Here is a 144,179-nt window from a genome sequence, read left to right as displayed (position 1 = left end):
TCAGGGATAGTTTGATTGACCCTGAAGAAATTCTCCAGGGTAATCACACAGGCCTATAATCTAGCACTCAGGAGACAGAAAACAGGAGGGTCACAAACTTGAGGTCAGCTAGGATATGTGGCAAGATCTTGTGAAGAAAGGAAGAAAGGAAGGCTGACTTGGGCTGACAGGTCAGTCAGTAGATGAGTTTTGTGCAATCCTGAGGACCAGAGTTCACTCCTCTGGACCTCTATGAAAAAGCAGGGTATGGTAGCTTATGCTTGTAAGACTAGTGCCTGGGAGATCCCTGACACTAGTACAGACCCCTGGGGCTTCCTGGCCAATCAGCCAGCCTAGACCAATCAGCAAGTCCCAGCCCACCGAGAGTCCGTGCCTCAAAAGAACAAGGTAGGTGGTACCTGAGGTTTGCCTCTGGTCCGCACACCTACAAACATATACACACAAGACCAAAGAAAGACAAATGTCCATCTTTAGGAGGTTTTTTGAAGTGATTATGACACCAGAGGATGGGCAGGTGACAACTGGACTCCAGATGCAGAGTTCCCAGGAGCCTTTGTGTCACGTGGCCCTGCACTCTCTATCTCAGGCTATCACCAGAGAGGAAGAGATGCTTCAACCGTGACTGAAGGTAGATAGGCATTTCATTGCTACATTGGATGAACATACTATTTAGTAACCTGAGTTCAGGGGAACCACGGGCCTCAGAGACGTATCTGAGTGAGTCAGAGGCTCCCCCCACATGCCTCATCCAATCTCTCCACCCAGCAAAACCCTTCACATCCGTCTTCGAGGTCTAGACTGATGCATGTTGTCCCCACTCATCATCAAGGACACTTCTCTTTACAGCAGAGATTATTACAGAAAACCTCAGCCAACCGAAATGCAGGATTGCAGGACTCAGTCCCAGTGAATATATCTACAACACAGCTCCAGCTCCCAAGGCTCCGGGAACGCTATGTCCGAAAGACTGTAAAAGAGAGGTTCAGGGAATTTGCTTTGAGACTGTGTCTCCTACGACTGTCAAAAGTGACACCCAGACAGTCTCACCAGTAAGACTAACATGCCTAAACGTGAGCTGAACAAGGACAACATGCTAACCTGGGCAGGGGAAAGGTCTCAACTTCACACAACTTCAGGCCGCTAAGGAATGCTGGGAGTACGAGAAACAGGTCCTCTCTAGGGAAGAGCACACCAATTGACTAGTCATTACCAAATGGTCAGCCCTGAAAACATATAAACAGGTGACATTATATGGACCGAGCAAGGTGTACTTAGGAACGTGTGTGTGTGTGTGTGTCTGCGTGTGTGTGTGTGTGTGTGTGTGTGTGTGTGTGTACATTTACAGATATGTATGTAGTAACAGCTAGTGGAAAAGGAGGCCGTGAATTTGAAAGAGAACAGGGGTTTGGAGGGAGGAAAAGAAAGGGAGGGAGGCTTAATTATAATCTTAAAAAAAGGAACACTTTTTTTAAAGAGAGAGTAGGAGACTTCATGAGGACTCCCTAGGATTCCTTCCTGGGGTAGCATGGGCCTCAGGAACAGGGTTGAACAAGTGACAGACAGAGGGACATGTGTATGCTGGGGCAAAGTGGAATGTTCCTGATTACACCTGCAAGCCCTGATCGATTGCTCCAAGTCCTGGGCCCTCCCCTCAGGCCTGTGATTCTCTCTGAGCTGCGTTGCTATCACTCTAGCAGAGCAGATGAGGGAGGGATGTGGGTGATAAGGGCTTGTGGCCAGGATCCAGTGTGGATGGGATTCTCTGGAGTGAGGAAAGATAAAGACTTGAACAGAAGCCACTCCCATCAGGAGTTTATTGTTTCTCTGATGGACTTGACTTCACGTGGCGCGTCTCAGGAGGAAGGAGATACGCAGAGGTGGGGGTGGAGGTGGTTACCGCACCTTCACCAGATGGTTTGGAGACTCCCACTGGAGATGACTAGTGGTCCAGAAACCATTTTCTTGCTGTTTTACACATGGGTTGTGCTCAGTGCTGTGTATGGGCTGGGCAAGCGTTCTACCCTCAGTCTTCCTTTGAGACGTGGTCTTACTAAGTTACGCAGGCTGGCCTCAGATCCACGGTCCCCCTGCCTCCACCCTCTGAGTAGCTAGGACTTAGAGTCTTTTGATAGGTAAGTACTGGCATCAGAGATTGGGTCAGGTTTAGAGTCCAGATATTTGCAATAGAACTGAAGGGGGAACTTTAGAAAGGCAAAGGGTGGGCTCTCCACCTTTCTGGGTCAGAAGAAGAAAGATGGCAGAAAAAGATTTGCCCTGCTGCTTCCAAAGCTGCAAGTCTCATGGAGGCAGGAGGAAAAGCCATGTAGGCATGGGCAATGCAGGCTCCAAGCTGCAAGAGAAACAAGGGAGCCAGAAATAAAAGTCCCTGGGGAATGCGTTCAGGGAGCCTTGGTTGTTTGCCCAGTCTTGGAAAGTAACTCCTGCGGAGAAGAAGGCAGGAGCCTGAGAGATAACACAGGGCAGGAAAACCCTAGCAGGTTTGTCAGATGCCTTTTTCCTAGTTCTAGGGGCAGGCCTGCATTGTCATTACCCAAGCTGCACCCCAGCTCCTTTACTGTGTGTGGCATCTCCGGGAACACCTAGCTTTGGTACGTCCTTGGAAAAGTGGGAGGGGAAGCCAAAGATGAGTCCTTGGGGGTTGCCATGGGCTTCACTACATTGGAAGAAAGCACCTTACCCCATTCCTGCATGGCCTTGACTCCTCGAGATGACCTGCAGAGTCTAAAGCCAGATCTTGTTTCCTACTTTAGTGGCCTCATTGGACTCCAGTGGGTATTTACAAGTGTGAATTAAACAGCAATAATAATGATAAGCCGTATAATTATTACATGAAACCCCCAGCTAGGCCTTCAGCATCTATAGCGAAGTTGTGCAGCCCCCTAGAGCTGAAGAGAATTTGGGCGCAGCTTCAGATCTAGGTATGCTGATTGCTGTAGCGCATAGAGTAAGTTGATGCCTTTTCAACTGGACAGAATTTGCACCCTTGTTGGGGCAGCTGGCCCAATCCCTGCGTTCAGGGGCGTGGCTGCCCCAGGGGAGTAGGATACCCTTAAAAAGGACCGGGGCCCCGGAAGGAGGCCTTGTTCTTGTCCCCCGCGTTACCTTCTGCTTTGCTGGACCCTTGGTTCTGTAAGTTCCCTTATTTTCTCCTTTTATTAAAACTGATTTACTATAAAAGGACTATTTTGGTTATTTCCAAACCCCTCCGACCGCCGGTACACACCCTGAAGCCCAAGTGAGATGAGAGATGCCCTTAGGTGTATACAGAAGCAAAACATGGGTATGATTTAACCTATAGGTAGCACCTTCTCTTCTGCATGGCTTGCCGTGCTCTGAAGTGATATAAAACTCATCTTGCCTGTGGGTAATGAGCCAGGGTTTGAGCAGGGAGGTACCATCGAAGTTGGTCAGCTATCCTGTCAGGGAAGCGCCTTGATACCCAAGGGTAGAGCAGTTCCTGCCACACTTTCTTACCATGGTATTTCATTTCTACAATCCAGGTGAGGGGTCTGCGCTCCCTTCTGCCGTCTTTGATACCCAAGGATGGATGTTACATGGATCCATGCCTTATCCAGCCTTGCCAAACTGACGTGTAGCAGAGCTGAGATTTAAGGAATGCCTACCATTAACACCTGGCTCACCCTCCCGCTCCCCTGGTTTTCCAGCATCAGTAGAATTGCCTCTCCTCTTTGAGCAAGGACACCAAAAAACAAACAAAAAAAGGACAAAAACAAACAAACAAGCAAAAAACAAGGTGAGCATCCACAGATCTCTTGTTCAAACTCTATCAAGAATCATGGTCAAAGAGTTGAGGGGATGGCTCAGTGGGCTCAGTGTCTATTGTGCAGGGATGAGTTTTTGTGTTTGAATGTCCCAAAACCCGTGTAAAAAGGAAGACATGACTCATTGGTTCATGCTTGCCATCCCAGTGATGACAAGATGGGAGGACACAGGTGCATCCCTAGAGCTTGATGGCCAGCTAGCCTAACCTACTGGTCAAAGTTCCGTGTCAATGAGAGATCCTGTCTCAAACAGAAAGGTAGAAGTGACCTGAGGAACAACACCCAAGGTCTGTCTGTCTGTCTGTCTGTCTGTCTATCTGTCTATCTCTCCCCCTCTATCTACCTCCCTCCCTCTCTCTCCCTCCTCCCCACTCCCCACAGAAACACACAAAATTTAAAAGGAGAATATCAGGCAACTGACACTAATTTGACAACTTTTCCCTAAATTATATCTTATCTGGTTCTGTCTCCTCCAAAGAATACAGACAATTCCCAAGTTTATATGATAAAGTAGCACCAATAAATCGTATTTTTTCTCTAGAAACAGAGTTCTGCTATGTGCTGAATCCTTCACCAGGGCTCCAGAGCCCAGTTTCTTAGTATGAATGAACCTAAATTCTGCTGAATTGACTCTATTAGTGGGAAGTATCATTGCATCTCTCTTACCTAATAGAGTGCCTGGAACCCAGGTGATGCTCAGTACACCTTTGTGAAAATGACAAAGGAATAAAGATGCACTGGACAGTCAAGCTATAAAATAAACACAGCAATCAATAGCACTTATTGTGGATCCAGGAGAAAGGCCAGGAGTCTGATTTCAGATTTTCTATTTCTCCTTGAGTCAACACTGACAGGTAGCTGACAGCTAATCAGCTTGCTATCACACTTCATCTAAGCTGTCAGAGGTCCCCCAAGAAGCTGTCCCCCAATGTCTGCAGCAGCTAGCAGATGTTCCCTCCTGTTTACTTGAGAGGTTTTCTGGAGACTGAACACAGCAGCCCCTGTAACTTTTGTATGTAGTTCTTCTGTTCCATTTAAGATACTTCCTAACTCCTTCAGCAAATTTCTTCATTGACTTTGAAGTACCAAGCACATAGTGAAAATTTCAAGGTGAGTCTGTAATGAAGGTGTGCTCGCAGAAACCATTGTGGAGGCAACAGGAGAAGCCAGGGATACCAACCTTTGCTTAAGTTTGTTAGTTCATCATGGTTGTATGCATTGTTTTATTATTTTGTTGTATGTGCATGGGTATTTTTGCCTGCATGTATATCTTGCAGCAGGTGTGTGCCTGGTGCCTGTGGAAGTCAGAAGAGGGCATCAGATCCCCCGATACTGGAGTTACCAACTAGTAATGAGTCACCATGTGGGTGCTAGGAATTAACCTTCTGGAAGAGCAACCAGTGCTCTGGCTACTGAGCCATCTCTCTGACACTTTACATTTTATTTTTTAAAGTATTATTTGTCTTGGACCGACATAAAAGCTCCGTCAGTAAAGTGCTTGCCTTGCACAAACATGAGGCCCTTGAGTTCATCTCCAGAACCTGTGTAAAAAGCCACGCAATAGCATATACTTGTAATCTCAATGCAGGGACTCGCTGGCCAGTCCAGCTGAAACAGAGTTTCCTGTAAGGTAAGAGACCTTATCACAAAACACTAAGGTGGAAGACACCCCATGTGACTCTCTAGGTGAGCACAGCTGCACATATACATATGCACAGATTCATGGCTCTCACACACCTGTACCGTCAGGTGACATGCCATGTTGTTTTCGCCAATGACAATGAATGGCCCCAACGATGATGCCGTCTAGTGGCACTGTGGCTATCTTGGGTTATATGGGTACACTGGATGATGTTCGCGTGACAAAGCCTCCCAACAGTATGTATCTCAGAACGTTGTTATTAAAGCAACATGGGACTGGATTTCATTGCCTCACCTCCTGTTTCAATTAAACAGACTGGTTCACTATGGGTTCCTTTCCTCTTTTTTATTCTAGATACTTTTTAAAAATTGTGTTTTCTTCCTCTCCCTCCCTCCCTCCCTCCCTCCCTCCCTTCCTCCCTCCCTCCTTTCCTCCCTCCCTTTTTTCTCCCTCCCTCCCTTCCTCCCTCTCTCTCCCCTTTCCTCCCTCCCTTTCTTCATCCTTCTTTCCCTCCTCCTTTCTTTTTCTTTGTTCTTTCTCTTTCCTTTACCCTCCTCCTCTCTCTTCATTCTTCCTTCTTTTTTGCTATGCTGAGGATCCAGCCACTGATCCACTCCCCCAATCCCCTTGGGCTCATTGGCTAATTCTAATGCTCTTTTTTAGCTTTGCTTTTTGAAAATTTGATTGTTGTGTTCATTCTTCTATATTCTAACTTCTAGGGTTGACCTTTGCTAAAAATTTGGGAAAACTGTCCATTATTCCTCTGTATATATATTTTCGTCCCCTGGTCTCCCTTCATAGGAACTTCTGGGTGCACATATGTTAGCTTGTTAGACATTGTCCTGCTGCAAGCTGAGCATTTCTCCATTGGTTTCCCAATATCATTTTCTCAGTTTGGACCATGTTGTGTTATCAAGTTCGCTGACCACTTATGCCATTCCTAATCTGCTTTCAACCTGCTCAATAAATGTTTATGTTTTTATTGCTGTCTAGTTGACATGTAATAAATCACACATATTTAAAGTATAAGCTTTGAGTTTGGGCCCAGGTATTGCCATGGAAACATCACTATGGTGAAGATCATTATCTACTACCCCCCCCAAAGTGTCCTGTGCTATGTTACAATCCATCCCCTCTCTCAACCTTGATTCCCAGTGACCACTGGGTTGGCTGATTACTGAATTTGCATTTTCTGGGACTTCAAGTGACTGACTGACGGTGCACAGTAGCACAATCTGCTCTCTCTGGCTTCCTCAAAACAGCATGATAATTATATACCAGTTCCGTTCAGGTGTCAGCACTGAGTGCCCGCCTTACCGTGTTCTGTTATATGGATATGTCAGTCCCTGAGGACATTAACTGGCTGATGGACATCTGAGCTGCTCCATGTTTCTTTCTACCAGCGATGAAATGGCAGCGAGCATCCATGTTTCTGTCTTTGCGGAAACAAGCTCCAGTTTCCTTTGTGCAAACACGTTAGTGTGGAGTGACGGGGTCAGAGACATTGGCTTCAGGAACTGCCCTGTCCTTTTCCAAAGTGGCTGTACCATTTCACATTCCCATCAGCACACACCCACAGCAGAGCGAAAGACAAATAGATGGCAATCTATTGTGAAGTTTGTAATGTGTACACTAGGATATATGCTAAATTAGCACAAAGGCGAGGGAAGGGACAGTGGAAATGTACAATCATAAAGCTCTCCCACAGTGTGAGACATTACTGTAAGGAAGTGTGTGCCATGATGCAGCTACTGCCAACAGATAAAGAAGCGGCATGGCTTAAAAGATGGTGTGGAATCATAGAAAGTTCTCCATACAAAACATAAAGACAGATAAAGAAAAAGGGGGACCAAAGAAGGATGGGGTACCCTCAACCAGCATGATTTAGTGAAAAATCCCTCACCCAAGAAATCAGAACACACGTGAGTTTCCAAAACTCAAGGACCACAAGGTGAGCATCGACTGTGCTGAAGAACGATTCTCAGTGAGAGCAAAAGAATTCCAGTTGTGCAGAGGATTGAACATGCTGAAGATACTCAGAAACAAGCATCGCGAGAGGAATGAAATAACACACATGTCTCAGTTAAGGTTATCATTGATGTGGACAGACACCATAACCATGGCAACTCTTATAAAGGAAAGCCGTTAGTTAGAGCTTGTTTACAGTTTTGGAGGTTTAGTCCATGTCGTCATGGCAGGAAACATGGCAGCACACAGGCAGGCATGGTGCTGGAGAAAGAGCTGGAACTTCTTCATCCAGATCTGTAGGCGATAGGACAAGAGAGAGACACTAGGCCTTGTTTGGGCTTTTGAAACCCCAAAGTCCACCCTCAGTAACACTTCCTCCAACAAGGCCATACTTCCTAATCCCTCCCAAGTAGTTCCACTCCCTGATGCTTAAACATTCAAATGTATGAGCCTATGGGGTCATTCTTATTCAAACCTCCACAACATGACTCATTAACAAGGGTCAAACAAGAGAGTCCTTTGAAGGGAATGCAGATGCACAGAAAAACATGGAGGGGGGAATCATTAAACTAGAAAGTTTAGATGACCTAGGTTTTCACCTGAAGAAACAAAAGAAGGAGAATCAAAGTGAAGAAAAATGCCTTTAAGATGCAACTAGACAACAATGAAATTGAAAATCAGAGAAAAAAACATAATAAGACTAAAAACTTTTCCTTTTAGAGTAATAGAATTCCATCTTCTTTCAATGGTTTAAATGTTTTATCTCTGTGTATGTGGGGTTGGGTGGGTATGTGCATGAGTGTGATGCAGTGCCCACAGAGGCCAGAAGAGGGCGTTAGACCCCCCTGGAGCTGGAGTTACAGGGTTATGAGCCACCCACTGTGGGTGCCGAGAACCAAACTCAAGTTCTCTGCAAGAGCAGTTTTGCTGTCACCCACTGTCATCTCTCCAACACATCCCCCCTCCTTTTTATTGGGTCCCCACCAGAGTTGACTTGATTTTGTTAGGCACAACACATACACACACACACACACACACACACACACACACACATACTACACTGATTGGAGCCATATGAGAGCCCTGTCTCCCTTGTTTGCTGTTCTCAAATTGTCCAACAATGAGGTAATCCCATGCTCACTTTAGGGAACTCCTGAGAATTGGTTCTAGTAGACTCTGATGAATAAGACCAGTGAATTTCTGTCCAAAAACCTCCTTTGTTTACTGCCGACAGTGTGGTGTAATGAAATGGAGATGGCCCTCCGAGTCTAACTGAACTGTTCTTCAGATCCTGCCTTGGTCACTTAGGGTCATGACCTTGGAAATGTACTTTGTTGCTCTGTGAAATGGGCTGGCGAGAATCTCCATATCACCGTGGGATTAAAGGATTCATAGAAAACAACTGCTGCCCTAGCTGCTGCCCTAGCTGCTGCCCCAACTGCTGCCCTAGCTGCTGCCCCAACTGCTGCCCTAGCTGCTGCCCCAACTGCTGCCCTAGCTGCTGCCCTAGCTGGTGCCCTAGCTGGTGCCATAGCTGGTGCCCTAGCTGCTGCCCTAGCTGGTGCCCTAGCTGCTGCCATAGCTGGTGCCCTAGCTGGTGCCCTAGCTGGTGCCCTAGCTGGTGCCCTAGCTGCTGCCATAGCTGGTGCCCTAGCTGGTGCCCCAACTGCTGCCCTAGCTGGTGCCCCAACTGCTGCCCTAGCTGCTGCCCTAGCTGCTGCCCCAACTGCTGCCCTAGCTGGTGCCCTAGCTGGTGCCGTAGCTGCTGCCCTAGCTGGTGCCCCAACTGCTGCCCTAGCTGCTGCCCCAACTGCTGCCCTAACTGGTGCCCTAGCTGCTGCCATAGCTGGTGCCCTAGCTGGTGCCCCAACTGCTGCCCTAGCTGCTGCCCTAGCTGCTGCCCCAACTGCTGCCCTAGCTGGTGCCCTAGCTGGTGCCCCAACTGCTGCCATAGCTGCTGCCCAGCAAAACGACCTTCTCCCTCCCTCTCTCCTTTCCTTCCTGTGTTGGAAGCAGTCATCAACTTACTAGGTAAATTAAGAATGTTTCCAGATGCTAATATACAAATGAGCCCAGGTTGTCCTTGAACTCAGGCTCCTCCTGCCTCAGTCTCCCAAGGGTTGGAATCACCATCATGGGCTACCACGCTCAGTTTGGATTTTTCTTCAGTTGTGTGTATTCTAACGAATCGTGAAGCATCAAAGATCCTGTTCAGCATAGCAAGCCTCTTTCCAGGATTTGTGGTACACCCTAGGTGCCACTCCTGAGAACACAGTGAGTTCTGTCCAGGGGGCACCAGAGTCCTGAATCCAGCTGTCTCCCAGTGAGTCAGTTCATGGCTGGGATGCATGGTATCCGTTCTTGGCAGGTTCAGGGCAGCACAGGTGCAGTTCTCTCTGCCACTCATCCAGCTCTGCCTGATGCCTGCGACAGCTAGTGACTAAGCAAAAGGGCACCAGGGGCACTGCTCTCACCGCATCCCCAACTCGCATCAGTAGCCCAGCTCATGCCGCCACCTATGTCACTCCGTCTGGAGTACTCCACTGGCAGCCAAGCCTCGCAAGGGGCAGAGGATCCCTGCCCTGAACTGCTTAAAGAAATACTGTTTTTCTGTTTCTCCCTGACAGAAACAGGGGATTACCATGATGATGGGGAAGTTCAGCCAATCACATTCTGTTTAGGGTGTGCCCCCCTGGGGCCAAGTAAAACAGATAAATCGATGACGGGATAATTGTTATTTATGAGTTATTGTTTTTAAAAAATTATATTGGTATTGATTCTTATATATTGATACAAAGTTAAAATATATTAAATATTGTATAAGAGTGTAGTGAGGAGCTGCAGGCAGGCCTGCTTTTCATCCTGCCCAGCTCCCGGCCACCGGCTAGCTTATTCCCTGAAATAACATCACACAAATTGTATTCTTTTAAACACTGCCTGGCCTATTATTTTCTGCCTCTTACTCACATCTTGATTAACCCATATCTAATAATCTGTGTAGCACCACAAAGTGGTGCCTTACCAGGTAGATTCTAACGTACGTCCATCTTGGGCTGGAGCTTCATCGCGTCTGGCTTCTTTCTCTGAGGAGAGGCACAGCGGTCTGCCTAACTTAAGAGAGGTGTGGCATCTGACTGAGCCATCTACCTCACTTCCTTCTTCCTGTTCTGTCTACTCCACCCACCTAAGGGCCGGTCTATCAGATGGGCCAGGCAGTTTCTTTATTAATTATCCAGTGAAATCATCAGATAGATAGAAGACACACCTACATCATAAGAGTATGCTTCTACCTCTGTTTAAAACATTTATTATGTATTGATATATATATTGTATTGATATATATACATATATTTACCATATTACAATGTACATTTCTACCTCTGATATTATTTATGTAATGATATACATTGTTTACATTTGGAGGTCATTGTCCTCATTTATTACACAGTTGTTTATTCTCTTAGTCTTCAAATTAGATAGGTATCAAAAATTATAAATCAATAGTCATACATTATATGTTTGTCATATTTATGTTTAGGCTAATCAGGTTCTTTAGATACATAGAGATTATATTTAATATAGATAATATAATCTTCAACCTCTTTAAAGAGCTGTAAAAAATGGCCTTTAATCTAACCTAGAGTTCCATGCTAACGAGACACAATCACCGCTCTACTCCCGAGAAAGCGTCGAGCACCAAAGACACTCCACTTGGAGCTTGCCTTCTTCTTGACAGAACTGGCCTTTGGACAAAAAAAAAAGCCCATACCTCGACCACTGACAAAGATATTCATAAATGGATAAAAACAGGACTGTCATATCCTGCCAAGACAGGGTAAGATAGTTCTAAAAAGTTTCTTGCCTTTAAAAATGACATGTCAATTATGTTAGGCCTTAGCCAAAGTTGGTTGCCTCAACACTACAAATGAGACTTTGGATGATTGCCCAGGTAGTCAGTTGTCTCTGTCATTTGTTACACATTTTGAAAGTTTCTCGTTTGTACTTCCTGGTTGCTCAAGTAATATTACTTCCCTTTTCAGATCTTTGATGGAGTTAAAGATTAGATAATTGTAATTATTCTCATTATTTCGCTAAACTTAATTTCAATACATTATTTAGACTCCTTAAAATAATATACTTAGTAAAACTTTTGTTATATGTTTCTTACTTAATATTGTTTGTTGTTTGTAATTTTATATTTGGTATCTGTTCCTACTGTATTTAGTTGTATTGGGTTTGGTTCAATCTTGTTTAGACAAAAGGGAGAGATGATAGAGAAGTTCAGCCAATCACATTCTGTTTAGGGTGTGTCCCCTTGGGGCCAAGTAAACAGAATGTGATTGGCTGAACTTCCCCATCACCATCCTAGACATCCTAGAATATAAACTGGAAACTTTTCTGGGATGTTTCCTGCTGTTTACAGTTAGAATCTAGCTGAGCATAGAGTTACTTGAAGGCCTGACTGTGCACGACGTCTAAGATATCTCGCCCAGCCATAGGGCATCAACCAGGAGCTCAGCAAGACATGAGCTCATTGACTGGGCTTCCACAGCACAGTGGCTGAGACCTGAGGGATATCATTCCAAGGTTAGCATGAGATTGACCCGAGCGTCCCTCCACATACTTCCACACCTCTTCCTACGTTGCCCATGGACCCGTTACATCTCTCGCTGATGCGACAAAACACCCAAGAGAAGCAGCTTACTGGGTTTTATTCGGATGACAGCTGGAGAGATACAGTCCATCCCAGGGAGAGAGTCGCGGCCCCAGGGGTAAGTCAGCTCAGCCCACTGCATCCACAATCAGGAAGCAGGGAGATGAATGCCAGTTCTCAGCTTGCTTGCTTCTTTTTATGCAGCCAGGAACGCAGCCATAGAATGGTGCTGTCCGCACTCAGGGTGCATCTTTCCTCTTCAGTTAAACGTTCCTGGTAGCACCCTTATAGATGTACTCTGAGGTATGTTTCCATGGTGATTCCAAATCCGGTCAAGCTGACAATGAAGATGAGCCATCAAACCCTAGAAATCTTAAAGCATCACTAAGGCTGCTTCTATTGGTGGGGTAAGTCATTAAAGTCGGCCCTGATTTGGAGTGGGGCTGATACCATAGTCTACATCCTGATTGGCAGATGGAAATCCACACAGAAGGATCTTGTGGGATTGGACAGGCTGTCAGGGCTACTTTTGAAAAATACAATGCTCATCAAGCATTCGCCATAGAATGTTCTGGGGCCACTAGCATGCTCCTCATAGGGGACACATGCTTGGTGTTTATCCCTGAGATTCTCAGGATGGTGCATGTGACTAACTATTTTACAGATACCGACCCTGGGGTATCTCAGCATCAGTTCACACCATCTGGTCATGCCTTGAAGCTTTAGTTCAAGCTCTGGGTTTCCTTCTTGCTTCCAACTCAGAGGTGCTACTGGGCCTCAGTTTCCCTTCCTATTTTGTTATTTTTACCTTCTTTGGAACTCCCATATAACATGAAGACCTGCTCGTTGGGGTTTCTTTCCCGCCCAGTACCCTGCAGCCGACAAGTCCCAAAGAAAATCACACAGAGATCTCCATAGGTTATAAAACTGATTGGCCCATTAGCTCAGGCTTCTTATTAGCTCTTGTAGCTTATATTAACCCATTATTCTTATCTATGTTAGCCACATGGCTCGGTTCCTTTTAGTCAGACAGGTTACATCTTGCTTCTTGGTGGTCTGGGCTGGAATGGGAGGAATGGACTTCCTCCTTCCTCTCATTCTCCTGTTCTCATCGCCCAGCCTCTACTTCCTGTCTGGTTTACCCCACCTATACTTCCTGCCTGATCAATCAGTGTTTTATTAAAATACATGATTGACAGAATACAGATAATTCTCCTGCACCACGCCCAGAATTGTTATGAAGGTCTAAGGACACACCGGAAGTGAATGTGTTTTGTTATTTGTTAACTATAAAGACCAAGACTGTTGATGGACTGGTAGCTCCATGTTTGGAGGCTCTCCTTCTCTATATCCAGCTAAAGCAGGAGAAACCGGCTCAAGATAATCAGATGTCACCTGTAAGCCACTTGCTAGGGTCCAGTGCTTAAGGGTGTCCCTGGGGATGCTTTTCGGTTGCTCTGAGAGTGCACAGGGAGTGGATGAGACACCAGGATGCTGGCTTAGGTAGGTGTTCCATGAAGGCCTAAATAAACGAGAGGACTGAAGAAGGTTCAGCCGGGCATTTTGTTCAGAATACCTTACAGTCCTTTGAAAGCTCAACTGTACCTCTTAATATTCTTCACTTACTTCATTTCCTTTAGATAAAAACAGACAGTACAGGTAAAATAACAGGCAGGTAAAATATGGGTTTATCTCTTCTTTAGACTCCTGGGATCGTAAGAGATCCTACCTTGTTTCTGGGTTACCTAATGACACTTCTGTTAGGGCCTCTGCCCATCTCCCAGGCTGGCTGACCCTCTCCACTTTCTTTGAGCACACTGACTCACGTACCAGACACTGGATGGCACCGAGGACACGGCCTGGTCATTTCTTCAGTGCACTACTTCTCGGTGGCCCCCTGTGACTGCCCTCACTTCTTCCTCCCCAGCATCTACCCGCCTTGAATCGTGCCAGCTCAGAGGACGCCGGCCGGCTGGTGAGGAAAGATTAGATGAATAAACAAATGTCCTCATGTTCCGAGTGAACGACTTTGGAAAACACTCCGGGCTTGTTCTGGTTCAGTGGAAAGTGAGCGTTTGGCTTCCGCCAGGGTGCATTCCACTCTAGGTTCCAGGGTTGTCTCTGTCCAGGACTCTGCAGAGAAGCGTGGGTTTCTCCGTGAGTCGGGACTGCTCACAGGCTCTGAGAGCTGCAATGAGTGCTTCATTAGGGTCAGAGAGGCAACTGAAGCCTTCACCTTCCCTGTGTCCCCAGAACCCTGACACTGAGACAAGTGTCCCTGAGGCTGCAGTAGAGGCAAGCCCCTCACTTATCTCCTCCTTTAAGGCTGGCCCTGATCTGTGCCCCTTAGCCACAGGGGGGCTGGCCTCAGACAATGCATAGTGTGCAGGACCCAGGCAGCCCTGGGCCGGTCACAAGTGTAGCATTGAGCTGCTGTGGCATCAAGGAAGGGACTCTGAGGCCTCTTTGTTCCAGGGTTCACATGGGGTGGTTGCTTGGCTTGCCACACAAGTATGCAAAGACTCCATGACCCTGGAGGTGGAAAATACCTGCCTGGCCCAATCAGAGGAAGGATTAAGTGCAAGGCCAAGGAAGGTGACCAAGGGAACAGAGCTGTGCCTGTCCTCTGATGTGCACCTGCAGGCAGTCACCGGGTGTCGTTCCCAGCCAGCAACCCCACCACAATGCAAACTTTGAAGGGTTCTATTATTAGGCAGGGGATGGGGAAAAGTTGAGGCTTAGGGACTTCCAAGTGCTTAGGTAGGGTTGGTGAACTGGAAAACACTGGTCCCATGGGATCCAGACGACATGCCCATGAAGGAGCAGAGGTTACAGAAAGCTCCTGCTTGTGTGTTACGTGGGAACTCTGCAGGGGGTGGCCAGGTATGAAAAGAATGCAGGCCTTGGATCCCGTCATTTCCAGGCTTAAATCTGGGCTCTGTGTGCTGCGGCTGTGTAATCTTGGGCAAGCTGTCTGACTGCTCCGTGCCTCCGCAGGAGACATTATACTCTTTATAAGTGTGCGAGAGAAGCCAGCACAGCCAGCGCCAGAGTCAGGCCTCTGCGTATCTCTCGACTGGAGTTGCCACTACTATTTCAGGGCCTTCTCACAGGGTCCCTCTGATCTTCCATGCTACCAGACCAGACGTCACCCAGGCTGGGCTCCAAGCTGCCTCTGTGAAAGATCAGAAGGAAAAAGAGACAGGACTAGAAACAGGTGTCTCGAAAGCACACCATGTGTTTGCGGGACCAAGCCGTCTTGTCTCACCGCACTGTCTGGGCATCGTGAGAGACACGGCAGTTTCCCTGGCCCCTGCCCACCAGATCTCAGAAGCTCCACCCTTCCTAGATGTGCAGATGGCAGATGGCAGCTGTCCCCTGGCGTGGGTAAGCAGAAAGCAGGGCCTGCTGTTCGACTTGTGCGTGCTGAACTCTGCAGGCAGCAACCCAGTTCCCTGAGTCTTCCCCTTTACATAGGAAGCATCATGTTCTGAAAGCACTCATTCAACCCCTCCTCCATGCCCGACCTTAGCCGGTTCTGAGGTCCAAGTTGGAGTACTACTCCCTCCAGAAAACCGACTGACTTCCCCAGACTCGGAAACGGGCTGGATTCTGCTTGGTCTCCCAACAGCCTCTCCTGATTTGGGGCTCAGTTAGAGGTGGTGGGGCCGGCCATTTGAGGTGTTTTGGATGTCTCATGAAGGACAGCTAACCAAGGATTTCTTTGATGCCAGGGGCAGGCAGCTCTGAGCAAGGTTAGCCGCTGAGGCAGGAGCAAGGACTGTAGGAAAGACAATGACAACAGAAGGAAGCCCCGTGAGCAGCTGCTGATTGGCTAGGAGCCTAAGCCTTGCCATTCACACCTATAAAATGGGACTAACAACCCTATCTCCAGAGGACTCCCATGGGTTTGGGTTCAGTAAATGGTGTTTGTGACCATGATGACTGGTGTCAGCACTGAGGAAGCAAGAGGAGACCAGGCTGTGTCAGGTGGGGTTGATGTGAGCAGTCTGCAAGCAGCTGGGCACCCTGGACTGCTATAGGGCTCAGAACAGCCTTCCCTCCTTGGGAGGCTAGGAGAGCAGCCACATTGTTGAGCTAGCCCATGTGGGGTCAACAGTGCCCCCTACTGGATAGCTTTCAGAGTGCAGGGGCAGGGGTCTGGTCCCTTGGACTTCGCAGCGTTGTCTGAGCGTGTCTGGTACCTCAGCTGGTTTGACACAACCTTCCAGTCAAAGAACAGATCATGAAGACTCTCTCACTGCTAACTCCTTGCCCACTTTCCCACACCCTGCCAATGCCTGCCTTTCTTGGTCCAGCCAGGTTCATCCTTGCATTTCTCAGATTTAAATCAAGCATCTTCCTCTGGGGCAACAGAAGCAGTGGGCTAGGGGTGACTGGACAACACCCACCTGGCATTTTGCCTCTGAGGAGGAGGGGCCTGTGCCTGTGAGCATGCTCAGTCAGCTGAGCAGTCTGTCCTTCCTCAGCAAGAGGGGAGAAGGCTCTCTCCTCCATGTAGGACGTGGACGTGAGATGACCAGATAGAAAGTCATCTTGACTCCTCCTTTTGTGGGACAGGAAAATGTCCTTGTACGGGGAGCTAAACTTTGTTACCCAGGCAGGTCCCAAAGTGCTTAAATGGGGTTTTCTGGCAAGAGGGATGACCTCAGTGTCTTTATTTTTCCAAGTGTCAGAAGTTGACCTCCAACACCCATGAAGCACAGGTTTGCCTAGTTGAGAGAAAGGGGGGGGGGGTAAGAACAGGGGTTCAGGTGGCTTCAATCATCTCCTAATACATCTGTAGCTTCTCCCCTGGGGCCCTAGGATTGCTCTCTGGGGTCTGCCTTGCTAAACTCATCCTCTGACTGCCTTGTCCATGCATAAATGCAAGGCTACTCACGAAGCTATAGACGAGTCATGGGCACTGCAGAGGGCCAAGGCACAGACTGTCCAGGTGGCAAATGCTTTGCCCTCTTGGCTAGCATTCACCAAGAGAGTCTCCTGGCTCTCTTCCAAGGTGACAGACTGGATTCTCTCTCAGCCTGCTGATGGCCTCCAGGAATTCCTGTCACAGCCTTGAGCTAGGCTAGCTGGGGATTTCCCTCGAATCTCTATAAGAAAAACTGTGTGTAGTGGGGGGAGGAGTGTTCATTTTTTTCAGACTAACTATAAAAAACAAAATTGAGAGGTTCAAATTGATTTTTGCCTATAAGTTGACAAAGATACATTTTAGTGTTTGTATCATGAAATGTTGGAGGATAATTCTATTAAAACCTATTTTGGGAATATTTGGGGGGTGTCCAAATCCAAATTTAACTACACATCTTATATTTGATTTGTTAAACTTGCAAACCTACAGACACATAAACACACACATGTGTGCATGTGTTCTCTCCATACCATGTCCTCTGTACATAGCTCCCTTGCTGTCTGTGGAACATTGGTCTTAAAATCTCCCTCAAACGCCCAAATCTGCTGATATTCAAGTCCCTTACGTAAGATGATGAGGCTTTTGAATGTTACCAGGATACACCCTCCCATGCACTTTAATGCTACATAAAGAAATATGCTGTTTTGCTCAGGAAACCATGAGAATGTACAGATGCAAATATTATAGGTCTAGCTATGTTTTTCAAATATCTATGACAGCAGTTGACTGAATCCACAGACAATTCCATCTTTCCACAGATAAGGAGAGCCTGCTGTACACATGAAAACTGACATGCACACACATTACTGGTATGTCTAGTGACTGGGTTCTGATTCACACATATGCAAGCAAACACATATACATGTACACACACACACACACACACACACACACAGACACCCTTCCCTTCTCTGTGGACCAGCTCACTGCTTCTCCAAGGCACCTTCAAAGTTGAGTTTATAGCCCTTAGGCGTGCAGTTGTTTCCTAGGGCTGTTTCCCTAGATTCCTCTAGGAACCTGTGTTTGCTGGCAGTCATTGCTCCTTCCTGAAGCTCCAATGGAGTTAACGGTTTGGGCCTGGTTTTGGACCAGAGGCCTGGAAAGGTGGCAGACTCCCCCCTCTCATTCAGTCACCTTGCCCTCCCTCTCCCTAATGGCTTCTCTGTTACTTTCTGGCCTGTGAGCTGCTGGCTGGTGGGCCTTGTTGGGAGCAGGCCTTTCCCCTCCCACTCCCCAGCTGCTCATAGCTGGTTTACGTCCGGGCAGTGCCTACAGGGGCAGCAGCCTGGATGTTCTGAGAATTTTATTGGCACCTCCATCAAGATGAGGGCCATGGGGGTCCTTGGGGCCATTCGGAGCTGCTTTATTGGAACGGGCCTTCCAGACACAGCAGGGAGCAGCCGTTTCAGGGGAATCTGGTTTCTCTGCAGGCTTGGGCTTGTTTCCTCTCTGTTTGGCTTGGCAGAGCTGCAGCCTGGCCTGTTTTGAGCTGCACCTCATGTTTGGGCTTTTTGTGGCCTGTTGGTGGATGCGGCGGTGCAGGGTTAGCCATTTCCCCCTCAGCCACAGGGACACAAACGGAGCTCTGTGTCAGCTGGCGGCAGGTGGAATGGAAAGAGTTCAGGCCCCTCCAGGGCTCATGGGGACAGCTCTGGAGTTTGAAGCCGTTAAAATGCAAATAAAAACACTCCACAGCACCTACACCTTGGGAACCCAAGGCTGCCTGTGAGAGGACCATGTGGCTGGGTCTCAATTACCACCAACTCCTTTGGGGTCTGGGATAGGAAAGAGGCAAACAGAATTAGTATTCTGCAAGGGGATTTAAATTTTAAAGCCTCTCAGGGGGTAAAGTTCACAGGCAGGTGAGCAACAGACGGGACAGCAGACAGCGTGTCCCTGGCATTTGAAACCGGGAGGATACGCTCAGGAAGAGAGTGTTTGGCTGAGAGAGCCCTGTGCCATCCATGAGGTGGCTAAGGTAACCCTTTCTGCATTTGCTCGATCCCTGGATCAAATGAATAGCAGTCTACTTGAAATAAAAGATCCATAGTATCTGACTGGGGCGCATACCTCAATTCATACTTCAAAATCTGTCCCTCAGATTGTGACTAATCGAAGACAGGGTTTCCAGTGAGATAATTGGTTAAGTGAGGGCGTTAGGATAAACCTCATTCACTACAACTGTGTCTTTTTCTGGTGTGTGTGTGTGTGCGCGCGCGCGCATGGATGCGTTTGCATGAGGATGTCTGTGGAAGCCAGAGATGACATCGGATGTCTTTCACAATCACTTCCCCACCTGATTTTTTGAGACAGGGTCTCTCCCTAATCCTGGATCTCATCCTTTTCGCTAGACTAGCTGTCCAGTGAGCCCTCCCACCCCACATCCCCTCGTCTCTGCCCTCCAGCCCTGTTGGTTATATGGGCGCTGGGGATTCAAACTCCGGTCCTCATACTAACATAGCAGGTACTGTTCTGCGAGGGTTAAATTTAGAGATAGTACAGCAAGGGCCATCTCCTCAGCTTCAGCTGTGTCTTCATAAGAAAACACTCGAACACGGACACACACAGAGGATCATGTGAGACACAGGGAGAAGACAGCATGGAGAAGCCAAGTGAGAAGCTTCATCAGAAACCAGTTCTATCCACCCCTGATCTCCAGAGCTGGGAGGAAAAAGAGTGCCATTGTCTTTGGCATTTAGCCGGACAGTGGTAGGGAGCTCAGAGGGTCGGCAGCAAGAAGGGAGTCAGCCTAGTTCGCCTCTCTGTTGCTGTGGTAAGCACTAACTGGGAACAGCTTGAGGATAAAAGCGTTTATTGCAGCTGTACCTCCTAGGCCACCGTCCATCACTGGGGGAATTCGGGGCTGGAACTGAAGCAGAAGCCATGGACTAACTTTGTTTTGCTGCCTCACTCCCCTCTGGTTTGTGCTCAGCCAGCTTCCTGATATAATCCTGCACCCCTGGCCTGGATGGTGCTGTCCAAAGTGATCTGGACTCTCCCATATCAATCAATAATCAAGACAATTCTCCACAGACATAGATAGTTACAGGTCAGTCTGATTTGGGCACTCCTTCAAATGAGACTCCCTCATCCTGGATGGTTCCTTAAAATTTTTTATTATAGGTGAATGCACTCCTCACGGTCCTGACTTTCTTTCTCATGTTCTCCCTCCTTCTGCTCCTCATCAGGACCTTGGGAGCTCAGTCCGGTGCTCCAATGTGGGGCTCAGTCATTTTCTTCATCTATCGCCAGGTGGGGGTTCTATGGTGATATGCAAGAAATTCATCAGTATGGCTATAGGAACTGGCCTTTTCAGGCTCCCTCTTCTCAGCTGCCCAAGGAACTAGCTGGGGGCGTCTCCCTGGAAACCCGGGAACCCCTCTAGAGTCAAGTCTCTTGACAACCCTCAGATGGCTCCCTTAATTAAGATATATGCTTCCCTGCTCCCATATCCACCCTTCCTGTATCCCAAGCATCCCATTCCTCCGAACTCCCCCCATTCTCCCCTTCACGCTTTTCTCTCCCCATCTTCCCTTGGCCCCGTCTTGCCCCACCCTCAAGTTCCCAATTTTTGCCCGGCAATCGTGGAGACTGTGGGACAGAACTAATGGGAGATCACCAACTCCAGTTGGAATGGGACTGATGGAACATGAGACCAAACCGGACTCTCTGAATGTGGCCGACGATGGAGGCTGACTGAGAAGCCAAGGACAATGGCGCTGGGCTTTGATTCTTCTGCATGGATGGACTCTGTGGGAGCCTTCTCAGCTTGGTTGATCACCTTCCTGGACCTGGGGGGAGTTGGGAGGACCTTGGTCTTAACACAGAGTAGGGAACACTACTTTATGGCTCCTTGGCCTGGGGGGGGGGGGGGATGGGTAGAGGGGAGGGGAGGGAAGGGGGAAGAGGAGGGGAGGAGATGGAAATTTTTAAATATAAAAAAAACCATATTATTTAAAAAAATTTATATATTGTATATGTAATTTTAGTATATATACGTTGTATTGTGCGTGGTATAATTATATGTGTATATATATGTATATATAGATATATGGGTATTTGCATGTATGTCTGTGTACCACATGTGTGCAGTGCCCACAGAGACCAGAAGAGCATTGAATACCCTAGAGTGGAGTTACAGATGGTTGTGAGGCACTATGTGGATGCTGGGAATCAAACCCAGGTCCCCTGAAAGAGCAGTCAGTGCTTTTAACTGCTGAGCCATTTCTCCAGCTCCGTCTAAATGACTGTTGCTTGTGTCCAGCCAACATTAAAAACTAATGATGGCAGAAGTTTCCAGGTAGAACTCTAGCTCCGTTTTTTACTCTGTACATTTGGAGATGTGGGCTCATACTGCGTGGGAGTGAAGCCTCGGGAGCACAGAACGGAGACTGTTTCCTCTACCCTGAGCTCAGCAGCACAGTTACCCCAGCTGCCCTTATCAGCCGGATCTCATCAGCCATCCAGTGGTGGCCGGGTCCTCCCAGAACTGATGTTTCTCATTTTTGAGATAGTAGACCAAGAGAGAGTGAAGAGTGGTCAGGTGGGCCCAGTTCCCTGAGACCCTCTTAGGCAGTGGTTCTCAACCTTCTCAATGCTGCGATCCATTAATACAGCTCCTCATGCTGTGGTGATCCCCAGCCATGAAATTATTCTGTTGCTACTTCATAACTGTAATTTTTATCTGTTATGAATCATAATGAAAATATCTGATATGTGGATTATCATATGGATAATTATCTGATGTGGATTAGCTGATATGAGACCCCAAGGGGTCTCCACCCACAGGTTGAGAGCCGCTGCTCTATGGGATTCTTTGGAGTACCTTTCATAATTGTTCCACAATACGGCAGGACAATGGAGCACCACCCTCTTAGCCACCTTGCCCCTCCTTCATGGATTATATTGGTCCCAGGGTTACTCTAACTGCTGGAGAAGGTGACCAGGTGGTCAGAAGGATAGGGACACGGGAGGTGACCTAAATAAGCAGGAATACCCTGAAATAGGAATGTCAGGTGTTAATGGCCCCTCCTCCTCACTGCAACTATGCATCTCCTAGGATCTGGCTAGCCAAAGGGCTGCACACTCACGCTGGCCAGAGCTCAGGATGGGCCTGGTTCCTGGAGTCTGTCTCCCCTGAACACCTACCTGTCTTCTCTTGAAAGAATCTTTGTGCTTAGCTTGCCCGCACTACCAGGGGCAGAACAAACGGCGGCTCTTTCATCACCAATACCTCTGGCATCAGCTGTGTGTTTGTGTGTGGTTTCCCCACACGGGGAGTCTTCAGCAGACACCAGCTGGGCATCCTGTAACCCAGCTCTGACACAGGCTACTCAGGTAGTGTCAGATTACCGCTGGCTGGCGGAGTGTTTGTTCCCCTGAGGTCACCCCCTTCTTTGACACCAATCACAGGCCCCTGGTGGTTTTACCTGGACTCTGACTGACTGGCTATAAAGAGATTTGATTTGATCTGACTTGATTACTTTGCTGAAGGAGCCCACAGACCTCAGGAAAACAGTTTAGCCTAGGTGGTAGAGGGTGTAACCCTGGATACAAAAGTAAATGGGCAGGTGAAAGAGACACACAAGGCCAGCCACAGGGAAGGGACCAAGTTCCCTGCCTTTTCTGGATGGGCCACTCTCCAGGAACCTCTAGGTATTCAACCAAACAAATCCTTTTAAACCTGGACAGCCCTATCCCCCGTCATCTCATTAGCATACAAGAGGCTGTCATCACGTCAGAGCTCTCTGGGACACTTGGAGTGGTGTGTAGACATCAGATATATATTCCTGTGTCATTATACCACACATATTTAATCCTAGATCTGTCATCAAATCCTTCCTCCAATACTCCACCAGTGGTCTCCGACTGGAATCTTCCAAATTGTGAACCACCCTCATCCCATTCCCCTGGAACCCTAGTGTCTCCCTTGTGGCTGCGGAGTGGTCCCAAGACCCACCTTGTCAACACAGTAAAGCTTTTCCTTGCCTTGGTTCCCTCTCTCCTTTCTTGCCTTCCGTGTGACACAACCGGGGGGGGGGATGCAGAATTTAAGAGATGGGCGTAGTGGGAAATTTTGGTCTTTGGAGGCATGTCCATAAAGAGGATTATGGGATTCTGGTTCTCTCTTCTCTCTTTCTTACTTCCTGGCCTCCATGAAGTGAGAAGTTTTATGCCATCACAAGGTCCCCACCTTGTGTGCTTGCCATAGGTTCCAAAGCAGTGGAACCAATCAACAATGAGTTATAATCTTTAAATCTAAATAATCCTTTTATTTTTACTAGTTGATTTATCCCAGGCATTTGTTATGGTAATGACAAACAGACAAACACAGTCACATACCATTGCGTGTCTCCTAAGGTTTTATGTTTCCATTTCTCTTTGGGAGGAGCCTGAGAGTAGAATTGTGGAGAGCCACATCATGGGTAAGTTTCTAAGAACTTTCCAAAGTGACTTTGCATTTCTGCACTCCACCAACAATGCATGCGCAGACCTGCCTCCCCAAACACTGTCTGCACTCAGTGCTTTCAGGACAGCAGCTGTTTCTGTGGGGTTTGCAGTGGTATCTACTCTCTACTGGCCGGTCACACATCTTCATTCTTTTAAATCTTTCCCACCAGTCTTTCAAAAATCTTTGTTTCTTTATTATTGCATGGAGGAATGCACAGTTTGAGAGCGTTTTTCCCACACTGTGTTTAGAATTCACAAATCCTCATCTACTTCCCACTTTGTTTAAACAATAAGAAAGCTAATTTTTACTATTCTTAATTTAAAATTTATAACAGCTTTATTGAGGTATAATTTATAATCCATAAAATCTTCTTATTTTAAGTGAGCATTCGTGATCATTTTAATTTTTAATGCTGCAAGTGGTTTTAGCTGAATGAAGTTCCGTTCTTCTTCACTGGTTAATAGTCTTTTCATTTTCATTCTAAACATTTTCTTTTCTATCTCAAGCTTGTGAAGACATTTCTCTTCTTTCATTTTCTTCTGCAAGTTTCCAATGTGAGCCCTTGTGTTCACACAGCCCTTTAAGTTGATACCTGTTTGCTGTCATGTGTTTGTTCTAGGTAAGTTTTTCAGCAGACGCAGTCAGAACATATATAATATACAAAGCAAAAGTTCCAACTGATGGTCTTAATTTAGAATACTACTACAGTTCTTTTTATTCTTAACCCATTTCAATTTTATTTAAACCATTTCTATCTTATTTACTTCCTCCAGGTCAGGCGTCCTGATGGTCAAGGGCTTAAAAAGGAGCTTAAGAAGAAGGCTTAAGAAGGAGATTTAATCCCCAACAGTTTAAATCTCCTATTAATACCCATTTTATTATTTGACACATTACAGTCTTGTGACATTATTAATATCTTCACCAAGCAGGGCATAGTGGTGCACGCCTTTAATCCCAACACTCAGGAGGCAGACAGAGGCAGGCAGATCTCTGAGTTTGAAGCCAGCCTGATCTATAGAGCAAGTTCCAGGATAGCCAAGGCTACAAAAAAAAAACCCTATTTTGAAAAATTAATAATAATAATATCTTCACTAGTTGTCAATGTGCCTTCAACTCAGTGGTTGAATTTAGGACCTTATAATGCACCCAAATGCTCTACCACTGAGTTGCATCCCCCAGCTGTAGCTCAGTCATTAGAGATTGTTTTGCTTGCTAGTATGCATGAATCCCTGGGTTTGACCCTCTAGCAATCACATATAACTGAGTATGGTGACTCACACCCATAATCCCAGCACTTGGGATCTGAAGGTGGGAGAATCAGAAGTTCAAGGTTATCTTTAGCTACATATTTGTTTCAAGTGTTGGGATAATTTTTTTGTACACTGTATGAAGATGTGTCTGTTTAACCTCACCAGCCTTAGGTATCTTCTGATTGGTTTAATAAAGATCTGAATAGCCAATAGCTAGGCAGGAGAGGATTGGCAGGACTTCAGGGAGAGATAGGAACTCTGGGAAGATTTGCCAGCCAGAGCAGAAGAAGATGGACATATACGGTAACAAGGTAAGGTAACAAGCTGCGTGGCAGAGCGTAGATTAATATAAACAGGTTAATTTGGTTAATTTAAGTTATAAGAGCTAGTTGGGAGCAAGTCCAAGTAAAGGCCAAGCTATTATAATAAGAATTATTAATAAGAAGTCTCCATGTCATTATTTGGGAGCTGGCAGTCCAAAGAAAGACCTGTTACATTCAAGGTTCTCATGGACTACATCAGACCATATCTCTCAAAAAGTAATGATGGTGGTGGTGGTGGTCAATGTGACACCAATTTTGACCACTGAAAACTGCTATTTTTTTTCTTCATGGAACAAGGTATTGTTGTGTAACCCAACCTGGCATTGAACTCAAGATCCCCGTGCATCAGCCTTCTGAGTGCTGGTCTTACAGGCATGGAAGCCACTCCTAGTTCACAGATGCTTTTCCTATCTGTCTCTCTCTTCATCAGCTTTCTCTGTCTTCCCTGTTGCCACGCCGTGTCTCCTTGCTGGAGCATGTGGCTAGCACTTCTTTTGGTAGGCTGTTAGGTGACCACACAGTCCCTGTGTTGAGTCCCTGGTCACCCTGGTGCTCTGCACTCTCCTCTCTGTCAGACTCCTGCGATGGGGGGGGGAGGGGACACGGACACGATTCTGCAGCAATGGCTTCTGACTCCCACAGCTTGGTGACTTTGTTGTGTCTTTCCACACTTCTCCTTCTGTAAACTCATCTTCTTGGACATAAGTCCCTCTGCTTGCATCCTCTTGTGCCTGTGAACCAAGGCATTGCTTTTCTGGAGCAAAATGATACTAGTGAGAAAAAAAAAATCTGACAGAACACCACACCACCACTTTCTTTCCCTCATCAGTCACGTGCTCTTTGTTCCTAAGTGCCCACAGGAACTTCTTCCTTCTTCCCTTTTCCTTTCTGGTTTTTGGTTTTGTTTTGTTTTTTCAAAACAGGGTTTCTTTGTGTAGCCCTAACTGTCCTGGAACTTGTTCTGTAGACCAAACTCACCTTGAACTCATAGAGATCCTCCTGTCCCTGCCTCCCAAGTGCTGGGGTTCAAGCCATGTGCCACTATTTTTCTTAAAGGTGATGATTTGGAAAGACTGCTTGGGTGTTAGTTGTTTTTAGTCGGTAACTGCAGGTGTGCAGGATGCTCTTTCAGCGATGTTTGCTCTTTTTATTTTTAAAAGTGTCCTTGTCTAGCCGGGCGGTGGTGGCGCACGCCTTTAATCCCAGCACTTGGGAGGCAGAGGCAGGCCTGGTCTACAAGAGCTAGTTCCAGGACAGGCTCTAAAAAAGCTGCAGAGAAACCCTGTCTCGAAAAACCAAAAAAAAAAAAAAAAAAAAAAAAAAAAAAAAGAAAAGAAAAGAAAAAGTGTCCTTGTCTGACGTATTCCTCACTCCCTTGCTGTTGTTTTATGGCTTACCCACACACCACGTCTTCTTGGACTGTTTTCACTGCTCTCAAATCTTTACCTTTCTTCTTCTTTGAATTTTAAAAATCTCAGGCCACTGAGATGGCTCAGCAGGTAAAGGCACTTGCCACCGAGTCTGATGACCAGAGTTCCATCCCTGCAACCCATGTGGTGGAGGAGAGGACTGACTCATGAAGGTTGTCTTCTGAGCTCCACACATGTGCCGTGGCATATCTGCACCAACACAAGCACACAGACACACACACACACACATGCATAGACAGACACAGAGACAGACAAACAGAAACACACACACACACTAAAATAAATGCAATTTAAAAAATTCTAAAAAAAAAAAAAGTCTTCCTGCTCCTCACCCATCTCCTTTCAGATGTTCCATTGTCTCTGTCTGGAGCTCCTTCTGTCTTTCTAGATGACTCTTAGATGGAGCTGTGTCTCCTGTCTTTGCTGTTTTAGGCTTTGGCATTCTGGTTTAGTTTCCATTTGTGTCTTGTATCATTGCCTCTAAAAATGGTTTTATTATGAGTTTCCTTAGTGTATGTGTGTGTGTGCACATTTATGTGTCTATGTGGAGGTGCATGTGTGTGGAAGTGAGAGTCAGCTCTCCTTCAAGCATGTGGGCCCAGGGATCGAACTCAGCCTGTCAGGTTTGGTGGCAGGCACCTTTACCTGCTGAGCCATCTTGCCGGTCTTTGTATCATATTTTTTTTCTTGTTTTTTTGAAATTGAGTCCCTTTGTAGTGCTGGCTGTCCTGGAACTCTGGATGTAGAAAAGGCTAGGCTTGAACTCGTGGAGACCTTTGCCTCTTGAGTGCTGGAGTTCAAGTACTGTGGCTGAATTATTCTGAGCACTATTAGCTTCCATGGTAGCTGCAGTTTGGCCTGGTTTATGAGCATGTGCAGGTCTGCTTTCACTGACTGTTGGGGTACCGTCCTCCTCCTCCCTCTCTTTCCCCTGCTTTATTTATTTATTTGAGACAAGATGTCATGCAGCCCAGGCTACAGCCTCTGACTGGTTATGTAGCTGACCTTCCTGCCACTACCCCCAAGTGTTCGGACTCCAGCAAGCATTATGTCACCACACCGGTTTATCCTTCGCTGGGGATTAAATCCAAGGCTTTGCACATGCTAGGCAAGCGCTTAGCCAGCTGAGCCACATCCCTGGCCTTCCCAGGGATGGACTTCTTATCGGTTATTTTAGTGCTAATCTTGTCTCCTTGAGCTTTTTCAGGTAGGCCGGCTTCAGACAACCCCTCCATCTTCACGGTGCTCTGTCTTCTGTTGTCTTCACAGAATACTAAAAAGGCAGTGTCTGTCTGTCAGCTTCCCACACTCCCTTGCTCTACTGCGGTCTCCATGGCTCCACTGGTGCCCTGTTCTGTCTCCCAGCAACATACCAAGCACAGGTATGATGTCTGCACGTGATGGGGCACACTGAAGGACAGTCACTGCTCCTCTGTGCGAGACTTTCCTCAGTCAGAAAAGAGAAGATGACCAACCCACAAGAGGAGGAAGATTCCTTGGGGATGCAAGATTCACTAGGCACAGCTTGACTTGGGAATTTTGGATGAAGGTCTGTTCTGAAGTCTACACCCAACAGACACAAAGCAGTTCATGGTTTTCCATTGGTACGGGGTGCATTACGGCCTGAATTTTAATGCTTCTGCTCCAGGTTTACACGCTGAAATCCTAACTCCTAAGGTCATGGAACTAGAGAGTCGTATTAATCAGTTTTCTGCTACTGTGACAAGGGCTCTTATAAAGAGAGAGGGTGCGTGCTGGCTTCCAGTCATTCCTCGGTCCATGATGAATTGGCCCCATTGCCTTGAGCTCATGATGCCCATCATGGAGGGACCCTGTGGTGGAGAAAGTCTGGTCAGCTCTAGGCTGTGAAATAGAGGAAGAGGAAAGGCCAGTGTCCCACATTCCCTTATCACATGTCCCCAATGAGTAGAAGACCCCCTACTGGGCCCTACTGCTAAAAATTCCCTCAATCTTTTTAATAGCACCAACCCGTGTATTCAACTTTGAAAACAGCAATGGGTCCTCAGGGGACACTCCAGACACAAACTGTCACAACGAGGGAAGAGCTTAGGTCTTGGGTGGTTGGGTCCTCATGAATGGAATTGTAGCCTCAAAGGGGTGGACAGGGAGAGGCTCTTCACTCCTTTCTCCATGCGAGTTTAGAACGAGTAAATAGGATCTCACCAGAAACCCATCCAGTAGGGATCTTGGACTTGCAGCCTCCATAACTATGAGACATAAACTTCTGTATTTACAAACCACTCAGTGTATGGTGTTTCATTTAGTAGCCTACTGTGACTCTAAAATGACTGTCCCACTGATGATGATACTTACAGGTATTGTCTTAGTCAGTGTTCTATTGTTGTGAAGAGACGCCATGACCACAGCAACTCTTACGAAGGAAAATATTTAATTGGGGCTTACTTACAGTTTCAGAGGTTTAGTCCATTAACGTCATGGTGGGAAGCATGGCGGCATGCAGGCAAGCATAGAGATGGAGAAGTTGAGAGTTCTACATCTGGATCTGCAGGCAGCAGGAAGAAAGAGAGAGCCTCTGGGCCTGGCTTGGGCTTCTGAAACCGCAAAGTCCACCCCCAGTGACACACTTCCTCCAACAAGGCCACACCTCCTAATCCTTCTAAGTAGTGCCACTCCCTGGTGATTTAACACTCAAATATATGAGCCTATGGAGACCATTCTTATTCAGACCACCACAGCAATGTTTGAGGATACGGGTTAATTCATTTATCAGACAAATGTTGGGTGAGCATCAGCTCTGTGTCGTATTTGTACTAGTGACTGGGGTAGAGAGGAGAACAAGGTTGTCCTTGCTCATAGAATCCCAGGCCTCTGGACTGGAGATGTAGATCAGTAGCTGATACCATGCTTGCCTGGCATGCATCAAGCCCTGAGTTCCATTTCCAGCACTGTATAAACCAGGGGAGGCACACACTTGCATTGGGAAGGTGGAGGCAGGAGGGTAAAAAAAAAATCAAGGTTATCCTTTGCTAAGTAGTGAGTTGGAGAATATGTAAAGCCCCAGAAGAGGAAGAAAGAGGGAGGAGGAGAGAAAAATGGAAGGAAGGAGGTAAGAGGAAGGAGGAAGGGTCCATCCCAGGCCTCTTCTGTTTGTAGAATGGAAACTTGATGCCCCTTGGCAAAATATTCCCAGTGCTGTAAAATGACAATATTTGCTGCTGGGGACAATGGTTCCCTGAGCAGTTTCACCTTGTTGAAAGTAGATTTCCTCTTGGGAACACATACAAAAACACAGACCAAACAGAACACGGCTTTTCATGTTGGTGTCTGGTTTTGATTTTCTCCTTTGGTGCCCAAATCAGATTTGTGATGCTAAGGAAGCTAATGGGGGCCCTAGATGGAGCTGGGGTTTTGTACTGAGTCCAGCCCTTTGTGTGATGCCCATTATCTTCAGCCTTCGAGCAGCTGTTCCTATGATCTCCGATCTGCCCCGCACTGAGGCCTGACTTTATCATGAAACAAGATGAAGGAGCAAAAGGTTTGCCTTTTTTGTCTAAGAGAACACTATAACTTCACAAGAAAACGTTTTTTTATCTGATCACTGGTTGGCAGGATTTACAGCCTCCTGGGAGGAGAAAGGTTAGGAGAGGTCCGCAGCCTGCTCTGCCTGCAATTAGGAAAACAGAAGGCTTCAAAATAGGATTAGTTCTCCACTTGGGTCCTTTGGGTGCTTGGCCTCCCCAGGGGTCAGATCAATCCTCAAGGTGTCTTTTCAGCTCCATCTGGGTGCCAGGTGCCTTGTCTCATTCTTCAGAGTTAAGTCAGCCCAGCTTTGAAAGCAGGCCAGGGGCAGAGGAAGTCCGAGTTTGTCTCTCACTCTCTATAGGCTGGCACAGGGCTTCTCATACAGGGCATCAGGGGTGTCCTTAGCAACCCCAAGATCAGAGGTGAGTGATGAGACCAACATACTGAGGTCAAATGTGGTAAGACAGGTTCAGGCCCAAGGTTTTCTGAGCCTATGTCTCAAAGCAAAGCCCTTGGTCACTGGGGGCCAGGAGGGGCACAATGCTGATGGCCTGTGCTTGTAATCCCAGCACTGGGGTCGGGGGTGGGGTGGGGGATGTACACAAAGTTCCTTGAGTCTTGGTGGTCAGCCAGACTAGCCCAATCAGTGAGCTCCGGGCCCAATGAACGACTCAGTCTCAAAAAGCAAGCTCCTGAGGAATGACATATGAGATTGTCCTCTGGTCTACACACACACACACACACACACACACACACAAACATATGTATATATGTATCTATCATCTATCTATGTATCTATCTAATCTATTTATCTATCTACATACTTACCTACCCTCATATAATTCTGGTCTATTTATCTATCATAAATGATATATAATATGTATCACATTATATATATAATATATAATGCTGTGGGAGAATGCTCTTGTACACTGTAAAGATTTGTTACTTATATTGGTTTAATAAATTGCTGACTGGCTAGTAGCCAGGCAGGAAGTACAGGCAGGGATATCAGACTAGGAGAATTCTGGGAGGGGAAGAGGAAAGGCAGAGATGTAGTAGTCAGCCAGATGCAGAGGAAGCAAGATGAGAATGCCTTACTGAGAAAAGGTACCAAGCCACATGGCTAAACATAGTTAAGAATTATGGGTTAATTTAAGTTGTGAGAGGTAGTTAGTAATAAGCCTGAGCAATAGGCCAAACAGTTTATAATTAATATAAGCCTCTGTGTTTATTTGGAACTGAACGGCTGTGGGACCAGGCAAGACAAAAACTTCTGTCTACTATATATTTTTATATATGTATATGTATACACACTTCTACACATATATATACACACATATATACATACATATATACACATATACCCTCTTATAATTTCTGATGTCATCAATGCATTTTAATATCTTCCTGTAGGCTAACCAGCCTCTGGGACTTGGATTGGTCAAACTCAGTGAGGTCACCAGCAGTCATGACTTCTTCTAATCTTCCATCCCTTATATAACCTAAGAGCAACAGTAGCAAATGGACACATAAAAATTGTTCTCTGGCCAACATGTCACTCATCCAGTGAGTTCATCCTCTGCGAAGCCTGGCTGATTTCCCACCCACCACACTGACATTCAACCTGGGGCTTGCAGAGTTCTGGTGTTGTATTGCTGGTCTTAGCACCCATGGAACTAGGGGTGAAAGGTCAAATGAAGCACTGATCTGAGAGCACTCGGAGGTGGGCAATGTCATGGTCAGTCATTTTACAAGAGAAAGGATAGGGAGAGCGTTATGGACCAAATAACAGAGTATCGTCTATGGAGGGAAGGCCCTGAGGGCTCCTAGGAGATTCTGGTCTGGGGACCATCCATGCTCAGAGCCAGGGGGCCAGCGACAAGTGTGAACTCACCCACAGTTAGGAAGCTTAACTGGTCTCCAGGGCTGTCATTTATTTTCCTGCATGTGTAACCATCCAAACAAAAGTGGCTTCTGGAAGGTCACGGGTGGGTGGAGTGTGAGTGGGTGCACTGTGAGCTAGGTGGATTCTGTTTCCATCATGAAGCTGAATGCCCCGGGGAGCCAAGGCACATAGGAATCAGTAACACGTCCTGGATCTGACACTGGGTGAGCGTGGGCCGTCGTCTGTTTCTGGCAGCCTGGCTCTCCGGCTTGTGTGGGATGGCGGTAAGGACACGGAGAGAAGTGTTGCTTAGTGCTCGGCATGCCTTACCCTGTAGCAAAAGCCTGAGAGAGAACCGGTTGTTTCGCAACCACCACAGTGAGTTACCTGACTCCTGGGGCCACAGTTTCAAATGCTGCAGCCTAGAACTTCACCCCCACACACCCCGCCAGAGATTGCAATCTGACCTGAAACCAGAGAGTAGCCTCGGACATGACCAGTGTTAGAGAAACCAGAGATCTTCCCGCTTCTGGTCACCACAGACAAAAGCTTGACACCAGACATGGCCTGAGGCAGCTCAGCTGACATAGAAGCTACAAAGACCTGTAGGTGTGTGACATCCTGTCTTAGCCACCTTGGGGAGGGAGATGGCTTCCTCTCACCTCAGCTAGAACCCCAGCCAGAAACACATGGCATTTCTTGGGCTTCCCTTGTCACTACAGATGCGAAGGTCAGAGGTCTGGGTGGTGCCAATCTCCTTGACCTCTCTGCATGGGGGCTGGCTTGTAGTTGAGTTTGTTCAGTCCACAGCGTGGAGGATACAGCAGTGCAAGGAGGGGAGCTCTGATCCCAAGGAGACCAACATATTAAGATGGGTTGGACAAAAAAAATAATAAAAATAGAAAAAGAAGATAGGTTAAAGAAACATGGCAGTGGCTGTAGCACCTTCCTGCTGGGGCACGGGTTGGCGGTACCCATTGGCCGTGTCTGTTCCCTGCCTCCTCTTTCTGTCCTGTCTGTCCTAGAGAAACCAGCTGATTCTTCCATGATGTCATCTGTGAGTTCTCCAGGGTGCTGCTGAGAAAGAGGAATTTCTTACTTCGGATCCATGGTGTGTGTGTGTGTGTGTGTGTGTGTGTGTGTGTGTGTGTCTATTTCCCATCTCTGAGTTCCTTCCTCTGAAGGTTCTAGTAAAGTTAATCCGCACCTACCAGGCGTCCCTTACTCCATCTGCACTGTCCCTCAGTCCCTGGACCACACTTGAGGATCCAAAGGCTGGGACAGGCGCGCTGCCAGTATGTAGCTAACTGAGGCTGGTGTTAACCGATCACCGCAAACTGGCTGGCTTCCAACAACAGGAGATGTTCCTGGGTAGGTCGGGAGGTTAGAGTTCAAACCGAGGTATCACGGGGCCTCAGTTCTCCTGAGGGACTTGTGGAGGGAGCGCCTGTTCCATGACTCTCTCCAAGCCTCTGTTAGTGGTTAAGGGTCCCCACTCGTACGCAGGATTTCAACATGTGCCTCTGTTGTTCTGTGGCCATCTTCTTATAAATGGAATATTAGATTCAGAGCCCATTCTGCTCTTCAGATACGTTCACCTTCGGAAGAACTGGGTGAGGATGTCAGTGCTTCTTTCAGGGGGAGAATGCAAGCCCGAGGACTCACTAACTGTGGACTCAGACCTCAGATGGCATAGCCTCACTCTGTGTACCTGAAGCTGGAGATGGTGCAGCCAGCACTTCAGGTGGTTATGGTCTGATGTGCTTGGTATTTAAAATTCACCAGTGCCCCACAAGCCAGGCATTGAGACCATCCCTCCCCCACTGGCTTAATCAGGGGCTCTTTATATAGCCCGAGCTGTCCTCAAATTTAAAATCCTGCTTCAGCCTGCAGGTCTGTGCCACCATGCCCGGGACCGAGTACTTTTTAAACGGGAGTTTGAGGCAGGGAGACGGTCAGACTCAAGACCACAGAATGTCGTAGGAGTAGAGTTGGGATTTGAGCTGGTGTTCTCGACACCTCACGAAATTTCCTCAAGAACCACCTTGCTGTATAATTTTTTGCATATATGTTTGCTGAAGCATGCTGGGAGCCCTTCAGACAGGCCACTGATACCACTGTGGTTGGTGCAAGCCCTGGCAGAGAAGAAAAACTTGGATAATTCTTCATGGAAGAAAGGACCTCTCAAGGATTAACAGACAGGGTTAGATTTTCTAGGGCAGAGACAGGGAGTGGGGGATGGGGACGAGGGAAGTGGGGGTGGGGGTGAGGGTGGGTAGTGAGGACTGGGAGTGGGTAGTAGTTCATCTGGCTGATCCCAGCGCTCTTGTCTCTAGATGAGACGGGAAGAGGGCTGCTTTCACTGAGAATGCAAGCCGAGGGAATCTGTGTGGACTTAACCTCCAGGACCCACTCTAGTAGAAATGTACTTTGAAAGTTTCATTCCAATCACGAGTGGGGACATCTCAGCAGGGGGTGGAAGCCGGAAGAAAGGGGACCAGCTGAGGAGGCCCAGTGCCTTTCTCCTTCCCACGGATCCAGAGCCAGCCCGCATCCCAGCCCAGAACCCAGAGCACTGAGGGCAAAGCTGCCTGCCAAAGGCCGGCCTAGATCCATCCTAATGTCCAGAGTGGAAGACTCCCAGGGAGCCAGTCCCGCTGCTGGGGGCCTGTTGTCTATGTCGGGCGGCCAGCTGTCACAGCTGAATGACATTTGACAATTGGATAATACTTGTATTTTTAGGCACAGGTCACACCATCTTTTTTTCTTCTGCCAGGTCCACTCCTACGCTGGGACTCTAAGGGACAGAACCTCTGGGTGCCTAAAATTAATGCTTCAGTGAAAGTTGGTGGGTGGTGTCTGCCAGGCCAGACACTGTGTCCTAGGGTGAGAAGACCGCTACCCAGGAGGTGGGGGGTCTCTTTGGTGTCTTGGCAGAGGATAGCCACTGTAGCTAGTGCTAGCCCACATAGGTCCAAGTTCTGTCCTTGTGGTTCCGCAGGAGGGCCATATAGACTGGTCCTTCTACACAAGATGGGGACGACTCGTGGTATGGGGACAGAAAACAGGTGACCCCACTAAGCCAAGCCACCAGGATCAGGAGGAGCCATGAAATGCCATAGGTGGGCAGCTGGCATAAAGTGGAGGGAGGTATGAGTTCTGAGGGTTATGGCCATGGAGGGACTCAAAAATAGAATGTCCATATTAGGGGCCAGCAGTGGACAAAGCTGAGCCCCAGGCCGCGAGCAGGGCTCCTCAACCCTGACACTCAGCCTTCAGGGCTGGCTGGGTCTTTGTTCTGGGTGGCTGACTTCTCCATTGTTGGGCATTTAACAGCATTCCTAACCTCTATCCAGAAGATGCCAACAACAACCTTCCCTAGCTGTGACAATTAATAATGTTCCCAGACATTAATAGATGTTTCCAGGACAGGGGCATAAAACTTTCCCCCAGGGAGTGTTAGGAGGACCTGTAGGCTGGATAGTTTGGGAAGAGAAGGGCCAGCTACAGTGCTGGTGATGAATAATGGCCCAAACCATGGAACAAAGGACAGGCCAACCCTCAGCTTGCCCTTTGTGCTGTAGTGGGGTCCTGGGGCAAGCATAGGGCACCTCAGTGTTCTGTTCCCACAGAGAGCACCCAGGAAGCTGTGGCAGGCAAAGGGAGAGGCTGGAGGATGCTGGGAAGATCTGGGTTAGAAAGGGCAGGAACCAAGGCATCCTTGGTTTCCCCATTTGTGTAATGGGGGTGTCTTGGGTTTCTGTTGCTGTGAAGAGACACCATGACCATGGCAACTCTTATAAAGGAGAATATTTAATTGAGGTGGTGACTTACAGTTTCAGAGGTTTAGTCCTTTATCATCATGGCAGAGAGCAGGGCTGCTAGGAGTACAGTGGCATGCAGGAAGACACATTGCTGAAGAAGGAGCTGAGAATTCTACGTCTTGATCCAAAGGCACCAGGAAGTGAACTGACTCACTGGGCATTGCTTGAGCATATATGAGACCTCAAAGCCCACCTCCTAAGTGACACACTTCCTCCAACAAGGTCATACCTATTCCAACAAAGCCACACCTCCTAATACTGCCACTCCCTTTGGGGACCATTTTCTTTCAAGCCAGCATACGGGGTAAGAACAACTGCTTCTTCACAGAGGCCCTGCAGGGTTGACAGCATTTCTGTGCCTGGCATAGAGAGCATCAGCCAGCATGGTTGCTGTTGCCATAGTTGGTTCTCATGTCTTCCATCATGATCTGCACATGGCTTTTTCCACCCCCAAGTGCTGATACCTTCCCTTGGTCTCCTGAGCTCTTGCTACCACAGGAAGCTGCAGGCACCTTATACACTAAGCCAGTGCACATTTCCATTCTGCTGAGGAAACATCTTGGCGTTTGTCTCAAGATTCTGGCAGTGCTGTCTTGAAAGTGTTTGGGAGAGAATGGGTGTGCCATGGAAGTCGCAGGTCCCACGGGTGTTTCTCAAGGGAGGCTGTGACATGCTATGGCCAAGGGACTTTCCCAAGTGTTTTGCTATTATTGATTGTTTGATGAACAAGACAACAGATTGTAGGGAAGGGTCTAGGCTGGACCAGAGCAGGAGGAAACACCCAAGAGGACAGGACATAGTCTTGGGTGTGAAGCAGCATGACTACATGTCTTGCTTTGGGCTCCAAAGAGGTAGAAATCTCAGCAGAAGCACATCTATAAAGGAAAGGAGGGGTGACAGTTCCCCCCAAACCAGATGCTTGGGGACCTCAGTGGTTAATACTGTCAATTTGACAAGATCTAGAATGTTGAGCAGGCAAACTCCTGAGCATGCCTGTGAAGAAATCTCTAGAGTAGGTTATCTTTGGGCATGGAAGTTTCTAGAATAGATTAACTGAGGAGGAAGATCTATTCTGAGTGTAGATGGCACTATTCCATGGACTGAGGTCATGGGCTACAAAGACAAGAAAGAGAACTGAGCACAACATCCATCACTTTCTGTTTCCTGACTATGGATGCCATGTGACCAGACACTTCACACTTCTGCCACCATGCCTTCCCTGTCTGATGGATAATGTACCCTCTGCCATGCCTTCTCTGCCATGACAGACTGTGTACCCTCTGCCATGCCTTCCCTGTGTGGTGGACTGTGTACCCTCAAACTGTGAGCCAGAATAAACCTGTCTTTCTTAGGCTGCTGAGTCAGGTATTTTGTCACAGCAACATCAGAAGAAACTAACACAAGGACAGAGTATTAGCCATCAGTGACTCAAAGAAGCCTAAGATGAGCCATTCAACACCAACCACTGATGGTATGAGAGGGCCACAGACAAGTAGGCGTGTGCCTCCTTCCATGCTCTGGAAGCTCTGTCATGATAGAGCATGATGTGAATGCAATCTCTCTGGGGCACATGGTGGGAAGCAGCCTTGTAGGGGAGCAAAAGCAGCTGGCTCCAGGAAGAAGGCATGAGACTTGGGCCCCAGGTGGTATGTTTATTTTACAATTGCTTTGTATTGAAGCCAGACTTGAATGGTTATGCAGAGAGCAGTCACTGCAGGTAGTTAAATATTTACCCTCTCATTTAACAATTTCAACTTTAACAGATAAAGCCCACTTCATCTATTACCTCTGCCGGGAGCAGCCTCAGGTGAGCCCACGACTATCCTCCCATGGTCACAAAGGGATGTCCCTAGAATGCCAGGCAGAGAAGTAGTTGTGTGGGCTGGAGCTCCCCCACAGCAGGCCCCAAAGTGGCCACTGACGGAGGCAGGAGAGTCTGACCACTCTCAGTCACAGCCTTTGGTTTCCTTCTTAAGTCAGCAAGCTTAACTTGCTGAGCCTCACTTTCTCCATGTGTAAAATGGGCAGAAAGGGACTGCTCATTCAGGGCAGTGAAGCTGAACTAGAGGGGGTGCCAGATACGTGACAACAACAAATGGGGGAAGGGATTTAAACTGTGTGGGTTCAAATCCCTCCTCAGGCTAGGAGAAACTAGCTTGGTGCTCTGAGACGTTCCGTTCCTACAAACTCCAAAGTAGTTCTCATCCTGGCACATCGGGAAGCAAGCATGTAGAGATGCCTGAAAGTAGGGTCCCTTCCCTCACTGTTGTGAGCAGAGCAGGGATGAACATGGGTGTGCAAGGGTCTTTGTGATAAAGACCAGAGCTCTTTGAGTATCTCTGGGAATGTTTGGTTGGGTCATATGATGTGTGTGTGTGTCTGTGAAAATGTATGTTGGTATTTGTGTGTGTGTTTATATATATGTATATATATGTACATATGTGTGTAAATATATGTATGAATATGAGTACATGTTTACATGTGTGTATGTATGTATATGTGTATGTGTGTATGGAGAGAGGAGAGAGAAAGTGTCTTGCTATATCACCATGTAGCTTTGACTGGCTTAGAACTAAGTATGTAGATCAGGCTGACATCTAACTCCCAGAGATCTGCCTGCCTCTGCTTCCTGAGTTCTAGGACACCCAGGGCTCTTACACAGAGAAAACCTTGAAAAGCAAACAACAAAACAACAACAAAAACCAAGAGTGGTACATGTATACATGAATGTATGGATGGACGAGTCAGTGGATAAGTGGGAAGACAAGCAGTGGATGGGTGAGTTAGTAGATGGACACGCAGGTGGGTGGATGGATTTATGGATGAGTGGATGGATTTGTGGATAGAGGAAGACAGGAGTGAGTGTATGGATGAGTGGATGAGTTGGTGGGTGGTCGAATAAGTGGGTAGAGAGATGGATGAATATATAAATGGATGAGTTGGTAGGAAGATGAAAAATAGGTGGATGGGTAGATGGGTGAATAGTTAGGGTACACTGTCAGCTAGAAGAATGAGTTGTGGATGGACAAGTGGATGGGTGGGTGGATGAGTGGATGGGTAGATGGAGGTGTGGATGTGTGTATGGATGGATTTGCTGGTGTGAATGTATGTATGTATGTATGTATGTATGTATGTATGTATGTATAGATTGATGGATGGGTTGACTGTTGATATGTGTATGAATGGATTAATGGATTGGTTACTGAGTGGATGAATAGATGTATGTACGTATATATGTATGTATGGATAGATGGATGGATGGATGGATGGATGGATGGATGGATGGCCTTCTGTCATCTCCAGGGCTGAGACCATTGAGGAGTGTCTCTTCTTTCCTACCCCAATCCCTAGAGCTGTCATTTTCTCCCACCTTTATCCATCTCAAAATGCTTCCCACTCAGCTTCATGGTGGGAACCTGTTCTCTTTCCAAACCACCCACGGAACTGGTCAGCTCTAGTTGTGAGAAAATAAGCCTGCCACTTAATCACCAGTGAAGTCAGTCGGGGACCCTTTAACAAAGAGATTCGTTCTGCTTTTATTTGTTGCTACAATGAAAAGCATGAAAAATTTAACAGCACCCTAATGGGGACCAGATGGGAGAGACACCAACTCTCAGAGCTTCTCTGTCTCTCCCCCAGACCAAAGAGCCTTCTGGACAGTTGCCGGGACAGACTGCAGCCAGAGGCCTGCGCTTGCAGGACTGCAGGTTCAGGTCCAGCTCAAGAATGTCTGTTGAGTTCCTCACTACAGTGGATCAAGTTGCAAACCTCTGGAACAATGGGGATGTCACAGTGGATCTAGATATAAAACTGGGGTCCTCCCAGGCTTTAGGCACACGCCTTTGGGGTTTCCACTAAATGCTGCTGATTACGTCATAGAATTTCTACCCATAAAACTCCCAAACTTTGAAAACCACAAAGGATTAAGCTTGATTTGGGTTTGTGTTGCACAATCATGAGCAAGGTCTCTGGGCCTAAATTTTCAGGTGCAGAAAAGAAGAGCCAAGAGGAAGACTCGTAAGGCTTGAGCAAGATCAAGCCTACAAGATCCGAATGGACACTTGCTTATGACCTCCTCCTGGCTATGTGGGGAAAGGACCAAAAGTTGACTGAGAGTATTAACAGGCACATGGCCTGTAGGTCTCATATGGAATTTCTGAGGGAAATCTTTCAGATTATTTGAAAAAAAAAAAAAAAGCTTGCAGAGCGACTCACTATGGATCATACCAGCCTGCGGACATGCATGCATACAGTATACATAATTACTTTTTAAGTATTTGTATTTGTTATCATTGCACTGGGGAGATGGCCCAGCATGTAAGAGCGCTTGCTGCACATGCCTGGTGATCAGAGTTCCACCCATGGAACCCATGGATATAACTGGATGTAGTGGCAGGCGTCTGTAACCCCAGCACTCCCGCGGGGAGATGAATAGTGGTATGTTACTTGTATTTTATTTTATTTTTTATTTTTTATTTTTTTTTGGTTTTTCGAGACAGGGTTTCTCTGCAGCTTTTTTTTTTTTTTAGAGCCTGTCCTGGAGCTAGCTCTTGTAGACCAGGCTGGCCTCAAACTCACAGAGATCCGCCTGCCTCTGCCTCCCGAGTGCTGGGATTAAAGGCGTGCACCACCACCGCCCGGCTGTTACTTGTATTTTAATAAATAAATCTTGCCTGAAGACCAGAGGCAAAGCTAAAGCCACTAGGCATCAGGTAATGGTGGCACACACCTTTAATCCCAGGATTTGGGAGACAGAGGCAGATGAATCTCTGTGAGTTCAAGGCCACCCTGGGCTATACAAGAACACTGCAGAAACAAATCCAGGTGTTGGTGCCTCACACCTTTAATCCCAGTCCCAGGGAGTTACGCTTTTAATCCCAGCACTAGAGGGAATAAAATGGGAGGAGAAAGAGGCTTAGTCTGCTTAGTTTGTGATCGCCCAGCCTTGGTAAAAGTAAGAGTTCCCTAGTGGCTTGGCTGCTTTGCTTTTCTGGTTTTCGGGTTGAACCTCAATTTCTGCCTCAATTTTGTGCTACAGAGATGGGAGTCAGAGCCTGAAGAATCAGCAGGAAGACATGGAGAGCCAGCCTTGAGGACTCAGTGAGGGAATGACAAGGGCTGGCTCAAGCTCTGCATCCCCCATTACTAGAGCCTTCTCTAGGGTCACCCTCGTAGATTCCGGAGAGTTTCCACTGCACTAAGGTTCCACACCTCCCCCAGTTCCAATCATCTCCCCAGTACTCTCCCCTAATCCCCCCTGCCTGCAGCCTGATACCTCCTATTTCCATCCCCACATGCCCCCAGACTACCTGCAAAATCTATCCTATTTCCCCTTCCCAGGGAGATCCATGTACCTATCTCCCTGCTTGAACCCTTGTTACTTAGCCTCTCTGGGTTTGTGGATTGTTTCTGGTTCTCCTTTACTTTACAGCTAATATCCACTTTTGAGTGAGTACGTACTGTTTGTATTTCTGGGTCTGGGTTACCTCACTCAGGATGATTCTTTTCTAGTTCCATCCATTTGCCTGAAAATTTCATGGCATTTTTAACTGCTAAATAATATTCCATTGTGTAAATATACCACATTTTCTTTATCCATTCTTTAGTTGAGGTTGTTTCCAGTTTCTGGCTATTATGAATAAAGCTGCTATGAACATAGTTGAGCAAGTGTCCTTGTGGTAGTATGGAGCATCCTTTGGGTATATGCCCAAGAGTGGTATTGCTCTTGAGGTAGATTGATTCTCAATTTTCTAAGGACCCACCATATTGATTTCCATAGTGGTTGTACAACTTTGCACTCCCACCAGCAGTGGAGGAGTGTTCCCTTTGCTCTACATCCTTGCCAGCACGAGCTGTCACTTGTGTTTTAGCCATTCTGACAGGTGTAAGATGGAATCTCAAAATAGTTTTGATTTGCATTTCCCTGATGGCTAAGGATGTTGAGTGTTTCTCAGCCATTTGAGATTCCTTTGTTGAGAATTCTCTGTTTAGATCTATACCTCATTTTTTAACTGGATTGTTTGTTGATGTCTAGTTTCTTAAGTTCTTTATAAATTTTGGATATTAGCCCTTTGTCAGATGTGGAGTTGATGAAAATCTTTTCCTACTCTGTAAGTGGCTGTTTTGTCCTAAGGATCATGTCCTTTGCCTTACAGACGCTTTACGGTTTAATGAAGTTCCATTTATTACTTGTTGCCCTTAGTGCCTGTGTTATCAGTGTTCTGTTCAGGAAGTTGTCTCCTGTGTCAATGTACTCAAGTCATCTTCTGCAACCAGGAGGCACCTGGACACCAATACAGCCACAAAACCTTTGGCCTACAATTTGTCCTGTCTGCAAGGAGTGTTGGGAGTAATGGTGGCACAGAACTTTTGGGAGTGACCAACCAAAGGCTGGTCCAAATCGAGGTCCATGCCACAAGAGGGAACCCATACCTGATACTGGCCATGATACTGCCTGGATGGCCAGAAACCAGAAGCTTGACAGCTCAGACACCTAGAATAGAACCAAACATGACTCTGGCAAAAAAAAAAAAAGTCAATGAAATGATCCCTAATGATGTTCTGCTCTAACTCATGGATCAGAGGCTAGCCCAGTTGTCATCAGTGAGGCTTCATCCAGCAACTAATGGGAGCAGATGGAGAGACCCACAGCCAAACATTAGCAAAGCCAGGGGAACCCCACATAAGAAGGGGAGGAAGGACTGTAGGAACCAGAGGGTCTGAGGATACCACAAGAATGTGACCCACAGAATCAACTACGCAGGGCTCGTAGGGGTTCACAGAGAGAGAAGGGACAAACACAGACCCTGTGTGGTGTGAGCTAGGACCCCTGAATATATGTTATGGGTGTGTAGCTCAGTGTTCTTATAGGGATCCTAATAGTGGGAGTGGGGGTGTCTTTGACTCTTTCTCCTGCTCTTGAGACCATTTCCTCCTACTGGGTTGTCTCTTAGAGCCTTGATAGGAGGGTCTGGGCCTAGTCTTATTGTAACTTGTTATCCCGAGTTCAGTTGGCATCCCGGGAAACCTACTCTTTTCTGAAGGGACTTGGAGGAGTAGATATGGGGAACAGGGGAGGTGGAGGTGCTTGGAGAAGCAGAGGAAACAGAAACTTTGGTCAGGATATAATGTATGAGGGAAGAATTTTAAAAACTGGAAAGGACAAGGAAAACTGAAAAGAGACAGAGCTGGGGGGCTGCCTCAGAAACAAGGTAAAAGGAGAGAATCTATTCCTCAAAGCTGACCTGACTCCACATGTACATTGTAGCACACCCACACTCACACAATAAACAAACAATAAATAGTAACTATAAAACATAGTGCTTACATTGACCTCTGAAATCTTGAATGACTGGGAAACCATCAGACTCACACCCCAGAAGCTCCACACAGGCACACAGCAGCACCTGGACAGGCCCCACCTCCCTGTGGTGGTGTCTTCGGCTGACTCTGGCCAGCTCATTGCTGTTTTCTGCCAAGAGTCTTTAAGCCCATGAGTTTACAGACCCAGACTTAGAACAAAGCCATCACTAGAAAGAAATCAAGGTCAGAAGAAGAGCAAGCATGCCCCTCCACTGTTTTCACGATAGCACCCAGCTATCTTCTTCCTCTTCTTCATTTCTGACATACAATGCAAGCTCATAATCTCTTATTAATCTTTGTAATGCTGGGGATTGAATCTAGGATCCCTACCATAATTAGGCAAGCATTCCAGCAGAGCCACCCTCCCATCCCACCGCTGCAAGCCTGTGAGCCCTCTAGGAAGGGCTCTTGATAGGTGAACAAAAGCGTTCACCCTGAGCACACCAGTCTTCCTCTACCTCCAGTCTCCCCCATACTCGCTCGTGAACAAAGAGGCATGGCAGGAAGGGTGGTGGCCGTCAATGTCATTATTAGTACATAGGCTTCAGGACATGAAACTCAGATGGAAATTAGCAAAGCATAGACATGCATGCATTGCCAAGGAGACCGGTTAGTGAGCTGCCACTTCTGTAGGAAGGAGGTGCATTAGAGAGCATAGTCCTGTTGCTGGTTTTGTTTTAAAGAGGGCATGTGGAAATATGGGGTACATGGATATTGAGCACCCGGAGGTGTGGCCAGGGGAGGTGCTGTGGACTTGCTGGATTATTGCCCTTGAACTCTTCTCAAAGTGCTCCTCTGTGGTACATGAAGGGCAAAGTGGGGCTACCATGTGCTTTGTCCTTTGTCTGAAAGTTCTGGATGCTATGGGGCTTTTCCAACTCAGATTCTCTACAAGGAAGAGAAGGATTGGAGGTGACAGCCTGCTGAGGGCCATCAACGCATTGTTAAGAGTGGCAGTGGAGACCAGGAGACCTTTCCATTGGCACATCCCATGGCTCAGCAAGCCCTCCTGTTGGCGCCATGAGGAGGGGCCAGCATATGGGATATGGGGTAGGATATGGGGTAGGAGGGTTGCTTGTGGAATGTTAGCATCTACTCCTACTCCTGCAATAGTTGTGTGAGCCACTTCCCTACCCGTGACAAAGCCCTTTCTCCCCAAACTAGTTAGACTGAACTCTTGTCTGCAATTGAACTGACTGATTCTAGAATCTTCCCTCAACTAGTCTCTCCAAGACACCTGGGAGTCCTATTATTGCCACAGGGCTTTAGCCTCAACCTAAACATGATGGAGAATGTCAAATACAGATGATGAACGGGATACCCTGCTTCAAATCCACCAAGGAGGATTGAGAAGACAATGGGGCCAGTCCTGGACAATGGTCCCTGTTCTTGTTTACCATATACCTGTCTATTCAAGTCCAATCTCACCCAGTCCTCAAAACTGTGTTTCTCCAAGGGAATAGTCGGGGAGGCTGAGAACTTGCCCAGGGCCAATTGCCTTGTAGATGGAGTTATTCAAACCACATGCTCACCAGGCCGCTCCAACCCTGTGGGATTCACCCCTCTGAAGAAAGGAAAATGAAGAACAAAACAGAACCCGTAAGGACTATTTTTAAAACATAAAATCTTAATTTTGGGGTGATTCGAGAAAGCCTGCAAAAGCAGCACAGCGTTCCCACCACCTTCTCCCAGCCTCCACTGACCCCTTACATACCACGGGCATTTGTCAAAATCAAAAGGACATTAACGCCAGCATAGCCGTGTTAAGGGAACTCCTCCAAACAGCATTTCATTGGCTTCCTTCTAATGGACCTCGCTGTTCCAGGATGCAATCCAGAACACACACTGCACTTAGACTTTAAAAAAAAAAATGCTTATTCTTTCTTGTCACCTCCTTCCAAGAGAAAAGGGGCTTCAATTACTTGCACATGCTCAAGGCCGAGAAACACATGCACGAGCAACGTGAGCCAGGCTGTGGCTCAAAATGATTCGAGCAATTTCCCTTTACACTCTTTGGTGGACGAGCCCTCTCAGGGAAACTGGCAGCTGAAGGCCACAGTACAGGCCAAAGCAGAGCCAGACACCAATTGCAATAGCTTCCAACCACGGTAGTTCCCAGCAAATCGGATCTCTGCTCGGGACGCGTAGCCGAGGGAAGCAGTATGAAGAAGGTCATGGAGGCAGGGACCGATGACAGAGAGGCCCTGCTGAAGGATAATGTTCTTACCCAGGGGTGCACAAGAAGAGGATGAGCCTCCCCCCTGCAGCCTGTCACTGCTGCGATTGGAAGCTGTGAATAAAATCAGAGGGAACTGTTTCACACCTGACTTAGAAAAAAAAAGTCACAGTCATAAAAATGAATGAATCACCCAGCCAGGCACACGAGCACTCCAGGCAGATTGGGAAAGCACGTGTGTGATTAACAGTACATTTGCAGTGAGCGGAGTCCCTGAAAGGCGCTAGACGGAAAGGAGAGGGACTGGGTCCAGATTTCTTACCAAAAGTGTATTTTCACACCGAGATTCTTTAACTCCTGGATAGATGGATGCTTCTACAGGGAGGTTACTTAGCAGAACACCATAACCAACCCCACATACAAACCCAGGGTGGAGGATCCCGTGGGGCAAAGTTCTTATGCATGCTCCATTATCATTGTTGTTGATGATGACCGTTAGGAGGGGAGCGGCCTCTGGGGACCATAATACCCACCAGAATCCCTCAGAGGGTATTTGTGTTATTTAAGACTTTAAACCCCATGGGCCAGGTGGACCCCCTTCCTTCAGGAGTAAATTCCTTGTCACAGCTGTGATCTCCTTGTCCAGATAGCAACAGGAAGTCCTCAGGAGTTAAAGCCCTGGGTCAGTGGCTAGCGACCTCACTATGAGCAGAGTGGCATTCCTTGTCTGGGAAACACACAGGCCATGTGAGATGGACTGCATCTCAGAATGATTTAGAGCATTTGCCAGATAGCATCCTGCACACATATATATACATGTACAAATACATACATACACGCACGCACCATGTCCCCATGTGGTTCCTACTGCAAGAGCCACACCACCTCATCCATCCTGTTTCTTGCCTGAAGTTTGCAAAGCACTGTGGGAGGAGAAGGCTGATCTTCAAGCCCAAGAACTGAAAGAGCTAAAGGGCTCTGGTCCGTAGGTGGAAATTGGTCTGAGGCAGGCAAAGGAAGTCAAGGAGGTCAAGGAGGGGCCAGGGGTCTGTAGCCCTCAATGATATAGAATAATAGAAATGGGGTAATTTAAGTTGTAAGAGCTAGTTAACAATAAGCCTGAGCTGATAGGCCAAATGGTTTGTAATTAATATTAAGCCTCATCGTGGTTATTCAGGAACTGGCGAGTGAGAGAGAAACCTCCAATTACAATAATCCTGCTGCATCTTCTACCTCATGCCTTCTCCAGATAACCCCCGACTTCAGAAGAAGGACTGGCAACCACACAGCATCTCATAGACCAAAATAGAGCTTTTTATTTCCAAACATAGAGCAGATACATTAAAAGAAAAACATAAAGCAACAATGAAAACATGAACTCATCTTTCAGAACACTGCTGCCACCAAAGTAAGCAAGAGGCAGGGACCCTCACACAGCTTTATAACAGCAGTGAGCAGGGGCCAGAGAAGTCACATGGCTCTTCCCACAGAGCGGAGAAGCACGGAGGCCCTCAGTCAGCTCTGGACTTGATATGAACCGAGATAACACACAAATGTTCCAAGACAATCATTTGGCTCCAATTCTGCCTGCCTTCCCAGAAAGCTGAACTTATCAAAAATTCATGTTTTATAATCACAGACCTGTGACATGAGGAGATGGTCCCTCTGTACTGTTTACACGAGGACACAATGAATTTGATTGCTCTGGACACCAAAATACACTTATACAACACACATACACATGAACATGCATGCATGCATACGCACGCACACACTCACACAGACATGCACACACCTACCCTGTCCACCTCTTTATCCCAGGAGCTCCAAGAACTTGCTCGAACCCTGCATCTTTGCTCTTCTAGAAGAATTGGGCTCTATAAATAGTGATCTCTCAAAGCAATTTCTATCCTGCATCTGCCCCTGATAGCGGTGGCCTGAGTCTATCTCCAGCCCTGCCCCTGGTACTCTATCCTGGTACTCTCAGTTCCCACTGGCAATGGGAGTCAAAGAGCTGGCTGGCAGAGTAGATACATGAGAGGAACTCTGCAACCCCTGGACAGAAATGGCACCTTCCAACAGGCTAACCAGGTAGATACGGAAGTAACAGTGGTCTATGGTCCATAGGGAAATATAAACAATGCAAGATGAAGGTAAGCTCCACACAGTAGCAGAAAAAAATACCCAACTTGTGACCAGTCACCCCTGGGTTCCAATCCTAAACGTCTCACTTACCCATGGGCTGGCTGCTTTTAGATAGGTTGCTAGCCCTGTCTGTGCTCTGTGCTCAGTACATAAGCTCATGACTCCACAGCCTAGGCTCTTAGGAGTTGGGCTGTATTGAAGGCCCTACCTTGTGAGTCTCTTTTTCTGTCTTCCCTTAGAACTAGAAGAGGGGCTACTGGCTCTGTTCCTCATCTGCACAATGTCATCGGGAGTCCAGGTGGCCTGACTGTTGAGCTAGCACAACAATACTGAGTGGGGACCCGAGGAATCACATAGCCACAGAGCTGAGAGGTGCTGAGGCCTTCGGTCAGCTCTAGGCTTGAAAGGAAGCCCGGGATCTCTTGGGAAGCTGAACTCCTCTGCCACTGCTATCTCCTGTGTTCAGGGATGACTGGGTACCATGCTGTGAGCACCTATGATGTTACCATGGGAACCACAGGCAGGCAGGTGCCTGGAGGATGCTGAGTCCTGTGGGCTGCCTGTAAGGCTTGTGCTGAAAGACCCTAGGCTTTTGTTCTTTGGTTATATTTTTGAAAACAACCCCACCCTGCCTTGCTCTTATGTCGATAAATAGAAAGTCATCCTCTTGTGCCTTGGGGCTGAGGGGAAATGTTGACTGATCTTAAGTTCTCTAGTTGCAACCCTATACTGGAGAGCCTGGGGTCTGTCTGCTGGGTGATGGTGGGTCTCAGTTAGAAGGTTAGTACTAGTCTGGAAGAGCTGTGGCCCTTTTTTCCTTTCCAGGATTCGCTCTTAGGAGCTCAGTGTAGCCAAGAGAGATTGAAAGCCACTGTGTGCTTCCTGGAAGATGTGCACACAGAGCAGGGTGGGAAGTTCAGCCCGGGCTCTGCAGGACAGGGGAGCTGCCTCTGAAGTGCCTCTCTTCACTCCCAGGTTTCCCAGGATGGGCGCTCCATGACAGCTCAGGGACTCCTGACAACCAGCATGGGCTGGCGGACAGCACAGAGGCCACACCTCCAAGTTCTACTAACAGAGCATGAGACCCAGATGCAAAGCTCAGAATGAACCCTGAGAATTTTGGTTCCAATAGTGGTCGACACACCTAGGCACCAGCCTGATCCATTCTACCTTTCTTCCTTGCTAAGGAAAACTGACTTATTACTGGAATGTTCTAAGTTAATGTGGGGGTTCTGGGAAAGAAGCAGACAAGAATTTGGTCTTCTGAGGGGGCTAGGATCAGGGATGAGGATGACAAGCAGGTACTTTTCTCACAGGACAAAGTAGCAGTAACACTTAAGTGGTCTGAGGATCAGGAAGTCCATTCAGGCTGGAGAGAGAGAAGGCTCAATGACCAGCTACTCATGTCTGTATGTTAAGGGAAGGAATGGCCCTCTTCTCTCTTCCAAGCTGACCTGGACAGACTACAAAACTAGGGTGAGGGGAGCAGAGGAGCCTTCACTATAGGCTGACCTCCACGAGAGGGAAGTGGGGTGTGACCCCTCCTAAGTTGTGTCTAAAAACTTAGATGTCCACAGCCATAGACAGCCTTGGGCCTCCTGCCAGGCCTCGGTGCTCAGACCCCAAGGATCCACCTTTAGCCTTCTAGAGGCCCAGCCTGTGAGCTTCCTTCCCCTTCTGCTTTGCTCAGCCCCTTTCTGCTGCCCATCAGCTGGCCTCCCTAGTCCATCTCCTCTGCCCTCAAAGTCACAGCCACTTTTAATCTACTGAGGCCACGAGACACACTCCTACTTATTCCCAGGTCCTCCTGTGTTTCCTCCATGGCCCTCTAGCTCCTGGTAGACTGAGCAGCACATGTGGGAGGCAGATGAGCAAAGTCAAGAGCCAAGACCCCTAGTCTGGGTTCAACATCTTATACAGAACAGATACTTCCTGGTCCAGGATATCCAGAGGGTAGGGCCTAGATTTTGTTTACCTTAATGCACCAACATGTGTGGTCCCAAGAAGAAACTCCAAGGGCTTAATAAATGGGTTAGGATGAAGAGGGGACAGGGCACTTCCCCTATCTGTCTGTATATCTGTCTGTCTATCTATCCATCCAATCCATCCATCCATCCATCCATCCACCCATCTTCCCCCTCCTCTCTCTCTCTCTCTCTCTCTCTCTCTCTCTCTCTCTCTCTCTCTCCCTCCCTCCCTCCCTCCCTCCCTCCCTCCCTTCCTCCTTCCTTCTCTCTCTTTTACTCCCCACTTCCTATCTCCCTTCCTTGCTGTCTCCTTTCTTCAACAGTGGTAAACACACACAACAATAAACTTTGGTTCCATGGCAACTTAGTGTGCACCAGTGCAGCCTCTGTGGTCCCTGACTCTGCTCTCTTCCTTTCCTGTTTCCCATCTGATTACCCCAGCCAGGTCAGCTCAGCTTTGCTTCTCAAACCCTCTGCAGCTCTTGTCGATCTGGTCAGTCCTGGCTCCACACTAAAGGGAGGAAGAAAGGTGCCCCTTAGTCTCTCAGCTTGAACTGGGCTGGGCACTGTGGGAATCAATGAAATGCCAGCCCTTCGGTGCTGGTTTCCCATGGAAAGACATCATGGGTGTTTTAGTTAGGGTTTTTTTTTTTTTATTGCTGTCAAGAGACACCATGACCACAAAGAAAACATTTAATTGGGGTGGCTCGCTTACCGTTTCAGAGGTTCAGTCTATTATCATCATGACAGGGAGCATGGCAGCACACAGGCAGACATGGTGCTGGCTACATCTCTACCAGAAGATAGCAAGATGTTGACTGACTGTCACACTGAGGGAAGCTTGAGCAAAAGAGATCTCAAAGCCCACCCCCACGGTAACACACTTCTTCCAACAAGCCCACACCTAGCAGTGACACTCCCTGTGAGGGCCATTTTCTCTCAAACCATCACAGCCTGTGTCTAGTGAGTAGCCCCTGTGCCCTTCCCACCAGCACCTCCTGGGCTTCCTAGCTCACCTGCTGTCCTGACCACTAACTCCACTTACTCCATCTGCATTATAAACATATATTCTGCTCCTGCATTCTGCACTCAGAGAACAAATGGTGCAGAAAAGGGCAGAAAGAGGAGCACAGGGTAGGGGACCAATGGCATTGATAGTACCTGCTTGGATCCTTACACACACATATTCCTGGGCTGACCTAGGATGGTTACATGGGAGCACTGTCTGCAGGACAAAAGAACAATAACACCCACATACACACGCGCACACACACACACACATACATACATACATGTACAACACCCACATACACACACCCACATACACACACCCACATACATACACACATACATACACATACACACACACATACAACACCCCCCCACACACTCCTAACAAAGACTTTGTCAGCTTTTTAAGCTCCAACACTTCTCTCCAGAGACACCTTCCAACTTGCTATGGCAATTGGCTAGGAGACCACGTCACAATAGCAGGTGTCTATATCCATTTTAAGCAAAAGAAGTTGCATCTGAAAAGCACCCAGAAATGGCTAGTATGTCATATTCCAGCTATATTCATATGAAAGTAATAAAAATATCAATCCCCTCTGTTAAAAAAGTTATGCAAACGAGCTACCCACAGTATCGCTGTCAATAGTCAAAAATACAGACAGCGTTCTCAACCACCCCACCACCCACATATCGCAGCTTCACCCTCCCCAGCAGTTGCCACGAGACAGGGCTACATTCATAGTAAACAGCTCTCTTTTCTGTTTTTTTTTCTTTATTTCTCATAAATTCTGGGGATGGAACCCAGGACCTACGTGTTCCATCTCTGAAACACGCCCTAGCCCTCTTTTTCTTGGGAAGGAAGATATGGGGAGGTTGTGCTATCACCTGAAGACTGTGGTGACCAACCCACTTATGGCTTTATAGGTTCTTGCTGTGACTTCCTTTCTCTGGGCCTCAGGTTCCTCACCCGTGAAATGGGAAAGTAGAAAAGGAAGCACTGATGTCCTTTGCCACAGTTCTGACTAAGTGGTGGACCAATGGCCTTAGTGAGCATCAGGATTCGGCTACCTGGGTCTGAGGTCAGGGTTCACCAATCGCTGATTTCCCAGCAAAGTAGCTGGGTCCAGGGGAGGCCTTTTGGCTGAGGTTACAGACCAAGCAACAACCCCTAAGGTGGTGTATTCTTGCTAGCCAATACCCAGCCTTTCCTAGGTTCTGTGCTAAGATGGAAGCCATACATGGTGTAGTCTGATGCCAGCTTGGGAGGGACGTGTGTGTGTGTGTGTGTGTGTGTGTGTGTGTGTGTGTGTGTGTGTGTGTAAGGGTGGTGACCTTTGAGTCGGGTCCCTCTTAGGGCCTCAGTATTTGTCGTGTTTAAAGTGCCTCTCTGGGTCTTTTAACACTGGTTGTGCCTCTGATGGCTAAGCCTGAGGGTATCCACACCTTACAGACATATTCCATCTGTTAAAAGGGGGGCATTAAGAATTTTCTAAAAATTCTAAGAAAAAAAATTGTCAGTTTAGGTCAAACCTGATCCAGTTTTAACCCACTTAGGAATCATTCCAGCATTCCCTGGTTATGTTTCCAGCCTCGGGCATAGCCTGGAGTCACACCAGATGCCTCCCACGCATGCCTGGAGTCCACTTTGCCTGCTCCTGCCTGGGTCTAGGTAGAGAGCCCTAGTCCCACGGGGGAAGAAGGTAGGACTTGCCCAGCCCTGTAGACCTACCAGTCTGCAGTTCCTTCTCGGAAGGGAAGAAAGACCCCTTCAGATGGCCTGAGTCTTTTCTTCTCTGCCTCGTGCAGGCCCATGTTTCCACTCTGCCCTCAGTTCATACCCTAGCCGGTAGAAAGCCCAAGAACAAAATGGCACAGGCCTCCTGGGACTGGCACAGGCCACTGGCAATGTGCTTCACCCTTGTGCATCAGAATAAAATGCCAAGTTCGTCTTCCTTTTTCTTTCTCCTGGAGAAAACACACAAACAAAACCCCAGCCACTTCCTGAAGACATGGAGTCATGGTCATGGTCACAGGCATTCCTCACGGTCTGTGTTATCAGTGGTTGCCGCGTGGGGGTGGGGCGCTAAGTACCATCACTCTGTGGCACATTGTCCTTCCTTTACAGGTCTTCTGTTCCTCTCTCGGTATCCCCCTGTCCCTCTGTCCCTCTGTCCCTTGTCCAGTCTCACTGCTCTGACTGTGCCTGTGCCTGTGCCTGTGGCTTTAAACTAGTCACATGCACCAGAGACCTAGGACTCCGGTTCTGTTCAGCTATGCTCACAGCTCGGAGACTTCTGCACTGACGCCTGGATTCCTGGGTGACAGGTCATCATAAAAGTAATGTGTGATTTCTCCTGTCTGCCAGGGATGACAGGAGGCTAAGGCACGAGTGTCACAAATCCCATGAGGGAAACACACTGCTGGGGATGCCCGTAGGCACAAAGAAACATCGAGTCTGAAGTTATCTACACTGAGCATATACATACACACATATAAAAATTCTGTACATTACTCCCTAACCACACATAGTACACATTCAGTATAAATAGACAGAAATGGCATCGTAGAAAAAAGCAAGTTTGTTCTGGGAACAGATGCAGCATTTAGATTGAGACTGTTCTGGGTGTCTGGTCTGTCCAGCTTCCCCCCAAAGCCAGCCTCAGAGGGACTACAGAACATCACCTGTAGGTCCCAGGGTACTAGGTGGGCGGGGGGCCATTGTACCGAAGCATGAGAGCGAAGGAGCGGGCAAAGTTGTTGGCCAAGGCGCAGCTGCGCTCTTCCTCCCCGGCCGGCAGCAGGAAGAGCAGCAGCAGAAGGAGCAGGAGCAGGACCTGTAGTGGCAGCGCCACCCGGCAGGCTTTCTGTAGGAGAGAGCAGGGATTCCGCCACCGCCTCTGCTGTCGACTCTGTGAACCAAGGCAAGATACACCTTGAGCGACTAGGAGGTTCAAGGGGGAGTGGGGCAGGGGAACATGCTGGATAAGCTGTGTGACCACAGCTGCACAGTCTGCCCACTGGGAAGAGAGCGGCAATGGTTGGCTGTCAATCAAGAGTCACTATGGAAACAAGCCTCTGAATATGTCTATGAGGGAGTTCTAGATCCAGTTGAGGTGGGAAGACCTGTTTAATATGTGGGTGGAACCATCTCATGAGCCGAGATCTGGACTGAATAAAAAAGAGAAACCCTGTCGAGGAAAGGAAGGAAGGAAGGAAGGAAGGAAGGAAGGAAGGAAGGAAGGAAGGAAGGAAGGAAGGAAGGAAGGAAGGAAGGGAAAGAAAGAAAAGAAAAGAAAAGAAAAGAAAAGAAAAGAAAAGAAAAGAAAAGAAAAGAAAAAGGAGAAAACATTCAACATCCACCTCTCTCTGCTCCCAGACTGTGGACACAGTGTGACCAGACACCATGACTCCTCACAAGGGAAGTCCCCACTGTTCCCCACTGTACCCTCAAACCCCTCCTTAAGTGGCTTTTGTAATTTCTCACAACAGTGAGAAAATTAAGACATGCAGCTGATGTTGGTTTTGCCAGCCACGATTATCTCTGCAGTTTCCTTAAATTATTCCAGGATTCAAAAGGCAAAGGCACAATAGAACCATAGATTCGGCCAGGGATGACACAAGCCCTTGGCTGATGAACCCACAGTCCCAAACATACTCAGAGGAAACCATACCGCAGGTTTTGAATTTTTAACCCTCAGCTGTGACAGCTATCCTCTACCACAGGAAGCCAACCGATGCCTTCTGAGGTTGGTATCACTGTACCCCACCCACCACGGGCACCTGCTGGAAGGCAGCCATTATCTTTCTACCAAGAAACAAAGCAACCACCACCAATGCCAGAACAGCCTCCACAAAGGAGCTGCGATGTTGTGGCTCAGTAGGTAGAGTACGCGTCTAGCATGTATGATCCTGTCTGGATCCCTAGCACTGGGTAAACAGGTATGATAGTGTCCACCATGACACTGGGTAAGAGGGTATGATATTGACCACCGTGACACTGGGTGAACGGGTACAATAGTGACCACCATGACAGTGGGGACAGTGGGTGAACGGGTATGATAGCATCCACCATGACACTGGGTGAACGGGTATGATAGCGTCTACCATAACACTGGCATTCAGGAAGTAGAGGCAGAATTAGAAATCCAGGTTCGTCCTCACAAATAGCGAATTTGAGGCTAGCCTGGGCTATGGGAGTCTCTGGGAAGGGAGGAAAGGAGAGAGAGGAGGTGAAGAAGAATGGAACAAAAATCTAAGTTCCAGCGAGGGGAAAATGTAAAATAAATTATGTATCTTAAAACCATGGGAATACGATCAGATGATAGTGCCACCACTGGGTGGCACCAAGAGCCCCTTGGTGCACTGTGCCTGGCCCTGCAAACTGGAGAGCAGCAGCTCCAGTCAGTTCAAGGCTCCAGAGCAAAGACTATTTTCAGGGAGGGCGACACACGTCCCAGGCCCCAGTGGGGCTTGAGGTGACTCACGGCCCGGCTGCCATTCAAGCGGCAGCTACGATTTGTGTATCTGAGTGCTTCAGGCGAGCATCCGCTGGCACCGAGCTGGCTAACACGCTGGCAGTACAAGTTTAATAAATCTTAATTATTCTGTTTATGCAAACAAACAGGCTGAAGCTGCTGACATAGCTGGAGCCTTAGATGACTTGAGGCCTGGGGGGAGTAAAGGAAGTGTGGAGAATCAACCGCACATAAATCATCAGCTCCACAGTGGGTGTCTTTCTTCCCTGTGGGCTGAAAATAATACACAGAAGGGTTTGAAGTTGGTGCGATTTCAACTTTTGCAGAAGGCACTTCTGTTCCACCTGGCTGGACTCTGCGTGTGCGCACATGTATGTGTGTATGTGTGCACAAGTACACGTGTGCATATGTGTATATGTGCATGCTCGTGTGAGTTTATGCACATGTGTGTGCATCTGTGTGTGCACACATGTGTGGAGTCCTACCATACCTAACCAACTAAAAACACATGACAACTGTGATTTGGGGTTTTGAGTGTCCCATAGAGACTTATGAGTTACAGAATGGTTCTCCATGCTAGAGTATTTGGAGGAATGGAATCCTTAAGAGGTGGGGCGACAGATGACTCAGCTGTTAAGAACACTGCTCTTGCAAAGGACCTAGGTTCGATTCCTAGCACCCACAGGGCAGTTTACAACTAACTCCAGTTCCAGGGCCTCTAATGCCCTCTTCTGGCTTCTAAAGGCACTGCATGCATGTGGCGCACAGACACACATGCAGGTTTATGAAATAAGTAATAATGATGGAGATGGGACCCATTGGAGGACCCTTAGGTCATTAGGGGGTGTGTGTCCTTGAAAAGGATCATGAAATAGGCCTCGGTCTCCTCTTCCTCTTCTTTGGTTTCCTGGCCATGAGGTGGGTAGTTTTGTTCCACCTCATGTGCCCACCACAATGCATTACTTCACTAAAGGCCCAAAGCAACAGGGACAAGTGACCATGGATGGGAAACTCTGTAAAACTTGTGGGCCAAATAACCCTTCCCTCTTTATAAGTTGGTTTTCTCAAGCATTTTCTAATAGCAACCAAAAACTGACTAACACGAGATCTCTATGTTGCTGCTCTTTCTGGAAGGAGGAGGAGGAGGAGGGAGGAGGAAGAGGGGGGAGGAGGAGGAGGAGGAGGAGGAGGAGGAGGAGGAGAAGAAGAAGAGTGTCCCAGGCCTCTGAAGCTCAGGCCCTCACATCCATAATGACTGAGAGCCTGCTAGGTGCCAGTAGCTAGGAAGGAAACTTCCTGCCTTTAGTTTAGAGGACTCGTTTCCGCCATTGCAAGATCATGTAGAGTAATGTCACACACACCAGTGACTGTGCCTGGATTTGAATCCAGAGCATAAAACACCAGTTCTCAAAGTGTGGTCCCTGAACTAGAAGTGTGAGCAACACCTGGGACTGAGTTACAAACTATCCAGACTAGTGGATCAGGAGCTCAGGGCTGGGCACAGCCATCTGGGTTCACAGGCCATCCTAACTGTCTCTGAATATCAAGCCACCATGCATGGCTTCCTTCTTTATAGGAAGCTGAGGTTTACTGGCTTAAAAGGAAGCCAGAACTGAAGTCAGCCTTTTATATGCCAACCTGTGGAACACAGCACGGATAAACATATAAAACCTCCTAGTTAGTATTTCCAACAGTACAATGGCTGGCATCTTCTAGCAGTGGTTAAACAGGGCTATTTGGTGATGACTGGGGTTGTGAGCTCTCGTGGTTGCTTCAGAACCCTCTGATGCAGAGATGGCCAAGCCCCAGCTCTACACAGATGTTCCTGCCACTCTGTACCCACCCAGGTGCACACGCTCCAGGATGGCACACTGTCACTCTTTGGCTGGCTGATGGGTTTTGAGCACATTAAACAGGCACAGAGTCATCACTGACTCAGCACTGATGACATAAATAAACAACAAGAAGAAGTCAGAGGAGACCATGGCCGTGCCAGGGATCTGGATGCAGCCGCCACTTAGAATCTGTCTGACAGAAGAGTGCAACCCATGGCCCACATGTCACGTGCACCCCAGGGTAGCTAGGGACGTGGTCCAAAACTCTTTGTAACTTTGTAGGAGATGTTATGTCTCAGTGTCGAAAGGTTGGACACCTCTGACCAACTCTAGCCTAGGCTGCATGGATGGAGACTCCCAACCATGGAGGACTTAAAGCGAAGTAACAACAGGCAGATTGAATACTGGGACTTCCATCTTCCACCAGGGGCCACCAGGCCAGGCAGTCTGGGCCACTGCCCTTTCCAAACACCCCTTCCTAGTCCCTGAGGTTCATACCCTTCTGGACTAGGGAGAATCCTGGGCGAGATATGTCTGCCTTGGTGTATTCTGGTTCACACAGTCTTCAAAATTAATTGATGGAGTAAATTAAGACAATATTGACATTTCCACTTCACACATGGGAAAGGGAACCCTAAGGCAAGGTGATTTGTCCAAGGCCACAAAGCTGGTTGGCGAAGGGCCCTGGGTGTAGCCTGGGTTCATAATAAGCCCTACTTGATCCATGAGCCACCCGTTCTCCTCAAGTTGCCAGAGGCCGGGAATGGATCCAGGGAGCCCGCACCTGGGATTTAGACTCTGGGGAATGAGGATCTAAAGTGACTCCAGGTTCCGTGAGCCAGAGTATGCTGGGGGCTCGTGTCACTACAGTCGATGTTAGATAAGAAATCAAGGGCAGCACTGGGGACAGCAAGGTTCCGTGAGCCAGAGTATGCTGGGGGCTCGTGTCACTACAGTCGATGTTAGATAAGAAATCAAGGGCAGCACTGGGGACAGCAAGGTTCCGTGAGCCAGAGTATGCTGGGGGCTCGTGTCACTACAGTCGATGTTAGATAAATCAAGGGCAGCACTGGGGACAGCAAGGTTCCGTGAGCCAGAGTATGCTGGGGGCTCGTGTCACTACAGTCGATGTTAGATAAGAAATCAAGGGCAGCACTGGGGACAGCAAGGGACAGGAATGGGGAAAAGGGTCCCAGGGATGCTCCCAAGGTACCCTGTGAAAAGCTGAAACATAGCTGTTGAGACCTGAGGGCTGATGCCATCAGCAGTCACATGCCTGGTGGACACGCCAGCTCCTCATGCCATTTTCCCCCCAGGCTTAGAACCGAGCTAAGCGTGCTACTTAGTGTCAGTGTCAGGGTAAAATGAGATGCCCTAGCCATATAAGTCCTGACTTGAATCAAAAATATCCCCACAGGCTCACGGTTTTGACTGTTTGGTCCCTAGCTGGTGGTTCCTAATAAGGGGAGGTTGTAGAACACATGGGAGTTGGGTCCTAGCTGATTGAGGGTCATACCAGATCTGGGTCCTCAATTTCTCCCTCTTCTCCTCTCCCTTTCCCTCTCTCCCCCTCCCCATCTTCACTGCCCCCTCCCTCAACCTCTCACTTTTCCTCTCCCTCCCTGGTTGTTCAGGAAGTGGAGAGCCATCCTCTGCCACAGACTCCCAATACAAAGAGACATACTGCCCAAGTACAGAGTCCTAACGACTGTGGCTGCACACTCCGAAACCCTGAGCCAAAGCAAATCCCTTCTCAAGGTTTTGTTTTGTTTTGTTTTTCTGTTTGATATTTGGTCAAAGCATAAGAAATGGAACTGAGACGCCCTAGAAACCAGTCCTGGCACACAGAGTTCGGGCAGTGGGTGCGCCACCTAGAGGCAGGAACTGGTACTGTACTCATTTTAGCTGTGACAAACACAGGGGAAAATCACGGGCCTGGTAGAGCAAAGGACTCCGCCACTCCTTTCTAATGTGTCCCCTAAGGACCAAAGATGCCACACAATACAATTTTCCCAGAATATTCCAGGCCCCTGGGTCAGTCCTGGTTTACACAGGCTGGTACAGTAATCAAAGCAGTATCTAGCTGATGATCCAGTATCCAGTGTGTTCTGGGTCTGGATGACAAATCTAAGGTCCCTCCTCCACTGTGTGTGTGTGTGTGTGTGTGTGTGTGTGTGTGGTGTGTGAAGGTTAATCTACACACTTTTTTCAATCCTTTCCTGAGGCTGGGGCTTCCTGAGAACACACACCTCAGGGCCCAACCCATTACAATCCAAACTTGGTTCTTTATCCGCACCCTTCAGATGTCATGGAACATTCTAGAAAATGCAGACACCCTGTCCCAGAATCACAGGTCTTTTAGCTGCGTGGAGCAGACGGCAGACACATACCTTTTGGAATGCAATCAGCTCCTCTGGAGAACTCTGTGTCTGTTATTTTAGGGAATGGAAAGAAATGGGTAAAATAATCAGCAAGGCGCGTAAAACTTCAACCCCAGCAGAACCCGTAGGAGAATATCCATATTGTCAGGGGAGTATTTCGTAAAAATTTCTGGTTATCTGGACAACCTGCGCCAGCAGGGGATTCCGTTTAATGAGCTTTTTAACACACTTCAGGTCCAGGTGGCACTGTCTGGATGGCCTTGGCCCGGGCTGGGGATGTGGCCTAGCTGGCTTGGGCTAGGCTGACACCTAGTGGCCAAACTGGCAGTTGTGGGGCTGGAAAAGCCTGGCATGTCCAAGGCTATGGCTTCTGGGCTCTGAGGCTGGAAAGAGAGGCTTAAGGTGGGCATTTCGCCTATTCCTTCCTGGGCCTAGGAAGCTTAACTTCTTTGTCGCGCTGACATCATCAGTCCAGGGTGAAGGATACCCCTTCTCCTGTATGGGCGTGTCAGGAGACCATAGTATTTAACAAAGGCTATCATTACCCATGGTTTGCGTAGGAGACAGGAAGTCCAGGAGAAAAAAAATGCCAGGCCAAGGTCAGAGGAAGAGAGGACTAACTCTCAAGACTGCGGGCATCCACCCACGCATCCCAGCATCCAACCCACGCATCCCTACAGCTGCACCACATCCCAGAGATTTAAATGTTGCCTCTGCCAGGGAAGATCTGTGACCCGAGTTTCTAGCATTGGGGTCAGGGGTAGGACTCAGTTATCCCCTCTGGAGAATGGGGTGCAGACGTTCCAGCAGAAGGTAGCTCTAGGACCAAATGGGAAATGTACATAAAACTCTGACATGGTGGGAGCAAGAGATCCGGACACTGTTCACAGAACTCCAGCGTCACCGGGAGGTAAGATGGACAAATAATGACCTAAGTGGAGTGCCTGAGACCCGGGTGCACCCCTCTCTTCCTCTGAGCAGTCACACTGGTATATGGATGCACCAGGATGAACTAAATAGATCCAGCTCTGTCTCTCCCAAGCTTCCTGGGACCCCCCCCCAACCTTTACCCGCAGCACCTACCAGCAGGTGGCCAGAGTCCTTGAGCTTGGATTTGTACAGCATCCATCGATAGCGCAGATCTTCCAGCTCATTGGAGGGGTCCCTTGCTGGCCTGCGATGGAGCAGGTTCTCAAACAGATGCTGGCCTTCTGGGATTCGAGCCTCTAGCTCCTGAGAGAAAAGGTAGTGTCATGCCACGGCTGCCCAGTGGCCCAAGAGCCCCACCTGGCTGATAAGGAGATGCCAATCAAGTGCTACCTGAGGCATGCTGGGAGATGTGGACAGGACCAGTAAAAATGAGACTCTCATCCATGCAATTTTTTTAAAAAAAAAATGCTTTTAGGGTTGGAGAGATGGCTCAATGGTTAAGAGTAATCACAGCTCAATTCTTAGCACCCAAATGTTGACTCATAACTACTTTTAACTTTAGTCCCGAGGGATCTGATGCCCTCTTCTTTCATCCAAGGGTACCAGACACAGATGGGATGCACAGACATATATTCAAGCAAACACTCACACACATAAAATAAATATTCTTCTTAGAAATTGGTCTTAGGAGTATTTATTTTATGTGTACGCATGTTTTCCCTGCACGTATGTATGTGCATCAAGAGTGTGCCTGGGGCCTACAGAGGTCTGAAGAGGGCGTCAGAACCCCTGGAACTGCAGTTATGAGCGGTTGTGAGTCACCATGTGGATGCTGGGAACTGAACCCAGTCGTCTGTGAGAGCAGCAAGTTCTCTTAACCTCTGAGCCACCTTCCCAGCCTTCATCTATGCACCTGGAATGTTAGAGAACCTCCCACAGTGTTTACCTTTAACACTGACATTCCAGGACCACAAGAGGTTTGTCACAGTGGTCACCATCACAAAGTGATCACCATGGACATGCCACCTGCTGGCATTGCAGAGACCGGCAGCACTGATGTTAAGTTGGGTAGCCGTTCTCTATCTAAGCAGACTGCAGCTCTCCCCTGGAGTCCTGAGAGGTGGAGTGGGATGGAGGAGATGTCTACAGGCTGGAGCCTAGGCTTCATCCCCAGTCTGGACCCTGGCTAAGCTGCTCAGAACTCACCATGCTGCAGGCTGGATGAGAGGTCATGTTTGATATGATTGGAGTGAAGGGCGGGCAACAGATCTGAGCGGGGAGGTGGGTGGCAAGACTGGCTGCGATGCGCAGCCCCATCAGCCGGATGAGCTATGCACTGAGAACACTGCAGCATTTAAAGCCATCAATGGGCTAACAAATAGGAGAGGCTAGTCAGGACAAAACACAGCCAAGGGAGTGGAAGTGCAGCTCAGGCAGAACACGTGGCTCGTATGTCTGAGGCCCTGGGTTTGATCCCCAGCACTGTAAACAAAGATCACAGAAGCTCTGGGGATGAACAAGAACCTAGAGAAGCGAGGCCTCTGTTCAGCCTCCTTTTGCTCTTAGGATTTTTACCAACCTAGAGGGAATAATACCAGCTTTGAAAACAATCTATGTTTCTACAGCCTCCCGAGGGTAAGGTGGTAAGCGAAAGCCTGGGCTCTGCAGAGGAAGGGACTAAGTGATTCCCTTTGTAGACAGGATGCCTGCAGGCTTACGCTCAGAGTAAAGGGAACCATAGTGAATCTGAACCTTGAGGACACTACAGCCTAGCTCCGGATCATCTTAGTGGGCCAGGGACTTACAAGACTTGAACTTGGACTCAGTAGCCCCAGAATCTTAAGGCCCCCTGCTTCTGGGAAGTATCAAACAAAATTCCCTCTGGAGGAAGAGATTATCCTAAGTCCCAAATTAGTCTTATGTATATTTTGTTCAGGACAAAAAGTAACCACACAATAATACATGGCACCAAGAATGAGAAGCAGAAATATGTGACATAAATATTCCTAAACACCCGGAGATATCAGAACTATTAGACAGTGTAATTATGGTGGGTTACAGTTCAAAGAATTAAAAGAGAAGCTTAAACATTTCATCGGGGATGTGATGAAAGCCAGAGAATGTAACAAACCAGATCAAAGCTCTAAAACTGATCGCTATGACAACCAACCTTAAGACCTTCATAGACATATATAATTGCAAATGAGACACAGCCAGAAAGACAATTAGTCAAGTGGAAGCTGAGTCAAAGAAAAAATATTCAGAATTCAACACTCTGAGTCAAGGGTGAAAAATACACAAAAGAAACAAAGGGACAAAAATATACAGTGGGAAGGAAAAAAAGTAGATTCCGTTGACATACGAGAAAAAGTCATCAAGGCAAAAGTGACATTTTAAGAGATCTTGTCAGATATTTTTTTCATAAAGAGTCCACACCACAAATGTAGTTAAATGATTGCTAATGAAGCAGGATACATAGGAAGACATTTGGACCCTAAAATATCGCTGAGATTTCACATGAATAAAGGAGAAGAGACGCAGAGTGGACTTGATTGGGGAGTCATGGACAGTGGCTTAGGTTTGAACTCCATACTAAAATTTTCTTGGGGGGGATTTAAGGTCAGATTAGTGGTTCTGTTGGATCATGACTGCCCACAGAAGGAGCCATGACCTGGGTGACAGTCCACCAGAAAAGAGAGCAGGGAGGAAGCTGCTACCATAAATGGGTGATCAATAAGTGCAGAGGGGACAGAAGCATCCAGGAAGGGGACTCAAGAAGGGTCTGGTGACTGCCATGGGTTGAATGGTCATCCCTTCCCAAACCCAAACTGACAGTATTGGGAGATGGGATCTTTGAGAGATGACCTGGCCCGAGGGTGGGGTTAACGACCCTTAGGGACGGGACTACTGCTGCCATGAAAAGGCCTTTTTTACACCCTTTGCCTCTTTGTGCCTTCTCCATCTTTTGGCCATATGCTCACTTAACAAGGAGACCTTGCTAGGTTCTGGCACTTGGACTTTCTAGCCTTTGGAGTGGTGAAATTCTCATTTGTTATAAATCACTCAGGCTGGAGTATTTCATGATAGCAGTAGACGCAGACCAAGACTAGCAGGATGGCTAACAGGATGGCAGGAAGGGGAGAGCAGTGGTAGACTGAATACAAGTGTGGGATTCCCTTCCCTGTCCACCATACTTTGACTTTACATCAAGGGGTGGAGTCTCTTTTCTCTTCCCTTGATCCTGAGATGGCCTGTTGGCTTTCTTTGTACAGCATAACACAGAAGAATCCATGTGACCCTAGCACACAAGTTCCTAATCTAGGCATCCAAGGGCCTTTCCCGTTCCCACTGCAGCCACATGGAGCAGTCTGGGCTGTCCCATATGAGAATGAGACATGCATGGTCCATGTCCCGTTTGTCTCCACCAACTTCTAGACCCCCACCAGACTCACCTAGCTGTTCCACATCTGACAAAAGATAAAGCTGTCCAACAGATGTGTCTTGGGTTCCAGAACTGGCAGAAACCAAGCTGAGCTCAAATCACCAAGTATCAAAATCATGAGTTAAACAAGAGCTGCTGTTTTAAGCAACTGGCTGTCATGATGTTTTATGATGCAGTGACAGCTAACCAATACCAGAGTAAAGCAATCCGTGGTGATATTTTTCAAATAGAGAAATATAAAGTGGGATGGATGGATACATGCATAAATGGATGATTGATGGATGGATGGATGGATGCATGCGTGCATGGATGCATGCGTGCATGGATGCATGCGTGCATGGATGGATAAATGGATGCATGGATGGACAGATGCAATGAAAAATTAGTTCTAAACTATTTGAACCAAAAAAATATATATAGAACGATTACTTAGTCTCAGGTTGGCTTACAAATAGCTATTAAGTATGACCTCCTTCATTTGAGGAACTTCTGGTGGCATGGACCCCATTAGGATCATTCCTTGGAACAGACCTGCAGCTTCATCTCTCTGGTCCTCAAGTCCTTGGCTGTGGCTGTTCTCATTGTGACGATTCCAGCTAGCTTGGAGTTTTCAACCTGCAGCCACTGTTCAAAGTCTCTCAGAAGCTGGGAATAATCTTCATGGACGTCATGTTCTTCTGGTAGGTTTGCCTGCAGGCAAGCATGTGATTAGATGTGAGAAAGGCCTGCTGGCCATGGTTCCTGGGGAAAGCAGAAGGATGAAGATGAGGATAGGGACCTGGATGGCATGGCAGAGGCTCAGAGGGATGCTGAAGGGGTCTCTATTAATCCAAATTTAGAAGGCAAGAGCATCTTTCACCATCACCTCTCTGGAGCTCCAGAAGCTATCGTTATCCTTGACCAGGACACCTACCCAGTATCATCATCCTTGACGCCTACCCAGTGGTCATCATCCTTGACGCCTACCCAGTGGTCATCATCCTTGACGTCTACCCAGTGGTCATCATCCTTGATGCCTACCCAGTGTCATCATCCTTGACGCCTACCCAGTGGTCATCATCCTTGACGCCTACCCAGTGGTCATCATCCTTGATGCCTACCCAGTGTCATCATCCTTGACGCCTACCCAGTGGTCATCATCCTTGACGCCTACCCAGTGGTCATCATCCTTGACCGGGATGCCTACCCATCCTGAAAATGGTCATCTTTCCTCCATTCTTGTGGACACATGGGCAGAGCGAAATGAAATCCAGTCCAGTCAAGTCCTTTCCCTATCCCTCGGTGGTGCCTCACTCTTCCCTGACATTACCTTGATCATAGTGTTTTGTCACGGCAATGGAAAAGTAATTAAGACAATGCCTCTCCCTCCCTCCCCCACTCAGTCTTGAGGGTTCAGCTGATATTTCAACATTCCTAGAAGGGTTTCTTCACCCCAGAACTGGGTATAGCATCTAGCCTAGATGCCAAACTATGGCACACCTTTTAAAATCCTGCTTAAGGGCTGGAGAGATGTCTCAGAGGTAAAGAGCACTGGCTGCTCTTCCAGAGGTCCTGAGTTCAATTCCCAGCAACCACATGGTGGCTCACAACCATCTGTAATAAGATCTGGTGCCCTCTTCTGGCCTGCAGGCATACATGCAGGCAGAACACCATATACATAATAAATACATAAATCTTTTTAAAAAAATAAAAAGTCTGCCTAAGTGCCTGGACCCCGCTCCTTTGTTTCTCAAGTTGTGGTCCATATCTCAACAGCACAGACCATACACTGTAGCTTGTTAGCCATGCAGAATCAGGCTACTGGATCAAGACCTGAGTGTCCAATCTGTTTGCTATCTGGGGTCAGCAGGAGGTTTTTAACCCCAGTCCTCTCCCAACACCAGCTACTGAAGGGGGTCAGATAAGTGAGGGTCAGTCTTGTCCAGGTGTGCTCCTGACCTTCTGGAGTGATCCTGTAGGACCTCTGAAATCTTCGACCCCCAAAACCCTCAGTTCTCTAGCAATTGATTTCTTCTGAGGTCACATCAGGGGCAAGTAACAAGAAAGTAGATACATTCTGTGAGCTGAGCTGGGCTGGAGGCCCCCACCTCCTCAACTGACATCTCCCAAAGCCTGTGAGACAGACTCACCCGACGCCGCTGCCTGGGAATAGGGTCCTGGGGGTTGATGAGAAAGCCAGCCTTTGGAATATTGTTGGTGAAGATCGGTTTCTTTCCTGTGTCCACCTCTGTTCTCCGCAGCTGCTGGTTTCTGATGAGACTGGAAAGGCAAACGCACTTACTCAAGGCGGCTGTGTGATGAGAATCTATCAGGTCTCAGGAGAAGCAATAGTACCCGGGACACCAAGGAAACTTTGGTGATTCACTACTACCCTTAAGAACTTGGCAGCCACCTTTGGGGACAGTCAGAAGATTCCCAGACATGTTCATGCCATTTCTTACTTTAAATTCATCTTACCATACAAGCGAGGTACATATATCTATGGATGCAGATAAAGAAGTAAGCTCAGGTAAGAACAGGCTGGAGGCTAACTCCCTAGTGAGGGATGCTCTCCAATCCTCAGAACCCTACCAGAACCACTACTGGACAAAAGATGTGGATATCCCCAGGTGCCTGGCACCATGCCTGGCACACATCCCCCAGTCATATGCTCTCAGGACCCTAGGTGGTGAGGAGGCATTGTCTGAGACAAAGTGGGGAGCAAGGAAGGCCCTTACCTCAGCAGATTCTCCTCCAATAGCCGCAGGGCCTGCCAGGACTCCATCAGCTTCCTCAGATCCTCCTGGACCATGGCTGCCCCCTCTGGGGAGGACTTCTTCATCACAAGCTGGCCCAGTGCTTGGAGCAGGGACAACTGGACCTCTCTCTCTGGAATTTCAGCCAGCAGCCTCTGTGAGACACATGGATGGACCCACATACATGTGAGTCTCTGCACCCCAGTATGAAGGGTATCCAGAAGGCTTCAGGGGATTGCAGGTGAAAGGATGAACCAGCACCTTACCTCAAGTCCAGCCTCTTGGGACTCGGCATCCCATGGACGCACGGCCCCCTGGTGTGACTCCAGTGTCTGTGTGACCATGGTGATCCACTGCTGCAGCTCCGACAGCCGGTGGCTGAAGGCGCAGTGCTCCCGGACGCTCTGCTGACAACTGTCCACAAGGTCCTGCGGTACAGCCAGGAAGGCCAGGAGGTCTGAATGCTGCTTGAGGCAGACTGCAAACGACACCCCAATTCTCCTAGAAACCTAGACCTGCCTACACGCACCGCACAAGGATCAAGGACCATTCCAGAAGATGGGGTAGACAGGATGTTAGGGCCAGAGATGGGAAAGCTGCTTTGACATGATACAGCGGGTAAACACATGAGTAGCTGCAGTTACAAAACCCAGCCAGTTAGCATTACAGCTTGGATAGAAAGGGGCTTGCGAGGCCGCACCCCTACATGTCGGCAGTTGAAGAATGATTGGGGGATGAGGAGTCATTTCTTCTTTGGGGTGTGGCCTCTTGTAGGCAGTGGGTGGCCCCACACCTAGCCCCGGCTGGGCAGCACTAACTACTCAGTGGATCACAACTTTTAAATAGAGAAAGGGCAAGAAGGTGGGGTGGGGACATGCTGGGGTGGTTTGGAAGGAGTAGGGGGAAGTGGTGGGGATATGATGGAGATTCATTGTTTGCATGTAGGAGATTGCCAGAGAATAACTTAAAACAGTCTTTAAAAAGAATGGGCAGGCTGTGACCTCCTGCAGCATTGTGGAGGAATCTGTAAATCTTGTGTGGAGGGCTGGAGCAAAGAGCTCTAAGGTCAGGGCTCTCTTCCAGGGTAAGTGATGGCCAGTACAAAGGAGTGGGGCATAAGGCAGGCTGGTGTCACCCTAGGTTTTGTCTGGGGCTGCTTACATGGATCTGTTTGTTCTTTAAGATTCGTTGAGCCATGCCAACATGCTTTGTTTTCTGTATATGATTATGATTCTATATAAAGGCTTTCAAGCTACCTTGCCTTCTTTTCTCTTTTTCTTTTTTTTTTTCTTTTTTTGGCTCCATTCCTGGATCCTGTTTCCTGGGGCCTGTCAGTTTCTCAGAAGCCTGAATCATGAGCCTTTCTCTTCCATGTCTCCAAGAAAGCTGAGCACTGTCCTCAAAAGAATGGCCATTCTCCATTCTTCTGGTCCCCTTGCCTGGGACTCTGTGAGCCCCCTTTTCAGCCCACCATGAGCCATTCAGACTCCAGCCTGCTGCCACTGTTCTCACCATATGGCCTCATGCCTCTGCGCTGGGCTTCTAAAGACCCTATCTCCCTCTATCTCAAAAAAAAAAAAAAAAAAAAAAAAAAAAACAAAAAAAAACAACCCACTGGCAAAGATATGGACGCCAGGCCCCTGCCAAGGGGCTATGAGTCCAATGTGGGGCTCAGAATTCCACATATTGAACCTGCCTTCAACAACCCATCAAAGGTGGCCTCAAACATTTTCTAGGCCCTGTTCCTCTGCATCCGCAGTGCCAGGACCTGAGTACTAATACTAGCTAACCATCCCCAATAGCGTCCTGCCATAGGGACCTGTGGCCTCTGACACAGGAGCATGCTCCCTGTGGATGTGATTGTCAATCCTGCTTGTCAGCTTGACCCGAACTAGAATCAGCATGTAAACAGTCTTTGAAGGATTGTCTAAGAACGATTAACTGAGGTGAGACATTCCATAAAGAGGAGCTGCACCACCACTCCGTGGGCCAGGGCCCAGGACTACATGGGGAAAAAAAAGAATAGTTGGATCTCTGTGAGTTCAAGGCCAGGTTGGTCTACACAGAGCCACAGGGTCCATCTTTCTCTGCTTCCTGACCGAAGACACAGTGAGAGTGAGTGCTTCAAGCTCCCGCCACCACAGATCCCTGAACCATGATGGACTCCACCCTGGAACAAACCTTGTTAATGTCATCTTTGTCAGATGATTTTGTCACAGGGATGGCAGGACACGAAGGTTGCCTGACTGTGAGGTAAAGATGAGCTTAAACTCATTAGACTTAACAAGCACTGAATATCTGGATAAGGGGAACAGTTTCTCTTTACAGAAGCATGATAGGATGTCACCCTCTTGTGACCTCGAATGACACCAGCAAATGTGTCCTCTAATGATTGGCCTAGTTCATTATTTGGATATAGCTTTTGGAGTTGATATTTGCAGTTTCTAGGGACTTCTAGAAGGTGGGAACAGTGTCCTATCTGTCTCTCTATGCCCTTCCCTTAACCCTGAGATGACAGAAGCAAGCTTACTGAGCAGAATTAGCTAATTCATCCAGACCCAAGGTCACTTAGGCCAACAGGGCGCCTTCAGTGCTCAGTGTATGGTAATCGTCATGTTTCCATGTAAGGAGCTCCCACTCTGTGGAGGGAGGGGGACATCCCTGCCCCATGTCCCACAAAATCCTCTCATGCCCGTCCATCTCCACAGGGACTAAAAGCCTATTTGCCATGGCCTGGGATAGGGCTCTATGGTAGTCTGGATGTAATTGGCCCCAATAAGCTCATAGGGAGTGGCACTATTAGGAGGTATGGCTTTGTTAGAGTGGGTATAGCCTTGTTGAGGGAAGCGTGTCACTGTGGAGACAGGCTTTGAGGTCTCCGATGCTCAAGCTACACTCAGTGTCGATCTAGTTCATTTCCTGCGGCCTGAAGATCACTCAGCTCCTTTTCCAGCACCCTGTCTGCCTGCACACTGCCACGTCCCACCATAATAATGGACTAAATCTTTGAACTGTAGCCAAACCCAATTAAATGTTTTCCTTTCTAAGAGTTGCTGTGGTCAGCTCCAGAGAATTGGGAGTATGGGGGGCAGGGGAAGGGTGGAAGCGGAGAAGGGAGGAAGGAAAGGGAGTGGGAAAATATATAGCTCAATAAAAACAATAGAAAAGAGTTGCTGTGGTCACGTGTCTCCTCAAAGCAGTAAGAACCCTAACCTAGACAGGTTCTAGCCACATACAGGTGCAAGGGAGTCTTTGAAGTTCTAAAGAGGCCACTGGCTTGTCTGGGCACACACCCATCTTATACACAAAACTGTGCTTTGGTTTGGTCAAGATTTTATCTCACTCCCTAGAGGAAATGCTGGGCATGCTGCCTGATGTGGCATTAGTGGTTGTAGCAAGAAAGGAATATTTCCTGACCTCTCCTTATGGCCAGAGCTTAGCTATCTGTAGCCACTTACACGCGACTCAATTACAATGTCTCTTTAAGAATTTCTTTCCATTTTAGACATTTCTAAATGGTTTGTGAGAGTACCATGTCCACCTGTTATCATCAGGATGGCAGAGAAGGTGTTTGCTTTGGAAACAGGGCATACAGGGCCAGGTGGGCTGGAAGAAGTTAGCCTAGCACTGGGTTTTCTTGAGGTGTGGCCAGGGATCAGCTTGAACGCCATGATGATTAACTAAAAAGCAGAGTCAAGTCTGTCTGAATCAGGGAGTGTAGGGAGCCTGGAGCCTGAATCTCTGCTTGTCTTCATCAATTGTGTAGACGGCTGGGATTCTGAACATCCAACTGGAGGAAGTAGAACCAATCCTGGGCACCAGAAAGTGCTTGGGAGGCCACTAGAGGGCGCTGCAAACAAGGCTCTGAGGCCATCAGGTCTAGGGGGACACAAACAACTGTGTACCCACACAGGCAGATGGGACAAGCCAGACTGTGAGTTCTCTTCTGTGGCCCTCATCACAACCTGAAACCCTGGCATCGCTCACTTGCTGATTCACTGTCCATCCTCCCAATCCTCAGGAAAGCAAGGCCCTATCTGTCAGTGTGACTAGATCCCAGAACATCAGCCGGCAAACAGAGATTGCTCAACAATCAGAAGTTACACAAATGAAGATGAGGAGAAAGACTGAAAGGAATGGAGGAAGGAAGGAGAAAGAACCCAGGAATGTAGGATTCTAAAACCTGGCCCTCACTGCTCAAGCCCTTCCCTGGTCCCTTACCTCCAAGGACCTCTTCAGGGCTTGCTGGTCAGAGGAAATCTGGTCCACTTTGTGCTGGTGGTTAGAGTTCCCCTGGGCAAGAGGCCTCACAGCCTCTATCTGTGTCCCTAGATCAAGGCCTTCTTCCTGCAGCCCCTGTGATGAAGAAGAGCAAGTGAGGTTGGCCACCTGACACTCCACCCAGAAGATCCTCCACCCAGAAGACCTTCCACCCAGAAGACCGCATCCCAGAAGACTCTCCACCCAGAAGACCCTCCACCCAGAAGACCACATCCCAGAAGACTCTCCACCCAGAAGACCTCATCCCAGAAGACCCTCCACCCAGAAACCCCTCCATTCAGAAGACCCTCCACCCAGAAGACCCTCCACCCAGAAGACCCTCCACCCAGAAGACCCTCCACCCAGAAGATCCTCCATCCAGAAGACCCCATCCCAGAAGACCCTCCACCCAGAAGACCCTCCACCCAGAAGACCCCATCCCAGAAGACCCTCCACACAGAAGACCCTCCACACAGAAGACTCCATCCCAGAAGACCCTCCACACAGAAGACCCTCCACCCAGAAACCCCTCCATTCTGAAGACCCTCCACCCAGAAGACCCTCCATCCAGAAGACCTCATCCCAGAAGACCCTCCACACAGAAGACCCCCATCCCAGAAGACCCTCTATCCAGAAGACCTCATCCCAGAAGACCCTCCACACAGAAGACCCCCATCCCAGAAGACCCTCCACACAGAAGACCCTCTACCCAGAAGACCCTCCACACAGAAGACTCTCCACACAGAAGACCCTCCACACAGAAGACCCCATCCAGCAGACCCTCCACACAGAAGACCCTCCACACAGAAGACCCCATCCAGAAGACCCTCCACACAGAAGACCCCATCCAGAAGACCCTCCACACAGAAGACCCCATCCAGATGACCCTCCACCCAAAAGACCCTCTATCCTGGAGACCCAGTGGGGTGGGGGTTCTGAGTAGAAGAGTCCCTAGTTGGGGCTCCCAGAATAGCATGTTCCCTCTATCAGTGGCTGCAGCACTTGGGTGGTCCAATAGATTCCTTTTCAGGGCAAATGAATCTTTAAAATTCAGACACAAATATTCCAGGGCTCTATTAAAATAAACTACAGGAAGACCAGACAGCATCTTGGGAAAGAAACTCACGTCTGGACTCTCACTTGGTGACCACTGGCTGTTAGGAAGAATTATAACCACTTCAGTGTTAAAGCCTCAAATGTGCCACGCTTAATGTTTTCCAGAGAACGCTGTCAGCTTATACAGGAACCGTGTTTGGGTTTGAAACAATAAACATTGTGTCATGTGCATGATAAAAACCAGTAAAGCTCTCCAGCCAGCCAGTGATTACCAATGACCCGCCTGCATGCAGTCCACACATGATATAAAACATCTCTTCCTAATCGCAAAATTGGTTTATTCAACTGAAAGTCTCGGGGCTCACCAAAAATAGTTCATACGACAGTTAGTTCTCATTGTCAACCTGACTGGATTTGGATCACCTCGGACACCTCTAGGTGTGTTTATGGGGATTAAGGGAAGAGGGAAAACCCATACTGAATGTGGACGGCGCCACCCCATAGGCTGGAGTCCCAAACGGAGTAAAAGGAGAGCAGGACTGAGTACCTTGTTCAAACTTCGGAACCCATACACAAACAAAACAATTGCTTGTCGCCCCGTTAGACTCCAGACCTAGCGGCATGGGGGTGCTAACAGCCCCGCTGAGCCCAGGAACTACCGGCTGAATAAGCTGATTCTACAGAGACCCGAGAGTCAGGTCTGCAGTAGGGACCTTGGGGTCAGGCTGGCCACTGCTTTGCAGATTGCTGCCAGCAGGGGGAGCTCCCGCGCAGTCAATAGTGCGCCAGATGACAGAGCCACTCACCTGCAACCTTAGGAGCTGGACCTGCTTTCCAGGAAGGTCCCGCTGAAGCCCTTTCTCTGCTTGGATCCTGGCTTGGAGGTCTATAAGCTTCCTGTGTAGGGGGTCAAAAGCCACCCCGAAATCCTTGTGCTGGACGAGCAGGCTCTGCAAATAGAATTGCAAATGAAGCATTTTCCTCCCGGCGCCTGGTAAGAGCCGACAATGCTGCTCTCTCGGTACTGGCTCCTGAGCCACCTTCTCCAGGAAGAACTCCCTGATGGGCCACTCTAGTGTTCTCTTACCACACTTTAACCATGGTCCTCGAGAACAGCCCTCCCCCATATTCCAAGTCTCGCCGGAAGCTTGTTTGTAAATAAGGTTTTATTAGACTGCGGTCCCGCCTACTCATTTCCTTTTGGTTCTCTGATATAGAGGCGGAGCTGGGCCAACTGCCTAACAAACACTGGCATCTTCACCGCCTGGGCGCTTGCAGCAGCAGCAGCAGCAGTAGCAGCCACAGCCTGTAGACCAGAGGTTCTCAACCTTTGGATCAAGACCCCTTTGGGGTCAAATGAACCTTTCACAGGGTTCACCTAAAATGACTGGAAGACTCAGATATTTATATTATAATGCATAGTAATAGTAAAATTACAGTTATGAAGTAGCAACAAAAATAATTTTTATTTTTGGCTGGGGGTCACCACAACATAAGGAACCGCATTAAAGGGTCGCAGCACTGGGAAGGTTGCGAGCCGCTGATCTAGAACTTCGCTGAGACCACTCTGCAGATGCCTTCTGTAGCTACATTTGCATGCTTGTCTCTACCAGCAGCCACGATGGTGAGAGTGTAGACCTCACTTCCTTTCTGGTTTCCCCAGCTCCTGCAACCCTGCCTCATCCTGCTGAAGTGAGAATTGCTGCCTTGGAGTCAGGTGATGGAGCCTGAACCCTGACCTCGCCATCATGAGATACCTGACATTCTCCTCACCTGTAAAACAGGGAAGCTGGCAGCACCTCCCCCATAGTGTCAGCTGGACAAAGAGTAGCAGGTGCCTGGCCCAGAGCCAACACCTGTAGACTGTAGCTATTATCATCATCATTACTGGTCACTCGGCAAATATTTGGCAGCTAGAACTGGCTGTCTGCAGAGTGCCAAGCCATTGCTTTGACTTATCGCAATCAGAAGCATGCCATTAATAGAGTTCACTAGCTGTGGAATAATCTTTTAGTACACTGTAAATATGTATTACCCTCATTGGTTAATAAAAAGCTGACTGGCCAATAGCTAGGAAGAAAAGGTTCAATGGGGCATGTGGACAAAAAGAGAGCCTGGGGAGAAGAGGGAGGAACTGCCTGGAGACAAGGAGAGAAGCCAGATGGACATGCCATGCTGATAAAAGGTACCGTTATGTGACAGAGCTTAGATATGACATACAGGTCAATTTAAGTTGTAAGAGCTAGTTAGTAATAGGCCTAAGCTATCGGCTGAGCATTTATAATTAATACTAAGCCTGGGGGGTTATTTGGGATCTGGCCAGCAGTCCTGATGAAAAACTCCACCTACATTCACTCCTGGGATCATGGCAGGCTAAAGTTAGCAGGCGCTTGTAGCTGCATTCTCTATTATATTTAGTTTATTTATGTATGTGTGTGCACGCATGTGTCGCACACATATGAACATGTGGAGGTCAGATGACAGCTGTAGGAGTTAGTTTTCTTCTCCCAACATCTGGACCCTGGGGATTGAAATCGAGTGGAGGCTGGGCAGCAAACATCTCCACTGGGGGAGCCGCCCCACCCACCCCATCTTTGCTTGCCCATCTGCTCTGCAGAAGACTGGGTGGCTTGATTGAAATGTAGGGCTATGAGTGACAAGCGGCAGGCAGGTAACTAGGGAGCCAGTTAGAGGGGTCACGAGAAAGTCCTTCCCTGTCTATGGACACAAAACCCGAAACTATGGGAAACAAAGGCATCTATCCAGAGCCACGGGGAAGGGGGATGATGCTGAAATCAGGGTACCAAGAAGGGCTGTGCCCGCCCCATGGCCACACTCCAGGGCAGAGCTCTGATGCTCACCTGCAGTTTGCTCTTCCTCTGCAGAAGGCTGTTATGCAGCAAGTCTCGGTCCCTCACAGAACTCGCCACCTGCTCCAGGAGAGCGGCTGCTCTCTCCTGGCCAAAGATGCTGCCGAGCAAGTCCGTCTTCAGCTGAAGCATGGCCAGCTGCTCTTTCAGGCGGGAGCTTTCTGCTAGGGCCGCCTGTGGGAGACAAGGGACCCATGCCCGTCAGACAGCCAGGTAGGCCCAAGCTCACACCGTTTCCTACCATTGCTGTAATGGAGCTGTGACTGCGGGCGTTGGAAGAAGCAGCACAGTAGAAACAGACTGATAGAGATACACTGGGAGGCCCTGAATTTCAGGATCCATGTTGGCTGTCTTCTACCAAGCCTCACCCATCTCATTACCAAAGGCCATGTAGCAATTCATCACCTTTCCTGTCTGGAAAACCCTGTCCCCCCATCATGACCACCACCAGCTATGGCACCCTGCCCCCCCAATCATCACCACCACCAGCTATGGCACCCTGCCCCCCCCAATCATCACCACCACCAGCTATGGCACCCTGCCCCCCCAATCATCACCACCACCAGCTATGGCACCCTGCCCCCCCCCCAATCATCACCACCACCAGCTATGGCACATGCTCAGTCTCTCTCACCTGGACCATGGCTCCTTCCTGCCTGCTGTTTCTAAGCTGGTACCCCAGAGCTGACCCTCCATACCTCACCAGCTTGATTCCCCAGGCCTCTACACCAGTGCCTCTCAACCTTCCTAATGCTGTGACCCTCTAATACAGTTCCTCATGCTGTAGTGACTCCCAACCATAACATTTTCTTGTTGCTACTTCATAACTGGAGTTTTGCTACTGCTCGGAATTATAACGTAAATATCTGATGTGCAGGATATCTGATATGTGACTCTGTTGTGACCACAGATTGAGAAGCACTGACCCTCCATCACCAACAGACCCGCTGACATCCTGAAAACACCTTGCTTTTGGACTCCTGGCCTTGAGAACTAAGAGACAATAGACTTTTTTTTAAGACAAGGTTTTACTCTGTAGCCCAGGCTGGCCTGCAGATTACTACATAGTTTAGGCTGGTCTTGAACTCACAATGATCCTCCTGCCTCTGTCTCTAAAGGGCTGGGATTACAAACATAAACCATAGCATCAGAGTCCACAGCTATATGACATGATCCTGAACAAACAAAAATTTCTGTTTATCACATGGAACGGTATGAATGGATTTTTATCAAATAAAAGGACAGGTTTGGGACATTCTGACCTTAAACTGAGGTTTGTAGTACACACAAATTTCATTTGAGGTCACTTCATAGATGCTCATGAGGATCACCTAAAAAAGGTGACCATCAGAGGCTGGAGACAGGGCTCAGCCACCCTTCCAGAGGACCTGAGTTTGATTCCCAGCACCTACATAAGGCCTGACAAGTGTCTATAATTCTCCTTCAGGGAGATCTGATGCCCTCTTTTGGCCTCTGTGGGTACCAGGCACACAGTGGTGCATAGGCACACACGCACAGGCAAAACATACACACACACGCGCGCGCGCACACACACATACACACAAATAAAATAAAATAAAAAATTTAGAAAGCTGACCACCAGAGCCTCAGAGATAGCACAATGGTTAAGAAAGCATACAACAATTGCAGAGGACCTGGGTTCAATTCCCAGCACCCACCTGTAACTCCGGCTTCAGGTGGACCTGTTGCCCTGGCCTCCTAGGGAACCTGTGCTCACAGTACATGCCCACACAAGGGATACACATAATCAAATCTGTTTTTCAACTTAAAAAAAGAAAAAAAGATGACCAGCATCCTTCAGTGCCTACGCATAGGAGAAGGGACCTGTTGGACCCTTGGGAGGTAGGATTATGTCCTGCTGTCAGTAACCATGGAGCTGGGCTTGGTGGCACACTTCTTTAATCTTAGCATTTGGAGGGCAGAGCAAGTGGATCTCTGTGAGTTAATGGCCAGCCTGATCTACATAGTAAGCTCTAGGCTAGACAAGCATACAAAGGGAGATCCAGTCTCAAAAACTAAATAAAATAAATAATTAGGGAGAGATTGAAGTTGGGGAGATGGTTCAACATTGAGGCACTGACTGAACAAGCCTGAGGACCCAAGTTTGAATCCCAAAAAACCCAAACAAATGCTGGATGGGAGTGGTGGCCCAGCTGTAATTTCAGCTTATGACGGCAGAGGTGGTAGCAGATTCCTAAAGCAAGCTGGCTAGCAAGGCTAACCACACCAGTGAGCTCCGGGTTCAGCGCATAAGGTGAAAGATTCCCAACAGGGACCTCAGGCTCACACATGTGCATGCCCCAAACTGCAGGCTGAGCAGTGTTCTCCAGGCTCACACATGTGCACGCCCCAAACTGCAGGCTGAGCAGTGTTCTCCAAGGGGAGCAGGGTCAACCCTGAGTAAAGATTCTCCCAGCAACACCGGGAGGCCAGAATGGTGAGGGGGAAAACTGTTCTGATGTGTTGATGATGGTCCTGTGCCTTCTGGAATAGTGGGTACTTTTCCCAGCAATCTTCACATTTTTCTCGGGAACGTAGGTATGCTTTTATAAGCAGAATAAAAACATATAAAATGCGGCTGGCACCTGGCATCTTTTCACACTCCTGTCTGCTCTGTGTGTCTGAGAATCCCTGGACACACGAGCATCTCACGGACTAGAGCTCAGTGGTCTCACAAAGCAGGGTTTATGAGCCAATCAAAGCCCCAGTGTTGAGGGACTCTGGCGGATGCTGCCAAATGCTCTCCCTGTAACCATTTCTCTCTCTCCAAACAGCCAACGTTTGTTTTGTGCTCATCTGAAGGCGCAGAATTGTTAGTGTTACTGGTACAGCCAGTCATGACAATTTCACCATCTTCAACCAGACACTGGGGGGGGGGGGGGGGGGGGGGGGGGTAAAGGATGGTCATGTGACCTGACCAACCAATGAAATGAAAGATTCCCAGGAAGGCTTTACTTCCTTGTTGGCAGTGAAATTGATGATGGAGGGAGGGAGTCCCCGGTCTCCTGTGCAGTTCCCACCAGGCACGAATACCGCTTGCTCCTTGGCAGCTAAGTGGGGGCCAGAAAGAGACATGCCTTGGAGCTAGCAGAGCCTGCGTTCCAGATGACACCGTTGAGCCATTAAATTGGCCTGAACACATCTGTATTTGACCTTTCCACTGGTCAGGCTGTCACTGAAGATGCAGTGAAGGCAATGACGCTGGCAGAGCCATTAATACTCTGCCTATGGTGGAGTCCCCAAGGGAGACAAAATTCCTTGTACTTTCGAGAAGATCCATGAAAAGTCACACCAGGCTTTGGCTCTACCTGAGGACTAAGGATGACTTCTGTCCCTGAGAACAAGTGATGGTCCTTCCTGTACTCTTGGCACTTGGCTGACACAGAGCAGTGAGCGGGACTCAGGTGTCTCGAGAACCCTGGTGCGCACTTGCCCCCAGGAGAGTAGCTGAGATGCCCACCTTAGGCCAGCAGCCTCCCCAGCCCACTGGTTACCTCAATCTGGGGTAGAAAGGTGTGGATGGAGGGCAGGTCCGGCAGGCTAGTGGTGATGTCCAGGAGCCTCTGGGCCAGGGCCTTCCATAGCTGCAGGTCATTGAGGGGCCGCTGGAACCGCTGCCACAGCTCTGCTCTGGTTGCATGGTGGAGCCTAGCGTTCTTTCCCTTCATACTGCCAGGGCAGCACAGGGCACAGATCCAGAGAGAAGAGAGTGAGATCAGCTCAGGGTAAGGCCTCTGCCCAGGCTGCCAGGGCAGAGAATGCCCTCCTTACACACGGGCTGCACCGAGTGTGTATGGACATACTCATAGGCCGTAGGGGAGACCTGGTAACCACTGAGACAGAACGGCAGTAACCACAGGCCTGCCGTCTTCCTGAGCACAGACCTTTGGCTCCCTCGGGCCTGTAAGTGCTCAAGGAAATGAGATATATGAGTATCCTCTGGTTGAGTAAGGCCTAGCAGCTGTGGCTTGTGTGCCTTAGCTGTCAATTCCTCTGAAGAATTAGCAATGCCGTGCCTTTCACACTGCTCCCGGGAACATTCATGATCCCAGCACCCTTCACACTGCTCCTGGGAACATTCACGATCCAACGCCCTTCACACTGCTTCCAGAAACATTCATAATCCCCGGCCTAGCCCTGCATCAGCATCTAGCACTAACCCTATTTTACAGATGTGAGCCCTAGGAACAGCTGTGGGGGAGAGACACAGCAGATGAAGTTCCTCTGTCCAACTGAAGGAATCCCCCATAACCAGGCAAGGGTATAAGATGTAGTATCGGGGTGCTATTGGGATGGCTGAGCTATTTTTAGGATGCCTTCTGGGAAAAAAAATAGGTGAGCGCCCCAAATATACAGTGCTCACTTCTGCAGTGGGAGTCCATGGCTCTGTTCTTTGCTGAGCCTGAGTGTTCCCACGGGCAGAGAGGTAAGTAGAGGCAGTGTTGAAGATACACTCTGATACTTAAGTCTCAGCATGGTCAGAGGCAGAGGAGTGGTGTTCACTTACATAGCAGCTCTCCCTATGACCCCACATGGTGAAACCCTCCCAACAGTCAGCCACTCAAGACCAGCAGAGGTGGGCCATTGAGCCTCCGAGCCACGAAAAGCAAAGCTCATGCCTCTTGTTGGGAGTCAAATGCAAAAATAAGGAGAGGGCAGATTCTCTGCCGAGTGGAGACTGACCATCCCCAGACAGCCCATTTTACACACACACACACACACACACACACACACACACACACACACGGTGCCAAGTATCCAGCACCCTTAGCCCTGCCCACCCTCAGTCCTGCCTGCCCTCTGCCTCCCTGGGTACCTTTGATATTCCTGAATGGCAGCTACCACACTGTCAGAGAGCGACTGTAGGTCGGGGAAGGCGACAAGCTCCTTCAGTTGAGTTTGTAGTCGGTCTACACGGGGCTCCTCTGAAGCCAGTGAAGCCTGTGTCCCCTGCAAGACATGACAACCAGGCGCTGGTGAGGTCCCTTGGGGGGTGACAGTGTGTGTACAGGGGCTGAGTGGAGGCCGGGGACTGGCCAGGCTGGTGGAGCTGATCACCAAGGGCATGGACTGGGGGATCTCACCCTTAGGCTCAGCCCCTGCTCCCTTCCCTGTAGCAGCCCGGTTACACATGACGTCATCTTCCTCACAGTGACACTGTGACAAATGCCAGCTTCATTCTACACTAGCTGTTCCCATTGGATACAGGCTTTCCCATTGGTTCTGGGATTTTATTTTTATTTCAAATTTTGTTTTTTTTTCTCACTCCCTCCCCTCTTTCCATTCTCTCTACTTTCCCTCCCCCACCCCCATCTACTCCCCAGAGAGACCAAGGCACATTGTTCCTAGGAAGGAACAAGGCCCTCCCCACTATGTCCAGGGTGAGCAAGATATCCATCCAAAGAGAATGGGTTCCAAGAACTTTAAGTCTTTGAAGAAAGAAATTGAAGAAGATACCAGAAAATGGAAAGATCTCCCATGCTCTTGGATAGGTAGGATCAACATAATAAAAATGGCAATCCTACCGAAAGCAATCAATAGATTCAATGCAATCCCCATTAAAATCCCAACATAATTCTTCACAGACCTTGAAAGAACTCAACTTAATATAGAAAAACAAAAAACCAAGGATAGCCAAAACAATCCTGTACAATAAAGGAACTTCTGGAGGCATCACCATCCCTGACATCAAGCTCTATTGCAGAGCTACAGTAATGAAAACAGCGTGGTATTGGCATAAAAACAGACAGGTTGACCAGTGAATTGAATCGAAGACCCAGATATTAATCCACACACCTATGAACACCTGATTTTTGACAAAGAAGCTAAAATTATACAGTGGAAAAAAGAAAGCATCTTCAGCAAAATGGTGCTGGCATAACTGGATATCAACATGTAGAAGAATGAAAATAGATCCACATCTATCACCATGCACAAAACTCAAGTCTAAATGAATTAAAGACCTCAATGTAAATCTGACCACACTGGTTCTGGGATATCTTAAACTGCAGTTCAATCTTGACACTAACAAAAAGAATGACTATAAAGAACAAAGCTCCAACAAGAGGGATTTAGAGAATGTAAACCATTGGAGAAAGGAGAGGAGCCCACTTGAACCAGGGCAGTCTGGTCCCACAACCCCCACTCTCAACCACTGTAGCACACACTGCAACTCAAATGAAGCAAGTGGCCCTTGGGGATGCATGGTCCCCTGTGTAGGAAAATGCAGTGTGATCTGTCTTGCAGGGAGGCTGGGTGAAAAAGCTCCCAAACACATAAAGGCAGACAAGAACATCTTAGCACCTTAGCGCTGTGGTGGGGCAGAAGAGAGATTGGAGTGACTTTTATTTTTTTTAAGATAGTTCCTTTGATGCCTACCCACTTGAGGGGCTAGGGAAGGAACCTGGAGTCTCAGTCAAGCTAGGTAAGTTCTACCACTGAGCCCCAGCACTGGCTTTGGACAGGTCCTTCAAATGCATCACGATATGAACAATAAAGTAAGGGTTGGGGATCTTTATCTAAAACCTGTCTGCAAGTCACACTTCCTGTGGTTTGAATGGTGCTGGCAGCAGTGCTGTGAGCTTCTGGGGGGGGGGGTGGGGGGAGAGTAGGGGATGGTCCTTAGGTCTTTGGAGGTGTGCCATTGAAGGGATCCATAGGGCCTGCTTATCAGCTGGCTGGCCCTGCTTTCTGGCTTAAGAGGTGAATGGTTTATTCTGTCATAGACTCTCACCATGACTTGCTGTCCCCACCAGAGGTCCAAAGAAATGCAACCAATGGATCTCAAATGGCACCTCCAGAACATGTGCCATGACAAACCTTTGTTCCTCATAAGTCGGTTGCCTTTGCTGTTTTGTTACCAGTAACATGGGGGTGGCTAAGACTTTCTGAGTGGGTAGGAGCCCGTGCTGCCTTCCTGAAATGGGTGTCCTTGCTCGATCTTCCCAGACCCTGCTCTGTGTTTTTCTCTCGTCATCTCTCCACTGTGAGCTCCCCTCCACTGCTTAACCTCACTGTTCCCTGCCAGAACATCCATCCCTCATCCCAGTGCTAAGTAAGGAAAGGACTTCAAAGCCCAAGTCTGGGTGTCCTATGTTCCTTGGGTCTTAATTAGTAACCAACTTAGTGTGCTCCTTTAGGGATTGCAAGGGGGAGGAATATTTCAAGCCTCAATTTCTTTGTCTGGAAAATGGAACTAAACACTTGCCTTCTTAATGACCCTTTCAGGGAACTCAGGTGCCAAAGGACAACAGACTCACACCAGAGGGCATGTGTAAAGCCGATTACGACTCTCCATCACAGAGTGACTCCAAGTGGCAACCCGAGGTCCACTGCACCCCTGAACTTACCGAGAACAGCCTCCAGTGGGCCACCAGCTCATCCTCTGTGGCTGTCTTCACCGTGGGCTCCAAGCCCTCGTGGGCCAACCTCTGAAGACTTTTCTTGAACTCTCCCAACTCCGCCTCCAGCTTCAGGATCTGCTGCCCACAGGCCCCCTTGGACTGGAGCAGGCCCTGCAGCCTCCCTTCCTCCTCCTTCCAGAGGACTCTCAGCTTCTCCAGGACCCCTCGCATCTCCTCCAGCTCCGCCGAGATCTTCTCTGCACCCAAAGGAGAGGTGTTCTGAATGACACCCTCAGCCTGCTCCTCCAACCTGTCCAGAGACTCCTTACCCTTAGGGAAATCCTTGGCGATGTCCTGTCCAGGGTGATGGGGAGACAGCAGAAAAGCAAAGGTTAGCTGTGCTCTCAGAGCAGACGTGGGGAGCACGCCAAGGGTGATTGTCTGCTCTAGGTAACATGGACTTGTGGGATGCGAACTGTTCCCCATCTCCACCAAGCCATTGAGTACTTACAGGAGGATTGTCTCTGTCGGGTGTGCTTGTCTTCAGCACTGTCTGGCATTTGCTAATGTTTCCTTAAAACAAATCAACTTGAAGCCACCAGCAAGATATGCCGTGGGGCCACAGGGAATCAAGGGGCACAGAGCCTCACTATGCATGTGTGTGCCAATACCTATTTAGATTTCAGTTGCATGCCTATCTGTATTACTATATCTTATAGATACATGGAAAATGTGTAGGTGGTTGATGTAGCCCAGGTTGGCCTCAATATATACCTAAAAATAACTTTAAATTTATGATACTCAGAGTTCCCAGGTGCTGACATTACAGGTATGTATAGCCATGCCTGTTTCTTGTTTGTTTCTTAGTTGGTCGGTTGGTTGGTTTTTGGCTTTGGTTTTGGCTATGGTTTTTTTTTTTTTTTTGAGACAGGGCTTCTCATTGTAGCCCTGGATGTCCCAGAACTTACTCTATAGACCAGAGTGGCATTGAGTTCACAGAGATCCACCTGCCTCTGCTTCCTGAGTGCTGGGATTAAAGGCATGCACCACCACTACCCAGCTCCATGCCTGGCTTTTGTTTCTGTATTAATTATGAATGGTACTGGATTTCCCCTTTACAACAGTAATTCAAGTTTTCTTTTCTCTCCTTTTGCAGTAACAGGCTCTGATTATAGACATGTGCTCATCTTTATAGTTATCTTTCCCAGGCTGGCTTCCAAGTTTCCATCCTCCCACCTTAAGCCCCCAAGCATCAGGCTGATGGCTGTGCACCTCCACCTGACTCTTAGGTTTTCTTTCTAGATGTTCACCAACGTCTTCAAAGGCCAGTTGACTTTAATATAAATGAACACACCAAGCATGTAGTGCAGGGGAAGCTGAGAAGCGGCTCTTGAATTGCTGAAGATAACTTGCTGTCTGGTCCAAAGGGAGCTGCAGCTCCCCCAGACTCCAACAGGCAGTGCAAACACCACGAAATGAGCTCAGCCTGGACCACAGCCCCTTACAGCCTGGCGTCCTCACCATCCTCAGCTCCTGCTGTCTCACTGTGCGCTCTCTATTCTCCATCCTCTGTTGGTCTCCCCCTCTCTTGCAGACAGCCCTGGCCGTGTCCAGTCTGCTAGCCACGTTCAGTCCACTTCTTCCTCTCTCTGTTGTGGCCACTACCAGACGTCCCTGGCTATTCTCACGCTCAACAATCATGCCATAGAGGAGTCAAGTCAACAGCTTCTTCACTGTACATCTTTTGTATACCTCTGAGGTCAAAACCCTTGCATACACTCACTAGGCGCAGGATCTAGAGGCTCCCCAGCGGCCATACAGTGTGAAAGGTGACATGGACCCGCTTCTCCTGACCCTGCTCACCCAAAGCTCTTCATTGTGGTATGATTGGCATTTGAGCGGGATGATTCTCTACTGTGGTGCTGCTCTGTCTACTGTAGTATAGTTGCTGCCCAGGCCTCCATTTTCTGGGAGCCAGGGGCAGTACCCACTCAGACTTACGCTGAATAAAAAATGGCTCCTGACTTGCCGTGCACCCTGCACTGAGACCCATGAGTCTAGACCTGGGTCCTGGAATCCTGTGGGTTCAAGTGTCCCATCTGTCAGCCACTACCCCAAATGTTTTGTACTGGGTCCCCCGGCACTCTTCCCAGGAGTCTGTGCGGTGGGCTGTGGGTGTCTGTGTCTGGTGTGAAAACCAATATTATCCCCATTTGCAACATGTAGGGTCTCCCTCAGCCAGGGCTCAAGCCGCCCTAGCGGGGACATTGTCCTGATTGGGTCACAGTAACGTACCTGCAGTGCAGAGAGACGAAGCTCCGTAGTCAGCTGGCAGTTTCGCCCCAGGCAGCTGTGCACTTTCTCCACCACCGCCTTCAGCCACAGCTGGAACTCGTTCACATCCTCCCGGTACTGTTCATGCTCCTGGGCCACCTGGGTCAGGAGGTCCACCCTGTGCTGCAGGAAGAATTGCCGGCCATGAGGGTCCCCAGGCTGGCTAGGAGCCCATTGCCCTGGAGTCCCACACATGCCAGCACCTGGCCTGGCAACCCTACAGCTGGCATTCCATCCTGCCATGTCCAGGGAGGGGCACTTGACTAGGGCATGGGAGTAACATCAACAACAGTACTGACCACAGAGCACCGCCCTTCTGAGCCCTTGTCCTCACCTTCGTCTTCACCCTCGCTCGTTGTGGGCATTGCTAAGAAATTCCCATGCCAACCCCGGAAACTCCCCTGCCCATCCATAAGGGGCTCTCAATTGTATCCCAACTGACAGACAAAGACATTGAGGACCAGAGAGTGACATGCCCAAGGCCAACCAGCTAGGACAGTCAGAGATATGGAGGGTCCAGGCTGAGTAAGGAAGGTATAAGACCTAGAGAGGACGCCATAAAGAACATCAGTAACAGGCAGCATCCTCCCATGGTTTCCACTTCAGCTCCTGCCCTGACTTGCCTGGATGATGGGCACTGACCCGGAAGAGTAAGCCAAAGGGACGCTCTCCTTCATTAGGAAGCTTTTGGTCAGAGTTTATGTCACAGCAATAGAAGAGCAAAGGAGGACAGAAGGGGCTTGCAAAGAAAGTCAAGGAAAGGATTGGGGGACTATTCCCCACGCCACTTTGTGTGGCTGGGCACCCATAAGCCATAACCTACTTAACACCCATTGACCATAGAACTATGGGTATTAAATAGGTTACCCTCCTGAAAAGGTGAACCCTGGAGTCAGGAGGGCCTAGGACTCTCACAGGCCCCGAGCTGAGATCCAGACAGCAACCATGGCACTAACTACACTCTCCATCCCCAGATAGGGATGGGGGTGGACCCTCAACCTGGGGAACCTCAGGTTGTTTCTATCAAGCCAAAGGCTTGTGGCTTTGCCTGTCATGTGACTTCTACTGCCATTATTCACTCAGGAGCTACTTGCACTGTGTCATATAAGCAGCCAGACAGTGGGGGAAATAAAGCCCTGTTCCTATGAAACCTTCCGTTATGAAGCCTAGAACTTGAACTTCGTGTCATTTCTGTATGTCACTAAATGGCTTTGAAATTTTCCCTGTCCCTTTAAATACCTAAGAGCTGCTCTTAGCCCAATGCCAAGCAGCCCTACGAGAAACCAGACAGCGTAGCAGCCGAAGGTTGGTGATCTCAGCTCCTCGCTGTGAAAAGGCCATGTCTAAGGAAGGCCCAGAACCTATGGGAAGCTGAGTCTCAAGTCCTCTACTAAGGAGGGCAAGCAGGTGGGTTTGAAAACCTTCCCCAGCAGTCTGTGCACGGTTCCCCTCCTTTGAGACACTGTTCACCAACACTACTTAATAACTCATTAAACTTCAGCAATAACTACAGCAAACAGAAGAAAATCTCCCCATTTTAGAGATGGGGTAGCCAAGGCTTGAGATCAGGTTAGTTAGAAGAGAGGCTGAGAATCTCAAGATGAGGGCCACCTGCATCCAAAAGTAGAGCCTTGGCAGGGACCACTGCCTTCACAGATCGGTCTTCAACCTTCAGGAAGTGGGTGGAGCCTATTCAGTTCCCTCAATAGTCCCCAATTCCTGTGGTTTGCACACTTGGCTCCTCCAATCCCAGGAAAGCCCCGATAAGTCACAACGGGTTACCAGGGACCTCAGAGGCTAATGCTGAAGGTGACGGATGAGGGTTGGAAGGGACCCCCCCATAAATGAATCATGGAGAGCACTGCCCGTGTGAATGATGAGGTGCTGGCACCCAGAAAAGTCCAGAGTAAATAAAAGTCCATGTGATGAGGAGCAGGCGCTGGCTAGGAGTGGCAGCAGGCAGGAATCCAGACTAGCTGAGTGCCAGGCACAGCCATTTCAAAGCCAGCTCAGCCAGTGGGAGGATGACAGGGTAAGGAGCGGCTGAGGGCTCCGCCTTCTCATTAAACCAAACAATTAAACCATCTGCAGCAAGCAGAGTTATCAGCCATGTCAAAACCCAAGCAATTAAGAGGGTGGCTTGGATTTATGTCCCCAACAAAGGACTGCAGAAAGTCTAGAACCCATGGCCTGATGCCAGGCAACCCTTCTCAGAGGCGGAAGAGGGAGGATGTTGCTGTTTGCCACTCGGAAGCAATGGTTTCAAATCAAACAAGGAAGACACTCCTGGCCCCAGTTGGCCTGGCTGCACTTCTCTTTTGATGCATGGGAAAGACAGAAGCTGTTGCTCACCTTTGCACTGGGGCTAGAAGCTTTGCAGGGGTGGTCCCTGAAGCCAAAGGGAGCGGTCCTATCCTCACCCATATAGGAGGCTCACCGCCTCATATGTGGACATCTATAAAAACAGACTGGGGGTGTCAAGGCGGGTCAGCAAGATGCACAGCCAGGATGCACCGGGTAGAAAGAGAGAAGGCTGGAGAGGCAGCTCAGTAGGTCAGTGCGCCTGCTGCTCTTACACAGGATCCAAGTTCGTTTCCCACCACCCAAGTTAAGCAGCTCACGAGTGCCTGTAATTTCAGCTTCATAAGATCCAACGCACTCTTTCGCCTTACAAGAACACACACACACACACACACACACACACATCTGAGTGTGATGTCATATGGGCCTCTGTGTTTTCCCAAGGCAGCTGGTTACTTAAACAGTCCCTCTAACTCCTCTGGGGTTCAAGAAGAGAGAATCAAGGGTTCACAGGTTTCATCCAGCAGTCAAAAGGTGAAATAACTTTCTTATGCAGAATCCACTCCCCTCCCGCCCCAACACCTCATTTCTATGTTGGAGTCAACCTACAGCTGTACCAGAAAGGCTCCCTGCTTCCCACAAACCTTGCTGGTCCCATCATGGAGGTCTCATGCCCCTATGCCCAGCTCCTCTGGGAATATCAAATCCCTTCTGTGCTAATGCTCTGAAGCAACCACACCCCAACCTACCCCCTCAACCCTACCGATGGACTCAGGTGTGGCAACTGCCCCAGGATGTATGTCTACCTTGTGAATCAAGAACTTCTGGCTCTTTCTATTGGGTCAGTGGTACCTGGCCTTTGGACATGGAAACCAGCATACTAGCTTATTATAAAAACTCTTCCCCATAAATTGTGGGCATGAGACCCCAGCACTGAGGACAATAAGAGTATACCCTCCCACAGCACCAGCAGGAATGTGGGAAAGAGAGACACATCCTTTGGAACTGCAGACATAGAAAGGGACACTTCTCTGCAGAAGTAGGACACCGTGACCACCAGCCTGAAGCACATAGCGCACCCAGGTCTTGGTTGCTGGGTCTGGGGCTCTTCTCTCAGGTTGTAAGAGGAATAATGACTTTCAAGCACAAAGGAGCAGAGACCCTGCAGAGAGACAGAGCTCTAAAGAGCTGTCCTCACTCCTCGCCACGGTGGGACCACACACACACACTTCTACAAATGCAAAGTGAAAAGGAAGCAGTTGCCTAAAATAATAATAAATAATTATTTAAAATAAAAATAAATAATAAATAGGCAACAAGCAAAGCCAGCCATCTTGCAGAACATGGAACAAACAGCCTATGGCATCAATTGGGCTCAGCATTCAGTTTTTAAAAACACACACAGCTGGGCATGATGGTGCACACCCTTCATCACAGTGCTTATTAGGCAGTGGGTTGGAGGCCAGCCTGGTCTACAGAGTGAGTTCCAGGCCAGCCAGAGCTACACAGTGATACCCTGTTTCCAAAACAAATAAATAAGCACACTCATTTCAGGAACCACCAAGCAAGCATGGTGACAGAGAAACAGGGACCATGAAGGTCGATTCCCAGGGCGCCTGGCTGGAGCAAACACAGAGATCTGCTAGGGTAGGTTCAGCCTTGGGGATGGGTACCACACCCTGATGGAATAGGCTCAGTAGGAAATCACAGAGGCACAGGGAAGCCCATCCGCCCATAGGAGACACAGTGACAGCGAGTGTCTACCCTTGCAGCTTCCACTGTTAGACATTTATGCTTAATAACAGCGAGAACATAACCCCACTGCAGGATAGGGACATTTTTATAAAGGAAAGGAATAGGTAGACATACTAACAACCAGTTAAGAAAAACAGAATTTCTAAAAGGTAATCATTTAACGTAGTATTCAGTGAACCATTGCCAAAACATGGCCAGGATGAAGCAAGAGGATGGGCAGGATTGGGGTAAGAGCAAGAACAGCAGTAGATGGGCTTAAGGGATGAAGGGGAGGAAGGGAGATGGGTGGGGAGTAGGGAGGGTAGGAAGGATGGAGGATGAAGGGAAGTCACTGGGGTACTCGAACAACACAATCCATCACTTTGTAGCATATTTACTAAGCGTCCACACCTGTATGAAGCCCTAAGCAAGCCTGGGCACGGGGATAATGGGAGGAAGGATAGGCGGATGGGTAGGTGCAAGACTGGTCGACGGGTAACCGGGTGCTGGATGGGTGAGCAAGTGGATGGATGGCAGACAGTGAGTAGGTGGTGGGCAGGAAAATAGATGGACACCATTTACTACATGAGAGGATGTCTTGATGGGTGGACAGATGGGTGGGGTGGACGGCTAAGTGGTTGAAGAGACAAACAGATGAGTTAATTAGGGAGCGGTAGACTGGTGAGTGAGGGAGGGACCAGATGGGTAGGAGAGATAGGAGAGTGGAGACTGATGGACGGGCAGGTAGTAGGGAGTGAAAGGGAGGCTTGCAAACACACTGAGGAAGAGAGCAGACAGGTCAGGAGGCTGAGTGGGGAGAGGGTGGGGAGATAGACTGATGGAAGGTGGCTAATAGAAGAACGGGAAGATGGATTGGCTGTGAGCGTGCAGAAGAGCAGTGGGTGGGGGACGGCGCCATCCACGACTTACCTGGGCTCTGGCCTTCACAGCGTCGTACTCAGCCTTCATCTTCTTCTGAGCATCTTCATCCACGCTGGAGTCCCCGATCCTGTTGAACAAGGAGCCCGCCTCCTCCAACAGCCTGTCCAGCAGCACGGCCTGATTGTCCACATTGTGCAGCAACACCTGGGCGTGGCTCAGCTGCCACTGCTTCTCCTTCAGGCCCAGCTGCAGCTCCACAGGGGGCTCCAGAGCCACCACCATCTTCTGGAACCAGCGGTAGAACTCATCCTGGGCCAGCAGATACTCACTCCAATGCAGCCACACCCACTCGATGCGGCTGTGGAAGAGATGGCCAGGCTGAGAGGCCTGCCCCTAGCCCCTGGGTGAGAGACCCTGCCACGGTCCCCTCACAGATACTAGGGACTGTGTTAGAGGGACATGAAGGTGCCTTCTCTGCACTGAGTCACACTCCAGATTCTAGACTCTCCTTTCCCATGAGACCTAGCAGCCTGTAAGTAATCTCCCAGATAAGGCCAAGCCCAGATTCTATGCATACCCTCAGCCACCCACTGGAGAGATGACGTTCAGGTGGCCCTGAGCCACCAGTACCCCAGATTCTGTCTCTGAACTCCCACTGCCAATACACAGATCCTTCACTCTGCCCACAGTGGTCCCAGGCCCTTAGCATATGCTACCTGGAAGCAATTAGAAGATTGTCTCAGGACCGTGCCTGACCTTAGGCAGAATACAACTATCTGCGAGCCAGTTAGTGGCCACCAAGTAGGGATAGAGGACTGAGGGCCTGTGTGAATTCTCAGGGCAGCCCCGCCCCTTCATCTGCCCGAGTGCCTGCCTCTCTAATGTATACATGGCCCTGTCTCTACAGTCAACGTCAAGACATTTGTTTGTGATGTCAGAGAGAAAGGCTTGGAAGGCAGACAGCTGTTGGGTCAGATTTACACGAGCTCTAAACTCAGGTCCTCTTACTTGCAAAGCAAGCACTTTAGCAGCTGAGCCATCTCCCTAGGCAGGGACAGGCCTTCGTATGTTTGTCATAATGCAGAGGACACATACACAAACCCATTATGTCTGCTGGGGCAATGACTCAAGTTTCCCATGTTTGCCCATCAACACCATTATGCTTGCGTGGTATTAGAAAGAGGCCCTGGCCTGAATCCGAAGAGCACATGATGTTCCCAGGACCCTAAGCCTGAAGAAGTGTCTCTCTAACAGGGGTCCCATGACAATATAGTACTGGACAAGGAGGGTCACCAGCATCTGAGCATGTAGCAGTGAGGTCCCCTGACCATCCCTACCTGTGGCAGTGAGTCATGTAGGTGACTGTCTCCTCCCACTGGGACTTGATATCCTTCAGCTGGGCCAGGATCTCGGGCTTCTGGCCCTCCTGGCAAGTAGCCAGGAGGGCCTCAGCTGCCCGCAGGACCAGTTCCACCTTCATGCATCCCTCAGGCTCCCGCTGGCAGATTTTCTGTGGGTATGACAGCAATTTCCCAGCGTTAGACCCAACACCACTGGCACAGGCAACGGCCCTGCGCCAAGAGCTGGGATTTCGAGGCTAGAGTGGCTGCAGCTCGGCTTAAGGCCATACACGCCTCTGATGTGTCCCCGAGCAAACTGCTAAGGGCTTGGGGAAGAAAGAGGGAGCTCTGGAGGTTAGGCCTGCCCTTTCCCACCAGCCGCATCCAGCTTCCAACTCAGAGAAAGTTCACTCTCTCCTGGGATACTTTCCACATCCTGGACCGTGGTATGAGTAGATCATCCTCTCGGACTTTAACTCAGAAGAAAACAAGGCTCGGCGCGTGCATCACCATGTGCATGGCCGTGAGGTGACACCCTTAAGTCTGCTGTGAGACTCTGTTGTGGTCCCCACCCAGCCAAGCTCGAGAGGAGTCAGTCATAGTGTTTTGCCCTTTACTACAAGGTCCTGCTCCCACGGTGACAGGAATTCTACAGTCCATTCCTGATGGGTGACTCACTCAACACCACAGAGCCTTGCCCATGTCCAGCCAATCTGGTCTGTCTCTCCCAGTCTGTGCCCTCATCTCTGTCTTTTTAACTTTATTTAGTGTGTGTACGTGTGTATGTGTGTGTGTGTGTGTTTCTGTGTGTGTCTCTCTGTGTGTGTATGAATGCGGGTGCATATATGTCATGGTACATATGTAAAGGTCAGAGGATTTTTGGGAGGTTCTGCTCTCTCCTATTGTGGGCCCTGGGACTCAGATTCATGTATCCAGAGGTATGAGGTATCCTGTCAACTTAGCGAAACCTAGACTCATCTGAGGAGGTCTCAATTAAGGTGTCTTCTGGATCAGACTGGCCTGCAGCGATGCCTGTGAAGGAATTGTCCTGATTGTTCATTACCCATTGTGGGTGGCACCATCCCTAAGCAGGTGGGCCAGGGCTGTAAGAAAGAGAGAGAGGGCTGGAGAGATGGCTCAGAGGTTAAGAGCACTGGCTGCTCTTCCAGAGGTCCTGAGTTCAATTCCCAGCAACCACATGGTGGCTCACAACCATCTATACTGAGATCTGGCGCCTGCCTCTGGCGTGTGGGCATACATTGAGGTAGAATGTTGTATATATAATAAATAAAAGAGAGAGAGAGAGAGACAGAGAGAGAGAGAGAGAGAGAGAGAGAGAGAGAGAGAGAGAGAGAGAGAGAGAGAGAAATGTTCCTCCGTGTTTTTTCCTTCAAGCTTGATGCTCAGCCTCAATTTCCTTCAGTGATGGATTATGACCCGGAAGTGTAAGTCAAATAATCCCTTTCTACTCCACTTTTGGTTATCATGTTTATCACAGCAGCAGAATGAAACTGGAACACACAGTAAGCCCCTCGACCCTTCCAATAAACCTTGCCAGTCCTGTACCCCATCATCGTCTTTCGGGGTACACCTTCTCATAGATGTCCTGCATCCCCTTTATCCCCTGAGATAGAGTTTCTCTCTGTAGCCCTGGCTGTCCTCCTGGAACTCACTGTGTAGACCAGGCTGACCTCCAACCCACAGAGATCTACCTGCCTCTGCCTCCTGAGTGCTGGGATTAAAGGTGTGCATCAGCACCGCCCAGTGATGTCCCGCATCTTGAATCTCATCCTGCCTTCAGCTTGTCTGAGGGTGTGCATGAAGCACAGCAGGCAGGGAACCTCAGCTACTGTCGCTATTGTTATTATTCTATCTCACAGATGTAAGTTTGACCTCCTGATCAGGTGGCAGGACCAATTCCAGGGCCATTGATGGACTCAAGGGTCACTCTAGAGTGACCTTTGCCATGTGACTTCTGCACATCAGACCTATGACAGGCAAGAAGGTAGCAGTGTCAACACCAGGGCTGTAGTAAGTCACATGCTAGCATGCTGCCTGGCCTTCACAGGGCTGGCCATCAATAACTATCCACTATTATTACATTTTTTACAGATAATAGAATCTCTTTTTTTTTTCTCTTTTATTGCCACCTACCTACTTGGCCTAACCTCAAGTTTAGTTGCAATCTTTCTCTGACTCATGTCCCGGGCTGCGTGGTTGTCTCCGCCCCTTCTAAGTGGATGGAGAAGGAAGGGCTCCTGACACTCAAATGCGGCCCTCTCTGACAGCACATGATGTCAGGCAGATCACATGACTATTCTATGCATCCCTTTCACTTCAATACAGAAACCCCTGCTATGTCCAGCTGATGTGGAATGCCCCTCTGTATGCTGTGAACGTGTGTTATTACCATTGCTTAATAAAGAAGCTGCTTTGGCCTGTGGCAAGGCAAAATATCGCGAGGCGGGAAATTCCAACAGAGATACAGGGAGAAAGAAGGCGGAGTTGGGGAGATGCCAGCAGCTGCTGAAAGAGTAAGATACCAGAACATTACCTGTAAGCCACAGGGCACAGGGTGATAATTGATATGTAGAGCTAGCCAGTAAGAGGACTGAGCCATCAGCCAAACCGTTTGTAATTAATATTGAGCCTCAGAGTGGTTATTCGGGAACTGACAGGCGGGAGAGGAACCTCCTGTTACATCCAACTCACATACTGTTGCTAAGCTTGCTGACAAGACTGCTACATAATTAGACAGACCCTCCGCCAACACATGTGGATGGTTCCTACTCCTCTTTTCTGCGTCAGATGATAAAAGTTAGCCAGGATGTCAGCAATATATAATGCGGAGACTTCCCACTCACACACGCTATCAAAGAGTAAAACTTAAGAGTTCCCTCCCGTTTCCCCGTCTCTCTGAGGGACCAGGTCAGGTGGAGCACAGGGAGCATCCTTACAAGAGAGAAGAAGTTTCCTTTGTTCTACGGGGTGGCAGGATGTGGTAAGCCACCCTCTCTCTAGCCTCCCCACACAAGAACCTGTGTCCCACTCAGTAACAATCAGCAGTGAGGAAGACAGCAATACCTCCGTGACCACGGTAGACTGAAGACGCAAGAGCCACTTGCAGAGTGTTCTAGAGTGAGCATCCAGCGTGCAGGATGCTGCCCACCACCAGGAACGGGGTCCTGCAGTATGGCTGGGGATGAATCTTTTGCTGGCCAGAGATTTGATCTGACTAAGAATAATAATTAGGAGATGCTATCTCTCATACCCAGATGTATGAAGGAGACGCCACAGTCCTCGCACCTGCAGGATGGATGTATTGCTCTCTCCAGTTTTACAGCTAAGAATGTTGAGGACCCACAGATGCCAGGGGCTTTGGGTAGAGACTACAGCAGCCAGGGAGGCTCCTAGGTCCCTGAGTCTCACTGGGCTCTGCTTGCCTCTGCAAACCAAGAAACCCTTTAACTTGGGGGAAGAAGTAAAATTCAGCATTGCAGGGCACACCCCCTAAGGAAGCGGCTCTGCCTGTGAGGTGACCAGGACAAAGCTCTCCTCCCCCAAAGCTAAGAGCCCTACTGGGTGAGCTTGCCTTTGTCCACCTGATCTCCCATTGGAGGGACACAGGCTGGCTTTGGAGAGACATGAAAACACTGAGACCCTCCGCTCTTCCCAAGCATGTAATCTTGATGTGTCCTTGAAAGGGCAAAAGAGCTGACAGGCCCCAGAGGAGACAGAACCCTATGCGACCTCCCTTCCCCAGACCTACAGGCTTGTCCCTACCTGTCACCAAACCAGAAGAGATATTTGCTATGCCCAAGGCCAGGAGAGGCTGAGGCCACAGCAGAGAAGGGGGAGGGAGGACAGAGATGAAGAACCCCGTGGCATGGGGGCTCCCTTCTGCAGGTTTTGCTTGGCACAAGGACCCTCACCAGCAAGCAGGGATCCCGGGAGGTTCAGCAAGACAGAAGCAGCAGCGTTACTTTGCTGGGTTGGGACAGTTGGTGACAAAGATGGGATACCAATTAGATGGAGAGAAGAAGGAAGAAGTAAAAGCTAGGACAATCCTAGCCAAAGGCTTCCCTCCACCCAGTCAACACCAGTTGACCATGGGCTAGGCATGGCGCTGGACAGTGTGGCCCATTCTGGGATTTCCAGGCAGGACAGTGGGAAGGCAGCAGACAAGAGAATCCCAGACACTGGTGAAAAAGAACCACCTGGGAGCTCAAAGAAGAACTGGGAAAAATCCAAAAGGGCTTCTTGGAGGAGGCAGCATTGATGCCGCATGTGGAAATGGTGGGAAAGGCGGAGAGGTGAAAGTGGAGAAGCAAGACATAACTTGGGATGCACACACCCAGCTTCTGGAGATCAGACCCCAGAGAAGGCTGAGGCGCTCCTGATAGGGAAGAGGCCTGGAAGCTGGTAAGAGATCTGAGGATGAGACTCAAGGGCAGGCCCCAGAAGGCTGGAAACGAGAGAGTGAGGAGAATGAGACACAGACATTTGGGAGAGAATCTGAGAGCCCTGTGACCACAAGCATGGCCCATTGTCCTAGCCCATAGCATGCAGATGGTCCTCCCACTACCAGGGCTGGGCCCTTACACACACACACACACACACACACAAACACACACACACACACATACACACACACAAACATACACACTTACAAGCTCACACAACTGACCTTACACACAAGCATATGAACACAGACACAAACACACACATGTACACACACACACACACCAGTCTAGAAAACAGTTCCTCCTATGTCCTTCTTGGCCCTCAATCGCAACCTGCCAGCCTGCCAGCAGGTGCAGGGTTTCACATGACAGGCAGCTGAGGAATGGCAGGGGAGGACAGGGGTGCTGATGGGCAGCAAGGCACCAGGAAGCCAGTATTCATTTCACATGCTCACTCACGCCAACTGATGGGTTTTCTGAGGAGATGCAATGAGTTCATGGGCAAAGGCTCAGTGATGGGAAATAGAGGAGGGCATTGGTTTGGGAGGGGGAACAACAATAGGGGGGGTATTAGACGAGGGGATTTCTTTTTTTTTTTTTTTTTTTTTTTTTTTGGTTTTTCGAGACAGAGTTTCTCTGTGGCTTTGGAGCCTGTCCTGGAACTAGCTCTTGTAGACCAGGCTGGCCTCGAACTCACAGAGATCCGTCTGCCTCTGCCTCCCGAGTGCTGGGATTAAAGGCGTGCGCCACCACCGCCCGGCGACAGGGAGGATTTCTAATGCTGGGAGAGGCTTAGTTTTCCTTTGGTAGACAATGGGAGCCGCAGAGAGTTTCAGAGGAAGCCAACAGAAGACTCTTGATGGTCAGCCTCAACTGTCATCGTGGCTGCTTTGAGAGTTACCTGGGAGATTGGCAAAGCACACCTCTGAGGGTGTCTGTGAGGGCTCTGACCAAACCAACACACATGTGCCTATGTATGTATGCTACATGTGTATCCACAGAGGCCGAAAGAGTTTCTGATCCCCTGGAGCTGGAGTTACAGGCTGTTATAAGCTGCCCAACATGGGTGCTGGGAATTGAACTCAGGTCCTCGGAAAGAACGGCAAGTACCCTTAACTGCTGAGCCATCTCTCCAGACTCCTCCCACTTTTTTAATAATTTATTTTGTCTTTAGTTATGTGTACATGTGTCTGTGTGAGGGTCCGTGTGAGTGCAGGTGCCTACAGAGACCAGAAGACCACAGATCCCCTACAGCTAGAGTTACAGGTGGCTGTGGGCTACCAGACAGGAATGCTGGGAACTGAACTCTAATCCTCTGCGGGATGACCTACTTAGAGCTGAGGCATCTCTCCAGCTTCAAACCAGCGGTTTGTAATTGCTCCCCACTGAGGGTAGAAGTGAGCCAATGCAGGCCCAACAGAAGCCTTGGATTTGAGAGGTGGGTAATGGGCAGGGGCAAGCCTGGGCCAACAGGGGTAGGTGACCCTCCTAGATGTGAGGATGCCCACCCTGGTCTGGAAGGAGGGGCATCTTGTGACAAGCAACCAGGTCATCTTGTAGAACTTTCTGAAAGATCAGAACCTCAGTCTCAGTCCCAAACTACCTTCTCAGAATGCATATTTAAGCAAAATGACCAGGACATCTAAACCCAGGTCAGGGTGTGAACAACTCGATAGACCCTCAGCTAGAGCAGAAGGGAGACGGCCAACCCCAGCACCAGCACCAGCGAAGCCGGATCACTGCCTACCTCCGTCTCACGCAACCGTGCTTCCAGGGCGGCTCGGGGCCCCTGTGTGTTGTCATTGACCTGGAGCTGCTCCTGTACCACCTTCATCCACGCCTGGGCATCCTCCACACTTCTGTCAAAGTCCTCTTGGGGCTGCTGCGTCATGGCACCTGAGAAGACTGGGAAAGAGCACATGAAGTCAGAGCGATGGAGAGACCCCAGACAGCAGACACAGCATACCAGTACCCGCCCCAATTATTCTCGCTACTTGACACAGCTGTCAATCTTAAAGTGCCCAGAGCTTGAAATGGGCAGGGAGAAAGCAGGTATAGCCTCTGCTGGGTGAGCAGTCGGCTGGTAGAGACTTTCCCTTGTCACAGTTTCCCTGCCCCGTTCTCTAGCTTGGGAGCAAGGTGGTTCCTACCTACATTCTCAGGCCCTCCACAAAAGACTCTCAAAGCTCACAGACAGAGAAGGTGAAACCCAAAACAAGCCTGATTTGAATGAATCCAAGCCTTCAACTGAAAGAATATTGTCTCTGGCATCAGCCGAATCCACAGAAACCCAGAACATTCCTGAAATCAACATGGCTAGGAGAAGGCTATGTGAGCTTAGATTGTCCCTATGTCACACCAGCATGGGTCTCCAGCAATTCACGTTTGTGTCCCTCTGTGGTGGCGGGGCGGGGGGTGGTCCTCACAGACACAGGTACGCAGCTGACCCAGCCCGTCTGATAAAGGCCACCTGTTCCTTAGTGACACCTGCCAGCTGGGGCAAACCGCCCACCCACACCAATCCCCTGAGCTAGGTGGCTCCTAACCTCATCCTGCACCGTGAACACAAAGTCTCAGAATTTCTCATCCAGCGTTTGTAAAATCCCATTAAGCTGGGACAAAACGCTTTTTTGCATTCCGGATCTAGGTGTCAGCTAACAGTGACTATAACTTGTTTTGGATGAAGGTTATTCACATCCACATTCCATGGCAAGGGATTGGTTCTGATTTATCTGCCAGTCTCCCATGAAGCCTGGCAAAGAAAGCCCAAGGTTCCTGGAAGAAGCAGCCCAGAATGGGCACCCCACGATAACACGCAACACCTCCCCCCCCCTTTTTCTCGTTTTTTTTTTTTTTTTTTTTTTTTTTTTGGTTTTTCGAGACAGGGTTTCTCTGTGGCTTTGGAGCCTGTCCTGGAACTAGCTCTTGTAGACCAGGCTGGTCTCGAACTCACAGAGATCCGCCTGCCTCTGCCTCCCGAGTGCTGGGATTAAAGGCGTGCGCCACCGCCGCCCGGCCTCGTTGTTTTGTTTTATTGCGGATGCTGGGGATGGAACACAGGAGTGTGCACCTGCTAAAGAAACACCCTCCCATGGAGCTGTATCCCAGCCATGCTGCTATTTAAAGTGGCAAAATCCATAGGACATGAGAGTATAAGGTGCCCATAGGGCAGGAAGTAAGATAGAGCTCTAAAGAGAGGGGAACAAGAGAGGGTGAAAGGCAGGAAGAAGATAAAGTATCTAAAATATTACATACTCTATCCCATATGTAAAATCTGTAATTATATCACACACATACACACATGTGATGGAAACAGAAGGGAGACTATTTGGGATGATGAAGGAACCAATGGGGGGGTATAAAGAGGATGGGAAGGGGAGTGGGGAGGGGAGCAAAGAACAATGATAAATGTGAATGAAAGGTCATATGAACCATGGATCATGAAATGTATTATTCTATATGCTAACTAAAAAAAAACAATAAAAATAAGGTGGCTAATTGAAAGGAAGCTAGAAGCCACCTCCACGCCCAGTTACGGGGACTTAGTGGCATGTTTTATGGTATATGGTATACGTGCACTTGACACTCTACAGACATCCACAGAATCTGAGTGTAGAAGGAACTTGTGGAAGCAAACACTGAGGGTGCAGTACCAAGAAATGAGGCAAGATTTATATTTATTTGTATTTAGCAGCTACAACCCTACACCTAACAAGACTGAAACAACCAACTGGGGACCAGAGCGATGGCTCAGCCGTTTAGAGCATTGGCTGCTCTGGCAAGAGGACCTGAGTTCAGTTCCCAGCACCTACATGGTAACTCACAACCACCCATTACTTGAGCTCTAGGGGTGTCTGGCGCCCTCTTCTGGCCTACTCGGGTACTGCATGCACATGCACATACATAAGCAGGAAAAAAAAGAAATCTTTTAAAAAAATCAACACTAAAAAGAAAAAATAAACATCACTATATAAAAATGTTAGGGACTCCACATTACTGAGCCCATGTGACTAAGTTAGAGTTGAGGGTGTGTAGAAGTAGCCTAGCCTCTCAAAGTCCTGACATTTCTTCCATGCAGAGCCACCATAAAGAGAGACCTCAGAAGTTACTTGGCAAAGGACAACTATCCATGCCAAGATCACCACTGACAGATTTTCCCCTTCTCTTATATTTGTTTGTTTGGTTGGTTGGTTTTGAGACAGGGTTTCTCTGTATAACTTTGGTCCCTGTCCTGGAACTAGCTCTTGTGGGCCAGGTTGTCCTCGAACTCACAGAGATCCACCTGCCTCTGCCTCTTGAGTGCTGGGATTAAAGGCATGCGCCACTACTGCCCAACCCCTTTATTTATCTTTTTAAATTAAACATATGTATACATATGTTATGTGCGTGTGAACATGGGAGCCTGCAGAGGCCAGAGTTGTCAGATCCTATGGAGCTGGAATTATGTGTGGTGGTGAGCCTCCTGCCATGGGTGCTGGGAATCGATCTCAGGTCCTCTGGAAGAGCAGTGCTCCTAACTGCTGACACATCTCTCTAGTCCATCCTTTCCTTATTTCAACCTCACAAAATTTTGTGAACATTTTCAGGAAAGAGCAACCATCATTTTATGATTTAAAAAAAATAAGCAAAACCTTTTCTGAACATGACTGAATCACTCCAAAAGCCTTGGCTGGGAATCTGGCTGGCCTCAATCCCCATGGCACTGGGTGGAGGAATTTGTGGCAGACAAAGAAACACAGACAAAGGCCAGGCTAGCCGTGCAGGGCCAAAGGACATGGGCATGGGCGGGTGGTGCAGAACAGGCCGCATGCCAGGAGTGCCTGCTGCCCATTCAGGGCTCAGCCCCAATGTGCTGCTTCTCTTTTAGCGCTGTTTTGATGTTTTTCTAGAAACTTAATACACACCTGCAGCCACTCCCTGTCTCTCGGGGCTTCTTTTGAAGGTGTCTTCACATGTGTTAGCCTAGACATTGGTTCTTTGCGGCTCTGAATGGCTGTCTAGTAGCTGGTCTTGTCTAACTTCCAAGAATTCTGCTTTTATTTTTACGAAGCCAGGAATGCAGAGACAGAAAATCATCCCCAGCACCTCAGAGGACAGGAGTTCTTTGATCACCAGAGCAGAGGGTCTAGGGGAGCCCTTTCAAGGGCTGTGCGGACAGAGCAAAGCATGCCAGCTTGGCGACCGGTAATGTACTTCTCAGCAGGCAGGGCTCAACCCAGCCTCAGGTGGCACTCACACTGGCTGGTGAGGCTGCCGGTAGAGTTCGGGAGATCAGAACCTCTTGAACAAAGCTGCCCCACCCAGGAATTTAATTAACACAGCACCCAGCCCACCTGGGTGGTAGCCCCAGCAGTAAAGAAATAGACACAGTCCTGGCAGCGGTCAGGAGAGACAGCCGCCCACAGAACATGTGTGGCTGCGGGAGGGTAAGCTCCTTCCCATGTGCAAAGAATTGAAGGAAACCAGCCATAGTACGACTCAGTTACCAAACATAGAAAATCGTATCTGGGAGGGACGGGGACACACACACACACACACACACACACTCTACTCCTATTACTACTACATTAACACAATCACCTGACTTAACCATGGATCTGCAACTGAAATAATATTGGACAAAAACAACACTTGGAGACATGTGTGACAGCTGCACCGTTAACTAAAAATATACGTGAGAGAATGCCAGGCCCTGCGAATAGCAGGGGTCTTCACTGCTGCCTGTGTGCACGGAGGAAAGCCATCTGCTCAGGGTCAAGTTGAAGTAAGGGTGGAGTCAGCGTCCCATCTAAGATCACAGGTCTCTGAGTTCTACCCAGGGGCTTCGTCAGTACAAAGACCCTTATGGGACAGCCTGAAGTTTAGCTAATGGGAGGAGACTATCTCTGCAAGCAAATGTAAGGAGTTGACAGCTGAAGCTGGGTGGTGGTGGCGCATGCCTTTAATCCCAGCACTCGGGAGGCAGAGACAGGTGGATCTCTGTGAGTTCAAGGCCAGTCTGGTCTACAAGAGCTAGTTCCAGAAGAGGCTACAATGCTACAGAGAAACCCTGTCTTGAACCCCCCCCCAAAAAAAAGAAGAGAAGAAGATGAAGAAGGAGGAGAAGGAGGAGGAAGAAGAAGAGGAGTAGGAGGAAGAAGAGGAGGAGGAAGAGGAGGAGGAGGAGGAGGAGGAGGAGGAGAAGAAGAAGGAGGAGAAGAAGAAGAAGAAGAAGAAGAAGCAGAAGAAGAAGAAGAAGAAGAAGAAGAAGAAGAAGAAGAAGAAGAAGAAGAAGAAGAAGAAGAAGAAGAAGACAGACAGACGAAAAAGCAAACAGCAAAAGGCTGGAGAGATGGCTGAGGGGTTAAGAGCACTCACTGCTCTAGTAAAGAACCCCAGGTTTGGTTCCCAGCACCAACAGGGCAGCTAGGAACTTAGCAGTTCGCAACTATCTCTAACTAGTTTCAGGGGATCTGATGCTTTGTGTGGTCTCTATGGGCACCAAACACAAACACAGTGCACACACAAGTGCACATACATGCAGGACAGGCAGTCACTTGTACACTATCCTGGTGGTCAACTTGACAACATCTGGAATTAACCAAAACAGGGCAAACCTGTGTTCTGAAGTTGGGAAGACCCACTTTTAATCCAGATCTTTTGAGGTGGGAAGACCCACCTTTAATCTGGGCCACATCTGCTGAAACCAAGGACACAGAGAAGGAAGCTCCCTCTCCGCCTGCTCGCCCTCACTCTCACTGGCAAGTCCATTCCTTCACTGCATTAGGGCCCACTTCTTTGGGACTCCAGTGCATACTGAAGATCAGCTGAGAGCCCAGCCTCATGGACTAATAACTACTGGATTCTTGTACTTACTGTTGGGAGCCAACAGTTGTTGAACTGGCCAGATCACAGCCTGTAAGTCACTCTTAATAAATCCCGAGTGTGTGTGTGTGTGTGTGTGTGTGTGTGTGTGTGTGTAAGTATATATGTATGGGATTATATGCATATTAAATATATATTAACATATATGCCTTAACCTCCCAAGTGGAATAGTATTTTTTTTTTGTTTTTGTTTTTCGAGACAGGGTTTCTCTGTAGCTTTGGAGCCTGTCCTGGAACTAGCTCTTGTAGACCAGGCTGGTCTCGAACTCACAGAGATCCGCCTGCCTCTGCCTCCCGAGTGCTGGGATTAAAGGCGTGCGCCACCGTCGCCCGGCGTGGAATAGTATTTTTAAAAGAAACTGTGCTCACTATAACTTGTTGGACACTTTATGAAAAACTAGAAGGAGCTTGAAGGTCTCAAACATGAACACAGCAAGCAGAAGGCCACTGAGCACAACAGATGATGCTGGGCACAGGAGAGGGACGTTGGGACAGGAGAGGGATGCTGGGCACAGGAGAGGATGCTGGGCACAGGGGAGGGATGCTGGGCACAGGGGAGGGATGCTGGGCACAGGGGAGGGATGCTGGGCACAGAAGAGGGACGTTGGGCACAGCAGAAGGATGCTGGACACAGGAAAAGATGCTGGGTACAACATAGGGACCCTGGAACAGGAGAAGGATGCTGGGCACAGCACACCTTGTATACATGCACTGAATTTGAATACTGTATACATAAATAAAGGTACTATATGTGTCAATCAAAAGAAAACATAAAATTAAATGACAGTTTAAAAGAATGCTTTCCCAGGGTGGGAGAGATCACTCAGAGGTAAAAGCACATACTGCTTTTGCAGAGAACCTGAATTCAGTTCCCAGCACCCACATTGGGCAGCTCACAACCACCTGCACCTCCAGTTCTAGAGGAATCCTACACCTCTGGCCTCAATGGACACCGTGCTCACATGTACATACCCACACATACACATAATAAAAATAAAATCTTTTTCAAAATGCCTTTGGAGAATCTAGTAGATTCCAAATATATTTCAAGTAAATCCATTACATGTGGTCTATTTTTTTAAAATTAATAAACATCTTTTCCTCTTAGTTTCCAACTGCTCTCTCCACCCATGTTTGTGGATTTCTGTGCCGTCTGAACAGTTTCCTGGGGGTCTGTTCATGGCATCCACATGGACGGAACGGAACAAAGGAACTAAGAAGCTGCCAGAGGACTAAAGGGACCCAGAGATCAGCCATTAGGCTGCAAAGAAAAGAAGATGGTTGACAATATCTGTGTTTGAGGCAGCAGGAAGGAATAAGCCTGTAAGCAACACCCCTCCATGGCCTCTGCATCAGCTTCTGCCTCCAGGTTCTTGTCCTGTGTGAGTTCCTGTCCTGACGTCCTTTGATGATGAACAGTGATACAGAAGTATAAGCCAGATAAACCCTTTCCTCCCCAACTTGCTTTTAAGGTCGCGGTGTTTCATAGCAACAAAACCCTGACGAAGACAATGACTATAGGCACAGTTGGGTTGGGGAGGAGCAGCTAGGAGGGACTAGGCCAGAACAAAGCACACTGCCCATTTAAAGGCTCCCTTTATCCTGATTCTGGCCCTCAGAGCGAAGGACTGAGCTGCAATTTGGTATCAAGGGACCAGTCTTGCAGGAAGGGCAGGGTTCATGGCATTGACAAGATTGCCCAACGTGGCCTGGAGCTCCACATCCTGTCTGCTGGGGTCAGTTAGACCTCCTCCTTCTCCTTTCCTTTTTCCAAACTGAAGTTGCAGGCCCTACTTGGCTCTGTAGTGCTGCTGGTAAGGGCTGAACCCCTGGCCCCAATCCCCTCATGCTGGTTAGTGTTTTTTTTTTTTTTTTTTTTTTTTTTTTGGTTTTTCGAGACAGGGTTTCCCTGTGGCTTTGAAGCCTGTCCTGGAACTAGCTCTTGTAGACCAGGCTGGTCTCGAACTCACAGAGATCCGCCTGCCTCTGCCTCCCAAGTGCTGGGATTAAAGGCGTGCGCCACCACCGCCCGGCCTGGTTAGTGTTTTTGTCAACTTGGCATGAGTTGGGGTCATCCAAAAAGAGGAAACCTCATTTGAGAAAATGGCTCCCTCAGACTGACCTGCAGGCACATCTGTGGGACATTTTCTTGATTAATGATTGATGTAGGAGGGTCTAGCCCACTGTGGGTGGTGTCTCCCAGGGCAGGTGGTCTTGGGATGGTATAGGAAAGCAGGCTGAGCAAGCCAAGAGAAGCAAGCGCTTCTCCATGGTCTCTGCTTCATGTCCTGCCTCTAGTTCCTGCCCTGACTTCTTCCCTTGTACTATAACCTGCAGCCAAATACACCCTTTCCTTCCCAAGTAGCTTTTGGTATTTATCACAACAATTGAAAGTAAACTAAGACAGACAGACAGACAGACAGACAGACACACACACACACACACACACACACTACCCTAATGGCCCTTCCTACAATTTGCTGGGCACTCACTGGCATGCCCTGCAGTATTGCTTGCCCTCCAGTTTGTTGAGGGCACCCCTAAAACACTACACCATACACCCTCAAATAAAGCAAGGGCCAAAGTTGGGCTCCCAATGTAACAATGCATGTCCGGCATTATCAGTCCCTTTCTGCAGTGGGGGAAACAAAGTCAGAGAAGCACAGACCCTGGTCGGAAGCAGTGATTCTAGATTCACAGTGGGAACAGCTGCAGCGAGCATTTCCCAGGCATCTTTCACGTGCCCAGCTCTAGAGCAGTGGTTCTCAACCTGTGGGTCGTGACTCCTTTGGGACCATCAGAAAACAGATATATACAGTACGATTCATAACAGCAGAAAAACTATCATTATAAAATAGCAATGAAATAATTTTATGGTTGGAGGGTCACCACAACATGAGGAACTGTAATAAGAGGTCACAGCATTAGGAAGGTTGAGAACCACTGCTCTGTAGGGAGGGTTTGTATCTATCCACTTATTCACCCTACAAAGGTCATGAAGGCACTGACTAATCTCCTTACTGTGGAGAAAAGAAAACTGGAGTCCGTGGATACTAAAAACCCTGCAAGTGTCACGGACAGGGAATCCAGGACAACTCGAGTCTAAGCCGTTGTTCTTAGCCCTGAGTGCCACACAGCTTGCCTGCCATGGCCTGTACCAGGCTTCCACTGAGAGCCGACAAGTGATGTGGGGAGCTGGGGCAGCCAGCCCTCCGTGGGCCGTCTTCAGAGACCTGGGTTTTGGACAGGCTCTATGGGGGCAGCCAGGCCCCTCAGGCTTCCCACACGGGCCTCTTCTACCCTGTACCCACCCTGAAGGTATGGAGAGATCATGACCAAGGAAACCAAGGTCCTGCAGTGGCCCTCTGAGAAGTTACTTCCTGATGCTCCTGCCTGGTCACCCTAACTGGGCCCCACACACACTGACCCTGAGTCCTAAGGGGCATGCTCCCTGGGCTGTGACTCACCAGACTCTGCAGTGACTCAGTCCTTCCCCGCCACACATGGTTCCCACCCTTCCATTCTGCTTCCCTCTGGCCTCTTCTACAAAGATAGAATTTCATGATCTGAGCTGCAGCTGGTTTTAATCCTAAAGCTTCTCCAAGTGTGCTGTCGGAAGGCTCCCTTCCTCTGCGTCAAGGGGGATGGTGGAGGGTGCTGCAGAGAGGCAGCCATCCAGAGTGCCAAGGGACAGTCCTTGGGAGTCTTTTTCATGGTGTTAACAGGAGGTGATTCTAAGAACAGAGTGTAAAAAGGAGGAAGGGGCAAGCCCAGGGAGTGTGAACTAGCTATTGAACCAGGCACCTAGATGCTACCCCATTAACCTTACACCCCTCCAGGGCAGCAGAACCTAGAGTTAGGAATAACCCCAATGCTTTTAGCCCATTTTGGAGGTAATAAAACAAGAGTTGATAGGCTAAGGGACTGAGGGAAATGAGTGCAAGCTTTGGCTAAGTGAGGCGCCACTACCATCCTAGTCCGCTAGGTATACGGTCAGCCCAATGTCCATGGCTTCCACATCAATAGATGCAGCCAACTGCAATGGTCTTTTTTTTTCTGAGACATAATCTCACTATGTAAAGCTTGGTTGGCTTAGAACTCACTCTGTAGACTAGGCTGGCCTTAAACTCATAGAGATCCTCCTGCCTCTGCTTCCAGAGAGGTGGAATTAAAGGTGTATGCCACCATCCTTGGCCTCAGCCTTGCTGTTGCTGTTCTAAGTTGCATTTGAGCTGGGCACAGTAGTGCACACCTGCAATCCCAAAACGTGGGGGGTGGAGACAGGAGGATCAGGAGTTCAATGTCATCCTCAGCAACAAACCAAGTTTGATGTCGGTCTGGGCCAGATGAGGCTCTCCCTGTCTCAGCACCCCTCCACCACTAACAACAACAACAACAACAGTAAAAACTCTTGCGTTCATCAGCTAGTTCATTCCTGCAATCCCAGCACATAGGAGGTTAATGCAGGAGGATTGCTACATGTTTGGGGCTACCCGGGGCTATACAGTAACTTTCAGGCCCGTCTGAACTGCATAACAACACCCTGTCTCAAATAAATAAATAAATAAATAAAGCATATGCCTTTAACATTACAGGCCTTTTCTAGTCATTTCCTGACACATACAGTATAACAACTACCAAAAGCACACTGGTTGACTTTGTGGTTCGTGCATACAGGAGGATGCACCCACAGGTTCTATGGAAATACTATGCCATTTTATATAAGGGACTTGAGCATGGATAGATTTTGATATCCACTGGGGAGGGGGCAGGGTCCCTGAACGAATCCCCCAAGGATACTGAGAGATGACTGTCAACGGCTATCTAAGAAGCCCTGCTTTGAAAGAGAGTGATAAAGCTCCCTTCCTTTAAAGTCACTGAGAACACAGGCCAGCAACTGCTTTTACTAGCGTGTTCTGAAAGCAGCTTGAGATCAGCCCTCCCACCACAGATAACCAGTCCTTGGCTGTGAGGACTGGCTGCTGCTGGAGCCACTCCTTTCCCTGGATTGGCTCACTATAAAACAGCATCTTCAAGGAGCTGCCCCAAGCTCTCTATCAATAGACACAGGCGGGGGGATGCCACGATTCCTCCTGGGAAACTCTGACATTGACAACTTAAAGCCAAAATATAAGAAGCTAAGAAGGGAGAGGGGACAGGAGGGCCACTGTGGGCAGCCCTGGTGCAAGATGGGGCACCTCTGGTACGCGGTGGGGCTTCAAGGGCTTTACTATGGTTCCCGGAGTTTAGGTGCAATTAGTGCAGGCTCCAGGAGGACAACCCATCAGAAGCTGTGAAAGTCCTTAGGGGTTCCCTGGCAACGGGGCCAGCTGCTGACAGAGAGTGAGCAGAGTTCAGCAGGCATGGTACCAGCCATCTGCTGGAGGCCAGATCATGCTAAGGTGGGCGCTGGAACTGACTGGGATGTGGACTGGCCCATCCTAGGCCGATGCCAGCCAATCAACACAGCTGGGCTTCACAAGAGGGCACATTAAATGCCTATATTTTACACTGAAGGTAGCCATGTGTATATACATATACATACGCATGCATACACACACACACTCTCTGAAGACCAACGGGCTAGGACAGTGGCACCCTACCCTCAAACCCCTTAGAAGCCTTTAGAAGTCCTGCTGAATCAAACTTCCAGAACTTACTCATCAGAGTCTAAAATAGTGGGATGGGGGCTGGAGAGATGACTCAGCAGTCAAGAGCACTGGCTGCTCTTCCAGAGGACCTGAGTCAGATTCTCAGCACCCACATGGAGGTTCACAACCTTCTATGAATGCAGCTCTGGGGAATCCCTCTTCTGGCCTCTGTGGGCACTGAATGGTAGAATATTCAAACACTTAAACAAAGGAGCAGGACAGAAATAGGAGAGAGAGAGAGGGAGAGAGAGAGAGAGAGAGAGAGAGAGAGAGAGAGAGAGAGAGAGAGAGAGAGAGAGAGAGAGAATGAGTTGGTATGCATGGAGGCCAGAGAAAACCTTGGTACTGCCCCCTTTGAAATCATCCACCTGGAATTCTCCAAGTAGGCCAGACTGGCTAGCCAGTGAGACCTGGTATCCACCTGCCTCCACCTCCCCACTACCGGGATTACAAGCATTTGCCTGGCTTCCCTGAGCCATTGCCTCTTCCCTATGTGTGCATTCCCGACTACTAATGCGCATTTCAGGATGACCAAGGCTCTGGAAGGACAGGGCTTTTTCCAGCTGTGTGTGCAGCTGTCCCCATCATATGTACGATGTGAGGGGCTACCCGGCCTTGCCTGGCTTGAGTAAGCATGAGCTAGGGAGAGAAACAGGAACTCAGTCACATCTGCCTTTGCTCCTGCACTCTGGCCTACAGGGCCTTAGCCATTTCTCTTCCAGAACACAAAGCAGACTTCCTCCCTGGGAGGAAAACAGCACAGCCAGGCTCCAAGTACCATCTCCAGACTCTAATGGCTGTCACTACAGGAAGCTTCTAGTAGATTCTGTGGAGTAATCAGTGGTCTTGAGTGCTGTTCTCTGGCTCCGCAGAGGCACTGGAGGTCACCTGAGGAGCTGGCTGCTGTCCAAGACGGCAAGGCTCCCTGATGTCACCTCCCTATGGCAACCATGTCTCCCAGACCTTGACCTTCCAGAACTCTTAAACTCCAGTTTTTGTTGCCTCTGCCTCCAGCAAATTGTCTCCCCCATTCCCAAGCAGCTCTGAGGAAAAGGCACCAGCAGAGTCCCATTTGGGAAGTATGGTCAGGGGAGCAGACAAAGTTAGATAGAGCCACTCTTACAATGTGGAGAGAAGGGAATCCTGGGTAAGCAGTTCTGTCCTGTCCACCCCTCAGCAGGAAACACAGCGCTCACATGCCAAATATGCAAAAGGAATATCCAAGGGCCTACCTGGGCTGGGAGGACAGTTCCCCAGTCCTGGCCTGTGCTCCCCTATGAAGTCCTGACTCAGCAAGGTAGAGTCATCAGGGAAGTCACATCCTGTCCCCACAGGGGTCCAGCTCCAGCATCCCTGTGCTCACTCTTCTCACTGGTACTATTTGGTACTGGGAGTGGAGGCACATGCCAAGCTAGCTCTGGCCCAACCCTCAGTAACTAACTCTGTCTCCCCAGGCAGGATTTTTACCTACATAAGGGGAAAGTCTCAGAACCCACTAGACCTGCCCGGCCAGCTAGCCACTTCCTGAGCCTATCCCATAAGACCTGTGCCTCCTCAAAGGACTGTCTGTGTACCACAGTGACCACGGACCCCTCACTGCATATCTCCCATTGAGACTCCAGATATATCAGCTCACTTTTTCTCTCCCGAACCCATCACAACTCCTTATTTCCCAAGACAGGGTCTTGCTATGTTGCCCACGGCTCAAACTCCAGGGCTCAACCTCTTGAGTATCTGGCACTACAGACATATGGCACCGTGCCAGCCTCATCTTACCAATGTTTTTACACTTGTGATCCAGTATACCCTTCCTGGGCTTCTGAGCGCAGAGATTCCACCATGCACTGCCCAAACCTGTCACCCGCCATGCTTCTTAGTGCGCTAGTGCCAGGCACTGGCTGAAGGCCAGGAGGATGAAGAGCTGTGTGATGGGGAGCAGGTAGCCAAGAGAAACCTGCTCCAGGTCCAGGGATGCTGCTTGCCAACTCGTTGGCTCTCTGAAGCCAAAATCAGGCACTCTGAGCCAACAGCCAAAAGGGTGTGAAGCCAGAAAAACAAACAGACTCACCCAATGTGCATCGGGCAATCTGAGCTCCAAAAGGCACCTCTCTGAGCTCGGTCCCACCCTCCTGCCGGCCCCCAGCAGCTCTCTCCAGAGGACCTGGACCACCATGTAGTTTTTGAGGCTGTCACAAACAGCATCAAGACGGAAGATCAACAACCTGCTCCACAGGCCTCTGAGCTCCCAGCTTGTGTGCCCAGGCGCCTGTAAGACTATAAACACACAGGAGGTCTTGCCCTGGCCTGCTCTGGTTCCAACACCTGCAACAGCAAGTACTCACAGAAATGTGTGGAGAGACGGCGAGACTGAAAATGAAGAGAGGAGCCTTTCCCCTCTTGCAGCTTAGTGGGTCTTCAAAATGGGCTCTCTACTATTTCATTCCTTAGTAAACAATTTCGACCAGTTCAGGAAGCCTGAAAAAGGCCAGAACCAGATGGACTTCAGCTAATTCTCTGTTTATCCCCAAGTAAGGGCTTCCTGAGGTCACAGATGGGGGAGCCCCCTCCACCAATGAGCTCTGAAGTCCAGTCTCTTCACAGCTGAAATCAGAGCAGTGCTTGCCACCTGGCTTCCAGGCCCTTCCAGATGGGTGAGCTGAGGGTGGAAAGGTTGCTGATAGGGGAAGGGGCACTTCAATCCCCTCAGGACATATTTCTAACAGACGCACTGGAAAAACTGGAAATGCTTGCAGCCCCAAGTCTGAAGGACTATCATTAGCATCTTCTGTTCTGACCTTCTAAAGGTTAAGTGTTACCAAGTTACAAGGCGTCCTAGCCCTGGGCTGGAAAACCATCAGCAGGGTGGCCTTAAAATGCTGCATTAAATGCTACATTGTTCCACCCTACAATTCCAGCCATTGTCCACAGCTCTCTCGCTGTTCTAGAAGCATCCTCATGAGGAGGATGCTATAATTAGGTCTATGTTATGAATACAGAAATGGAATGTTAAATAACCTGCTCACATGCCTGGAGAGCCAGGATGGAGGATGGATCAGTTTGGCTCTAGAAGTTTCCCTTAGCTGCTTGTTCAATATCCAGTTGGTCAGTAGTGGTCAAGTTGACCATCTGATGGGCAAGTAAAATAACAGCAGCTCTGGGAAGCAGGTGGTAGAGTGTTTCCCAGAAGTCCACTTCATGGTGGTCTGCCTTGTTCCTTGCTTCCATCTGCCCACCTTTGGGTCAAGATTTGCAGAGTGACCCCGTTAGTAGCACCTTGTGTTGCCATCCTACTCTGAATCTGCAGCCTTCAGTGCACAGGGCCAGCCAGCATGCCCCTACTAGTCCCTGGACTGCTAATCAATCAGCACGTGTCTCCTGCTCAGTGCACAAAGCCCCCATGCGTGTACGGTGACACAGAGGAGCTGGCCTGCTGCTGCTTACCCAGTGAGCACTCACTCACACTGACATCGCCTCCCACAGCCAGGCTGCGACCACCCCAGGTCTGACTGTGGTTCCAGGTCTCAGGCTGCAAGGTAGGTCTTCACGGCACAATAAAGCCCCTAACAAGCCAAGAAGAGGAAAGTTCTGGGTAATCCCTCATTCACGTCACATGGAAATCCTCTCTAGCTGGGCTGGAGTCTAGTCAAGAGAGTCACCCTGGGATCTTATTTTGAGATGACCTCTATGTAGCCAAGGCTAGCTTCAGACTGGAGATAGATCTGCTTCCATCTCCCAGAGCGCTGGGAGTACTGGTGTGCCACCCACATCTAACTTGCCAGGCTCACAGGACAGTGTAATAGGGGTAGAGCTACAGCTAGGATTCAATTGTGGCATAAAAGAAGCCTGGGCCTCTCTGGGGGGCGGTGTTCTAGTTCTTCACAAAGACCTGCAGATCAAGAAACAAGGACTCTGACACAGACAGATTCTTAGTTTCCATCAAGGGTGCCAAGAGCATTCACTGGAGAAAATAGGTTTTCAACGAAGCATGCAGGACATTACAGACAATAGTACGAAGCTGGAGCCCTTCTTCACACCATATACAAACCCCAACTCAAAGTGACCAAAGGATTAAATGTAGGAGCTGGAAACAAAATGTAGTAAAGCAATTAGGGGCAGGAGGACCAGGTGTTCATGGTCACCCTCAGCTACGCAACGAGCCAGCCTAGACTACGTGAGGTTAAAAACTGTGGGTCCTCAAGATGGCTTAGCAGGGCTGGGCATGGTGGCGCACGCCTTTAATCCCAGCATCCTGGAGGCAGAAGCTGGAGGATCTCTGTGAATTCGAGGCCAACCTGGTCTATACAGTGAGTTCCAGGACAGCCAGGTCTACACAGGGAGACCCAGTCTCAAAAAACAAGACAAACAAAAAGATGGCTCCAAACACACTTGCCACCAAATACTCTAAGTTTGATCCCCAGAGCCCACAGAGGGAAAAGAGAGAGCTATTTTTCACAGCTGTCCTCTGATCTCTACATACATGCTATGGAATGCATGAGTGTGAGCATACCACACACACACAACACACAAAAATACACACAGTAAATAAATAGATAAATGCATAAAAGAAAACTGCCCAGCCACACTCTGCATGCTCTCATGATCATCACTGACCTACAATTGCCCTGTCAAGGTCATCTATGTATGTCAGAGGAGGATCCTATAGTTTGGATAAAATGTTACAAGTTCCAGTTACAATAGCAAGCTCTTGCTGTTGCCAGCCTAGCAACAGTCACGTGTGTGCACACTGACAAGCTCACTGACTACCAGGGCTTGAGTAACCCTCAACCTTCCAGATGGAGAAACGAGGCTCAGAGAGGCCAGCTCTCCTTCCCAGACCAGTTAGTCACTGCGATCCTGACTCGGAAACGGGTCCGTGTGTGTCTGTTGCCAGCAACGGTGCCAAGCAGTGAATCGGTAACCCACATGCGGAAGTGAGTCACAGGCAATGCAGGGGGGCTTCCTTTTTGAGTCAGAGCAGGGCTTCCCCTCTCACCCAGAAGGCTGCAGAGATAGACAAGGTGGCAGCTTAGCCCCATCGGGCTGCCCTGTCCCTGTGAGTATCTGTCCCTGATGTAGAGACAAGCATGACAGCATACATGGCTTGGACTTAGAGCTGCTGGGCCTGGTGAGCCTCCCTCAAGTAGTCCCAAAGTACATGGCTGCCCATGAGTCTACAGGGGCATTGGCCTGGCCTAGGACGACAGCTAAGCAACACTGAGCGTGGCCCTTTCATCCCACATACAAGGACCGGTGGAGACACTGTATCCCTGAGTAGTCACCTGGGTGCTGAGCCTCTCATCTTCCCACGGGTACCATGGTCAGCATCTCTTTTCTCCTAAGCTTGGGAGACGCCAAATTCATCTGATGATGAATCACATTTCAACGCCCACTCAAGGCTGGGGGGCCAGAGATCACAGAGGTGAACAAGTAGGATCCTGTCACCCCAACAACAGAGCCCTGCTCTCAGCTGACCCTGACCCGACCACTCAGCTTCTTCCCTCTACGGGAAAAAGAGCACCTGTTCTGAGGACTCCCCACACCTGTGCCCCACATCTCCAGTCTGAGACACAACCTTCAGGGACCCACCACCAGAATATAAATGTCCTTTAGAAGTGCTCAATAATATCGCTTTTCCAAGATGGATCATTGTTGGGCTTCTGGAGGGGTCACCAGGTGCCAGGTCCAGCCGTCACTCTAAGTAGCGTTTTGGCATGTTTCTCTTCCGGGGAGAATGTCTAAAATGTTCATGAACCTCCTAGGGTTTCTTTTTTTTATTACGTATACAATATTCTGTCTGTGTCTATGCCTGCAGGCCAGAAGAGGACACCAGACCCCATTACAGATGGTTGTGAGCCACCATGTGGTTGCTGGGAATTGAACTCAAGACCTTTGGTAGAGCATGCGATGCTCTTAACCTCTGAGCCATCTCTCCAGCCCCCCTCCTAGGGTTTCTGACCCATGGAAAACTAACATGCTTGCTACAGTGATAACTAACAATTAGTTATTACTGTAAATGTTCCAGAATGTTCCATAGAGGAGATACCCTGAGCTCTCCTTAACCTTTCCTGATTGCTGAACGGACATGCTCTTATATTTTTGGTTGTGAGTCTAGCCTTTAATGGCTGAGCCATCTCTCCAGTCCGGTCATGCTCTCTATATTCAGATTTGTCAGTCTAACTGGATCATGTGTGAATTTATCTTTTGCTTAACCTCTGGTGAACCCCAGGACCCTCAGATCGGGAAGCACACCCCTTCCCGTCTAAGCCACTGTAGACCCACAGGCACCTTCCCTATCAGGAGCCACTGCTGGTTTTTGCTTTCTGTATAGCACGGGGCATTTTAATCAACAAAACACCATTTGTGGTCACTTGGGCTGAGCAGCCTGGCTAACAAAGACTAGCACAGAGCTAAGTCTGGGTGGTGTGGGCTGCTGGGTGGAGTAGGAAACACCTGAGTTATAGCCTGAACGGTACACCAGGTTTATCCTGCACAGGGGTTCTCAAAGGCCGACTCCCCAGGACCCCTCCTCATAACTGACCAGAGTCAGACAGCAGGGCCAGGTGGCCTGAATTCAAGCCTGACTTTAACGCTTTCTCAGTCAATGGGTGCCATGCCTCCAACTACAACCTGCTGGCTGCTGCCCCGAAGACTGATACTGGTAAAATGCTTAAATCTGTGCCCTGCCGGCACACAGTGGGTGCTGCCGACGTGTTTGTTAAATTATACATTCACCAAACGCCTGCGCTGTTGAGAGGGGAGAGCAGAGGTGCGACAGATTAGTCCAGCGAAAGGAAAATATGTGGCATCCATCCCGTGGAATATTCGGGGCCATTTGCCGCAAGAAATGTGATGTGATATTTGGGCCAGCAGGGCTGAGAGACGAGGCAGGCTGCCAAACAGTGGGCTTCTGTGCCAGCCAGAGGAGAAACCGAACGGTGTGCTCTTGCGCCAGCCAGAGAAGGAACCGAACGGTGTGCTCCTGTGCCAGCCAGAGGAGGAACTGAACGGTGTGCTCCTGTGCCAGTCAGAGGAGGAACTGAACAGTGTGCTCCTGCGCCAGCCAGAGGAGGAACCGAACTGTGTGATCCTGCACCAGCCAGCCAGCTTTCCTGGAAAGGGCCAGACAGTAAATATGCCCTGTGGTCATGTGGTCTCTGTCACCGAACCGGCCTCGGGGTGTGAGAGCAGCTGCAGATGACCCCTGAAGGAGCTGGCTGTGTTCCAACAACAGCTGATTGACTAGAGCGGGTGGTATCTGGCCAGTGGACCACCAATGTCAACCCTACTGGGCACATCCTACTTGCGTCAGAAACTGATGGGGATGGAAACAAACTTGGACAACAGAGCAGAGGAATCCTCAGCGCATTCAGAATGCAATCTGGCTGCTGGTGGTAGCAGCCTGAAGCCCTGCTCTAGGGTCATCCTCAGCTACAAAGGAGACCAAGGCTAGCTTGGGCTATATGACACCTCTTCTCTGATAATAATAACAACAACAACAACAAATAAATGTCCTTAAAGTGATAGAAGCAAAGAGGTATTTTAATCGATCTTGATTATAAGCAGATGTGTGTGTGTGTGTGTGTGTGTGTGTGTGTGTGTGTGTATGCACGTGCTTATGCTCAAGAGCGTACATGTCCCCAGGTAGCTGAGGAGACCAGAAAAGATCAGATCCCCTGAAGCTAGAATTATAGGTGACTGTGAGACTCCAGACACGGTTGCTAGGTATGAACACTCAGGCGCTCTCTGAGAGCAATAGACTAAGCCATCTCTCAGCCCCCAGTTGTTTATTTGAAAAGCCTTTGGTGGGCAGTGGTGGCAGAGGTCACTATTAATTCCAGCAGTGCCCACCAAAGTGGCAGTGGCTGGCAGATCTCTGTGAGGTCGAAGCCAGCCTGATCTACAGAGCAAATTCCAGGACAGCCAGAGGCACACAGAGAAATCCTGTCTCAGAAAAATAATAATAACAACAATTAATAAAGAAAGAAAGAAAGAAAGAAAGAAAGAAAGAAAGAAAGGAAGGAAGGAAGAAAGGAAAGGAAAGCTTTTAAGTTAACAGAGCAAGTGAGTTCAAGCTCCCTAGATGTCCAGCACAGGTTACAGAGTCAAGCACAACATTCTCCGCCTGCTGTCTAGAAACCAGACAGCTTCCAAGTCCTAGGACTGGCAACTAAATCCGGCTTCCTCACCTACTGACTATATGACCTCAGGGTATTGACCTTTCTGGTGCTTCATTTCCTTAGGTGGAATGTGAGTGGCTTCACTTTCAGTCTGAGGAAACTGGAGGTTCTCAGGTCCTATAAACTAGCCTGGAGCACTTGGTTTCACTTGAGTCAATAAAAGGGCCAGTCTGGGAGTGGAGGAGGGGAGAACCTAAAAGGTAGGGATGGACAAGAGGCACACCAGATACCTGCTAGTTTCTCAGAGAATCTTCCAGGGTGTGTGTGTGTGGGGGGGGGTGGCAGACTCTTCTGAGGAACTAGCTGTGGAGTTCTTCCAACAGCCCCACAGCAGGAAGCCCAGGCTGCTCAGCAAAGCCTCTCTCTCCTTCTCTGCCCTTGTCACCCACTTCCTATTGCCTGCCTTCCATCCAACTTGGCTGCTGGTAGCAGGATTCCCAAATAGCTCCCAGGTTCAGCCCACCTTGCCTCTGCATCTGTGGGCCCCTCCTTTTTCCCTGCTTCCCTAGTTTCTGTAAGCTAACATCACTGCTTCCTGGGAACGTCTACCAGTGTCCAGCAGTGGTGGGCACCTAAGCTCCTCCAATCCTCCTCCTACTCTTTGAATAGACAAGAGATCCACAGACAGGTACAGAGAGTGGTGAAGTAACCTGAGCAAGGTCACACAGCAAGTCACAGGGCTGCCTCGCCCTTCCCACAGTCCCTTGGGGGAGGGGCAGGCCTGAGTCTTCTCCGCCCAGCCACAAAGAGGTGGGAGGAGCGAGTCCATCCCCAGGCACATGCCCTGGGCTTCACATAGACAGGTGGCCAGTCTGATGTCCCCAAGCCCTGGCAAGAGCAGGTACATTCTATTTATAAATCCCCACTGCCTGCCAGCCATGACATGACGGTGCTCTGCAGGTCTTGCTACAAGTTGGGTGACAGAAATTCCCATGTACTTCTCACATGGCCACGGTGTCATCTAGCAGCGTCAGCAGAATGGGGACTATTTCAAACCCCTTGGCAGTAGAAGTGTGAACCTCCCCCAGGATCCTAGGTAGTGGTTTGTGTTCCAAAGCCTGACTGCACTGGCCTCAGCCTCAGACCCTCCTTTCTCCCTTTCCCTCCCCCTCCCTCTGTGAAGGCTATTGGGTGAACTTCCAGTCAGACCCAAGGAAGAGAGGGGTGCTGCCTGCTGTGTGCGGAGCTGAGAGTTTACCCAGCACCCTCGCTCTCTTCAGCCAGGGGGAGCTGGAGGGCTCAGCCTCTCCCTGGAGCAGCTGAGGGCACCCACCTAGATGGTGAGAAAGGATGGTCAGCATGTGAGCCCTCTGGGGGGGGGGTGGAGCATGCATACACACACACACACACACACACACACACACACTGTGCACACAAACCCATCTGGCTTTCTAAACTATCTTCTCTCTCCTCTTAGACAATGCTGGCTTTGATTTGAGTTCCTGGAAGAAACTGACAGGCTTTGCATAAAAGGCAAATGCCATGGTCCCCAAGTGAACCCACAAAGAGAAAATTGCCACCAGTTTGTGGGAGGATGCATTCTTTTGATCACACAGGAAGGCCCGGGCCTATGCTTCTTGCTGCTTCCCCTATAGTTATTAAGCTGTTGGCATGGGTTCCAGGCCCAATCACTTGTGTGTGTGTGTGTGTGTGTGTGTGCATGTGTGTGCACACACATGCGGGCACATATAAGCACACATGGGTGTGTGATGGGGGAGGGGTGTGTGTGCCACAATGCCCGTGAGGAGGTCAGAGGACAGTTTCCTGGAGTCGGCTCTCTCTACCCTTCCTGGGTTCCCGAGAGCTCATAGGTGGTGTGGCCTTTAAAGGAAACACCTTTCCCTGCTGAACCCTCTTAGCATCTGGGCCTGGCAGCACTTACCATCTGCTGGAAGTTTGTTTACTGACTTACCTACTAATTACCAGGCCACAGGCATCCCAGGAGCTGCAAATATGGCCTAAAACATTTATAAATGACAACATCATAGTGTAATGTCGCAAGGCTAGACACACACTGGGGAGATAGCTAAGTCTTCAGAGTACTTATCACACGAAAGTGAAGATTTGTGTTCTGTGGTGGTGTGAAGGAAAATGGCCCCCATAGGTTCACAGGGAGTGGCATTATTTGAAAGGATTAGGACAAATGGCCTTGTCAGAGGAGGTGTGGCCCTGACGGGAGGAAATAAGTCACTGCAGGGGGGGAAAGGGTGTTGTTTCTAATGCTCAAGCCAACTCCGTTGTGCCTCTCTTCCTGCTGATCTAGGTGTAGAACTCTCTGTTACCTCTCCATGTCTCCCTGTGCACTGCCATGCTCCCTGCCATGACAACGATGGACTAAACCTCTGAACTGTAAACCAGCCCCAATTAAATGTTTTCCCTTATAAGAGTTGGTCATGGTGTCTCTTCACAGCAACAGAAACCCTAACTAAGACAAGCACCATTCCCTAAATCCACATAAAAAGCTGGGTATGGTAACATAACCATAATCCCAGCGATAAGGAGGTAGAGACAGGATGGTCTCCTGGTCACGCAGCCTACTAGGCAAGCTCCAGGCCAGTTAGAGACCCTGTCTCAAAAACCAAGATGGAATGACACACAAGATTGACATAACCTACACAGACAGACAGACATATACACAGACAAAAAAAAAAAAAAGAAGGACATCTCTGAACTCTAGTTCCTTCTAGAATATCAATTCCAGGGCAACCACAACTTTTCCAGTCTTGCTCATCACTCAGTCCCCCCACCCATGACAGTGCCTAGCACGCAGGACATCTGTATGCAAAGAATCTCCACTGGGAAAGTGAGCTTCATTCATTCTTTAGAGACAGCCTCGAAGGGCTTCCCTGCTGCCCTGCACCATGCTGAGGATCCCCTATGCTCAAAGCAGCCCCAGAGAGAGGTTGAGCCTGGTTTGGTGCAGAGGGGACTCTGTGGGGAGAGGATTCTGCTCAGGGGAGGGGAGACAAGGGACAGGGTGGCTGCACCTCTGGAAGGACAGTGGGGTGGCTAGGGAAAAGGCTCCTACAGAGAGGGAGCTATGACGTGCAAGGCACGAATTTGCTTCAAAGTCACTTATCTCCAGCAAGGAGGAACTAAGGATGCCCGTCTAGCCCACACATCTGCACATTCACAGAGATAACAATTATTAAATGTGCAGTTCCGGACGGGCAGTGTTGGCCCCAGGACAATGACGTTTCCTCCTTCTCAGCAGACTGAGGGACAGGACCTTCGCGACTTCTAGAACAAGGAGGCCCAAGGGGAGGCAATACCCCCTCATATCCATCCCCAGTCAGAACAGCAGGGGTGACCTGAGGTGACCTCCACCATCAGGGTGGCAGCAATGACCTCGAATGATCCATTGGTGCTGGTCTGGTGGGCACTTTTTGGATACTGAGCTCAGGTAAATATTCCCTCTGAGGCAAACTGAGGACAGCTGTAGGCTTACTTCCACTTTCATGTCCCTTCCCAAGGTCCTCCTCCCCTTCCCGCAGCCACTAACAGCGTCCTACAGCCTGTGTGTGTACGTGTGTGTGTGTGTGCGCGCGCGCGCACGTGCACGCACGGGCTCTCAGAGGCAGCCAGGAACCAAGCAGCTTCTCCTGGGGACCACAAGGGAGGCTCTCACCAGGGACCAATGTCTAGGTGTCTCTATACTGGATATAGAAGACCCTGGCTCAGGTCATTCTGCTTCTAAAGACAGCAGCTTCTGGTCAGTCATTGCCTCCTGGGCTAGAGTGTCATCTCCTGAGGCCTCCTCCCAGCCCAGCTTTGACACTCAGAGTGACACTGCCCAGCAAACACACACCCAGTGAACTGAGCATCAGCAAGAGGGAGGACACATCCACCCCCACCCCGACACACACACACACACACACACACACACACACACAAAGGAAAACCAAAGCTAGCAGTGCCTGGTGTACACGCCTGAAATCCAGCACTAAGGAGGCCGAGGCAGGAGAAATGCCACAAGGCTAAGACCAGCCCGGACTGTAAAGCAATTACCAGGCCAGGACTACACAGCCATAGCAAGACTTAAAAATAAATACAACGACTACATAAAAATTAAAAATAAAATTGATGTTGAATTTTACAATAAAAAACACCAGGGTTCAAGCTGGTAAGAGGATCATCTCCTCTGTGTTTCACAACACTTGGGGGACACCATTCTCCCAAATGACCACCCCAGAATCCTGTCCCTTCTAGAACCTTCTTCACTTGTCCAGAAGAAACTCAGAAAAAAACATAATCCTTGAGGCAGAGGCAGGCAGATCTCTGTGAGTTCAAGGCCAGCCTGGTCTACAAGAGCTAGTTCCAGGCCAGGCTCTAGAAACTACAGGGAAACCCTGTCTCGAAAAACCAAAAAAAAAAAAAAAAAAAAAAAAAAAAAAAAAAAAAAAAAATCCTTCCCAAATGTTTGTCTGTAGGCCGGAACTCTGTGGAGCAGTCCCCTCAGTCTGGAGCCGTCCCCCCCGCTGTGGCAGCTGGGGAGGCTCCTCCACAACACTGGTCCTCCAAGAATGTGAGGCCCAGCAGGACAGAGTTATGAGAGCTCTCCCACCCCAGGGTAAAGAAGCTGATTAAATTAAGCCCGTCAGCAAGCTCCCAGATCAATTGGATGTAATCTCCTGCAGGGCCCTGCAAGGGCATTGTTCCCAAAGAGCTGGATATTTGCTGAATAAATGAGTAATTGAGTTACCTCACCTCAGGCCCCTAGACAATCAGCAGACAGCACTAAAACCTACTTCAGACTACTGTGGCTGGACTCAAATTCACGGCAATGTTCCTTTCTCGGTCTTCCTAAACACAGGGATTACAGGTGTAACCCACATGCAATCCTGTCAAGCAGCAGGGCTACCTCCTGACTCAGGGCTCCTGAATGACCAGTTTGCCCATGTGCCAGGGAGGTCCTGGGCACCCGTGGACACCGAAGTCCTGTAATATATTCACCAAATTTATAGGGCAATGGTGACTCCAGGAAAAGATTCTGAGGACCAGATAGAAACATCTCAGAATGCTCTGGATAAGAGGCAACACGCAGTACTGAGAGAAATCTCCACACCAGTACCGAGGGCTGACTAAAGCCAGCCTAGGAAACCCCTTTGTTAACCCGCAGCCACTCACCCTTGTGTCCCAGCTCTCTGCAGAGTCCTGGGCTATCATCACCTGAGGTGAGGGCTGCTCCAGGGCATTGGCCCCACCCTTTGGCCACTTGTACACAGGACACGCCTGGACAAGCACACACTCGGCATCCCAGCACGCTGCAGGGCTGCCCTGCAAGCGTGTCTCAAAGGGATGAATGGAGCTGACCACAAAAGTGTAGATTGTGCCTTCAGTCCCTCCTGACTTAAGTTCATTCTGAAAGGAAACTTTTTATCTTTGCCTCAAATAGGGAAGCAGGACCAATGGCATATCTATTACACATCCTAAGAAATCAATGGGCTGGGGATAGTACCTCTCTCTGGATGCTGTCTCTAGTTTGCACGGAAACCTGCTTCTTGACAGAGAGGAGTGATGGAAAGAGGACAAATTAGTGCCACCCTGAAGTGTCCCAGGCTGTCCCAGGCTCACTCAGGACTCTCAACTATTCCCACTCATCAGAATTGCTTGGGAGTGTTCAAAAGAAACAAAGAAGCAACCTCACTTCCAGAGATTGCTAATTCTGCTGGCCCATTAGCAACCCAAGTGACCATGAAAGTATCCTATAATCAGGACTGTTAGAAAGACCAGAAAGGGCCAGAGGGGTGGCCCAGCTAGCAGAGGGCTTATCTAGCAGACACACAGCCCTGGGCTCAATTCCCAGCACGCCCTATACCAGGTGTGGTGGTGGCACATTCTTGTAATCCCACCACTCTGGAGGTGGAAGCAGGGAGGGGGGTATTGGAGGAGGGGGGTCAGAAGGTCAAGGTTGTCCTTGTCTACACACCAGTGCTCTGAGCCCCTGATACCCAGTTTCTGGGTCAGTCCTGCAATGTCCTTGGTTGGGAGCTCTTCCCTACTCTGAGTTCTACACTGAGAACCAGGAGAATCAAGGATGGAGGTCAGACAGCAGGTCCTACCATGCTGGGTCACACACAAAGGTTAACTACGCAAGAGAAAACGGCAACCGCAATTGGGGTTTGTAGCTTGCATCCTGTCACCTGAGCCGAGGGCAGAGTCACCAGCAGCTGTGCCAGCTCAACTCGGCACAGGTACCCTGGGTAGAGGAGACAAAACTGCTCAGCTTCCTGCAGCCTGTCCTCCCCATCTGGGAGCACCCAGGAAAAGGGGAGGAGTACCCCGGGAGGATGGATGCTCAGGGATCGGGGAAGGCGTGGCCAGCTCCTTGGATAGGTGAGTTAGCCCTGTACAAGAAGGTTATGAGACGGCCAAGATATACTGTCAGTGAGAGAGAATCGGGGTGCTGGCAGGTCTGTCACCCTGTACCTCAGGCCCAGGAATAAATAGAAAGAGGCTGACTAAATAGAAAATGGAACTGACCTTTGCCTAGAGAAATGATGTAAGAAATACTTTGCTCTGTGGGGTGACCGAACACACCCGGACTCCTTGGGGTGGGAGGGTTCACCACACAGACCCATTAAGATGATAAAAGGAGCCCCTCCCTCCCCTCTCTCCCTAAAAGAGGGAGTTAAGGCTCAGAGAGACTGCTCTTGGGTGAAATGAAAAGGCCTGCTCATCAGCTAGATGACTTCGGCAGGTAAGGAAGAGGGCCTGCCACCAAGGTGGTTACCTGAGTTCCATTCTCCGGATCCATACGGTGGAAACTCCAGAGAGGTTCCTCAGCTGTCCCCTGCACATTATGATATATACACATGAGCGTGTGTGTGTGTGTGTGTGTGTGTGTGTGTGTGTGTGTAGCTTAAAGGCTTTCTGGCCTGCCCAGCCCTGAGCTTCCTCCCTCCAGGTTCTCACCAGCTGGGGTGGCCTATGTTTAGAGCACCCTTCTTACCCATCAAACTGTTCCCACGGAGCAGCGGCGCGTCCCTGGCATCTTGCTACCCATTCCATCTCAGCCAAGGTCAAGTACATTGGTGGAATGTAGTTGTCCAGGGTGCGTGGGTTACAGGGCGGAAGAGCCCAGATCCCAGCCACAAACACGTGTCTCTCTGGCTTCCAGACCACAGCCAGCTCCTGCTAGGAGCTTCATGACTAACCTTGCTGCTTCCTGTGGGTGACAGGCACAGGAACTCACAGGGCCTTCCTCGGTCCTCTTTACTGAAGCCAAAACTTTGCCCAGGAGTAGCCAGCCTGGGCATCTGGGTGGTTTTACCCAGAGAGAAGAAGCAGAAATAAGAGAAGCCACCAGGGAAAAAAAAATTGAATCCATTCCTTATTCCTTAAAATCATTCCCAAAAAAAGTTGGAGTTTAAAGTCCATAAATAGACAAGCAAGCAAATTACACAATCAGGCTGGCTGCCTGGTGCTAGGTGAACGACCAGCCGTTTAACCTGGCAAGCTCAACTGGCTCACGTGCCCAACTACAACCTCCACCCTGTGGTCAGCAAGTCTCAATGGCTAACCAACAAGTTGCAAGTGGAGTTCTGGAGAAAAAGAGGGCGGGACCAGGGAGGGTGCTCCAGGGTGGGGCTCTTGCTCTGGGGGACCTGTGGCATTCCTGGGCCCATGCATGGTCTTGGGGGAAAGGATTTCCTCTGAGGATGGGCTTGGGGTAGGAGAGGCCCTGGAGCTCCAGAGGAGCTGCCCGGCTGGAAGGCTGAAGTCTAGGTAGGTTTGCCCTACGCTTTCACAATCAAACTGTGATGCCTGGATCCCGGCACCTCTATTCAAGCCCTAACTCCGCTGGCACCTGACGATGACAAGGGCGGGTTATTTAACCCTCTGTCCAGCAGGGATAGCGTCAGCACACCTCTCTGAAGTGCCATGGGATGAGGAGAAGCGGTAAAGAACACAGTGTGCAACACTGGCCCGCAGCAAGTGCCCGCGAGAGGCTGGCTGTCATGGCAGATGGGGCCGGAAATCTCCTACGTGACCCAGCCCGTCCATCACTGCAATCCGCAGGCATAGTCAATCGTTCAGTCTACAGTCAAGGATGCAACCAGACAGACAGAAAACACTTGCATTTGTCCAGAGTGGACTTACTTTTTATTTTTCCCTAAATACACAGCCTAGGAACAAGTCATGTGGCATCTACCTTGGGTTGGGAGTGTAAGTAACCTAGAGAAGATTTCAAGATCATGAGAGCCGGTGTGATGGTTCATGCTATAATCCCAGCCCTAGGGAACTGAGGCAGGAGGATTCCAGTGAGTTCCAGGTCAGCCTGAGCTCTACATTAAGAACTGGGAATAAGTGCTGCTTGCCTGTAATTCTAGCACTTGAAGTCTGAGGCAGGAGAATTTCAAGTTCTAGACAGGTTTGGCTTTTAGATAGAGACCCTGTCTAAGAGCAAACAGAAGCACACTAAAAAGAAAAGCGGGGGGGGGGGGGGGAGGCAGGCAGGCTGGAGAGATGGCTCAGCAGTTAAGAGCACTGGCTGCTCTTCCAAAGGACCCGAGTTCAATTCCCAGCACCCAAATGGCAGTTCACAACTGTCTGTAACTCCAGTTCCAGGGGAGATCTGACACCCTCATACAGACATATATGTAGGCAAAACCCCAAATGTACATTAAATAAATCCTTTTTAAAAATAAAAGGAAAGAAAAGGGGGGAAGTTGTGTGTATTTTATATGAAATTACACAAGGGCATGTTTTATAGACAGGTCTGCGTGTCATCAATCTGGTGTCTGTTATAGTTACTCGTATCCACATGACTGGATGTAGAATCGCTATGGCAACGAACCTCTGTGGCTAAAAAGGTGTTCCCAAAAAGGTCTACCTGAGGAGGAAGATCCCTAAGGATGAGCAGCAGCACTCACGGACTAGGGTTCTGAGCTGAATTAAAAGGGGAAAAGGAGAAGGCAAGCCAAGCATGCCACGCCTTCCCTGCCAATAACAGACTGTACCCTCCAACCCCCAGCCAAGATAAACCCTCCCTTCTTTAAGTTGTTCCCACAGGGATTCTGTAACAACTCAACCAGTATCCTCAGGGTTCCTGGAACCAGCCTTCTGGAGATGCCAGAGGGAAACTATATACGGAGTCGCAAAGCTGGCTGGTGTCGGTCCCTGCCCTGTGTCACTCAAGTTCCTGTAGCGGAGATAGACAATAAACACAGCTGTGGGCCGGGAGCTCCCATTTCAAACAGTGCTCAGTGCTGAGATGACAGAGACCCAGTGATAAAACAGACCTTGCTGGTGAGTGCTGGAAGGCTACTGTGTGGACAGAGAGCTCTCTCGGGGACCAGAACCAGGCTCTGAGACCCAAATGGAAAGGCAGGGGTGGGGGCTCCCAGCAAAGGAGAGGAGTTGGGTGTGCCCCACCAGTGAGGTCAAGACACTGTCAAAGTTCCAGTGCTGAGCTTCAGAGCTCCCAGCGCAGACAGCAGACAGACCCCAGTGACATGGGTAGTGAGGGATGAAGACAGGTGTCACGGCTTATCTTGTCTTCCCTCCAGGGCTCACGGAGGTTCTGAGGAGCCTGGAAACATTAGGGTCTGCCCCTCCCACTTCATTCCCCAGCCCGGAGCATGTGTTCCCTTAGCATTCGTCAGGTCTGATTTAGGCCGGAAAGCCTTGGGTCTAAGACATAAGAATAATTGCCTCTCTCTGGGCCACCAGCGAGCTGTGAAGATGAATGGGCGACAGGCAGGTGGGAAGCCAGACCATTGATTAAATATCAATAACAATGTACAAAAGAACAGAAAACAGAAATCATAACCTGATGGAATCTTCTAGGAGGCGATGTCTACCACGTGGTGGAGGAATGGCAGGAGAAGGGAAGCTGGCAGAAGTAATTGGTTGCCACAGGTGGTCAGAATGAATGTGGGGCTTTGTGGGACCCAAATGCAGCCCTGGGGGCAGGAAGGAGGGCAGACCCAACACTCAGGGAAAGGGAGAGAAGCCTAAGAAATCTATTCCTTTCTGGGTGGGTGGCACACTGCAGAGGCAAATCTCAGGTCCCCCAAACACATATTGCTAGGCTTCCAAGTGAGCAAACTCCTCAAAGAGCTAAGTAGAGCCTCCCACCTTCAAGGCAGGCAGCTAAGAGGGGCGAAGGTCAAATGTTAGCTCCTCCCATCAAGGAGGAGAGAGGCAGACTCAGTGAGTCAGGCTATGGTATTATTCTAGTAAATGTTTCTTGGGAGGGGTTCAGCCATTTCAGAGCTTACATAAAACCTGAGGCTTAATTGGAGTCCCACCACTCCCAGCTCAGTGCTGATGGCTGGAGCCTAACCCAGTAAACCAACCTGCCCATCTTCATGTGGCCATGACGTCACACCACCTACCGTCAGCAATGGCGCAGAGTACTGCAGAGTACTAGGGAAGGTGTGTGAAAGAGAGGGCACGGGGTGGGAGTCAGGAGGTTCATCGCTGACCCTGAGGACCAAAAGACTTGAGCCAGTCAGGCTGGGAAGCTGGCTTCAACGGTAAATTGCTTGCTTTGCTGGCATGATGACCTGAATGTGATCCCTGAAACCCACATTTTTCCAAGAGATGTTTGGTGGCACACACTTGCTAACCCCAGTGCTGGGTGTGCAGCAGTCAGGAATAACCCTGGGAGGAGGCAGAGACAGAAAGAATGCTCGGGCTTCTTGGCCAGCCAGGCCCACTTCAGGTCAGTGAAATATCCTGTCTAAAAACCAAGGTGGCCAGCTCCTATGGAACAACTTCCCAGGTTGATGTCTGGCCCCTACATTCCATACATTCTCTCTCTCTCTCTCTCTCTCTCTCTCTCTCTCTCTCTCTCTCTCTCTCTCTCTCTCTCTCTCTCTCTCTCTCTCTCTCTCTGACCTGACCTCCTGTGTTCAAAGCACAGGGGCACTAAGAATACCTTATGCATAAGGTTCCTAGGAAACATAAGCACACAGGTACCTCTCCAGCGGGCAGGCAGGAAGAACACCTTCCGGTGGGAACAGAGAAGGTTGCTAGGAATCTGAGGGTGCCCCAGACACACCGGGACAAAACCAAGCAGACCTCAGGTGCACCCTGCCTCTGTCCTGCAGACTGCATGTTCTGTGCGTGGGGCAGTGTGGCCAGGCGGGAGCTGTCAGCTCAGAGAGTCCTGCAGCATGACAGCTACAAGGACCCCGCCCATCTGTCTTCTACAAGGCCACTTCCCTGTGGCCTGCCAGGCTGGGCTGGCCAGACTTTCTGCTTCTTGGCAGTGAAAACAATGTGTTCAGAGCCCAGCACATGAGAAAACAAAACAGCCATCTTCTCAGATCTCGCTGCGGGTTCTCTTGCCCTACCCTCACCTGCAGCGGGATTTGGAGGAAATCGCCCACCTCTGTGAACCTGTTTCCCCGGCAACAGCAAACCAGGACTGACCATACCCAGAACATTGTGCAGTCTGGGAATGAATTATCAAATAGGAGGAGAAAGAGCAGCTGCCTTAGTGGACTCGGAAACAGGACTCTCAGCCAAGCTCGTGTACCGCCTTTGGTGAGGTTTCTGCTCATGAGTCACCTTGCTCGCTATGGCTCCCCCAACATCTTCAGTCAAATCAATGTCATCTCTGACCCGACACCTGTGCCTCCCTGCCTGCCCTTAGGAGGCGGCTGCAGTCCCAGGGCGACAGGCTAGCGTGACAGGTGGTATCCCCATGAGAGTCACGCACAGGTGTGGCTAGCCATTGTGCACTGTCCTCCGTATGTACATTCGAGTCCTATGTTGACCTTGGCCAGGGCATTTCTCTGGGTTGTTAAACCAGCAAACTGGACCAGGTGACCTGAGGTCCCTCCCAGCTCAAAAAATGTCACGATTCGTGATTTGGAAACGCAAATCATTAGGCCAGAACTTGAAGACATTCTGTTTTTATTTTGAGATTCCCAGCTGTGCCACTGCCAGGTGTTGCAGGACAAATGGAGAGGGAGACTGTGTCCCCGCAATAAAGGGAACTCATGTGTCACACAAGGGATTGTTTGTTCTTTTAAACCCAGCCAGATGAACATTTGAGTCCAGTGAATAATTTTCTAAAAGACTCAGAACATGCTTATTATCTTGCAGTTTTTTATACTATGTAAGATTTGATGTAATGGGCAGTAAAGCTCCTATTTGTAATGATGGAATATGAAAATACTTTAAAATATACATGGAGATGGCTTGGCTAAAGCACTTAAGGCAAGCCTGAGAACTTGAGTTCCATCCCCCAGCCCCACATGGTGGAAGGAAAGAACCAAGTCCTGAAAGTTGTTCTTTCATATGTGGGCCACGGCATGCACGTGCATTTACATACAACAGAAGCTGTGATAAACGTTCTTTACACTTTTTAAATATATATACACACAAGGCCTGCACTGGGTTGAAGAAAAAGAACAGAGGAGGGAGCAGGCTCATCTCTCACGTTGTCCCCCACAGCCACAATGGTTTATATTAACACCGCTTGCCCTTTTGTCTTTTATACACCTCCTTACACTGATGTGTCAAGGCATGTCTACAGCCCCAGCACTATAGAGCTGCAGCAGGGGGATCACGAGTTCAAAGCCTGCTCCATCTACATATCAAGACGCTGTCTCAAAATAAACAAGAATGTAGCTCAGTGGGCGGGGTGCTTGCATGGCATTCAGGAGTAACACACACCTGAGATTCTAGGAAGGGGAGGTAGAGACAGGAGTTCAAGGTCCTCCTTAGCTGTCTATCTACTCCAGGGCACCCTAGTTTATAAGAGACCCTCTCTCTTTAAAAAAAAAAAAGCTTCATGTGTAAATTAGGATAGACACAAATACTGTATAAATTAGGACCTGTACAAATGCTTAGCAAAAGATTGAAAAGTGACCTCTTTCCTAAGGGCCAACATTCTTCTAGTCCTGCTCCTTATCACGCCATGGTGGCACGTGATTTCCGGTTAAGGAACTCTATTCCCACACTTCTTAGGGATGCCCTTCATTCAGCTCACCGTCATCCTAGAGTTTCAAGTTTCCTCAGCAGCTCCCTGCTGGACTAAGAAGATGCTAGGCATCTGCAGTTTGGACACCTGGCAGAGTGGGGTCCCAGTGACACTATGTCCTAAGGGCAGTAGGAAGACAAGCAAGAGTATGGGCCTGGACTGCTGCCTCTGGTAGGCTCCCCCAAGCATCACCCTGACTTCTTTTCTCAGCAACCGGAAGGGGGTGGCATCCTCTTAGAGATGAAATCAGGGCTCTGGATTTGGAGACCTTTTCCTATCCGATTCCCAGCTGCACGGTCTCAGGAATGGTTACGAAGCCCAAAGTTAAGAATCCTGAGGTTGGGAGGTGTCATATCCCTTACAGAAATCTGTTCCTCCTGGGTCCTGTCTTGGCACTAAAACAAAGTGGTGTTACAAGGGAGTGGGGGTGGTCACAATCCATTTTTTCATTTCTTCCCATCAATGTCTTGATGGTGACTGGGACCTGCCTGATCTGCAGTTTCCCCAGTGGCTAGCATACAACATTGTCCTTGGACTGTCCAATATAGGAGGTGTAAAGTAATGAACAACATTGAGTCAAAGGTCTAGAGTTCAAACACGACCGGCGACTCAAAGGTCTGCCTGCAGTCCAAACCCTGGGACACAGCCAGGGAATAGCACTATCGGTCCCTTATCTGTAGTTGCCAGTAATGGCATCCTTGCCTCTCGCCAGGGACACAGGAAGTAAACAACAGGACACATTAATCCTAAGACTCCACAGCCACACCTGAATGCCCTATAAATTCTCTCTGGTCTCCCTCCTCCCAGAATCAAGGACAGGCTTCCAATAGTGAGAGGACCCCAGGGGAGTGATTCAGACAGATTTGGGGAAATTAAGACAAAGAGGAAAGAGGCATAGCAGAGCCCTTGGGTATCCTGATCAACGCGCGCGCGCGCGCGCGCGCGCGCACACACACACACACACACACACCTTTGCTACATCCATCCACACCCCAGGAAACACTGTGAATATCTCGCCTACTGCTCATAATACCTCATGACAAAGGGACTATGGGGAGCTGGGGTGCCCCCTTTTCTGAAACTGACAAGTGAAATGACCAGCCTAAGGCCGTATACTTAGGTGAGGCCAAAGTGGCATCTGATTTGGTCACCCCCATCCCTTACAGCAAGATGACACAGGAGACCAGAGGCCTCTGGGCTTACAGACTCCAGGGACCTTTGGAGGCAATGGTCCCCCTGCCCAGTCATGCCTTCCAGAGTGGCCATACCAGGATCCCTCAACAACCACAGGTCTCTATCATTAGGCAAAGGGGCTCTCCAGGCAGGGCTGGGTCCATAGTCACTCCAAAACATGCAAAGCCCCCAAGGAGGGTAAACAGCTGTTCCCATGGAGACAGAACAACTCTGCCACACCCTGAGATCTTTTCAGGACTGAGGAGATAAACGATCCTGGGTTCGCATCCCTCCCTCAGTGACTCCAGAAATAAGGCCTCCTGGTACATTCCTACACAGCCACCCCCAGAGGGGCCTCTCTGGCTCCCGGGGAGCAGCTTGGCTCAGCTGTAACTGTCAGCAGGCCAGAGGGAATATGCCAGCCCACGTGTCGGAGTGTCGGTCCAGAGCACAGTTCATAGGAAAGCAAGCAAAACAGTCCGTTGGCACAGATGCACCTTCCTGCCTCCTAGCTCCTGACCTCTGTGAGAGATCGGCTCTCCCTCCCTCTTCCCCTACTCCCCCCAGCAAGAGGCAAAGCTAAGCCCTTTCATAGAGCCAAGTTCCCGTGCAACGTGGATCCTGGTTGTGCCGCCTTGAGCAGGTCACGCCCCCTTTCTCAACGTGTTTCTTCTTTTCGGGGTAGATGAAAGGGGCTGTCCAGTTCGGTTACAGAGCCAGTGTGACACACAGTTCCCCGCCAAGAAGACGAGTCGCTTTTTCCCACACATGAGGTACGACGTGTGCCCTCCGTGGCACTAAAACCACCCCACAAGCATACTTTACCTACTCATTCTAGAAAGAAGACATCCTTACAGAGATGAAGCAGGTCTCTAAGACACTGGGAAAGTGTCCCAGAGCCAGAGATTAAATGTTACAACCCTTGGAACAGTTTTGAAGCACGGGCCAGCCAGGCTGTGTGAGACACCCGGCCTGGGATCGCTCTCCAGATCGACTGACTTCAAATGAAGCCAACATCTAGTTCCCTCCGTTAGAGAGGTAGGAGGGGGATCAGCGAGACTGTGCCGCTCGCCCAGCGAGGTAGGTGGCAGAAGGAAAGGAAACGAAGCGCACCGGGTGGGACTTCCCTTCCTCTCTGTGCTCTCTCAGGCTCTCCTGCTCGAGCTCGTGGTCCCCAGAAGGGGACTTTCCGGGCCCCTGGGACATGAGAGCGCATTAGCAAGTCTTCCGGCCTCTAGAGGTAAAGAGGGAAGACACCTGGCCCCCAGGACGCGCTACCCCAGGCACTGCGGCGTTTTGCCGCCGAGTCTCTAGGGTGCCAGGATTTCGCAGCGGGTGAAGCGGTTGCATTTGAACCAAAGCCCCGCCCGCCCGCAGCTGTCACGCTGGCCGCCACCCCCGCGCTCCTCCCGGGGTCCCCAGACTTCCCGCGGCGCCGATCTCCTGGGACGCGTCAGGACAGGGGTGCGCTGGGGACCCTGACGCGACCCTCCCCGAACCGGAGCGGCCTCCCGCCTCCCTGACCGCACTCACCGTGCCCTGAGCTTGCGGAGCGCGGCGCCGCGGGCTGCTGGGCCAAGTCCCTCCTGCGCCCTGCGTCCCTGGCGGCTCCGGGGCGGGGCGGGGCCGGGCCGGGCCGGGGCGGGGGACACCGCGACTGCCCCGCCCCCTTACGGACCCGCCCGAGCCCCGCCCGGAGCCCCGCCACACAGCAGAAGGGGAACCAAGGCTGAGGACGAATCTCACCGCTACGAGTCACAAACCTAAAGTACAAGAGGGCGGGAATACTGTGTCCATGCCTAGAGGGTCTACCAATCCGATCCGGGATTTTCTTCACCTGTTCCAACCCATTCCAGAGAATTGTGGGGACCACCCAGGAGGAGACAGATCTGGGGAGGTAATTCTTCCGCCTCTCCATACTTGGGGAGGGCATCAGAGGATGGCAGGTATTGCCCTCACAAAGCAGAGCAGGGAACACAGACAAGGTCACCAAATACAAGAATGAAACGACATCCCTCAGTCAACCTAATAGAAGATACTCTACCCATCTCTTCCCACTCCCCAGCCCACTAGCCACCCATACAGTGAACCTCACACTAAACCCAAGACCCAAGAATGTCCATCACCTTTCTTTGTTGACCCAGCCCCTGCTCAGCACCCTCCCACACCATTGGTCAATCCCTGTTTCAGACTCCACCCCTCTCAATCTTGTTACTGAAAAGAAAGTGTTATTCTTCTCTGCCCCTGGGCCTTTGCACTTTGCAATTGCCTAGAGCCAATCTCCTCCACCTGCCAGACTCCTAGGGTTTGCACTTAGTCTTCCCTCTTCCTGTCCCTCTTCCCCTCAGACCTCATTTAAAAAAAAAAAAAAAAGACAAAACACCCTGGGGCTCTGGAGTTATCTCTTCCAGGCAGTAACAGATCCTCCTGATTGAGTCTCTGCTGAATGGAGAGCCTGCTGCCAAGGAGTTCACAACTTGAAAAACTAGTACCAAGTGAGCCTCTGTCTTCACGGTACAGGCGTGACCAGTCCACTTACAGACGTCAACAGAGCCTCTAATACAGGCCCAAGGACATTCACAGTGTTCCCCTCCTTGATGTCTTAGCAGAGCTGGCAGAATAAATCAGTGTAAAAGTCACTGTCCTAAGAGATTAAAGTCAAACAGGACCAGTGTGTGTGTGTGTGTGTGTGTGTGTGTGTGTGTAAATGAGAGTGTGAGAGACAATGTGTATGAGAGTGTGTGTGTATGTGTTCTGTTCCCGGTTAAGGAAGAGGCAGGAGTTAGGTAAAGCTCCTAACTCCTGGGGATTAACTCAGCTGTGGACCCAGTTTGAAGCTGGGTGCCATAGGCTCAGCCACTTCTGAGTAGAGCCCATTCATTAAGTCATAATTACTCTGAGACACAAAGGGCCTCCCCTGGTCTCGCACCTCTGGTCTTGAGTCCATCAAGGTGTTGCTGTGTGCCCGGGGGCTACAGCAGCCAAGCAGGCTATGACTAACAGTTACTATAATTCTCACCTTTAGTTAAGGCTTCTGCTCTTCAGAAAGCTTTCAACCAGCATCCTTGTTAAACCCTTACAAAGAGGCTCCCCGTAGTTGAGAAGTGTAATTAGCTTTGTCTGAAAGGGACAGCAAGGCATGGAGGGGTCAGGTACTTCGCGCTGGGGCAGAACTACTGGCTCTGCTGCTGCTATGAACGCTGGAGCCATTGGCCAGACCTGCTTTGAACCTGGCCTAAGGCAGTTAGCTAGGAGCTGCAGGACTTTAACCCCAGCACCCCAGAGGCAGAGCCAGGCAGATCTCTGAGTTCAAGGCCAGCTTGGTCTAAAGAGAGAGTTCCAGGACAGCCAGGGCCACACAGAGAAACTCTATCTTGGGGGGAGGGGAACGGGACTATGGTGCCAAATCACCTCAACTCACAACCCTCAGCTGATGACTCAGCCTTGGTTTCCTCTTCTGTTAAAAAGATCTAACAGACATTTGTATGGTTTTATGCCTGGTGTTCCTAGGACCCCTTGGCAGGAGCTGTTGCATTATGGTTCTGAGTCTGTTATGGTGGCTAGGGTCTCTGGCATATGATTATTAATGTCTTTCATCAAACATCTCCGGAGGTCAACCATATGCTAGACTCTGGGGATGTGGGGAGGGAGAGGTTCACAGCAGTCCCCACCATGGCTAAGACTTTCAGAGCGGTAGACACTCAAGCTCCAACCCTTGCCTTTCTGTTGTTTATTAGCTGAGTGAGCCAGGTAACTCTTTAGAAGTCTAGGTGGGGTGGCGATGACATTGCACAGGAGAAAAAACTTAAACATGATCAAATAAAAACTGCAGAATGCCATCAAGTATTAAAGTGCTGGGGAGACTGCTCAGTGAGTGAGTACTGGCTGTACAAGCATGAAGCCTGAGTGCGTATCACCAATGCTCACGTAAAAAGCCCATGTGTTGGCACACCTGTTAAGGTGGGGGCAGGGACACTGCAGGAGTTCTCTGTCCCGCCAGTATAGCTGAAGCAAGCTCCGGGTGCAGCGAGAAACCTTGCCTCAAAAAAATAAGGCAGGGCCGGGCGGTGGTGGCACATGCCTTTAATCCCAGCACTCGGGAGGCAGAGGCAGGTGGATCTCTGAGTTCAAGAGGCTCTAGAAACTACAGGGAAACCCTGTCTCGAAAAAACCAAAAAAAAAAAAAAAAAAAAAAGGCAGAGTACAATGGAGGAGGATACTTAGTAGATGATGGCCTCTATGCAAACACACGTGCACACACCACAGACACATACGCAAAGCATTGCATGTGTACTGATTGGCTGTTCGTGCAATCTTTGTCTTTACAGGATTGGCGCTTTTCACAAGGCTGCTGTGTACATCCATCCAAAGCTGCCTGCATGTATGTCTGTGTGAGGGTGTCAGATCTTGGGGGGGAGGTTACAGACAGTTGTGAGTTGCCATGTGGGTGCTGGGAATTGAACCCAGGTCCTTTGGAAGAGCAGTCAGTGCTCTTAACCACTGAGCTATCTCCCAATAATTTTTAAATTACATTCCTTTGTTTAACTGAAGGAGAAGGAGGGGTCCAGTGCTACAGTGAGCACGTGGAAGTCAGAGGACAACTTGTGAAAATTGGTAGTTCTTTTTACCACGTGAGTCCCGGAAATCGAACTCACAGTTGGCAGCAAATCCCTATCCCACCGAGCCATCTCTCTAATCTAGGCCCTTGTTTTCTTCAGTGATCCCTTTCCACTTCGAAGCAGCCCACACACATGGAAGAAACCCTGAGGACACGGTGCAAGTGTGGAGAGAATTCGCAGCTAGGGAGGCTTTAACTGCTGTTACAAAGTTAAAAAAAAAAAGAAGAAGAAGAAGAACGGTATCTGGAAAGAAAATTCTGGCAAACGGCTGGGGGAGAGCCCCTCTGTCATCTCTGGAATTGAGCACAGGAAACCCCGCCCGAGGCCTCCCTTTCAGAGGCAACCGCAAGAAGGGCACTAAAATTATGCCTTTCGGAAATTCTGACTCACGCGTTGTTGAGCTGTTTGTGCAAGGCAGAAAAAAAAAAAGTCTCCCAAAAAGTGAAGTTCCCACTGTTTCCACCCCTTTCTCTGTGGCATGTCTCCACCAACACTCACGGGGAAGCCGGAACCCACTCAAAGAATCCACTCCACACGGGCAGCTGCTTAGCCAAGCCTCCTCAGCCACTCCTCCATTCTGTAGGTGTGATTTCCTATTTGTTTACGTGCTCAGCCTCCTCGGAAAGAAGGGCTAAGGAGACATGGCTTTCCTAGCTTACACAGCCCCTTCGTATGAATGGGTAAACAGAGGCAAGGGGAGGAAAGAGGTACCCTGCCCAAAAGTCCCAGGAGGGTAAGTATTGACCTATCTCCTGTTTCTTGTCTGCCTTTTCTTTCAGCGATGGTTTATGCAGTGGTACTGGCTAGGCACAGATGAAAGGCTCTCACTTGGATACACCATTTCTGGGGCACACCAGCGGAGAAGTCCTTCTCTGGTTCTTATCCCTAGTATACTCTCAGCGATTTTTTGTTGTTGTTGTTGTTGATGTTTTTGTTTTGTTTTGTTTTTCGAGACAGGGTTTCTCTGTATAAGCCCTGACTGTCCTGGAACTTGCTCTGTAGACTAGGTTGACCTCGAACTCACAGAGATCTGCCTGCCTCTCGAGTGCTGGGATTAAAGGCGTTCTTCACCAACACCCAGCACTGATTTTTTAAATAGCTTTGTTTCTGTCTCTCAGTTTTCCAAATCTTACTATATACTGCCCACCGGGGTCCTACTGGAACCCACTGTCCTGGTAGGTTCAATTCTTTGGGTAAATTGCCCCTCTGTGGGCAGCTGCTTCTCAGAGCTACCTCTCAGCCCAGAACCCCGCGGAACTAGAGTAGCAATGTTTTTCTAGGCACCCTGACTTGCCCGGCTTTTGTTTTGCTGTGGCTTGGGGCTTGTTTGTTTTGCTTTGTTTTAGTCTCTGGTTTTGTGTTTGTTCTGCAGTGCTGGGGATCAAACCTAGGGCCTCCTGCGTGCTATGCAAGCACCCCACTAACTGAGCCACGGCCCTAGCCGGTGCCTTGATTTTAAAAAGCGAGCACACAGCACAGGGCTATGCAGGACTGGATTCTAGAATGACTGGGTTCTAGCTATGCCACTTTAGGCTTTTGGTCTTTTTTAAAATATTCATGTGTTTGTCTGTCTGGTTGCTGGTTAGTTGGTTGTCTGCTACTATGTAGCCCGGGTTATCTTGGTACCTTCCATGTAGCCCAAGCTAGTCTGGAATTTGTGACAATCCACCTGCCTCAGTCTCCCAAGTGGTGGAATTATCACTATTCTTGACAATTTAGAAAAATAATTTTCCCCCTCCTAGTTAGCCTCAGCCATCAACTTGACACATCCCAGAATAATCTCGAGGAATGTCAGTTGAGAGATTGCCTCCATCAGATTGGTCTGTGGGCATCTTCTTGATGGTGGCACTGTAGGCGGTGTCATTCCCAGACAGGTGGTCCTGGGCTGTCTCATGAAAGCTGGCTGAGCAGTAGCCACTGAGAACAAGGCAGTAAGCAGTGCTCCTCAGTGGTCCCTGCCCCTGCTCTTTCGCGAGTTCCTGTCCTGATTTTCCTCAGGGACAGGCCCTACCTGGAAGTGTCAGCCAAAGAAACCCTTTCCTCCCCAAATTATGTTTGGTCCTGGTGTTTATCACAGCAACAGAAGCAAACTAGAACAAGTTTTTTTTATTATTTTTTATTAACTTTTTAGGATGTAGCTCAGTTGGCAGACCACTCACCTAGCATTTGTGATGCCCTGGATTAGATGCCCGGCGCTGGATAAAACAGGCAGAGTGGTGCACGCCTGTGTACAACATGCCTGTGTCCAGCATGCCTGTGTCCAGCATGCCTGTGTTGGAAGTTGGAAGCAGGAGAATAAGAAATTCAGGATCATCCTTAGCTACACAGTGAGCTTGAGGCCCACCTGTCTCAAAATAAAATAAAATGCTTAGTATATAAAGAATGGGTTTCATTGTAACACTTTCTTCTCTCTCTCTCTCTGTCTCTCTCTGTCTTTATCTATCTATCTATCTATCTATCTATCTATCTATCTATCTATCTATCTATCTATGACCATCTCCAGCTTATTTCTACAACTTAAAAAATTGTGAGAGGGCACCAGACAGAGGTCTGATCTCCAAAATATACAAAGAACTCAATCAAGAATTTGGACACCAAAAGATCACATAATCCAATAAAAAAAATGGAGTACAGACCTAAACAGAGAACTCTCAACAGAGGAATCTAAAATGGCTTAAAGACACTTAAGGAAATGTTCAACATCCTTAGTCATCAGAGAAATGCAAATCAAAACAACTCTGACATTCCATCTAACACCTGGCAAAAATCAAAAAGTGGCCAAGATCAAAAACACTGATGACAGCTTATGCTGGAGAGGTTGTGGGGAAAAGGGAACACTCCTGCATTGCTGGTGGGAATGCAAGCTGGTACAACCCCTCTGGATGTCAGTGTGGCAATTTCTCAGAAAATTAGGAAACAACCTTCCTCAAGACCCAGTAATACCTCTTTTGGGTAGATATCCAAAGGATGCCCAATCGTGCCACAAGGACATGTGCTCAACTCTGTTCATAGCAGCTTTGTTTGTCATAGCCAGAACCTGGAAACAACCTAAATGCCCCTCAGTCGAAGAATGGATAAGAAAAATGTGGTACATTTACACAATGGAGTACTACACAGCAGAAAAAAAATAATGATAGCTTGAATTTTGCAGGAAAATGGATGGAGCTAGAAAACATTATTTTGAGTGAGGTAATCCAGATACAGAAAGACAATTATCACATGTAGTCACTCATAGGTGGTTCTTAAACATAAAGCAAAGAAAGCCAGCCTACAAACCACAATCCCAGAGAACCTAGACAACAATGAGGACACTAAGAGAGACTTATATAGATCTAATCTACATGGGAAGTAGAAAGTATAAAAAGACAAGATCCCCTGAGTAAATTGGGAGCATGGGGACCTTGGGGGAGGATTGAAGGGGGGAGGGGAAAAGCAGGGAGGGGAGCAGAGAAAAATGTAGAGCTCAATAAATATCAATAAAAAGAAAAAAAAGAAGAAAACAAAAAAATTGTGAGAGGAGCCGGAGAGATGATTCATCTGTTGAGAGCACTGGCTGTTCTCCTAGGGGACCAGGGTTCAATTCCCAGCACCCGCAGAGCAACTCACAACTGCCTGTAACTCCAGTTCCAGGGTCTCTGACACCCTCATACAGATATACATGCAGGAAAAGCAATGCACAGAAAGTAAAAATAATTATTTTTTAAAACAATTAAAAAGTATAAGAATCTTGGGGCTGGAGAGATGGCTCACTGGTTAAAAGCTACAGCCCAACAGTGGTGGCGCACACCTTTAATCCCAACACTCAGGAGGAAGAGGCAGGCAGGTCTCTGAGTTCTAGGCCAGCCTGGTCTACAGAGCAAGTTCCAGGACAGCCAAAGCTACACAAAGAGCACTGGCTGCTCTTCCAGAGTACCTGGGTTCTACTCCTAGCACCCAGATGGTGGCTCATAACCACAGCTAACTCCGGGTCCCGGGGATCTGATGTTCTTTTTTGACCTTCCTGGGCACCAGGAATGCACATGGTGTCCAGACATACATACATAGGGAACACCTCTATACATAAAGTCAAAATTTAAAAAGTGAGAATCTTGATCTTGTTAGAGCAGTGCTTCTCAACATGTGGCCACATTTCAGATATCCAGATTATGATTCATACGAGTGGCAAGATCACAGATACGAAGTAGCAATGAAAATAATTTTATGGGTGGGGTCTCCACAACATGAGGAACTGTATTAAAGGGTTACAGCATTAGGAAGGTTGAGAACCACCGTGTTAGACAAAAGCACAACTCACTGTGACTAGACATTGCTACTGCTAAGTTCCAAGTTAAAAAAAAAATGCTAGCATATGGTTGATAAACTTGATTCTGAAAACCAAAAGCCTTCTGGAAGAGGCTTCCTGTGTGTCTCCTGGAGAGCAGCCAGAGCTGCGCTCTCTGCTTCCATGGGCTTCCGTTAGTTAAATGTGTTAATTATGTGTTTTACTTCGAGATAATTGTGAATTTACAAGTAGTTACAAGAAGTTTCACAGAGGCCCCCCTCTCCTTCTCATTCCGCAGCTGCCAGCATCTTGCAGAACAATGATAGCTGTTGCAGGGAGGACACTGGTTCAGAAACCAAACGACAAAACATTCTGTCTCAGCAAGCCGCCAGCCTGTCCGATCTGCAGCTTTTAAATGCTGGAACCATCAACCCATTCTTATTTGTGTGGCGTGTTTGTTTGTTTGTCGTAAGCTATCCATACCTCAGATCCTCTGGGTACAGCGGTTTAAGCCTGCAACCTCAGCACTCTGGAGGATCAAGCAGGAGGGTTTGGAGCTCAAGGCCAGCCTGGGCTACATAATGAAACCATGTCTCAGACACATACAGAATGTAACCTTTTTAGGGTTGGCTCCTTCCACTCTTTGGTTTAAGTGGAGAGTTAACATATTTCTCTTGCTGAGTCCTGGTCCATGGTATGCTGGTTTAATCATCTCCTTATGGAAGAACTCTGCTTACTCCTGGCTCAGCGCTCTCTTGTGAAGCTGCCCTACACGCTCTGCACATGCGCCTTCACATCTTGTACCTTCACATCTTCAGTTGCCTGGTCCCCCTTAGGCAACCCCACCCACTCTGTTCTTCCTAATTATTTATTCCTCCAGTGTACGGACTCGGGGTTCGGGGTGTGTGCGTGGTGGCGGTGGTGGTGGGGATGTTTGCGTGCCAGTAACTGCTCTGGACCAAGCTCTGAGTTGTGAAAATCCAATAAAAGCAAATTACATGTTCCTGCAGGGTGTGTGGGGGTAGCAACACGGGGGAACACGGGGCACTGGAAAAGCAGCAAATGCCAGCAAAAGCTGCATCATGGCTTCCTGGAGGAACCTAGAGACAGAAGAAGCAGGAGAATCCCTGAGGGAAGGCCCTCTGGAGATTGAGGGCTGTGGATTAATCTTGGAGAGTGGAGACTGACTACTAAAGATATTTTGCATTTATTAAGGGCTTACCTAAAGAGGCAGGCAACACTCTGACCCTCTGCCTGTATCGTTGCTCTTCTTGGAAGCCTTGATTGCCATCTCGCTTAACAAATGAGGGAGAAATGACCCCTTGCCCATCATCACCCAGCTAACATGTGCTTCATCAGATATACAATAGCAGGTGCTCCTCCCCCAGTGTGTGTGTGTGTGTGTGTGTGTAAGCTGGAGGTCCATGTTGGGGTGTCGTTCCTCCTCAGTCATTTCTTCACCTTGTTTTATTTCATTGAAACAGGGTCTATTCACTGAATCTGGAACTTACCGTAACTGATTAGCATGGCCCAGGATCTGCCTGTCTCCGCTCCCTGGCATGGGGCTTCATGCACACGGGCTTTTTAAAAAATATTTATTTATTATGTATACAATATTCTGTCTGTGTGCCTGCAGGCCAGAAGAGGGCACCAGACCCATTACAGATGGTTGTGAGCCACCATGTGGTTGCTGGGAATTGAACTCAGGACCTTTGGAAGAGCAGGCAATGCTCTTAACCTCTGAGCCATCTCTCCAGCCCCGCACACAGGCATTTTTGACACAGTTGCTGGGCATCTGAACTCAGGCTCTCAAGCTTGTGCAGCAAGCGCTTTACCCACTGAGCCATTGCCCCACCCCCTGCAGCCCATACTCTTAACCACTTTAATTCTCTAAAGAAAATAATTTAATTAATTTCACATGTTCTGTCTGCATGCATGCCTGCGCCACTTGTAAGCCTGGTGCTCACAAAGGTCAGAAGAGGATATTGAATCCCTGGGAACTATGAGGGTTCTAAGATGCCACGTGGATGCTGGGAACCAAACCCGGGTCTTCTGCAAGAGCAGGTGTTAACTGCAGAGGCATCTCTCCAGCCCTAATGTTTTGTTTGTTTTTAGTTAGTGTTTCTGGGCATACTGTGTGTATAGGGCAGGGGCGGTGTAGGAGTGACCAGAGGGACTTTATGGGGTCAGCTGTAACCTCCTTCCACCGTGACAAGGTTTCTCTGTAGCTTTGGAGCCTGTCCTGGAACTAGTTCTTGTAGACCAGGCTGGTCTCGAACTCACAGAGATCCGCCTGCCTCTGCCTCCCGAGTGCTGGGATTAAAGGCGTGCGCCACCGCCGCCCGGCTCTCCTTCCACCTTTATGTGGGGTTTAGGGACTGAACTCAGGTTGCCAGGCTTGTGAGCCAAGCACCTTTGCCGATTGTGCCATCTAACCAACCTTCTAGTCATTCAAATTCTGGTGGTAGCCAGAGCAGAGAACCATTTTCTGGGTCATGAGTAAATTCCAATCGGTTTCTTAGGATATATTCCACACAGCGCCCAAAATGTTCAAGTTTGTTCGTGGTCAAGGTTATCGATAAGATAAAATCCACTGTAAAGAAACAGGACTAGCTTTGGTAACACAGAAATCATTTGATGGATCTGCTGCCCGAGAGCACCAGCCAGGCTCACCACTCATCTGCGCATGTGCAAGCACAGACCCTCCCGTCCTGTTGGATTATCTGCCTGTGCCTCAAGAAAACAGAGCTTTGGGGCTGATAGCGCGGGGCACGCAAGGCCTTGGAACCCGCTGCACGTAATGAATGTGGTTTTGTTTTCTCAGAACTGCTGCATACCAGGGAAAGTCACGTCCCTGCTCTGCTTTCTCCTTAGTGGCTAAACACGCGAAACTTTCACAGCGCTGAAGGTTGCCCACCCTCCGAGCCTCGTCATTCATATTTAAACAGCACCGTACTGCCAACCTGGACTGTCGGCTTGTCCTTTTTTCTTTTGAAATCCACGTGCAACCTTCATAATAGCAATGTTTCCAGCCCCGGGGTGATTGGCAGAGAGAAAAAAAAAAACCACAAAAACCTTCCAGGATCAAAGCCTCCTGCCTAGGTTCCTCTCTGGGCCTGACACCCCCAGCAAGCTGAGCAGGGCCTAATGTCTTCTTATCTTCCAGGCCCCAAACAGCCACGAAAGAAGACACCAGTTCTTGCTGTCTTCCCAGTGACAGTTGTCAGGGGGATCATGCAGAATATGATGGCAGAAACATGTCATGAATTATAAGATCTGCCCGAGTGTGACCTGCAATAATAAACAGAATGCCGGCTCAGAACCTTGACATAGAAACCATCTCAGGAAGAGGCTCCCAGCGAGCAAGTGTTTCTAGTAGTTGGGAAAAGGAGGAGGGTTTTGGTGTCAGCTCCCAGGGGACAGTTTTCAAAGTCGTTGGAGTGTTCTTTCTGTTTACTGACTGAGATAATATTAGAAGCCGTGTGATAGGCGGGGTGCCCAGGAAGCCAAGGGAGGCCCAGGAGCCCAGCCCTGGCTGACTCCCAGAGGCGTGGCCTTGGCATCCAAGCCAGGATAGCAGAGCTAAGGCGGGCGTTTGTGCCGCTTCCATGCGTCCAGAGACAAACAGGTACTCTGACGTTGGGGAGGCCTGCAGTGGGGACCTGTGTCAGATAGGTCCATGTGAGGGCTGAAAGGGACTTGTAGGATGTTGTCCTCCCAGCACAATGCACAAGAGCCCATGCCATCTTCATTAGAGTAGCTGTGACTGCTTGTGAGAGTCCCTCAAGGTGCGTGCGTGCGTGCGTGCGTGCGTGCGTGTGTGTGTGTGTGTGTGTGTGTAGTGGGTGGGTGGCTAGCGATGTTCCCTGCAAGAAGGAGGCGGGACCAGGAAGAATTCCAGTCACTCTTCGCTATACCTCCCTGCCAGCTGTGTGAAATTCTTGGGAGTTGAAAGGAAGGTTAATTGGAGGGGTGGGAAGACTCCAAGTAGGCAGATATGGGGAAGTTGTCATCCATGCTGGGGTGATACTTTACAATGCTGTGGTTGCTTGGGGTCAGTCCTATAAAGAACCCCTCAGCCGTGCTTGTTAAGTAAGCCCAGAAACTCATTGGTTCCCCAAAGCATCCTTTGGGGGAATCGTGCTTTGCCCCCTCACTGGTGCCCTATGGGGTGAATAGACATTTGTGCACATCTCCCCCGGGAAGCACTCACTCAACAATGACCAAAATACATTATGTGTAAAACTGTCAAAGAATTAAAACAGAATTTAAAGGGGGGGAAACCTATTGTTTTTTTTTATGGCAGTTTGTCTCTTCTCGCTGTGTCTGTGTTTGTGGTATACTCACATGTGTTTAAAAGCACACGCCTGTGGAGGCCAAAGGTCAACACTGGATGTCTTCCTCAATCACTCTCCATCCTACTTTTTGAGGCGGGTCTCTCATTGAATATGGAGCTCATCGATTGGCTTGTCTGCTGAGGAGCAAGCTCTAGGGAACCTTCTGTCTGTGCATCCCCAGTGCCAGAATCAGATACGCACATCGCTGTGTCCAGCATTTTACGTGACTGCTGAGTATTGAATTCAGGTCCTCATGCTCATGTGGCTAAGCTAGCAATTTTCCCACTGAGCCATCTCTCCCACGTTGTCTTGATCACAATCCTTGAGGTTAAGGGGCCCTTCCTAAATAGTGGAGACCAAGTTTCACTATAATAGCCTAATTCCAGGAAACCTGAGAATCTTGTTGCTGTTGATTGGCACCTGACCCAGACAGACAACCTGCTTTCCAAGTGATTGCTGCAAGCCCTCACAACTGCAAATGCCCAAGACCGTTGATTCTAAATTTCCTCTTTGATGGTAGAGTGGGTACACAGAGAAAAACAGCAAGTATCACTCAATACACTTCCCGATTTGGTGAAAAGCCATGGTTAGCAAGCCAGTGGAGAGACAAACAGAAGGTCTTCCCATCCCAGTGGCCTCGGGCACTGACGGTCTTGCAAGCACCATGCAAAAAGGTCAGCTACCGGCTTCTGCAGCTGAAGCAATTTCTTCAATCTCATGCGAATACTTGCTCGTTATAGACATATGTGGGGGAAACGGCTGGGCCCTCTGCTTACTTCACAAGCTCTCCAGATGGCCTAGAAGCCAGACTCACACACGGGCCACTCAGCTAGAAAACCGGTGGTGAATTTCCCCCAACTCTTTCCAAAGCTCCTGAAAAGGCGACTGGCACCTGTGGACAGTAATCAACCCCCCACCCCCCACTTCCCTCTCTGCCCCAAGCAGGAAGCCTGGGCCATCACCTGGCCTCTCTATGGCTGGGCACTTTCCATCACTGTCCTCTCCTTCCTCCTTTTCACTCTTCTTCGTGGTCCCTCTGCAACCACACAGATCCAGGGTTCTTCTCTTGTCTGGCCTTTCTCCAGGCCCACACCTACCTGGTACTGGTACTATAATAAAAGTAATTTTATTGTAGAGGCAGTCATGGAAACAATCTCGTCTAAGTTGTAGCCTGATGGTGTAGACATCCCTCAGGTGCCCAAGAACCACAAAGTCCTAAAGCAATCCATGGTCTCTCTTGTGATGGCTTGTCTGCCTCCCATGCTCCCCCAATCAACAAGGAGCCGCATGGCTAAGCAGAACCTACTACAGCCGACCGATCAATCACCCAGCAGTGGCCTTCCATGCTCCAGGGTTTTAGCTCTTCTCCCATGGGCACCGCCACACTGCCTGAGACCAGAATGGGTCCACCTTACTACAGT

The 144,179-nt window shown here is 49.1% G+C and overlaps 1 protein-coding gene across 2 annotated transcripts; it reads right to left on the bottom strand.

The window, feature by feature from the left end:
- Positions 1–49,587: 49,587 nt before the first annotated feature.
- Syne3 (spectrin repeat containing nuclear envelope family member 3) lies at positions 49,588–131,161 on the bottom strand. 2 transcript variants are annotated; one of them, XM_038337983.2, is made up of 18 exons: positions 131,075–131,161; positions 96,481–96,638; positions 90,268–90,440; positions 88,979–89,288; positions 83,975–84,136; positions 81,686–82,033; positions 79,153–79,286; positions 77,831–78,005; positions 74,307–74,489; positions 72,252–72,395; positions 70,351–70,485; positions 66,396–66,557; positions 66,112–66,284; positions 65,524–65,653; positions 63,926–64,084; positions 60,106–60,255; positions 59,032–59,070; positions 49,588–53,240 (listed from the first exon to the last, which is right to left on the bottom strand). In XM_038337983.2, exons 2-18 carry the CDS (start codon positions 96,622–96,624, stop codon positions 53,031–53,033), a joined length of 2,931 nt encoding a protein of 976 aa, XP_038193911.1. In that variant the 5' UTR covers positions 96,625–96,638; positions 131,075–131,161; the 3' UTR covers positions 49,588–53,030. The 2 variants fall into 2 exon arrangements, with proteins under 2 accessions (XP_038193911.1, XP_038193912.1); XM_038337984.1 differs by lacking the exons at positions 90,268–90,440; positions 131,075–131,161 and having other exon boundaries at positions 96,481–96,536.
- Between the last annotated feature and the right edge of the window lie 13,018 nt (positions 131,162–144,179).

Source organism: Arvicola amphibius, chromosome 7 (assembly GCF_903992535.2).
Source record: "Arvicola amphibius chromosome 7, mArvAmp1.2, whole genome shotgun sequence".
Lineage (NCBI taxonomy): Eukaryota > Metazoa > Chordata > Mammalia > Rodentia > Cricetidae > Arvicola > Arvicola amphibius.
This window is presented reverse-complemented; position numbering and strand designations above follow the sequence as displayed.

Bases quoted from the DNA above. Each gene is read 5' to 3' on its own strand.
- Syne3 (XM_038337983.2), bottom strand. From the start codon at position 96,624: ATGACGCAGCAGCCCCAAGAGGACTTTGACAGAAGTGTGGAGGATGCC. The intron at 72,396-74,306 runs GTGAGCATCAGA...TTCTATTTGCAG, and splicing joins AGAGGAAGAGCAAACTGCAG to AGCCTGCTCGTCCAGCACAA. The intron at 53,241-59,031 runs GTATGTGTCTGC...CTTGGTTCACAG, and splicing joins AGCTGATTGCATTCCAAAAG to AGTCGACAGCAGAGGCGGTG.